Source organism: Neodiprion virginianus, chromosome 5 (genome assembly GCF_021901495.1).
Source record: "Neodiprion virginianus isolate iyNeoVirg1 chromosome 5, iyNeoVirg1.1, whole genome shotgun sequence".
NCBI lineage: Eukaryota > Metazoa > Arthropoda > Insecta > Hymenoptera > Diprionidae > Neodiprion > Neodiprion virginianus.
The window spans coordinates 11,198,732-11,320,627 of record NC_060881.1 but is presented as its reverse complement, the minus strand read 5'-3'; the positions used below and the strand labels follow the sequence as shown (position 1 = coordinate 11,320,627).

Here is a 121,896-nt window from a genome sequence, read left to right as displayed (position 1 = left end):
AAAATTTATTTTATGATTTTTCTTTTTATTATGCTCCAAAATAAAGGAAAAGTACCCATAGTCCATGTAAAGTTTGCTTTTGTAGTAGTTTTGATAATAATACATTCTTTTCAGTTATCGTAGAAATATTAAATAGTTCTGGAACATTTAAAAATACCGCCAAAAAAAAAGTTTGGAATAGTTTTAAAGCAGTAGTCTTTGGATTTTTAGGGAATAACAAAAATGAAAATTACCAAGTTCTAGTTGAAAATTTGTTAAAAAACTTTATAACCATGGGTTGCAGAATATCTCTAAAAGTACATATGCTGCATGCTCATTTAGATAAATTTGAAAACAACATGGAGGCGTGCTCAGAAGAACAAGGAGAACGTTTTCATCAAGATATTATGAACTTCGAACAACGTTATCAGGGCCAATACAACGAAAATATGATGGGTGACTACATTTGGGGTTTAGTAAAAAAAGTACTTATGAACATGAAAGAAAAAGTAATAGGGTTCACTTTCAAACTTTTTTCCACTATTTTGTAATTTGATATAATAGTAAAAGTTGATAAAAATTACATACAAATATATTTGTTTCTAGTTATCAATGAATAAAAATTTTAACTACCGATTTTCTAAAATACACTTCAACCGTTCTCCTGGATAGAAAAGCAAACTTTTTCAGGGCATATACATTTTTTTCATCCAACTGTCGATAAATCTATCGAAATTTCATACCCTCTGATCAAAGTCAAAATTCGTGTTGGCCCGTGGAATCAATCAAATACCTTAAACGAATATCAGTTGGTCAATATGCACCATTTCCATTGAAAAAATTGTTATATGACACACTACAATCGATTTGCATTAATCTAGTTGTTAAGTTTACAACTGCTGACGAAACAGTTGCATGCGTGAACGATAAGATGTACCTAATCCAATTGATGTTTTTTTATCGTCAATTTTTTTTTCGACCACAGATGCTCGAATCACAAACTGAATTCTGCACAGATGTGACTAACTCAGCGAACGCTTAGAAGAAATGAATGACAGAGAGCAGTTACCACTAGGATACACTTAAGGCAGCTAGTCAAACTCGATTTACGAGTACATCGTGACATTATGCTGACTGATATATTCGTATGATGAAATCGGCAAATCGAGGACCGAAGTAATTAAAGCTCGTCAGCGGTGTTTATATTGGCTCAGATATTGAGTGGTAGTAAATTTTGAAATGCCGTCGAATATACCGTTCCTCGGACAGTTATAAAACTTCCGATGATATTCAGGAAATATAAAAATTCATATTCTCAGCGTGATACGTATGCCTGGAGCAGAGGATGTTATAACGAGGCATAATCGCACACGCTACGCCAGTAAAGTTGAAGTTCATTTAAAGCAGTCTACGGAGGATGTTGGACACATTCTATTCCTACGAAACTATTAAAAGAGCGGTAGCTTGCCCGGAATCTCTACCAAACGGTTAATCAAATACCGCACTTATCATCGATTAGGTACATACAACGTAGGAAGATTCGCGGCCATCCAACAACCGTAACCGTTAATGACAATGCGTGTAATACGTGTAATTTATGAAATCGTGGTACTAATTTCTTTCGCAGAAAAATGAATCGACAATGTGCTTCTACGTGTATCGATAAGTTATCACGCTTTTCACGCGACAGGCTTAAATTGAAACGAATTTCAACGAACTCTTTCGATCTTTGCCGAAGATCCGTTGCATAATACCTACGCGATCCAAGGTAATGGGTGCGACTCGAAAGTTGCGCTCCACTTCGTTTCGTTCAAGTTTACTTCAGGTCAAGTGCTGCAGCACGGCACGTACGTCGGTACGGGTACGCGTTGCGGTGATTGCTTCTTTTTCCCAATTTTTTTTTCCAGCCTCCAATTTTTTTGTTTACTTTTTTTCAACGGATTTTTACTGAAAACTTCATTACCCGGCAAACGAAAACGAATTTACGAAGGTACAAGAATCCTGCCTTCGTCATCTTCGTCGAAAATTTCAGAGGATTGTAAGTGATGTGAACAGTGATGGTTGTTACTTAACTCGTCGACTACGAGTTGTGCTGAAATGTGAATTCAGTCATTACCGTTTGATGAAATCAGTGCCCGATCGTGACGTCAATGCTGCGGGTGATCATCGCATGAGCGCGACTCAGAGTTCGGCAAAATAAATCATACGTATAATACTTACATACCTGGAGATCGTACAGTTGTGACTAGTAGCATTGGAAATCGCTCTGTAATTTACGCACACACGTGTATCGTGAGTGTATTCATATACGCATATACATGTATTGCAACATGAAACGGAGAAAAAAAGAAAGGTTGAATCAGGGAAAAAACCCGCTACGCACGAATTCCCAGAGGGGAATGCGTAGAAGGACGTAAATGCAGGATAACTTTTTTTCATGCCCTTTGGAAAGCAGTAAAACGAAATTATGATCGTCTGAGATTTATTCTTAGTTTTTAGAGATAATTCGTTTCATTAATGAATGAGAAAAGAGAAAAAAAAAAAAAAATAGTATCGTACTGAAAACGTAGGCAATTATCATTATACATGATAGATTTACAGTAGGTATACCCAAAGGTATCCACTACGTTGTGCATAACTATAAGGTATAACGTGTTGCATAAAGTTGAATAAAGTCGCCTCCTACTCGAGCATTGAACTCTCCCACACTCTCGGTGATCAACTCAGCTCATGTGCTTATATGCACACATACGGACGGTGTGTGCGCCTCTTGAACATCTTTCGAACGGTTATTTTTTTCATCCTTCTATCCTTTTTTACTCGTATTCAATAATTATACCGATAATTCCTTGCGGTTTTTTTTTTTTTTTTTGTATGTTTTTTTCTTCGACGTTTAATGTTGCGGTAAATCCGGCCGATGTGCAAACGCCGCGGTCAAATGCGACCTAGACCCACGCCTTGGACTATAACTGGAAATGAAAGAAAGAATCGTGGAAGATAGCGCGCGCGAGCGTTACGAGAAGGTGAACTTGAACCAGAAGAGCCTGCTCGAGCGGCCTCAACATTCTCTGGCTCAAAGCAATGGCTCAGCCTAGACCTCATCGCGACGCTCATCTCCTATAAACTACGAGCGAAAGGACGCAGCGCGGGAAGCGTCTTCCAAGTAAACGGCAAACAGTCGCGTAAACGGCAACCCATACGGTGCGGGAAGACCTGATCGATTTCTCATCGAACCAATAGCGTTGCAAGAATGCAGAAATTTGTCTGCAAAGAAATGATTTTAGGAGAAACGAATAAAAAAAAAAAAAACGTCCCTAATCAGGAACGTGCTTACAGAAAAAAAGTCACTACCCGTGATTGAGATACCTCGAACATTGTACTTAATGTATATATACATCGCGGGCACTGTCACATCGTTTTAGTCGCGAAAGACGTTGGAGAGCAATTGACTTGAGGTATAATCGGTACGACAAAACCGTGTCTTTTCACCAACGAAGCGATTGACCTGCACTCGCGATTACGTGACGTCTGGTTTCGATCGTCTACCATGGAAACTGATCGTGCCGCGAGAGAGATCTTAGCGAAAGGTCCTCGAATTTTGGAGGAAATCGAAAACGAAGAATAGCTGTGACGTTGCAGAATAGTGTTTGCAGTCCTGAGTGGTGGGAAGCGGGGGTGGAGGCGGGGGTGGGGGAGCAAGAGACCTGGGGAGGCGGGGAGGCGGCGACGGCGGCGAAGGAGGAAGATGCTGCGCATCCCGCGGTCCAGCGTACAATGGGGCTTTCAATGTTGGCAACTGAACGTCCGGGGCAGAAATGCGCCGGCTCGGCGTCGGCGTCGGCGGCGGCGGCGGCGGCGACGGCGACGGTGGAGGGTGCTTCTTCTCGGCGGCGGTGGCGACGCTGGTCCGCGGGTCCGAGTCTCTTCTGTAGCCGCGGGCCATCGCATACAGACCCCCGCCAATCAGCGCGTCGCGACGGAGTAGGGGTCGGGCGCGCAAAGGTATTTAAAGTGTAGGCCCGAAGCTGCGCATGAGTTCACTTCTGTTTGGTGCGGTGGCGCGTCGAGTACGCACACCGCTTTAAAGGGTGCTTCTTGTACGAGTAGGTCTTTTTATAAAAGTATAATATAATATACACACACACACACACACACACGTGGACTCGCGCACGGTGCCGTATATATTAATAGATATTTATTACGCCGGTATAATTTGTTGTTTTTTTTTTTTTTTTTGTTGTTAATAACAAGTAAACGAACAATTAATGTACACGTTGTACGCGACGTAGACTCAGAAACGAACGGGGGATTTCAACGAGGTTCAATTCGACGCACGGTATATATATTTCATACCTAAATACGTGCGATTAATCTACGCGAGTAATAAACGGGGTTGTAATACGACGGGCGCGAAGTTGTAAATTTTATACGCACACGCATCAGGACCATCGACATTGCCGAACGACGGACTCATCGCAAGAAGCTACGGATTCCGCATAGGTAAGTGAGCTGAGATGAGCGTGCGAAACACGTAACTCGCATTGTAAAAGGCGAGAATAAGAAAAAGGGACAGCGCCGAGAGACATTGCCATCCCAATCGTGCGCAAAGTACGACAAATTAACCCCGAGCTGGCTCCGTTATGAAGTGTTACAAGCGAAACATGTAAAATTGTGCAGGTGCCAAGTGCTTTAAGTGACTGATCAATAATCAATCGAACCACGGATATGACCATAAATTTGAAAAAAGAAAAAAAAAATACACAATAATTGGAAAAGGAAAAAATTAAAAGTGCTCGTTATTGAACTGTGCAGTGCACTCTCACGAAAATTCTTATATGGATATACTATAAGTGCAAGAAAATTCCCCCGCCCCAAAAAAAAATTAATTGCAAAATATATGTATATATTATCATGCCTAAAACGGAATGTCAAAATCTGTGCAAAACGTCTGCGGATTAAATCAGGACTGCCTTCGTCTCTTTCGACCGCGATACGACGACTCGAATTGTTATCCAATCCGTGATTTCTTGAAGTTTCAGTCACCGAGTGTGATGAGAAAAAAATCGCTTACTCCTCAACTTCTCAATCACGAAGTTATTAGCGAAAACATGATATAGAAACGTATCTAGGCAGTGCGTAGGATCAGTTACGACCGTGAAATTATCTGTTATACCGAGGGTCATACATATAAGTTTAACAAGTTCGAGGAAACAGCCTGTGAAAACTTCTACTGGATGCAACAAAAAGTATTCGGCTATTATTTCATATCCTCAAAATTTCTAAACGGGCTAAGAGTGTAAGGTCCTTTTTTACGTAATCACGCATTGCTAATATTAAAAAAAGAATGAAAAAAAAGAAGGTGAATTTCGGAAAGGTAGATTACAGAAAAGTAAACGCGATCCGTTCTGACAAAAGCCAAGTGACGAAACAGAGCTGAGATGTTTAAGAAGAACCGGTGTGGCATGATTAGACTGAAATTGACTACCGCGTTACCCCGAACACGTATAATATATAAAGTAAGACGAGTTTGAAATGATTAAAAACTCACCTACGTTTATCGGTTGAGGATCGACGTGCAGGTTCACAGAGTCCAGGCGAGACGTCGCAAGAAGCCCGGCGCGACGACGACGCCCGACATCCACACTAAATAATTCAGAACCCAAACCCGATAGGTATGCAAGTCCGATCGCGACTTCGACGATAAATGAACCCAACTCGCGCGATCTTGCATTTAATTCGATTGATCGGCGACTAACACGAAGGAAATGAAGAAAAAGAATTTTTTCGCTGCTCACTCGGTCACTCCCAACCGCAGCTGATGATTGGCTGCTTTCGAGCAGAGGTTTCAGAGATAAACGAGAAAAATTTGATTCCGAGCGCGTTTATAATTCAGATAAAGACGAAATCTGGCGAAAATATTTATAGAATATGTTGGAACTGATAAATGCTTTTTTTGTCCGACAACATATCAATTTTTCTGATAATGAAATCACATTCTTCGTCAGAGATATCGATGTTCGTAAGCGGAATGAATCAATTCACAGCTATACTTCGACTATTATAAAGAACGGGGAAAAACGTATAACTCATTCAATTTATAATTTAAACAAAATTTTCAGTTTCTTGATACTCATCAGAATATTCTAAATTGTACTAATTAGACAATAATTTTTGTCTTTTTAATCCGTTTTTGTTCTGCCATAATTTGTTCCAATTGGTCAAAATGTTGAAAGGACGAGGTTCAAGCCTATTGTCGAAAAAGCGGTTCACACGTCGTTTTAATTTTCTCTTTGATCAATCCCCTCATTTAAAGCGTGAAGTAAGCGAAAATTCGAATAAATCGTTATTGCTCTGCAACGCAACGTTAGACAGGTTTTGGTATATCTTACGTTACCTCAAAAATGTGGTACTTAAATTGAATCGCACATAGGCCCGCCTTGTTCGAGATTATTTGATGAAGTTAGCTTGGCAACAACTAGCTTGTTGTCAGTTAAACGTCTGAACGATCGCTAACCTCCGTAAAGATAATTTAAGAAAGTATTAAACTCTGCACAATCATCGAGACGCGTTGAATTAATGCTGAAAATATTCTGGAGTGGCATGCGTACTAGGGTGAGAGCATGAGATAAAAGTTGTGGAAAGGTGCAGCAACAGCAGCAGCAGCAGCAGCTACAGCAGCTTAGCTCGATGATATGGACGCTCGTGCTGTCGCATTGTCGAATGGATGGCGGGTTGCCCGTCACACGTACGTTTGGTCCTGAGCTGCGTCGTGAATGTAGGTACACCAAAGGTGCTACGTATACAGAGATAGCACAGTGGGACCATTGTTGCGTGTATTGTGCGCCCGGTGGAGGGCAGAACAGCCTACAATTGAACAGATCGCGTGTATAATAGACGCCCCCGAAAAGTCTGATAGACGCGAAACGAGAGCGAGAAAGATGGGAGAGAGGGAGGGAAGCACGGTGAGCCTGCGGGAAGAACCGGGAGGGGAAAACAGAACTGGTATATAACTATCCTAGAGCAAATATAAATTCATGGAATTCGGCCTTTGTCGCGTTACTGTTGGGCGCAACTGCCGCTGCGGCTCCAGCTCGCCTACTGCAGTCTGAAAAATGTGCATAACAATACGCGATAAATTTTACTCCACGCCGCCTGTGTCGTTTTTGGTCTCCTACGCTGGGTATTCCGTACTTCCAAAGTCTCGAACGCGGGTTCGAGCTATCAACGTTCATTCATATTTCCCGTCGGCAGATTTCCAAGCCCCGGCATTATCAGATCGCACGCTCGAACGCCGCTTCTTCCTCAAATTCATCACCTCGACTGAAGTAACTAACGATCTCATTCGTTTGGAGGTCACGGAGAAAACTCACACCTAGCATGACTCGTAGAACCGATCGGTGGCTGACAAGCTTGCCAATTTTTTCGGCTGGGAACGATTGAATTCAACGAATCGTTGGAGTCAAATTCTATTTAACAGTGATTTACCGAGCCCCTTCCTCGTTGGAGCAGGTGAACTTCACGCTATTGAACCGGATAACGCAGGTTCAACGCGACGTGTTCCAATTTTCCTGAATAATTTAATGGAAAGCCACGCCCGATTACGCAATGACCGTAACACGACACCTCCGGGTTGAATCCTATCGCCCGAGGCCAACATATTGCGCCGGTTCATATTAACCGTCCGATATAACTGTTTATGATATGGAACCGATGAAACCTGTAAAAGTAAACCGCAATTTAACGGACAACTGCTTGTATATTTCCATAAGACGGTTCTTTTTTTGTTTTAATCCTATATAAGCTTCCTCTTGCCGCAATACGATTTGTCGACGCTACGCACGAACGCAACGCGACCCGAATCTCCAACTCGATTCCTCTACTACCGATCGACGCGGGAAATAATGGCGAAATGCCAGCTGCTCGCATCGCGCCGAGAGGCATTGTGCCCATCAACACAAATGACATACACCGGCGATATGTAGATACCCTCCATTAGTTTAGTGAACCTTCCGCAAGCTTGGCCCACATCGAGTTCCACTTTGGTTCCAGTTCCATTCCAGTTCAACTTACAGCACCGATTTACCAGATCTGGCCCGACCTCGACTTACAGAATAATTACAGCCCGGGTAACAGGTTGTTCCACCGTGTGTAACACACATTCATACAAATCTACTTGAACAAGATATCTTTATGCCTTGTATCCGTCACACTTTGAGCCGTCTCATCAAGGCCGAATCGGTGATCGTGAATTCCTTCGCGGCTCGATCTCGACCGTTAGGGCTAGAATAAGTTTTCGTCTTATTGCAGCGGGTGGCTAAATTAACTCCCGTGTCGTCGGCAGCGGAGTGCATGTATGCATACGTGAGAGAAAAAGTGGAAAATTAAGGAAGAAGAGAGTGGGAAAGAAAAATGTGTGTAACATTTCACCTCGGGATTTATCTCCGTTGCGAACCGGTTAACGGTATATTTTCAATCGCGTCGAGTAACACGCGCAAGAAAAAAAAGAGAAGATGACGACAAAGAGAAGAGAACGCTATCACTTGCATTGCAGCAGCGTTGCAGCACCAACGTGCGCGCTAGGCGGCGGTGTATATGCAACGAGGGGCACTAAATCCTGGATAATTAGTACTTAAATGCAGATTGGTTAACGAAGCGAGTAGGTAGGTGGATACGTGCGCTGCGGCAGTGGCGGCAGTTCTTCCTTTCCTCCTTTTTACTTTTCTTTTTGCCATTCTCTTTTCTTTCTACCTTACATCGAATTTATTTTCGCCTCCGGCTGCAGGCTAATTAAACGTCCGACAAGCGCTGTCATTTATATCGAACTAGTCTTCGATGCCCCGAAAGAAATATGATACCGCGTCATCAAGGTCAATCTTCGCTATAATACTCGAACGGTGAGCAACGTGTTTGATATTTTGAAAAAATGTTCATCCCCTCGGAGTTTCGAAATCTCGATGGAACGTACGTAGATACTCGCGGGGTTCTTAGAATTACTTTTGCAACATTTTATTACAACGTGTGAATCGATACGTGCGAGGAATGTGCCATTTCAAGTGTTCTCGAATATTCATTTATTTATATTTCAAAATCCTGCTCTACAATACGGGTGAAAGCCGACGGGATTACCGATACCGATTCAAGTTTCGAAACGATTGTACAATAAGGAGCAACGTAACTGGTCATCCGACGTGCCCATCTCACCCGCGAAAAGATTAATCGTCAAGTTTAACCTCCGACGACGAGACCTCTGAGGTGTGACGACTCCTACGGGGGGGAAGGGGGGAAAGAGACACGCGAGACGCTATGCCTGAAGAGCATAGGAGACGCGGTTAGATGGTATCGCGTCCTTCGGGGGAGGCATAGAGCTCCGTGTGGTCCGTGCATCCGGTTCACCATCCACACGTTATTACCCCGTGCAGTCTGCCTTGTCTTACTCGACTGGCAGCGAAGAGAGCTCCCTGCCTACCGGCCGGTATCGTCGTCCACTCCATGCTCGAATAAGGCCCTCTTCTCTCACCCGTTCCATCCGAGTACTGACCATCCAGGGTAAGATCGAAGCGCTGCAGTTGCAGGAGTGTAAAAACGCAGAGACTGTCGGGTCCTGTACGTACATCATATAACATGCTATTTCTATCTGCTCCGGAAGGTTGAAGACAGGGCAGCCTGGCGGGTTCAATCGTCGTAAGAAGAGGCCACGTTAAGGAACGTGTTCGCGTATACCGGTCGATAAATTCCATCGGCCACGCTATGCGGCATGTTATCGATGGACGTGTTTTCGCTGCTTTGCCAGTTGCCTCCCACCTTGTCTTTTGGCAGAGTTCAAGTCAGAGTCGGCGAACCGATTTCTCCGTGGCTCGGTATAAGGAGGCGCGAGTTCCTCGAGAGGCAAATTAAAACTAACTACCAGTTACCGCAACATGCGCAGAGAGAAACATTAACTCGTGGAAGGAGACACGCTTGACTCACGCCTTAGGCCTCAGGGTTTCCCGTTGACTCATCTTACGATTTACTTCTTGAGAATCAGCCGCTCTCCGCAGCTGCATTATACGCATGTGCCCACCTACGGCAGCCATTGTCTAGTCGTTCGACCTTGGTTCGCATCGAAAATCGACTCCAACCGATTCTACGAGCTCGGACTGCGAACGATTGCCAATTTTTACGAGACTGGCCACGCGTAGCGCTAACGAAACTGAATGTCCTAACCCCGGCAAACTGGGCTCCGTAACCCTTCGGTATCCAACCTTTGTGATCAGACAGCAGTTTATAACCGAGAATTCGTTGCGATATCCACCGATTAGTGGAGTTCGTCGACAAAAAAGGGCGCAGCGCAGCGATCGATTAGCGACGGATTCGCATAAGGGGTTTGCGACCGGGAAACTGCCAGAAGATCGGCTATTTCTTGGAAGCCCTACGCCTGGTCGAACTCGTCAAGGTTCAGATAACCGCTGATCGTCCAGGCTGTTGTTAAATTACTCGATGCATACGCGATACGCCGATCAGCCTTTCTTTGCTACAGGCAGGGTTACCTTAGACACGGTTTTTCAGCCACGTTAGCTTCACAAATGAAATATTCATAATCCTGGAAATGGATGTAAAAGTGGGCTGAATGAAAAAATACAGTTTTGTACTAAACGTGATAAACGTGAAAAATTGCTTTGAAATTTTCGAAATTCAGGAATCCGCGTTTTTCAACGTATCGTATGCTTCGATACTGATGGAATCGTAAAGGACTACTCAAACCAGTCCTCGCAATAAGAAAACAAATAAGTTTCATTACCTTTAACACGCAATACAATATTTTACCTTCAACAACTTGTACAACATCACTATTGTAATATACATCGAAGTAGCTGAAACAGATTTTCGGTAGCTACACTTTAAAAACGAAATGGATAGCAGTCAAGGATGAAGATCAAGCGTTTCGTTTCGAAACTACAGTCCATAAAAAAATATGGCAGTTGTGGATGTTTTCCTTCTATAACGGTACATCTTTGTCTATCATTTCCATTTCACTTATCGCCGTAGTAAAACGAATCAAGTTGCAAATATTTACTCACAACGTAGATAAAGACAACGTTGAAACACTGGAAAAAGATACCCCCTCGTTGGATTTCGTTCGTTCATTTGTACGTGCGTGGGAGGGGGCAGGGAAGGGCCGGCCGTCTCGTTAACCTGGTTGTTTGCCCTGACAACACCCTCGAACCTCAGCGGCATATTTGACCGCCGTAATACAAGGAATCTCCGAACTTTGGATTTACTTTAGCGAGCGGTATCCCTTGCGACGAGCGCGCTGCATATGCCAGCGGCATCGGGACTGCCTGCCACTTAGCGATCCCACGCGGGTAAACAAGTCAACGAAACTGGGAAATATTTCGAGTCATGTATTCCGGTGCAGCGAAGCTTTAACCATTATACCTTACATGTATACATAATTCTGTCGAGGAGATGAGACTCTCAGTGACCTCAGGACAGGCTTATCAATCGCACGATCGCGTCCCTTGTCATCCAATCACGCGCCGTATGATAATTCGTAACACGTGGCCAATGGCGTGAGCGTTCTTAACAGTCACCAACGGTCGCAGCTGTTGCGGTTCGAGTGTAGAAAGGTCGACTTCCGCTGCTCTCGAATCCGTGCGCGAACGGTCAGCGACTTCGTCCTCGTCGACGCGGTCTATCGAGCAACGTGATCCACTTTCAGATATTTCTTGGCAAGGACCACGTTAAGTCATATAGCGGGACTTGGTACGAATCCGACCTTAAAGTTGATAAAGAATCACGGTATATCGCTCCGCGAGCCAAAGACCACGCAGAGCCACGGAGCCGTAGACTCGCACGGTCGATCACCGTGAAGTAATGAATCAGTTCGATCTGCACGGTCAACAACTATGGGCGCGGGCTGAACAAGAAGTCTCGCCTTTCTTCTGTTCATTCTCATCCTCATCGTCGCGGAACCTCGGCTCTTTTGCTTTTTATTTATTGGCACGATTGTCGAACTCTGTCTCGAGCTGTCAACGTAATTTTCTTTTCTTCATTTATATTGTACGCATACTTAGGTGTACGTATGTGTGGGTATATATTTTTTTTCTCATTCCTCTTTTTCCTTCTCATCCTCACCTTGATCTCCTCTCTTAGGTATTCCCTCTTTTTGTCCCCGTACGCAACTCTCCAGGCGTTACGGTGTCTCGATATTCGAACAGCGTATACCTGGTTTGTACATTACATCCCGTCTCGGTCAATGTGCAGATTATGCACTGGCCTGAGCAATAATGGCTTTTCTCTGAAGTAACCCACTCCCAAGCTTTTCAAGGCATAATAGGCGTAATTCGGCTAGTTTCAATATAAGATTTCGAAGTATCTTCAACGATACGAAGATTAATGCCACACTGAGATAAATGACTCGTATAGTCGAATAATCATACCTAGTTGAAAAGGATTTTGTCGTTGCAGCAATGTAGCTTATGATTGCCTGAACTAAAGAGTTTTTGGCACAATCAAATCGATTTATTTGAGATATTTTAGCTATACGGTAAAAGATAATCAACGAATTAATGTATTTGCTGTGAACAATTTCACGATTGAATCAAACGTATAATTTTACTTCACCGGTGGAAAACAGTTCGTTTCGTCCGATTAATAACTAATCACATTTCTCAGTGATAACACGGCAGCAACGATCCAATAAGAAAGCTTAATTGCTGTTTTGCGCGAGGAAAGTTACTTATAGTTTTCCAAAAATAGACAAAGCGTGTAGGAATACTAGACCTATGGAATGGATATTTACGTAACTTTGGGTAGAGGTAAAAAACTGGAACTGCTGATTGATAGAGGGACCAGAGTATGAAATTTTCATAGACGCGAAAATTTTATTCGTAGAATTGAAAAATGTGAAAAGTTGTAGTTTAAAAAATTGAAAACATTGAAAGTCGCGATACAGAAAAACAAAATATAGAAAAGTCAAAACGTGGAACAGCAACATCGATAATCTGTATACGATTCTATATTATGGAGAGGAATTCCGATGATTCTACAGTTTGGCATTCCGTGTTCTGACCTTTCTAATCTTTTACTTGTCCATTTTTCGACTTTCAACAATTTTAATTTCTATATATTAAGTATTTGCTTTCTTAAAGATTCGATATTGTCACCCTTCGATTTTTTATCTGTCAATATTTTTACCTCTATCCGTAACTTTCACCGTCACGACTGTCTTAAGGGCGTTCCTAAGACTAGAAAAATAATTTTTCACGGATCTTTGGTTTTCTGTAGATTATTGTAGTCGGATCCGTTACATTTATTTTGTTGGGCCGTGGGACTCGAAATTCGCAAAATGAAAGAAGTTGTGAGCAGAAATGTCCAGCCCCGCTTCGGATCGCCGTTACGCGGTTATTTCGCCACTCGAAACCACATTTTCGATAACGGTAACCACGATTCCAGCAAAACCGTTCATCCGATCATCTTGAAATTCACACACGACTGTCATATGATTACGGACTAACCTCCAATGGAGCGGATTTTGTATCCGTCTGTCCGTCTAACGTATCCAACCAAAGACACTGCCGAAAATCCAGAAAATATGTCTTACCAATAAAAAAAATTCATAACTTCACTAAATTTTAGCCTTTAAAGTGATCTTAGAGTTTTGTTTGTCAGATACTCCGTTTAGCTGGAAACATGGTTACCGTTTTCAACGCTGTCTTTTGCTTACCGTGACTTCAGTGGACATATCGGCCACAATATTCATGTTACGAAATAATTTTTTCTTTCAAATTACAGCTGAAATTGCGTACCTCTAAACCCGGTTTGCTCAATTCTTTTCTCCCCCAACTCCCGAGTCCATAGAATCTTGAAAATCGTGAACGCTGTACAACGCTCTTGGGTTATAAATCCCCTCAAACAATCTGCACGAGCGTCGAGTTTATTAAAATTCTGGTATCGGTAATCGCGGAGCGGCGGCGTTGGCCGTAGGACGCCGTTGCTTTTTTCATGCAGAAGCTGTATTAGCGTTCCGAGGCGTGCATGCACGCAACGATTCCGTGCAGCGTGTTGGGACGTTGCTAATGTTGCTTGTAAGTATCGTCGATGATGACTGGTGATTTGAAGCCCGCGAGAGACGGGATACGACGCGATGGCGGGGTTTTGACCGCGCGGCCAGAGGAGCGGGAGATTCCCCGACCCACGTAACTCTAGCTCAGGTGTTCTATAAATAGACCATGCGTGTTGCCGACCTGTTGCACGCCGCCTTCTCCGCGTGTGAACGCGGAGGCCTTCGACGTACGATTTCGAGCCGCGAGGAGCGCGCCGGGTAATCAGAGCTCAGGAAGCCGCTCACGCACCGTTCGCGTCAACGCACACGTGTGAGAAGATCGCGCTAATCGTGATGAGAGTCCTCGTCGTCGCACGATCACGACGTGCATGAGCAGATCGAAGTTCACAGTCAAGGATACCAGGTTCCTTGTTAGCCCAGGGTGGTCCTTAAAGAGGTCATTCCTCCTCAAAGGTCAAATCGGCTCCAAATAAGTCAAAAATAATTCCCCAGTGGTTTCAGATTTTTCTGTTGTTATCTCGACTCTAACCCACGGCCGTAATAGGGTGGATTTCCCCATTCACATCGAAATTTGAAAGTCTGGAATGGTGGACCAAAATCCAAAAAGTCATTGGATTTCGGTGAAAGTCGATGTAGGGGGTTTTCGGAGCTCGCTGAATTCGCATCTGAACTTGAAATTACAAAACTCGAAAGAATGGATCCAGTAGAGCAACATCAAGTCATTGTTGGGATATTGGTTCACCATATTAGATCCACCATTTTGAATTTTCAAATTTTGAGTTCAGACGTGAAGTCAGCAACCCAAGAAACCCCCGTATATCAAATTTTATCGAGATCCGTTCGGCAGACTTAATGTGCCCGCGTTAGAGTTGAGATAAAAATCTGGAATTAGGGAGGGAATTATGTTTGAAATATTTGGAGGCGATTTGGGGGGTGAGCCGGTTGAAATTCAATAATAACCCTGTTAAAAACCACCCTATTATTAGTCGCGACCTCCATGATTGAATCATTCCCCCGCATCATCGGCTTGTAATAACCCGTATTATCCCGGCATGAAATGACTGCGAATCGCTCTGCTCTTGCAAATCTCACAGCGCGTTATGAACGAGATGAACGATAGATGGACACTTGACTTACGTCTGTGACAGTATTGGACAATATTATGACACAATGAAAAAAAAATTGGGTCTAATGCAAGATAGGTGAGCTAGCTTGAATACACTAATGGTAAACTTAAGCTAAAAGAGAAAGAAATATCTCAGATAGAAATAAAGCAGAAAGACAGAACTTGAGGAGTGCGAGGGACCTCTGTGTACAGCGGAAATTTCCGCAGACGCGATCTAAAAACCGGGAGTTGGAAAATATATTGGAAAATATAAATATGCTCTTCTGAATAGAAAGAAAAAAGTACCTGCACTTGTCATGATCTTGCAACGAACGGAAGGCGACAAAATCGAAGAGAAAACAGCAAGTTTACATTTACGGTTATATGTAAGTTCTAGTATTCGAAAAAACGAAAACGCACAGTTAGACATTAGCCTAAATATTTAAGTGTGTGTTATTTCTCGTAGTGGCTCCAGGTTGCACTGCGTTTCAAAAATACGGCGTGCACTGTGTATGTGTGTGTGAGTGTGTGTAGACAACCGAAGATAAGGACTACGCGGTTTGTTATGACGAGAGTATTTTGTGATGCCAAACACTTTCACTCTTTTCTTTCTCTTATTTTTTGAGTATTAATTTCGTATGTACTTCCATTCATAATTCGAAGAAAAAGCAATCATTTAAAAATTGTCATGATATAGAAACTGTGGTGTCCGAACAGTAAAAGCACGACAAAACTTTTAATTGCAATGTTATCTGAATTTTATCACTGCATTTGCATGTGCTTTTCATTTTTTATACTACAAACTTAGCTACAACTCATTCGCTCTCACTCACTCTCGACATTCATTGAATCATCCACTCATTTAATACATAAATTATTTGTCAAAAGGCGTATAACGTTGAAATTGTAAATGTAAATTGTCTTTCTTTCTTTAAAATTGTCTCTTTGATCTTTCTTTATTTATTTTTAAACAGTCTCTCTCTTTAATTTTTGTATGTTTTGTTGAGGTTTTGACTTTTTACTATACTAAATTGTTTTCCTGATAAGTTTTAGTGACAATTAATGAAAATCTTCTGTAGACGGTATTAATAATGGCGTTGAAAGTGTAGATCTACGGTTTTTCATTTTTGCAGATAACTCAAACGAGTTTGACGTTTTACTTCACACCGACTTGGTTATTTTATATTATGTTAATCACGCATAATTGGAATCTACGTAATTCGTACTTAAAGCCAGCTTGTACTTGATAATTGCTTTGGTTTCGGGCGGGCATATTTGAATCGTTACAGCGTAAAGTTCCGACTCGGAACTGCGATTAGATTTGATTCGATACTCTATTCCTCTTTTTTTCTCGTCACCGTTGTTGCAGTTCTATCAACGAAGAAGAATAATTAAAAATGCTACTCTTTGTCCGGGGGGTACGAGACGTAGCTGTGCAATGAAACTAAGGTGCGGAAGTCGAGATTGTTGTTTCCGGCTCTTATCTTTCTATCGCTGTGCAAAGTTACGCGTCACGCCAGCGGCGGCAGCGCGGCTGTAAACTGTTTCAAGTTATGGAGTTTATCTGACTCTGCGAGGACAGACGTAGGTGAGTCAGCCGGGTCTTTTCACAAAAAAGATCGTTGCTCTCCAACCCGCGCGCGAACGGTCATTTAGATAAGCTGCTCTCTACCTGCCGCACCAATACCTACCCGAAGGTGTATTTGCTCACGTTTCACTTGCACACGAGAGCTGGGTGGCGGGAAGCGGGGGCATGGAACCGTGTGCAAATGTAAACAGCCACAACTCCGAGTACACCTATGTCTACTTGAATAATTTTAACACCGAAAGAAACTACACGGAAGGCAATCGCAGTTATTCATCGTTGAATGGACGGAGACGCGGAGTTAAGCCCTAGAAGCTATGAATAACATTTACACTTTTTTCCTCCCCTCTCACATCTCCCAAGCTCCATCGCTGTCTCTATCTACCTGCACATCTCCTATTCCGTTCATTCCAAAGTCTCTTGACGTCGTGCCCCGACGGCAGCGTACCGTCTTGAATCACACCGAGATAGGTGCCCGCATATAACAAACGTGCGATCTCGGTAATTAAAACTCGCTATAACACCGTAATCTCTAGTCCATTGAAAGTCATCAATTACCACCGCTGTATCCTTTCCTTCGCACATCGTCACTGCGCGAGGCCTCCAACCATAAGCGTATAACTCACCGCGCTAGGGCATGATAATGGGCATGTCTCAGCGTGCACGTGGCTCCAGGCTGGGATTTGCATGCCGTGGAAGAGATCGCCGGTCACTCCAGGGTCGATTTTGAGTTAATCATCGCGCGAGACGATCCGCGCAAGCAGACTGCATAATCTCGCGACTGCCAAAGTCCAAGCAATCGAGTCACAACCGGATGGCCAGGTTGTTGCCGAACTTGGCAATCGGCGGTGGCACTTCATTACCCAGCGTCAAATCTTGACTGGTAACGAGCCTCGCCATCAACCTGTCCGCTGCGCTGGACGGTGGCACGCGGAAGTCCTCGTCCCCGGAGTGACCATCGGGCCTCGGGGCAAAGTAACGCGTGTGACCCTTGCGCCACGTATTACAGCGACGGCGAAGAAGGACCAATTGCCATTACCGTTAGGGGAATTATTTTTTTTCACGATCATCGCGAAACGCGCCATATTCATTATAACTTCGAATAATACCTACACCTTGGGGGTGAACGACTGCCACTGTAAGCCGCGACCTTCCGGGCTGGAAACGGCCGATAGGTTCTTGGTGCTTATTGATTAACCTTCGTTTGCGTGTTACACGTGTCGCAGAAATTCTTCAGAAAAATTCTTTGAAATATCTTCAGTGACGAGATGTTAAGACTACTGGTTGATTCGGATAGTCGTCAGTTATAATTTTTACAAGTAGGCAAAATATTCAGGTTCAAACTTCAAACTTCATGAATTATTGAACTGGTTAAAAAACGTCAGTGAGGTGAATCGAAGTTCAGATTTTTAATATTCGTTTCAGAATACTAATATATATTAATTATTATCAGCAAGACGTGATAGCTATGCAAAAGTAAAGAAGTAACTTAAATATTATCGTTGGACACTGTAAGAACTCTCAGTATTTTCCACATTTTACTCATCAAAATTGAACCAATGTCATAAAAATTGTGCGAACACGGTACAATATGCGGTAGAAGCTTCTCTTCTGAATAAGAAATCGGATACATATAATTTGGTAAAATATTACTTCGTATTTAATTATTAGCACAATTACCAATGATCAACAAACCAAAACGTGACTTCCTGTCTCCTTGAGACAGTCAGGAATAAGACCTCAAGATCAAGTTCCAAACAATTATTGTTGTTAACTCGAGCCGCTTGACAGCCAGAAGGATGAACCGAGGTCACGAGGAGCCAGGTATCATGCCATTTTTTTTTTCCTCGTTCCGGAGGGCTCGTTAAGGCGATATCACTGTACGAGCGTGACATCCCGATTCAGCACGGCGCTTCTGTGCGACGATCAGTTTCAGTTATATTCCGAAGTGGAATCGTCTGCAGTAAACCTCGCCGGTTTAATACCTGCCGTCTGATCGTGCAGAACGAGAAGAATGGTGTTAATTTTTTGAACCGTGAGGTCGGATGGGAGGGCCGGACCCGATGGTGAAAATGATCCGATTGCAGAAAATGAAGCGTGCTAATTGCGCAAGAAATCGCGTAGTCATCCTGGCGACGGCGTTGAATAGGATGATGGGGTACGACTGGCAACGATCGCTCCGCGCGCGGCACTTTACACGTGCACAATATTCCCGAGCGGTGCCCGCATGTGGCGAAACGTCATTAGTCACGGGATGTTAAGCGGGTTTATGGTTCCCAACAAATCAATGAGACGTCTAATGGAGGGAAAAAATGAACTCGAAGGGAGTTCACGGGGGGATTACGAGGTCCGGGCGAGGGCAGAGTGACCGCCCGGGTGACGTGATCCCCCTCACCGACGGTCGGGGGTGGGGGTCGACGCAGAGGTGGAGGCTGTAATCATATTCCGCGTTCCACGCTAATGGCTCGGAGGAGCCAGCCTCTCGAGCCTTCCGGCAGTAACGGAATCGCTCGGGCGACCTGGCCGGCACCCCACGGCAGCCGCGCAGCGGTATCGAGGCGGTCATCCTCGGCCCTGTCTTCCGCCCATAATGCCAAGCCGAATCACAATCGGGACTTCATCGATCGGCCAGTTAATTACAACGTTTCGACGTTGTGAAACTCGATTTCAACTCCTCGGGAGGTCACGTGTGACTCGACCGACTCTACCAGCTGTTGGCGATGACGATCTGTCTGTCGACTCTTTGCAAAGATAAGAACGTTCTCATGATTCAATCGGCCTAATCGATTGTATTTTACATTCGATCACCTCGTCAACTTCCTTGCAACACGGTAACATGTTTTGTTTTTTTTTTTTTTTGGGGCATTTTACTTCATTAAAGGCGGGGCTATCGTCACTCGATATGCGTACAGTGTATTAAAACAATCAGAAAAAGTAGAATTTTCCATCGTAGAATTGCGCAACGGGTATAATAAGAAATTGATTACGTGTAAAGGAAATTAATTACCATTTATTGGTGGAAGATTATACATGAAGGCTTAATGAATTTTCAACTTTATTTTAGGTAAATATTCCACGTAAAGAGATTGTATTTGACTTCGTAATTTTTTTTTTATTTTGTGAATATTGAATCGAAGTATACTTCAATGATTGTAAACCGTGTATCAAAATTGCCTCAGATTATCGATGATACGTCATGATGAAATTAAAAAATGGATGTCGATAGTATTTTTCCAGCTAGTTAAATATTACTGAATGAACCTGAAAAGGAGTACTTCAGATTTTAAGTTTTATGGTTACAAACCTCAAAAGTATTCATGAATTCACAATTTTGTCGCGAAATAAAATACTTGCAAAAGGTAAATTCTTATAGAGTATAAAAAGTATGTAAATGTAAAAAGATTACAAAGTAACGAGGAATATTACTTCCCTGGATCAAAATTACGCAACCTGATCGACGGGTATCCGTCTGTATCTATTATCGAAACAAAGAACACGGTGACTACGCAAGTGGTTTGCAACAAGAATCAATTTTGAATCAAGGGTGAGAAAAGATATGTTGAAGGAAAAAAAAAGAAATGAATTTATGGCGACATACCGAGAACTATGAATGTTCCTTGAGGCGAGAAATAGGCATGCGAAGAGTTGGGTGTAACAAACACGAGCTGGGAGAGCTTGTCGAGAGCGTAAGTGGAATTAGTCTCAGTCCGGTGGTTCGAGGGAGTAAAGGGACCCGGACGGACGGAGATGGCGGTAGTGCATTGATATGCACCAGGTGTCGAGGTGGTGCTAAGTGACGTAGACCCAAGACGTCCCGAAGAGGAGAAATATGGGGGGAAGGAAGTCGACGGAGCACACGCTACTGTAGTCGTTGACCATTCACCGAATTCCGCATCGAATGGGTTGTAACGAGAATACGGAATGACGTAAGCGTCGTCGCCAACCTCCTCCGTTCACCTTGGGGTTAAGCATCGTGTGAGCTACCAATGAGGATGAGATTTTACCTATTTCATTCCATTTCTCGACTATCGAACCCCTCACGTGTTCGTAATTGCAATTATTAAGGTGCAATTTATAACTTATGCCGTGCAAAACGGAACTGGCGTTAACGATCACGAGGCTATTAGCTCGCAGCACTTGGAGCATTAACGGAAACCTCCCGGCAGTCGATCCTCGTTCGCTGTTGCGAGCGAGTCCCGATTTTCCACGCTTACGATAAAGCCGCGATTGAAAGAGGGAGAAGTAAAGAAACACTTCGGGGGTCAATTTTCCTGGCGTCGCCGCGTCGCGAGAATTCAGAATTCTTGTCGGCTGAACGAGTCTTGATTTTTCATTCGTGCGATAAAGTACCGCGCTTATGAAATTGAGACGTATAAGCGCATTCTCGCAGATATGCACCTATCTTTTTGCGTTTCAAAGTGTTTGCGTACTGCAAATTTTCATAACCTGTACTTGAAACAAGCCCTCGAAAAAGTTCTCACGTTATGATATTTACACTGTGCTTCACAGACACTTGCTACGGACTTTACGAAAGTCCGAGTTCGCGCCTCTTCACACTTGGAGAATAACCAGAATTTCTTTTATTAACTTGCAGAAGACAAAGAACCGCCGACATGTCGGCGTTGAGTGCCGGGATGAGCCGACCCGGGGAGATGATCCTGTTCCTGGTTATCGCTTTTCTAACAATTTGTTGCTCACGCGCTGGTAAGTTTTTACATGTTCTAGATGTGTTTTTAGAAATATTTTTTACCAAATCATTTCAACATTTTTCAAACTCCTAATTTCCCCGTCCCTAAAGAGAATCAGCTTCCAAAATTTTCGCTTTATTCATTCGTTTGACACAGAAAGCCGAATTGCGATAGTTTCTCTCATGCCTGAGGCAGAGTCGATAACTGCCAAGGCGGAAATTTATAGGTTCTATCGAAATTTATCCTACGGAGTAAAATACTGACGTAGAATGTTCTGCGAAATCTTTTCTACACAAACTTTGTTCTACAGAGTGCGATCCTAGAAAATGAAGATCCCACAGAGTAGAATCCAACAGAAAACATTTTACTTGAAATTATAAACGTAATCTTTTCTACAGAATAATTATCCTACCTACAGTCCTATAGAATAGAAATTCAACGCAAGATCGATTCTAGAGTGTGCAGTTTTATAGAAATTGAGATTTTTTCTAGAGAGATCGCTTCTAGGGAAAAATTGTTTAACAAAGGTCAGAATAATATACCATGTCCGAAACCACAACACCCGATTCCCTGACAAGATCGCAAAAGGCGTTTTTATCACCCAGAAAGCTAGAATAAATTGGGCTTTACTTTTTGTAAAAACTTCTGAAGAACTCTATAGAACAGGGTAACGGGGTATTATTTCTCTGTAGAAACGATGCCCTTTCCATAAATGGCTGTAGAACTGCACTCTGTCGAATCGGTCCGATGTTGAATTTATGATCAGTAGAACTGCGGCACGTAGAATAATTTTTCTGTAAAAAAGATTATATTTATCATTTCAAGTTAAATGTATATCGCAGGACCACACTCTGTAAGACCTTTACTCTGTAAGATAAATTTCTGTAGAACTGGAGGGCTCTCGCAGAGGTATATACGCGACCGTATTCGTTCCCGAAGGAGCGTCAACATCTTCCATGTCATTGGAAGACCGAGTTCGCGGTACTCGATGATCGACTTCCGTTCAAGTGAAGCCGGTTTAGCGAGGGTTAAAGACCCCTTCAGTTCACGCTAGTCGACGTATGTTGCCAAGCTCCTTGAGCTTAGTAACGCGAAGTTCATTGACAGTCGGTAAACATCTGAGATTGACGGTCACATCGACGTGTCTCCTGGATCAGTTACTTGCGTGCAGCTTAACCCGCGAGGACACCATTCACCGTCCTCGGCAACCGGCGAGACCACTTTCACCAAGACACCGCGCACCCTGTGCAGGCCTGACGACTCATTGCCGAGGTCAAGTTCAGCGGTAATTCAAGGATTGGTTCAAGAGCCCCATAAAAAAATGTTTCATGTGTCTCGCCACAGTTATCCCGTTTCTTTCTTCCAAGAGCTTGGTACACAACTTTTCAACTAACGAAATCTAGTGTTGTGAAGTCAAAGCGTTTAGTCCTACATTATTATTTATGTTACATTCGCTTTGTCAAGCCTCGTGGTCTGAGAAATTTGTCAAACAAACTACTCGTTACTCATTTTCATAAAGTGTTGAGCTGCTGAATGGGGAAACCATAGGTCGCACACATTTGCGCATTTGTTACTGCTTGTCTGTACATTTGCTGTACTCATCTCGGATTCGAAGTAACTTGTTCAATAATCGGCAATTGATTAAATTACGTGCTTCAGAACAATGTGGAACATATTGGGTGAACCTCTATTTATCCTCCATTACGATCTTTAATATATACTACGTTTTCTTGTTTCTTCAAGTTATTCGCAACGAACCGAAATTTTGAGTCTCATTGCTGGTACCTGAAAGTGTTGACCAAGAAAGTAATCTCTTTAGTGTGGAAATATGTATATTCAGGAAATTGGAATATTTTCTTCATGTGTCATACAAAATCCATCAATAAAACCATTAAACATGCGTGAGACAGAGATTTGTGCATAGTTGAAAAATTTTGTTCATACCAAGTAATTCTTTCGCTGAGTATAGATTAGAAAAAACGAATTACGGGTTCGGAATATTTTGGTATTGAATCTTTTTGAGAGGTATGATGGAATCCAGCTGATAAAAATTGGTTAACCTGGTGAAGAAAATTCTTATGATTCTTCACGAAAAACTTTACGATTTTTAGAGAACTCGGAAGACTATCGTAGTTTCTAAATAGACTTTGTCGTAGAATTTTGTGGTTTTCCACAGCCAGTTGTAGAATGGCCTACCTTTCCACGATCGTTGTACGGACGTTAATTGTTGAAATCGATATAATTTTTTTGTAAAATATCGTAGAATTCCTTGCTTAGGGAAACAAGTAATGTTTTGATTTTTTCACATTCCCCTACTTCTAATAAGACAAGGTCAATTGTAAGTTATATGGCGTATTGTTTAAACTCATCGGGATCATATTCAAAAAGCGTAAAAAGTCTTTGATCGCAGACCCCCTTTCTGCGTAGAACTTAATCTGTTTTTGGTAAGTTTTCTTTGTCAAAGAGATGCTATATATAGCAGTAGTTCACAAACAGTATTTAATACCGTCTCGTAGATATTCGTAATCACATTATAAAGTATCCTATCAAGAATTGGTTTTTTTTTACGAATTTCTGCGAAAAACAAGTTTTTGGTTTCCAAGTTGTAAATTTCATCAACACTCATGAGAACTCCCAGATTTTTACAATTATCTACGCAAGACTCTAAGTGTTCTTATTCAATTTGAGATTTTCTTACTCATATGTGCAATTCTACAAGTGTTCGCGAAATCATACATATTGTTACTACCAGTAGCTATTTTTGGTCTTGTAGCAGAAAATTGATGGTCGTCATAATGTTGCGTAGACGTTCGTATTTTATCAAAAAAATTCACTTAGTTTTATTTACAGTTTTGGAATGGTTATTCATTTTCTATTCTGAAAAGAGTTGTAGACACAAATATCTTTTCATAATATTTCATCGTTTTCTATGAAAAAGCTACGTGAAAACAATCATCTTCAAAGATTTTAAATTTTTACGTGTTTTTGTAGAATGTCGTAGAAATTATTTTCACCAGGCTAGAAGAGGTGATAAAATAAAATTAACTGTCAAGCAGTGGATTATAGCAATTTGTCCACATTTCTTAGGCTGTGAGTACTGGTTAAGCCTGTAACCTCTTAGCAAAGGCGGCAGTGGCCGCTGGCAACAGAATAGTGATTATGACTACCTAAACACGTGCAACGATGCCTGTGCATTACGTGGTGACATATCAACCGCGTGTAAGGCGTTATACTGCAAATGGTACAGTTTAGTATAACGAATTGTCCGATGACTATTAAGACAAGAGATACGAGCATCTGTGTCTGTGGCATCTCATAATGAAGAGATATTTTCTACTAGACTAGAGGTCTCAGTTCTGCGCAGAAACGGGGAAAACGGAAAGGTGCAGAGGTCAACCGAGGCCATGCGGGGAAAGGTATAGCGGAACGTGTGGGTGCTACGTCAGTGCAACGCAGAGGTTAAGTAATCTCACCAGTCGACTTCGAGCAGGCCGTCTTCGGAAAAAAATTGACTATCCGCAAGTTGCGCATCAGGTTCAGAGATTGGAATTTTTCTTAACGGTTACCTTGTCGAGTTATTGCAGCAAAGGCATTACTTCATATACCTTACGAGATGAGGAGGCATGGTAAGGGTGTAGGAGTAGCACAGAGAGAACCGACAAGCCTCGACCAATAGACGCAACCTCGTAATCACCGTGCTATTAAATCAGTGTTTTTTTCTCTGGTAATATAGCTTAAATCATTTACTCCTTTGAGTTGGTGGGTTTCGCGTTCATTACGAGATCTTCGTTGACGATTCTCGTCGAAGCAGCTTCATGCGAATGTGCCCGTTGAACTGTGCACGCGCATGACCGGTCGACTCTAAAGGTAACTTTCACATCAAGGCCATGGTATGATTTCATCAGTTTTACACGTACATTGCCAATATCGCCTTCAGGCAGGTACAAGTTACACCTACTCATAAATGTACGTACAAGCTTACGAGATACATTTTGCACACTAGTCAACCAGCGCCAAGCAGATCATCCATCCGACGGAAAAAGCTATTACCTTATACACGTTATGTAACATATTCCGACAATGAACTGGGAGGCTACCAGCCTGGTTAGCTCTGCTGAAGAACTCGTCTCGTGTTTATTTTTAGCGTTGTGCGCACCGGCTAATTTCGATTAGTCTTGGTTAGGATCGATAATCAATGATAACACATTCTGGCACTATATGTAAGTGCTTTTACTCGGAATACGTTATGAATTCGTGACTAATGGGACGTTTTTCTATTGGATAAGCCGATAGGATGTAGTTATTCATCAAAAAGCTGTGATATTAAATGACGAGTGGGTAATTAATGGCGGGTTTATCGCAGGAATCAATTTTATCACTCTGAAGAAACATTTTGTGTAGTAGAAATGAAAACTGTAAGCTGCTTGTAGTTGAGTACTCGATATGCCGCAATCTCCCATGCGACATTTTACGTAATTTATTACTCGCCCAGATTCGGCGTAGATGAATCTACTTCCTTAATCAAACGCAGATGTTTTCGGTGTTAATCGTGAGCTCAGATTAACGACCGTCACTATTTCAAATAGCTCTAATCAGCTAGTTAACACTCTTTAGTAACACAGCGCCGTCAGATTCATTTTGGCACATCTAATGTCCATTTTTTGTGCACCATCATTATGACGCGTCTTTGTATTCTACAGCTTGAGTCTCCTTAGCCTTGAGTGTATTAGGCCTCAGACGTTATGGTTACATGCTCTTGGCACCTCAAGGCAAAGATACTCATTAGAGTTTTTCCGGCTGAGATCGTGTATGTCCAGTCACGAATCCTTATGCCAAATTGGTTTCATCAGACTATCCTAGTCGTACGGTCTTCACCTGTTGTACCTCGCAACAGAGTCGAACAAGAATGATAATCTTGTTTAACTATACTTCTAAAGTGCCGTTTCAGGCGATTCCACCCACTTTTGACAAAGAGAAAAGATTCTACTTTTTAGCCTAGTTAATCTTTGCTGCCAATGATGACCCGTTAGCGATTGTCAGTATTGTTGCCAGGACTGTCACTATTGATTCCAAAAAAAGATCAAATTTTTTACAATCCGAAGGCTTCTGAGAAATATTGATATCGTAAAAAAACTCATTGTTCATTTCTCGGACCAGAATACGATCAGCCAAGTAATCAATGTCCTTATACGTACCGGGACAACTACTAAACTCATGTACTACTATGCGTGACTACTGCAGCACGACAAAACCGGTCAATCCTCAACGATGTTTTCAGAAATGTATAATTTGGCACATTCGCCACAATGCTTAGACTTGAACTAACTTTACGTACTAGTACATATCGTAATCAAGTTGTACCCAATTTTATAATGCGAAGGTATTTTGCTGCGAATTTCTTATGTGACTCGGGTGTCATTCGTCGAGGCAGATTTCTTGGTACAAATAATTTCATTGGAAACTGTCCGCGTGTCCAGCATGGAATGCTGATTCTCTTGTTCGCATGCGCGTGGGCAGCGTAAGAAATAAAATATAAAACTAGTGGTACTTGCAAAGCGTGGCAACGGAACTGGTACGATGACATAAGGTGAATTCAAAAAAAAAAAAAAATATCGTAGAAAACTAAGAATTGCACATCTGTGAAAACCGGTACCTGATATTAGTGATCTAAGTTGATTTACTTACAAAGTTGTTGCCTGAGAGTCCCTGCTTTGGACACTCTAATCTCCAGTAATTATCGTGGAGCGTTGCTAGAAAGACACGGAATAATAGAATAGGGTGAGGAACATTCAGGACCCTAAGCTTTAGCTGGTAACGAGAATTTGCACCAGCACACACGCGGCGGTACATCTGACGCGTTGACTCATTCAACGGCTTTCCCGGACGACGTAACCTCCCCTCGGAGCATCAGATGATGAATGCCTTCTCCGTATAGGGTAACGTGCATGACAGGCGGACCTTTCTTCCATTTTTCAACTCCGCATGTACTTCTCTTCTCTCTTTGTGTAATCGGTTGAGTGCAATCTATTTTAGAGCCTTGTTGATTTTGATTATAATTACGTGGTATTATTCGAGCACTACGAAGCTACGTGCTAGGAATAATTTGTTTCCGTCTACAATATGAAGCCAAAATAAATATCATTCGCATAACGTGTGTGTTTTTATGATTACAGCTCCTGTAAGTGAACACGATACGACGCATATTGCGGAATATGGAGCAGGTGAGTTCTTAAGGCTGTCCTTTAGATTATTTGATCTTGTTGAAGTTTTGACTAATTTAAATAAATGGACGTTCAAACAGTGTAATTGATCGACGACGTGTCAATTAATTATTGCATTGTTTTTTCTAAATGTAGAATCTGGCTGCTACTACAACTTCCAACGCTATCAAGAAGGCGATAGAATAGTAACGAATGAACCATGCTTAAACTGTACTTGCCACAACCGAATGCTGATGTGCTACCTCAGGGTGTGCCCATTTACAAAAGCTATCGGCCAAAACTGCACAGTCGAAAAACGACCGGATCAATGCTGTCCGATCATCACTTGCCCAGAAGTCCCTGTACAACTTCTGACCTCTACGTCAAATTCACCAGCGATTATCGGCTCCACCGAAATTGGTGCACATGACAACTACGGCTGCCGAGTTGACGAGAGATTCTATGCTGATGGTGCTCAGCTACCAGTAGACCCGAGAAATCCTTGCGAACTTTGCTACTGCATCAGAAACAGAACGACTTGTGTTATGCAAGAATGTACCCTGCGTGTCGCAGGCTGCAACCCAGTCTATTTGCCCGGAGTGTGCTGTCCAGTCAAATATAATTGTGGTGTGTTGAAGTTTCTGTAATTTATATCTCACTTACCGTTGAATTTTGTACACACGTATTAAAATTTTGGGCATCATAATTTCAGATTATGACGAAGAACAAACGACTACCCTTAGTCCTACCACTCCTGGACTTATCATGACTACAACAGTTGCTCCAGGGCAGAGCGCCCCTATGTGTTACCGCGACGGAAATACATACAATGACGGAGAACTCATCGACTCGGGACGAGCATGCCAACACTGCTACTGCTTCCGCGGTGACATTGTTTGCGCAGTTCAAGATTGCAAGATACCAATGAAAATTCACGGCAAGCACTGCACACCTCAACCTGCTCCAGAGGGCAAATGTTGTCCCACCACCTATCAATGTGGTGAGTAATAAGTTTATACTGTTTGATGTCAGAAATTTGTTCCAATCCCGTATTTATCAAATTATTTTTTCTCTTTGTAGATGGTGAAAGTAGTCCAACAGAAGTTGAGGAGGAGCCACAGTTGGGCGTGGGACTTTCAATCCCCGACCATCCCTATAAAGAGAAAGCTACTGAATCACCTATTCCGGGATTAGGATATGTGGATGAAGATAACAACCAACCACAGCAGATGGTGGACGTCTTTCCTGGCGCTGACAATACCATTCCTGAACAAGCTGGAGAAAATGAGGCTGTGACTGAAGGTCCCATCCAACAAGAAACCGTGAAAGCAGACGGCATCTTACCACACACCGTGAAACCATTCGAGGAAATTCCCACAGAGCTACCAGGTGGTGCAAAGGATGAGACGAAACCTGCAGAGATTCCGATCGGAACCAGTGTAGTCGAATCTGAAAGTACACCGATAAACTCAGCAGAAGATCTGCATCCAACTGACGTCGCTTTACCGGAATTGCCTGCAGTGATCGGTGAGAAACAGCCAGTGACTACTGTAGATGAAGAAAAAGAAGCGCCTCATGGTTCGATTAAACATGATGATGAAGTTAAACCTACAGTGACTGCCGATGAAAAACAAACCGAAGTGAACGTTGATGAAGGCAAACCAATAAGCCCAATAGAATCTACAGACAAAACAGTTTCCGAAGATGCAATAAAGACAACTGAAGATCAATCGACTGACGGAATCGTTTCTGAAGATGAAATCAAGACCACGGATGAATTACCAACGAAAGAAACCATACTCGAAAGACCGACACCTACTGAAATAATGAATAATGTACAGGAATCAAATGAAGGGTCTACAGATGAGCAGATCTTAAAAGAACCAACACAATCTGGAATCGAGCAAGAAACGGTAGAGGGCGTGACAAGCGAAGAACAAATGCCGTCCAAAATACCAGCTATCAGTGAACCACAAGAACCAGTCAATCCTCTACCTGAAAATGATGAGATAGCGGTTGAAGAATCGACAGCTCTGCCAACCCAGGGAGTAAAATCTGATGAAGAAGTCACAAAGGAGCCTGCAGTAACAGAATTGATGCCAACGGAGAGCGCCAAAACTGAAGACAGCAGCATCGTCATCTTCCCCAGTGAAGTTGAACTTACAAAACCCAAACCTTCAGAAGAATCGATTTTCCCTGAGACCTCTACTTTAAAACCGACCGAATCAGAAGTACCCGAGCAACCAATCAAGGAAACAGCTACGCCAGTTACTTCTGTTGAAGAGATCAGCGTACTTCCCGAAAGCCATGAGAACGAACCAGTGGAGACACCGGTTTCTCCAACTGTGTTACCTACGGTAGTATCAGCTGACGAAGACAAATCCACAGAAGAATCAGGATCGATCGAAGGGCATACAATCGACCACAGTGATATGGCCAAAGAACCAACTGCAGGCGCAGTTCCAACCAGTGAAGTTCCAACCGGCGAAGCTCCAACCAGTGAAATTCAAACAGGTGTAATTCCAACAGGCAAATTACCAACTGGTGAAGTTCCTACTAGCGAAGTTACGATAGGTCAAGTCCCAGTTAGCGAAGTCACGATAGGCGAAGTTCCTAGTCCGGATGGGGTAACATCGGAAGTTCCCAGTCAAGCTGAAATTTCAGAAACACAGACCGGAGGACCAGTGATTGATACAGAGCATACAATCGAGCCGATAGTTACAGACGAAAAACAACCTGAAGGTCCAATTGCTGTCGAAAATCCTAGTGAACCAGCGGCTCACGACCATGAAGACTCTGTTGATATCCCTGAACAAGGACCAACAGGCATTCCAATTTCTGACCGGGTTCCAGTTGTCAAGGCTGAGGATGAAAGTGTCGTTCATGAACTGCATGCCACCGAAGTATCTGACAAAATTCAACATACTCATGTTCCCGACAGTTTGATAACTGACAAGCAGGATGAAATTCCTGCAACGTATATCCCACCAATTGGACCGACGACTGAATCCGAAATCACTCCAGGACAGGAGGAGGTTACTACTGGAGTAGTAGAGGAGATTGTTTCACACGAGGATCAAGCTCCACACATTTCTAAGGATACTGTCACTCCTGCTTTATCCGAAGAGGAACACGAACCGACCCCCCAGGAAGAGCTTGAACATGAAAAATCTACAGTAATCGGTCAGTTGCCAACTGAAGCTACTCAGACAGAAATACTACCTGTGGAAAACGTTATTGATGAACAAGAAAACGGTAGTAAGCAAATCTTCGACGAGCCTACTGAAAGCGATGTCAAGGCCTCAGAATCTCCCGAAGTGTCAACAGAAGTTCAAGAAGTAGAACTGGAAGGTTCTGTGAATACCAAGCCGACTGAATCCCCAGTGACAACGGACAGCGAACAAAACCATGTACCTGTGGAGGATGAAAATTTCCCAACTGAGACCACAGCTGAAATTGAGAAAAAACCATTAGAACCTACGGCAAGTATAGGTGAGATTGCTGAAGAAGATCAACAAACGCAAGAACCAGTAGCAAATGGCGAGTACCCAGCCGAAAATGTGGCTGAAGGAAAACCACTGATGGTTCCTACTCATGGTGAGAAGACACCTGAACTTTCTTTACCCGTAGAAAACCCCACAGGGGCTTCAGGAGATGAACAAAAGCCTGTCACGGATTCGGCTTTAGAAGAAAAACCAATTAAATCTTCTGAAAATGAAAGCGAATCAACTGAAGTTTCTATTGCTGAAAAAGAACTGTCAAACACACCTGTTCCTGCAGAAGAATCTTTAACTACTTTGATACCAGAAAAAAGACCAAACGAACCTGTTATAGCTGATGAAAAACAAACTGCAACTACCATTCCCCAAGAACAGCTAACTGAAAGCTCTATTTCAAGCGAAAATCCTGTTGAAGGTGGTGTCACTGCTGAAGACAAACCGACTGAAGTTTCGATTTCCCAAGAACAAGAAACCGGAACTCCCATCAGTCCTGAAGCGCCTAGCGAAGTGAATACCGCTGCTGAAGAAAAGCCAAATGATGTACGTATTACCGAAGAGAAGCCAACAGAAGGTTCAATCATTCAAGAAGAACTCACGACAATCTCAAGCATCGATCAAAAACCATCTGGAGAATCTGTTGTGGAACAGGAGCTGACAGAGGCTTCCGTTTCTGAAGGACTGTCAACTCAAGCTTCTTTCGATGCAGAAAATCCAGTTGAGCCTTCCGGTACAGAGGAAAAATTAATTGACATTCCTGCCTCCGAGGAAACTCCAACGAAAACCCCTATCGTTAATGACGAATCAAATGTGACACCTATTTCCGATGAAAAACCAACAGAGACGTCTATTACTGGAGAAATTTTAACACAAACGTCTGTTGCGGAAGACGAGCCGTTGAATGCTGATAAAAAACCAAACGAAGCTTCAATCACGGAGAATACCCTAACTGACATCTCAAAATCTCAACAAGAACCTACAGAGACTTCTATTTCCGGTCAGGAATCAACAGTTACATCGGGTATCAATGAGAAGCCTACTGAGATTTCATTTGTTGAGCAAAAAGTAACGGATGTGTCTAATTCCGACGGACAGTCAACGGAACCTTCTATTATAGAAAATGAACCGACTGTGGTTTCTATTGATGGAAAAAAACCGATCGAGGTCCCTGGCGTAGAAGAAGAACCAAATGGTGTTATCATCGTCGAAGAAAATCCAACCGAAAGTTCAACCATACATGAGAAAGAAACCAGCATCCCTGTTGATGAAGAATCAACAGAGAGTCCTGTGACAGAACAGAAGATATTCCAAGCCTCTGCTACACAGGCAACACCGACGGAGTCTTCTGTCCAGGAAGAAAAAATACCTAATGTACCTGCTGGCATTGAAATTTCCACGGAAGGATCTTTAACTGAAACAAAAACACCTGTGGTCGTTGTTGGTGGAGAAAAAGTAACAGAATCTTCGACAGAGGAGGAACAAGATGCCACAGCCTCTGCAACAGAAACAAACCCGACAGGAGTTCCAGAAACAGAGCAGAGAGTAACCGATAATTCCATCATTGAAGAGAACCCAACAGAAACTCCTATTGCAGAACACGAAACAACCAGTGGCTCCATAGAGGAAGGCGAACCAAGTGGTACGCCCATTGCCGAAGTAGAATCGGAAGCTGGTTCTGTCATCGCTGTTAGCCAGGCTGAGCTTACCACAACGAAAACTGCTGAAACTACTTCAACTGACCACGAACCAGCTAACCCATCCGTTGCCACAGAAGGTCCAGTCGATACTTCTTTCATCGACCAAAAACCAATCGAGTCATCGACCCCTACAACTGAACGAACTGAAACTGTCATACCTGAAGAAGAACCCTCGAAGAGTTCGGACGGTGAAAATCTGCACACAGAATCTTCAGTTGGTGCAGAAAAGGACGCATTCGAAACCGAAAATAAACCAACTCATGCAACGAATGTCGAAGAAGAGCAAACAAATATTCCAGTTTCAGAAGAGGTCGTGACCGATAAAAATATCATCGAAGCAGAGTCTACCGGTGCGACAGCGACCGAACAGAAACCAACTGGTACTTCGTTGACGGAAAAAATACCCACAGAGATTTCAGTTACAGACGAAACAATAAGTGATCTACCTGTCACCGAGACAAAGCCTAGTGATGCTTCTGTAGCCGAAGAAAAGCAAACTAATACACCAGTTTCTAACATAACAGAAACTGAACCTGCCGAAGGAGGGCCAGCTACGACATCTGAAAGTGAAGAAAATTTAGGTGTACCTTCAGTCATTGCAGAGAATCCTACCCCAGTTCCTGTTGGTGAGGAAAAACTAACAGAACCCTCAATTGCAGCAGAAAAGCCAACTGAAGGTACAGCTGCTACAGTAAAAGTAACAGAATCTTCAATTGTCGAAGAAAAACCAATAGAATCGATTGAAATCGCAGGAGAACCAAACGTACCATCTATACTGGAAGAAAAACCTACTGAAATTTCTATTGCTGATGAGAAGTCAACTGAATCTTCGGTATCCGAAGACACGCTTTCAGAAATACCTCAAATTGTTGAGACCGGTCCTCAGTCTTCAGTACCCGAAGAGCAGCCTACCGAGGTTTCTACCAGTGATGACGAAAAAATTCTGCTCGATGAAGTTGAACCAACCATGATCGCTAAACCTGAAGAAGGACCTATAGAAGCTTCTGCTCCTAAAGAAAACCCAGTAGCACATTCTGACACTCACATAGCTGAAGGCGAGATTACTGAAGTTCCAGAATCACAAGAAAATCCAACAGAACCGTCTGGTATTGAAACCGTTGAAGGAGAATCAGCTAAACCGTCCATTGTTGAGGAGAAACCAGTCAATCCTATTACTTCCGAAGAAACACCCTCAGGAGAATCTCCATCTGACGAAAAACCGACCGAAACTGTCATCATCCCAGAAGAACCAAAAAAGACGGTGGAAGAGGAAAAACTTCCAATTGAATCATCTGTCGGATTACAACAGCCAATTGAACCATCTGTCGAAGAACAACAGCCAATTGGGCCATCTGTCGGAGAACAACAACCGATTGAACTCTCTGTCGAAGAACAAGAGCCAACTAAGTCATCTGTCGGAGAGCAACAGCCAATTGGACCATCTGTCGGAGAAGAACAGCCAATTGAACCATCTGTCGGAGAACAACAACCGATTGAACCATCTGTCGGAGAACAACAGCCAATTAAACCATCTGTCGAAGAAAAGCAGCCAATTGAACCATCTGTCGAAGAACAACAGCCAATTAAACCATCTGTGGAAGAACAGGAGCTAATTGAAGCTACTCCTGAAGAACAACAGCCAAGTGAACCAAGTAAACCAGTACCTTCTGAGATCCCAAGTCAAGTGGATAAAGATCAAACTACCACCGAGAAACGACCGGAAGTGTTCAGTGATAATGTACCCTCGAGCATTCCCGGGGAAGGCAATTGTCTTGTAGATGGACAATCTTTTGCCAATAATTCGCGTATTCCACCAGCAAATCTATGTCAAACGCAATGCCTTTGCATTAGCAGTATAGTTCATTGTGATCTTGTCGAATGCTCACCACCACCAAGCCACTTGTCCAACTGTATGCCCATTCACACCAACACGGACTCTTGCTGCCCAATTTACTCCTGTGATTCTACGCCGACTGTTAATTTGGAATCAGATAGTCAGATGGCAGATAATCACACTCCTGGATATGAAGAAATCTATGTTCCATCTACATATGATTACTCTAAAGAATCAAGCACGCCTATTATTGAATATCCAGCTGAGCCATCAGATAAAGTAACACCAGACTCCGAAGAGCATCCAACTGTAGCAGTTGATGAAGGCACTACGCCAAGCGTTGAATCAATTGCTGACGTTGATCAAAAGATTGTTGAACCCATCGAACAGGAAATTCCTGAACCAACCGTACCTGTACAAGAACCATCTGGAGCTTCTGAAACAAATGAAATTCCCGAACAGCCTGTTACTGATCGAACGGAACAAAATCCCAAGCCAGAAGTAGTTGATCAACAAACTGAAGAAGCAATAGTGCCGACAGAAGAGCAAAAACCAATTAGTGAAGAAAAACAGAAGCCAGAATCACCTATCGAACCTTCTGAAATCCCTGTTAAAGCAGTTATAACAAATAACGAACCAAACATAATTCCTGCTACAACTGTAGATGAAACCACTTCTGCTCAGCAGCCCGAGGGTACGCCTACATCCAATAAAGAAACAAGTACAGTTACTGATACAAATGTCACTCTCATACCATTAAGTGAAGAAAGCCCAGAAGTAATTCCAACCAGCGAGGAACACCCTGTTGAAACAGGCACCTCAGGCGAAGAACAAACAACCGATGTTACCAAGCAGTATAAGCCTGCTGTAGAGATTGAAACGGTGACTGATCAACAAGCAGTCCTTGCTAGTGAAGATGTTGGACCCGAAGAACATCATGAAGCTTCTGAAAAACCAATAGATAACGAAACTGTAGTACCTGTCGGGGTATTACAAGAAGGAGAGCAGGTTGATGACATTTCACAGCCTACCGAAAAGGAACCCGCTGAACCAGTAGCTCCCGTCGATGAAAGTACAGGTGGATCTGAAGAGCACTTTGAAAACACAGAACATCCAGAAGTATCCGTAACAGACGATAACGAGCAGACATCCGGACTCACTGATTCTATAGCAACTAGTCCTGTGCTCCCAACCGATCAGTCAATCGTAGAAAGTACAGATGAACTCACTACACCAATTGGTCAGCACCCAGAAAAACATGTACCTCAGCCTCAATCTGAATCAGACGGCCAAATAACCGAGCCAAGCAAGCAGACCGATGAGTCGTCTTCTCCAAAAGACCAATCAAACTTACAACAGCAGCCTGAAAAGGGTGAACAAGAAGTTCCTGTTGACAGCTCAACAATCGGAAGTTATCCAGAGCTTGAAGCGCCCGTTTCTACTGGGAGCTCAGAAGATCAGTCTCCTTCAGTTCCGGTACCTACAGATGGAATTAATTTATCCAATAACGCTGAGTCGTCTGAACCAACTCCTGCTGGACAAGTCGAGGATGAAATAGAAGGTTCTACAGTAATTCCGGTAAAACACATTGACAGTGAACTTCCTATTCTTAGTTCGAATTCTGAAGTCACTACAGATGAAATCTTGCCAACTAAAACGAGCGAGCAGGGTGAAGCACAGACTCCCATATCTGGTTTACAACCGCAGGAAGCTGCTGCTCCGACAACACAACCGACCGCTGAGCAAGAATTAACGGTTGGCTCTGAAACAACTACCCCGACGGTAGAAAAACATGACCAAGTTATAGTTGAAACAGAGCCATCGATCATGTCATCTTTACCGGATACCACGAAGACAACTGAACCTAACGAGAACACTGGTGAACAGGCAACCGAGGTTAACACGCACGAAGCTGAACCAATTTCACATGAAACATCAGCGACACCGGTAATCGAAAGTGGTCAGTCAGTGGATACTGTGCCAGAATTATACGATGTAAGTGAGCCTACTGCTTCAACTGAAAGTACTGAAGGCCAAGTAACTGAAGTAAGAGAAACCACTGAAACTGGTAATCCAGAAGTTGCTGAATCATCTGAACCAACAGCGAATACGGAGAATGAGCCTACTGGTGTGGAAGAACAAACAACTCGACCAATTTCATCCGAAGAGGACATTAAAACAACTGTACCTGAAGAAAGCGTTACTTCCGAGCAAGGTGAATCATCCGAACCACCAGTTAGTGCTAACGGTGAGCGTATCAGTGTAGAAATACCAGCAATTGGACCAGCTATATCCAAAGAAGGTACGAAGCCAACTATTTCCGAAATAACCGATGAAGACCACAAAACACCGACTCTGGAGCTCACGACTGAACCGGCGTCACCTGAGACTGCTGAAACATTCGCGCCAACTGTGAACCAAGAAGACGAGACTGTAGCAGCAGAACATTCCACAACTAGTCCAGTATTGATTGAAAATACCGAGAAGCCTACATCTACTGTGAACATAGAAGGGCAAACTATTTCTGATGTTGAGAAACCCACTGGTCCTGTTTTGTTGCAACCCGCCAAATCTTCTGAAGCAGCTGAAAATACTGAGGTTGAACCTGATGTAGAAAAGAAACCAATATCTGAGATAGCATTACCAGACCAAGATGTGACGACAGGTGAACCCGAGGTTCGTCCTGTTAGTACAGTATCATCTGTGAGTGAAGAAAGTGAAGCTGTTACAGTTAAACAACCGAGTTTGGTAGAAATTCCACAATCTGGCGCTGAGGCGCCTCCGTCGACTACTAGCAGTGAGGTTCAGACGCTTCCAATGGAAGATTCCGAATCTGTTTCACCCGATCAAGGCGTAACAGCTGTATCAGGTGCAAGTCAAGAAGAAGAAACTACCCCAGCACAGCTGCCAGCAGTTGAAACATCGTCATCTGGTACTAAAAGTCCAATTCCTGTGGAAAACGCTGAAGAGCAAATGATCCCAGTTCAAGAACTTGAGTCCAAGCCTGATTCACCTAACCACTCCGAAGAACCCATTGCTACATTACAACCAGAAATCGTTCCAGCATCACAAGAAGATACGGAGGAACTTGCACCGACCGAAGGCATAGAGAAAGAAATTATCCCGACTGACCAGACAGCCTCAGAACCTACTTCACCTAGCGAAGGTGAGATACCTGTGCCAACTGTTGGCGAGGAAGCTGTGAGCATTTCAGTCGAAGGGGAAGCAACAAGTGTACCTTTATCTGACGATCAAATCAAACTGGCTGTCACAAGTGCAACTCTTGATGACCATGGTATATCGGTTGAAGCAGCCAACACTGCATCTGTGGAGAGCGAGGAATCTTCTACCCCAACAACAAACGAAAATGGTGAACTTGCTCCGGAAGCTGGTCCAACGGCTAGACCTGTGATTCCCGAAGAGAACCCTGAAACACCAACGTCAACACAGACTGAAGTAAAAACTCCTGAGACAATCTCCACCGATCACGCTGAAAAACCTGCTTCAACTCCGAGTGAAGATGAAAAAGTAATTGCTACTGAATTACCTCAGCCAGGTTCAAGCCATAGCCAAGAAGTGCCAACTACAGTCGCACATGACGAAACCAAACCACAGTTGCCAACAGTAGGGACACCTGAACAAACAGTTACAACTGAAACGCCCACTGCCGGACTTTTTGCAACCGATCATATCAAAACACCTGAGTCTGTTTCAAGTGAAGAAGGTGAAAATGTTAATGCGGAGGAATCCACAACTGAGCTGAGTGATCAGGATAATGTCAAAACGTCAGCGCTAACAGAAAGTTCGGTTGACGGAAATACTCCGGTAGAAGAAGCAACACCTGGAGTCACTTCAATTGAACCTTTGGAAACGCCAAAACCAACTCAAAACAGCGAAGAGGAAACCGTGGCTGCTGGACATCCCACAGAGGAATCTGGACTGTTTGAAAACACTGAAATACCTATTCCTAACACAAGACCAGACCAGGAAACCGCTATGAACGAAGAGAAGATCATTGAACCGCCCAAATCCATAGAGCAAAGTACATCTACCAATTTCACTCCAGAAGAACCAACTGTTTATCCAAAAGAAGAAGTATCAACTACTCAATCTATCATGGAAGAGGTTCCAACACAGACTACGATAAGTGAATCTGTGAAACCGGAGTTGGTAACAATTGACGAACAAGTAACACAGGAACAAATACCAGTTAACATTACGCCGATCGAAGGACAGCCAGAGCAAAAACCAGTCACCCCTGAACTAGAACAAGCAATTAAAACTTCTGAACCAACTCTTGAGCCTGCCACAGACCTCTCCAATGAACCTGCTTCAGAAAATCCATCGGTTGTCGAAGAAAGTCTAATTGAGGCAACAAAGCCAGCACTGGTTGAAGGGGAATCGATGGAAAGTACCGCTGAGAACACCGCAGAAGAGGGCGAGACGCCAATCTCGACAGCATCTCCTATTCCAGAAGATCAAAGGCAAACTGAGAACGAGCAGACGAAGGTTCCACAGAAGGAACATGACACCGAACATCAAGTAACTGAGATATCTGCTCCAGCTGAATCCGTACCTCCCGTAACACCCGCGGAACCAACTAATGAAGATCAAGAACATGTTCAAACTCCAGACCAAACTCAAGAAGTCCCAGAAGAACCTGCAGTTGATAATACGGAAGGACAGTTGACCATTGAATCAGAAGATACTCCTGTACCTTCAGTGCACGATTCGATTGAGGAGACGAAACCTGCGATGAAACCTGGTTACTTCGGACGTCCAATCACAAGTACCTTGGCTCCTCAAGGAAGCTTGGCCTATCCAGATCAAACGGTCCCCGTCGAGGACAACAACCACTTCCCAATAAACAACGGAACCTACTTGAATCCAGAATCTGACGACACCGGCGATAGCGATGACTACGAAGGAGATGATTTGGACATTTACGGACCGGGCACTTGCAGATATGGTGGCAAGGTCTACGTGTCTGCTCAACAGATACCGAGAGATGATCCTTGCGACTTCTGCTTCTGTTTCCGAAGCGATATTATCTGCCTTCAGCAAAGCTGCCCGCCACCAATTCCTGGCTGTCACGAGGAGCCCATCAACGGCTTCTGTTGCCCGAGGTACGAATGTCCGGTATCAATGGCGACCTCGCTTAATTTGACGACCACAACGACAACGACAACGACAACTCTGCCGCCTCACTTCTTGTCACACGCTTATAAAGGCGCTGCGAGAAGAAGTGGCTGCCAAATTCGCGGACAGGCATACCGAGTTGGAGAAACCATTCCATCTGCATCAGGCCCTTGCCTTCAGTGCACGTAAGTAACAAAATAGAATTAGTTCCCACAATAAGGAAGGGAATATTTGTCTGTAAAGTGACAATCGATATTTGAGAAACTTCGTTTACTTCACAGATGTGGCGGAGATGGTAATATGAAGTGCGAACCACGAGTCTGCAGTCCAGAACCTATGCTGAGGCAAATGATCGCTGCTGCAACAGCCAAGAGGAGAAGATGAGCTCTGAAGTTTTAAAAACAGTGTTGTAAAAAAGTGAATTAAGATTATTCTAACCATTGCGCGGAACACAGACAATAATGTGCCCGACAAATACGAACTGGGTAGCCAAACGTAAACCTTTTTATATTATATATCTATATACATATATACCCACATATGCATATACATATATACGCGGGTAACAGTATACATATATCGAAGGGAAAAAATAGCTAATCGTAATAGGCACATTTACGCTGACAAAATGTAAAGCAAAGTAAGAGAAAAAGGATGCAAGAAAAAAATCAAGATAAACGCCACAATTATAATAAGTAACTATACTGAATCGTAATGTTGCTATCGTGCTGTACGAAATATTTCATCGATGTCGATCAGAGCTGCGAAACAAACGAGACTTACGACTGTGCCTTCGTCAGTGCCAAAAAAAAGGCGCTTTCGCTTAGCGACAACAACTTAGCCATATCACTGTCACCGACATCATCGAGATGAATCTAGGCGTATTATGATAATAAGAAGAGAGCGTAAAAATGAGATTATGAAAGGATGTAGTAATGAGAAAAAAGTGAAGATGGGTGAGGCAGAATAAAATGAGATAGTTAGAAATTATATAGCTAAGCCACGGTGGATAACAGCTACTCGAAAAAATCAATTAAGAGATTTTGGAAAATGAGCGCGCATGATTCGGGGTTTTGATGAACCTCTCGACCGAGGACATTCGCAATCGATGTTCAAATACACACCTCCAATTATCCGTAATTGCTATTATCAATCGTGGCTAAAAAGATTAAAATTAATAATAGTAAGGGGAACATTAAACTCTCATTCATTATATGATAAACGTACACACAACTTCAAAGCTCAAACAGCAGCTCGCTCGGAGGACCGAAAGTTCATTTGAGAATGCTTCTCCGGTGAGCTGACATCGTATAAAATACATTTATATGATTCTTATACAATATACTCTCAATAATAATTAATTAAAATTAATACAGCGTATATGAAATTCTTGTTTGTTCTCTAGCTTCAAAGTGCCGTAAAAATATAAAAATTTCTTTGTAATGTTCGTATTTTTATTAATTTTTCTGCAGTGTTAACCAAGTGAACGTCAATTTTTCTAACAATATTAAATTCAATTCACCTCGCGTGAAGGAATTTTTTTTATTTTATTTTTCAAATTACCTCATCATTGTAGTTGAATACAGAATAATTGGTCAATATGCGATTTCATCACACTTTGAAGCTCCATCGAACAAAGAAATGTAGGTGATATACTATAATATACAAACAAAGGCCCGTGTCATCGTACGAGACTTAACAAATCTGATGTCTGTGTTTATATTAGAAGTCGAAGATACAATCTGGCCTTCCTCAAAAATCTTGAAGTCTGTTATACTCTTTGTATTTGACTAATATAAATGAAATATTATATTATATCACAGAATTCCGCCTAGCTGTGCGGTCCGGCTACGATCCGGGTCGTTCGATCGAGAGAAGCTTGCCATTTTTACTACCGTATACATTTTTTATACATGATATTATATATTATAGTTTGATTGTGAAGAATGGCTTCTAACCCTTGAACGTTCGGACTAGCAATCCCTGTGTATATTTCGCATAGCTAGACAACTTTCCTGCGTTTTGGAAATGACTAGGCGTTACGAGGCGGGGGTGTAATTCCCGAATAGGCATACGATTGATTGATCAGCGTTCGCCTCTATGCGTAAAAATCGGAATGCCTTCGTAATACGTGTTCCATACTCATGATTTTTTCTTAATCATTTATGTACGAATAGAAGAAAGAAAAAAGGATTACCCCCGACATCGAGTCATTCTCATAGCGCCACCTTTAGAGATTAGTCAAACTAAGGAATTTATCTTTATATATCCATTTATGCGATAGTAATAATATTAATTAAAATGAATTGATATTAGATATTACGATTACAATTATAACAATAATATAATGGTACGTACAGTATACATGTAATTATATAAAGGCAAAACAAAAAAAAAAAAATGTTGAAAGAAGAAAAAAAAACAGAAGAACCTTCATAAAATATATACCATTTGAATTATACAGCAATATAAACCTTCGTGCAAATTAAATAATATGCATGAATACGCTATGAAATTTCGGCGACTGATTATCCCCAGTGCAACGGCGATTTGGAACGGACATTTTTATACTCAACGAAAACTAGCGTATAACGGTTCTAATTGAGTCCCTATCGGTTACTGCATGTTTATGTATGTGATAAGATTATTGCGGCATGGAGACGAAGACCGATTGAAAGAGCCTACGGTAGGTTTAGGGCGGCACGTGCTAGTATATAAAGTGTCCTTTTACATGAATAAATGATTTTATATGTCAAAAATATTAGCTGCAGTTCTTTCAGTGCTAACAAAAAAAATGTGCGTAAACATCCTTCCAAATTCCATCTCATTTCAACCAATACCCAATGCCGTTTCCATTTGCGAATCCATAAATTTTGTATCGTGAATTGCTTCGTGTAGAACAATCATCGTTATTAAATGGAATAATTATTTAAGCCATGAAAACACACTCGGACTATTTATAACGAGTGCTTCGAATTCACACTTATTATTAACGTGTAAGTATGTAATATACGGAAACTCTAAACGTGTATCTCTATAAACACCAAAAACCATTAGATCTGATTTCTGGAAGTCAATGAGGTGGCTTCCATATCAACCATATCAACTCAACATAAAAAGACTGAGGCAAAAAATGTCACGTTGAATATGGTAATAGCACATGGACATTTTTATAGATATAGACAGATATATGAGCAGTTCTATGTAACTACTCCACACTTATCCTTCATGGTTAAAGAGGTTTAAAGTTGAACTTAGTGATATCATAAAGTTCACTCAATGAATTCTTGAGGGGTTACATGGGATTGGAAATTTCAGAAAATCCAATTAAAAAATTTTTTTTTTATCTCGTAGAAATTAAGATTCAAAATTTCATTTCGAATCCTTCTTCCAAGTACAAGTAGTACTCACCTATTAACAGAAAATATTTGATTTTTTGATTTCAGATTAAGCTAGCATAAGTTATGTAGTCCATCACGAAAATACTGGGTCTCTGAAAACCAGTTCTGATCGGCTGAATTTTCAACATTTCTGGATGAAATTTTTGTGAAATAGCGTTCAAATATTGTTTTTTCATATGCCGTAACTTTGAAACAAATATTCTTTTATTATATTTTAAAACAATAGAGAAAATATGCTTTCTAGAACGCTCGAAACACATGTAACCCCTTAAGAATGGCGAAAATTGCGAATGCTATTCCTAACTTGAAATTTGTTATTGATAACTTTTTGAAAGCTTAAATCTTAAAATCATCAGTCATGCCTATTTATTTCAGTGCAAAGAAAAATGCAGTTTCTGGAAAAAATTATTCATTGTCGTCATAGAAAGTTGATTAATTTACATATACCTGTGTGTATATCTATCATAGACGATATTTCTTTCGAGGAATTTTTTGATTCAACCTTTTCTAGTAATTAAATAATATTATTATATATTTACTAGAGTGGTTCAAAATTAAAAGTTTTATTTTTGCTTTTACCTGGCGGTCCCTGAAATGTTCATGTTTCATGGAAACAAGATCCTCCGAAAAATGAACTCCAATCCAATAGGTCACTTTTTTAATTTTTTTCCCCGTAATTTAATACGGGAATAGCTCACTTTTGTTAGCGGTTGAAATACTGGTAAAGTATTTTAACGGACGAGATAAAAATCGGTAGTTTTCAGATGACTTTAATGAGTGTTATAATGATGATCACTACGCTTTGTTATAGAGGTTTGGAAAACTTGAATAATCAGCTTCAAGGATTTATCCTCGAATTTAAAAAATATGAAGTGGTTTACGAATATTTTAACTTTTAACGAAAAGTAAAATTTTTCCATGTCAGACGAATGGGAGATAAAAATCGAAATAGCGACCTGTTGGACTTGAGCTGAAGAGCTCATCTTCCGGAAGGATCTTTTTTCTGTCAAGCACTAACATTTGAAGGGATAAGAGCAAAAATATTACATTACGCATCAAGTACGGGAAATGCCTGTTTCGCGCTCGAGTTCCGTATACTATTTTTCCTAACATGTGTGCAAAATTCGAGACAACAACGGATAAAGACTATAACAATAACAATAATATCAAAACGTCCAGTAATACTAAAAAGTGCAATATTCTGGTAGAAGACTGAAAAGAAGAGATATAAGAGTAGGCATAGGTATGGATCGAGCACAAGTACCCCCCTAAAGAAATCGCAATAGTAAATTCGTAGAATCCGTGCCATTTTATTATTTCTGCGTCAAATGAAAAAGTATTAAAGTGTTTTTGTTCAGAATTGCATATGCAATGAGGCTGCCACGCAGCACGAAATATTTTAGAAACGTTTCAAAATTCGCGGAAATGTTATATTGTGGGGCCGTCCATTAATCACGTGATCTTTTTTTAAGCATTTTTCAACCCCCCCTCCCCCTTGGTGATACGTGGTGAGGTTTAAGACTACCCCCCCACCCCCCACCCAATATCCCGTGTATTTTTAGTATCTAAAAAAAATCTAAAATTTTTCAGAATATCTTAGAATATTATCCTAAGCACAGATATAAAATATAATCTTATCTTATTCTGATATTAAGGACCATGATAAAAATGTCTAGATAGAAAGGTGAATAATGAAAAAATAAATACACGTGATATCGTATTACAACCCCCCCCCCTGTGACATCCCGTGATTTTTGTCAACCCCCCCCCCCCCCCCTTTCAAGCCTCACGCGATTAATGGACGGCCCCTGTACTCAAAATATTTCTGAAACATTTCAAAACTTGGGGAAATCTTATATTGCGCTTGAAATATTTCTGAAACGTTTCTGAAATACTGGAAATGTTGTATTGCAATTAAAATGTTTCAGATACGTTTCAGAAATAATCCTGAAATTGTGTCCGGAATCTGCAATGTTGTGACATTTCTGAAATGTTTCTGAAATATTTCGTGTCTTGTGGGCTGTTGAACCCTTTTCCTTGTTTGAAATACGTGGACCTCGATATTTGGAGATATATACGTCAAAGTAGAAATCGACCAGGGCATTAAGCGTATTCACAGCGGAATCAGCAGCTAGGCTGCTATCGGGTAGCTTGAAATTTTTGCTCTTCTCCCTCTCTCAACCCTTGACATGCATTTTGCTTTATATATTTTATACCAATAACGTAAGAAAGGGAAAATCGCCGATTCTAGGTAATTTAATAATCGATTGATTGATCAAATGCAGATTTACCATACTAGAATCAATGGTTATGCTAGTAATACGTAACTCATGTGCAGTCGAATTTTCTTCTCAACGGAGTCCATCTGTTGCCCGATTCGAAGAAACACATTTTTTCCAACATATGCTTGGAAAGTTTAGGTTTCGAAACTTGTGGAGCGTGTGTAAAATACCCTATTTCTGAACAATACGGTAAAATGACACTGGCGCATGCGCTTAGCTGAGATTCTCAATTTTACACACTATGGCTTTTTGGTGCACGCGCAGTTCCCGATAAACTTAGTTTCACGAAGTGACTATAGTACAAGATCCCGACTTAAATCGACCTTCCCTCATGGAGTTTTCTAATTATGTGATATGTACTATCTACACAAAAAATTCACATTGAAGTGGTGAGGGTGAGGTACGGGTGTTCCAGGAATTCAGAATATAATTCATATGAAGCTGTTGAAGTTGATGAGTATAATCATTTTATGAGAGCTATTTTTCCTAATTTTATTTAAATATACAGTGGTAAAAATATACATCATACATGTTGTATTTGTGTTATGACAAATTTATATACATACATTATATACAAATAAAAGATGTCAATTGACTATACGTTTGGTTGATTTATACAATAATTACACGAATAGACATTTTGTGCGGAAATCGATGATTTAGTGTGACAGGAATTGAATTTTTTCTCTTACTCTGTATAATGAAACATGTGCGCAAATCGTGAAATACATGAAGCAACTTCAACCTCAGGTTTTTCAAGAATTTTATGATGGTGATTGTTGACGATATATTTGGCAAGAACGAGTTTTCTCATGAAAACTAGACGGCTTAACCGAAAAGATCTTCAGTTTTTTGCGTAAGGCATGATCACTTGTTTTCGCGACATTTGATTTTGGATATCTCGAAAGACGACGAAGTTAGCAGCTGCCATTTCGAAACCAGAAATGTGATAGGTCCATCTTGGCGATAAGATCAGTGTCCCGTGCAAATTTCATCCAAACCGGTTCAGTGATTCAATGGGAATCCTGCTTACAAGGAATCCGTGCATCCACTTTTGAAGTACTTGCGAAGAAAAAAAACTACTCTACCTTCGATATCTGTCGAAAGAACTTGTACGAAATTTCTGACCTTCTCTTCTACTATAATTCTCCTGCCATTTATAAGTTTTCCAACTTCCATGGCAACCCTTGCTATTATCACAATAGTAAATGATAATACTCTTAATTATTGAAACGGAGTTATTGGCTTATGAGTGTAAATGAAGAGTATTTTTCGAGGATCATCGGTACGTCCACCGAACAAGTAAACATAAACAACTACAGTTAGAATTTCTATTCTTCAATGAGGTGCCAAATACGACTAAAACCATCTTTCACAATCACGATTTCATAAAAACGCTAATTTTGTTCTTATATTTGTTACTAGTAGTTTTTTTCTTTTTACAGGTATCCGATAGAGAATTTATCGAATCAAGCGATGAAAGATCGAAAGCGGACAGACTTCTGGATTCATTGAGTTCTTTCGATGAACATTTTACTTTACTTTGTTTGGAAGGTAAGAATTTTTTAAAGTTGAAAAACCTCGACGGTCCTTTCGATTTCTGTGCAACTGTTTCAGGTATTATCTCAGGTTCCACGTCAACATTATCGACATTACACGGTAGTTTCGGCTCGTATGACTCGCAGGAAGTTTTTTTCACCTCACCAACTTTTTCAACCATGGAACATTCGTTTCTTTCTGTATCTTGTAAAAATTTACACGGCTTTGATTTCTCAACTGCAGGTGTAGGTAAGGCAGTTGCTCTAAAATAATCAAAACATACAAATTCAGGTTACTGGGGTAGGCTTCGTACATTCAATAACCACATAACGAGCGAGTCAAACTCTTAATCCTAAGCGACATATTAAAAAATTACCATTTACCTTGTTTCACGACACCGAACATCTGGGGTTTTTATCGATTTGCTTAATTTTTCCCAAAAGTTGAAATTCTTGCTCTGTATGTTGAAATCTAATATGTGGTAATATCTCAATTGGACTGGTACCTCGCATCTCTTGTAAAAGCAGGGGATAATTTTACGCGCCCTTGTCTCTAAAATATAAATTTAAATAATTGGATTGGTAATTATAAGAATGTTAATAGCTTGTTTATTACATAAATCAAGGGCAGAATCTTACCTATTGCTTGTGCTTGAGTGAAATTGACGAAAAATTCGGTTACTGAACTTCTCACAAAATTGGGAGATAATATTGCAATTAATCTGTTACATCGTTCAGATATCAATTTCATTATTGCAGAATGTTCGAATGGAAGTCCAACTATAAAGTCTCGATCTTTTCTGCAAAGCTGGAAAAAAATTCAACATCACATTTATTGTAACGATGTAGTTTTAATTAAACATGAAAGGAATATCAAATTGTCAACATTATACTGTACCTTGAGTTCATATTTATCTTCCAGCTTTTCACACAATTCATCGACAAAATTGATGTCTTCTTCAGCGAATAAAAGAAATGCATCATACTGCTGTTTGCCTAAGCCTTGTGGCACTCGCCACAAATCATCTGAAATAAGCAACAAACACGTTAAGTAATAAAGACACTTTATAAAAAATCATATAACCTGGTTGCAGTTTATCTACTCGATTTGAAGTTAAGGTAACGTTACACAGAGTGACATAATACAATGGCAGAACGATACAGTAATGATATCCAGCTTTATATTAAAACTTACAACTATTCTTTAACAATTTTCCGAATTTTAACGAACACTGTGCAAGCCGTATCTAGACAAAATAGACAACTGTGTGAGAAATTATTGAAAGACTTACCGTATGTTATTATCTGTTCTTCAACATGGTTGTCAATAGCATTTGCCGATGTTAACGTTCTTTGGGAACATTGTTTATAGATCTGAGCATCTCTCTCTGTACATATAATTAAAAAAAATGAAACAAATTAAATTAATTTCTCGATGGTTTTGCCTCTACGTATTCAAAATATCGTATAATCTTCAGAGGCAGAATATTTTTTTTTGTAAGGAACTGTTTGATGTCCATGGTGCTAAGTATTTTCAAACACATTATGTGAAGTATTGTCTTTTACAATCAAATCTGTGTTCGTGAAGTTCTATTGATAACAAATGCGATCAAGTTTTAATACCTTCAATTACACCGTCCCACAAAAAAAAAAGTGGTCTGTACATTTGAACAGACCCACCTACCTTTATGTATTTTGACACGCTGAATCCGAGTCTGAGGTCCGTTTGGTCCGTACACCCTCAAAATTCTGAGAAAAGGGCATAAAACCGTGAAAAATGGAAACACTGCAGTTTTGGTGATCAAAAAAATGTCTAAATATAAATCATACAAGTTTTTTATGTGATTCGACCCCCTGAGTATAAATCTGAAGTTTATTTTGCCTGTAGGCCCTTAAAAATACAATTAAATTGCAAAAAATCCCTAAAAATTGCATTTACAGTAATAAAAAAATGGATTAAACATGATTAAATTCATTTCTCACATATTGTCATGCACTAAATCCAAATGAAAAACCTGTTAATGTGAATCAATCAGAAATTTACCAAAAATTGTTCAAAAAAACGTAGAAAGATAAGGTAAGGAACGAGCTTTATCGATAACAAGGGAAGTGGAATGTCAACATGATGGCAGATTTTTGCTGGACGCTGAAGAGAGAAATAACGAAGGACAATAAAAAACGAAATAGAAACCCGTTGCGTATGTCATTTGAAGGCAAAAGCGTTCGACACAAACAAAGAACATCTTGAAATCGATAAAGCTCATTCCTTACCTTATCTTTCTATGCTTTTTTGAACGATTTTTGGTAAATTTCTGACTGATTCACATTGACAGATTTTTTATTTGGATTTAGTACATCACAATATGTGAGAAATAAATTTAATCACGGTTAATCAATTTTTTTATTACTGTAAATACAATTTATAGCAATTTTTAGGGATTTTTTGCAATTGATTCATATTTTTAAGGGCCTAGAGGCAAAATAAACTTCAGATTTATACTCAACGGATCGAATCACATGTAAAACTTATAATGATTTGTATTTAAAATTTGTTTTTCATCACCAAAACTGCAGTGTTTCCATTTCTTTTTTACATTTTTTTGCACTTTTCTGAAAATTTTGAGGGTGTACGGACCAAACAGACCTCAGATTCGGATTCAGCGCGTCAAAATACATATAGGTAAGTGGGTCTGTTCAAATGTACAAACCACTTTTTTTTTGTGGGCCGGTGTTCTTTATATTTGCATCATGTCTTTATTCGTACGTTTTGTATTGTTATTAGAAATTGGATACTGGACTACTTAGACTGGTTCGATAATCTTTCAGAGTTCTCCAAATTGAAAATGTATGTTTTGCAAGCAATTTTAGGGTCTCGGTTTTTTTAGACTGGATACTGAGTTATATTTTCAGAACTTTTGGAAAAATAAGAGAATAATACGCGGTATCTGGTTTCTTCATTTCAATAATACATGACGTCTGATTATATGAGTTAGATAAATGATGTTTAGTACAATCGGAGCGTACAGAAATTTGACCGATTTCTATTCAAGTCTGACGTAGAAGTGGCAATTTCTTAATGGTTACAGTGGACAATTCTTTTTTCGACGTATTTTTTTAAATATAATAAACGTCACAAATTTTAAACATGTCTGGTAATCTGTAGAAATTCAAGGGGTTAAAATTCATTGTTTACACTGATTCCCAAAAGAATAAATATTCACAGTCTGGGATAAGCATTCGGTTTCAAGTAAAATATATTTTCAAGGAGTAAAGAATAACAGCTGTCGTCTGGCTTTGTATTTTGATCAGGTAGAAGATAATCCGCAAAATAATGTCAAACTGGCAGAAAACAAATAATGTAAATACTTTGGTACATACATTGTAAAACAGTTGAGCAACTGTTTGTGAAGTTTGTAACAACTCTATTTGATGAAGGTGGATCACAAAGTTTTAGGAGAAAGCAGTCAGCGCATTAAAATTAGCATACCATACAGATATGATTGAAATGCAACAATTCATTATTCTTATAATTACCACCTATAACTTGAGCTGAAGTTGAGGCGATGCCAAAAAGAGTGCGTAATGCGTTATTATTGATTGCTAATGATGGTTGAATATAGAGCCGGAACTTTACAGATTTGTTTATCAGCAAATTAGTAAAAATTCAACTTACAAAACACATTCAATCAAAAAGGTATAAGGCATTTTGAATGAGAATACCCAAGCAATTGTCTTTGTGTAAAACAAAACTTTTTTGGGGTATTTTTATTCGGTATTATATGTGAGTTGCATTGTTTGCATCATTTTCACATTAACGGTATGTAGGCTTTGATAACAGTCAAAGTAAGTGGCATTTAACACGGTCAGTTAAGACTGACATTCGCTTGATTAATATGAAAAAAATACATTCCTTTCATAAAATCTTGATTTATTTTTATTGGAAGTTTATTGTCAACTCCCTCAAGGGATAGAAAGAATAATTCTAAAACTACAGTGTGGAATCAAGACCCGTTTAGGCTGAAGTAAGTAAATATGAAACTAATCAATTATCGTTGTCTTTCTTTGATAGTTTCATGATGTGCCAATTTCAATACGTATGACGTTTATTTCTAAAACTCAGTCCGTCACAAATCATTGCTCAACTATTTTACAAAATTGATTTTCCCAGGTATTTACATTCATCGTTCTTCGGTCAGTTTTACATTGTATAGTAGATTACCTTTCATCTGATCAAAACACGAAAGGTAGGCTTCAGATATTATCTTTCTGTCGTTTGAAATTAGTTTTACATGAAAAATTATTTTAGATTTTGAAAAATGAATCTTTCAAGTATCAATGACAAATAAACTTGATTACGCGACCTTACTAGACATATGATCACTACCTAGCTTTGACTTATGATGCTGTAAGTTACTATTTTGCTGGAGATTAGAAATCATTGCATTAACATAAGTTTGTAATTAGTAATGTTCAAATAATGACAATTTCCGAAAAATTGCTATTTGGCAACTTGAGGACTGGTTGGTAGGAGTCATGATTACAAAATAACTATGCTTTACGTTGCGCTTTATGGTTAACAGCTTAGTGATGTTCTGACAATTCAAGAGTTTTGGAATAACAAATTTTTCTAACACTTTGATATGCCAGTGTCGTGAACTTCAACCTGGTGAGTGAATTACAACTTTGGAAACTTTTAATGTCAATTGTAACTTTGAATTCAGATTCTATGTAGCTCGCTTATCAAGGGTGGTAACAATTTTAGTCAAATGAAATTCTCTGACTTTCCCTGTAAAAAATTCAGAATTTCCTGATCTTTTACCACAAAACTTGGATAATGTTGGGCAGCTTTTACGACAAAAAGCTCTAGAAATTGTACACTTTCAATACATAAATTCAGATTCAAAAATACGTAGTATTGCTTCGTTTCATACAAATAATTAATAATTGAAGAATATCATTCCCGAAAGTTAACTTAATTAACTGAATTTACGAAGCATAGTTGAAGTTTAAAAAGAATTTATAAAAAAAGTAAATCTTTTATTGTGGTTCATCATAATTCCCTGACTATTCCTGGTTTCCACAGTCTGTCGTCACCCTGTTATCGATGGTGTTGAAGTATGCACACTTTTCACACATAGACCTCATCTACATTGATATACAGTTCATTCATTTTTATAACCCTACACAAACTTCACATATAAAAAAACTTCACCAAGCGATTGAACTATGGAATGCTGTACTTTAACATGGTGGCCACTTTTTTCGGAAAAAAATTCCAGACTTTTTCCTGACTTTTCCTAACCAGTTGTCCAATTTTCCCTGGCTAAAGTTCTTATTGTTTTTATTGGTGCTAGAAGTCCCCAGTTATTAATTTCATTTCAATGTACATTCATTAGGAAATTTAACCATTTCAGGAAAAATTACATGAAAACACATCTAAATATAGATATTAGGGTGGTCCATATTCAGGGCTCCGCTGAATCCTCATCATTCGCCCCCAAAATCAGCTCCAAATAATTGAACAAGAATGCTCCGTTTTTTTTCGCATTCCTCTCTCAACTCTAATCCTTCCCACCAAGACAGTGGATATCCCAATTTAAAATATACGTATTCCAGCCGCACTCTCAGCATAAATTTGATTGTACGAGTAATTTTTTTTTTAAATCTCTAACCGGAATATTTCAGTGGGCATTGATGCTGTCTGATAAAAAATTTGTATTACCATTCAAGGCAATTTGGAAGAATTGTACAGCCTCTAAATCGGACTTTGTTTTTCATTTAGTGGGTGTGCAATTCGTCTGGATTACCTGTACGATGATGTGAATTTTTTTTCAGTAGTAGCACTATGCCTACAAAAATCTCGCAGTTGCAGATTGTTTTAACCGTTTTTACTCTTACAATAAAATACATACTGAGAATATTGCCGAAATTCGTATATTTTAAATGAATAAATGAGAGGTTAGAGAGAAAAAAATCTGAAAAAATTGGGGAATTCTTTTTGAATTATTTGACATCGATTGGGGAGGAGGAGGGGGGGGGTATGAAAAATTTGTCAACAGTCTCAATACGGATTACCCTAGTGTACACATACGTATATTGTACACGTATTATATACAATTATACACTGCGTGGTATTGTTCGAAATGCCCAAAGGTTTCACTTCTGTTGCATAGAGTTGTGAAACATGTTTTTGTTTTCAATAATGAATGAGAATTTTTTAATGTCCTTTCCAACTGTTCATTAGATGTTTGGTGATCTCTGTTTTTCCGTGACCAAGTTTGAAATTCTTTGACATTTCCATGATTCACTGACCAATTTTTTATTCCCCTGACAATTCCCAATTTTCCTGGTTTCCCCTGACAGTGCTCACCCTGTTTAATAGCTGTATCCAGAATAGATGAGTAATGCAGACGAAAAGATTGAAGTTAACCATAAAGCATACAAAATATACATAAATTAACGTTTTGAATTGCTACTTCAAACCAGGCATATCTGGTGTAAACAAAAATCTAGATCATAACAGAGCCATGAAACCTTATCAATTTTGGATCCATAGATTTCAGTGATAACTGATTAATTCACACAGCCTCTGATTAGTAGAAGGAAACATTGCAGGCAGTGTAAGCTTTTATGTCAGAAGTGAATTTGGAGCTAACAAGATTAGTCTCAAGAATGGCAGTCACATAACAAGACCATCAGAACCAATGTTACGAATATGTAGAACATTCGAAATTACCCATGATTCTTTGTGATTCCAATGGCCACTCTTCGTATTAACCACTCAGCAAACTGTGATTACAGCTTGCTGACAAATTCTAGACCCACTGGGCCATCACACTAACAACATAAAGACTGAATCTCCTGCAAACAACTGTAGAGATACAAAATTGGAAAAATATCGGAGAAGCAAATAGTCCGCCTAACATGAATCATCCACTTGAATCAAGGCGGCACGCATAAAAACCAGAAATTGACTGTACCAACCCATTAGAGCGGCTGTATCGTCGATGACGTCCCATCTCTCCAATTTTTCCAACAATGCTTGAAATGTAGCAAACATAAGACCTTGACTTTTCTTCTGTATTATGCTCAAAATATATCCACACGGATCTGACTTGGATGACAGATTGGGTAGGTCCACGCTATCGAAAACCGCCAGTTCCGCCAATCCTCTCCAATCTCTAATAAAGAATGACAGACAGTTAGCAATAGCTTTTCGACGCAAGTGTAATAATAAATTTGAAACTTTCGTTATTAGTTAGTCAGGCAGAAGTAAAATAAAGCGGTGGGTTTTCTGAAAAAAAAAAAAAAAATATTGAGTGAGGTAAGAAAAAAAAGGGCCAAGTTAGGTTATGTTGAGCCAGATTATGTTGTAGAAGGATCTTGGATACATAGGTCTTGTATTAAAAACAAATATATGATGCCAACGTTTCGACTCTCGGATTGGAGTCATCCTCAGAACAATCTTCAATACATCTATCAAAAAACAAATACGTACAAATATCTTGCTCGTGATGGCAAGAATGTATGATAGAACAACTAACCGTGGCAAAATTTCAATATAGGCTTATCCATAATACGAAGGGTGGCCTCGTATTAACACACAGATACAGAGAAACGGGATGAACATGCCCATCACGTGCTAAAAACCGGAATTAGAACGGAACTTAATGATATATATAATGAAAATATGGATGTCGAGTAAGGGAAATTAACCTTGTATTGCGTAATCAATTAATAGACAAACTGAAAAAATGTCAGTCTATAAAACAGTGCCTTGTTATATCAGTTGTCTCTTCTTCCTTATTTCCCATCGCTCCATTGAAGTTATTGTTGATAAAAACGGCGAACCAATTTCTGTCCAAAGGTTGTTACGAAAAGCGAATTGGATACGAGTAAATAGAAATACATTACTTGTAGAGAGTGAACATAGATAATAAGGAAGAAAATAAATAGAGACATAGAAAAAGTGTAAGACAAGGTAGACCAGTAAATTTTGACTGGTTCGCCGTTTTTATCAACAATATCTTCAATGGAGCAATGGAGAAATAAGGAAGAAGAGACAACTAATATAACGAGACACTGTTTTATAGACTGACATTTTTTCACTTTGTCTATTAATTGATTATGCGATATAAAATTACTTTTCCTTACTCGATGTCCATATTTTCATTATATATATCATTAAGTTCCGTTCTAATTCTGGTTTTTAGCACGTGATGGGCATTTCCATCCTGTTTTTCTGTTTCTGTTTTATTGTAAGGCCACCCTTCGTATCATGGATAAGCCTAAATTGAAATTTTGCCAAGGTTAGTTGTTCTATCATACATTCTTGCCGTCATCAGCAAGATATTTGTACATATTTGTTTTTTAATAGATGTATTAAAGATTGTCCTGAGGATGACTCCAATCTGAGAGTCGAAACGTTGACATTATATATTTGTTGTTAATACAAGACCTATATATCCAAGATCCTTCTGCAACATTCAAACCACGAGGTCAAGATTATTTCTACATGAGCTAGATTATATGAATAACCTTACCACAAAGTTGAAAATTTTATGCGTTGCAATTCATTACCTTGGCAATCCGTTGTCTGCTGGCAAGCATTTTGTAGGATTAAGTAACGACGAAATTGATTCCTTGGTCGTATCCGAGAGAGCAACAATTGGCACCGTTGAAAAGTCCGTCATAGCAGGATAAGTTAACCTCGAAATCTCGTGATTTCCGTCTTCTGAGCTTCTGATCGTACACTGACACTGACTGATAATTAGGCCAAACAGTCGCGTATTTTCATCTCACGGAGGTTAACCACAGAGCTTCAACATAGACCTGGAGGGAGTTTCTTCTTTTTCTTCCGTGTGACTATAACCCCGAAGAGGATATGCCAGGATACTCCTTGTTTACTCCTGAGTTGTCACAAGAGTTTTAATAAATGTGTTTCTTTCGCAGTAATTGCTTAACGTGAAAGAATGATCCTCCAAGGCGTAGTCCAAAGAGTATAAATGCGCATGTGTTAATCAACAGGTGAGTTTCCTCCCACCTTACGATTCGCACCCAGCAGGTGGTTTGCGGCTGGGGAGAGAAGCGATTGCACAGCAATGAAAATACTGAACGAACACAGGCATGTATATAAGTGAGATATTCGAGTAGGCGTGCATTAGTGTAGTTGTAGATTAAGATTGTTTTCAACAATGGAGTCTGTCATGACAAGGATCGCTTGGAATGAACATTTTCAAAACAGTTTTTGTAAATTGGTACGAGTGTTACGTCTCAGCCGATAACTACGGCGGCGCCTTACCTTACCGTCGAGCAGTTACCATAAGAGAGTGTTATGCACTCTTACCATAGTTCTTAGTCCAATACCGACATACACCGTTACCATCGTAACGTGCAATTCTGTTATATCGATACTTCTTACACGCCACATTGCCCGTTATTTCATGAGGCAAGCTCATATCCGTGAAGCATTTCACGTATATACAATAATTTACGAACTCAACTGTAACGACTCAAAGTAATAAACACTTGCGATAGATTTCAATGTCATTACCCAGTTAAGTACCCTCGTAGACTAAACGGGTATTACTCATCAAATTCCGAAATTTAAGTCCCGAGTCATTAGTGCTAAGTCACATGCATTCATTACCGATGTAACGTTTTTATTTAAATGAAAGTTATTGACACTTAGATTGTTGAAAACGAAACCGAGATATCGTCATAGAAAAAAAATATTTGCTCGATTTATTGCTCTAAAACACATTTCCTCATCGAGGACATAAAAAAAAGTGCGTGTGTCAGCTCCGACGCACGACTGGAGTTTACTCCTTACGAACGATAATTATAATATATATCCAATAGAAAAAGAAAGTAAATGAACGCATCTTCCAAAATGATAAGAGAAACAAACATTTATCTGTAATTATTCGGATTATTTATATTACTTCAAAAATTTCCAAATTTTGAGTGCATATTCGTAATAAGTGACCGCAAAAACCCCTGAGTACCAACTTTCGTTCCCGTCAAACGACTTTTTACATTTTCGGTCCGCCATATTGGATCCGCCATCTTGAATTTCTAACTTTTGAGTGCGGGTCCGTAATTGGCGACTCCGAAAACTTTCGAGTGCCAACTTTCGCTTTCGTCAAGCGACTTTTTGCGTTTTGGTCCGCCATATTGGATCCGCCATCTTGAATTTTTAACTTTTGAGTGCGGATTCATAATCATCGACTTCGAAAACCCCTGAGTACGAACTTTCGCTCTTGTCAAACGACTTTTTGCACGTTTGGCCCGCCATATTGAATCCGCTATCTTGAATGTTCAAGTTTTGAGTGCAGAATCGTAATCAGCGACCCCAGAAACCCTCGAGTACAAAATTCAAGTCGATAGTAAGTAAGGAAAAATGTGTGCCGCTTAGGGTTAATATAAGCAATGAAATAATATATAAATATAAAATATATTAAATCAATTAATCAAAAATAATAAAAACACTAAATAAAAGATCTAGTTGTTCGTATTTGAAATGTATATTATTCATAAATGTAAACGATAAGCTTACCAATTAACCGCATCCATGTGTTTTTCGGATTCTTCTTCATTATCATCTAAATCAATTCTTTCCATATTTTCAAATATTTTGACGTGATAACGTCACGTCTCATAAATTCATCCGCATGCACACAACACGCACGTACAGACATGCGCGCACATTCAACTCTCAGACCAGAGGTAATGAACTATACAGTGAGACTACGAAGCACCGTACAAAGAGGAGACCCCGAGTATAGGATACGTTGTGCAATGTATTCCACCTCATTCTTTTGCACGTTCAACATATATATTTGTCTCTTTCTATAACGCCTCAAGTTTTCGGGTTGCACTTGATTTTACTCCTCATATAATTTCCGTACCGGGCCCTATAACTCAAAGCGTTTCTTAAGGAGTAAACTCCAATAATAAAAACAATGTTCATCTCAAATAATAATATTCTTATTGATTAAATATTACTAAAATATTCGAAAATAAGTGGTTATTGTATGTTAAACCTTTTATTGCACTACGATAAGTACATAAAACTGATAATCAATTTTAAATGTATGTCTTGCAGGATAAAATCATTCCCTCACCGTGTTACGGATATTCGGTTTATGATTGCATGGAATGAGATTTGTGAACGCAATCTCAAGTTTTTAAAACCTGGCAACACTTCTAATATGTCAATATGGCATTTTTTTTCAACATTGAAATGACTTTGTACAAAAAAGCATTTGGTTGAAATTATTTAAGAATTACATTTTTCTTTGTCATTCCGTATATAAAGGTGAATCATTAGGCGTTCTCCACCAACTCTGCAATTTATTTTTATCCTCTCGGATCTGTTATAATCAGTTACGTAGTAGTACTACTTTCTGTGAATTTTTTCAGATTTTTTAATTTACTCGTTTAGGAAATGGTTTTCTTCTAAGCCCATATATCATGGAAGTTTAAAGTCGGGCAAAAAAATTTTAAAGTATATAAGTTGAGTTTTTCCATGAACTATTTAATGCAATATATATTATATTTTGGATGACATCAAAAAGGCTATTTTTAGAGAAAGAAATAGATTTTTTTTTCATTCAATGCAACATCTTTGATTTCGCTGTAAATTTCACAGGCTATTTGGCAGTGTATTGGGAACTTATAAAAAACTCGGCATTATGGAACTCGACGTTCTTGCCGAGTAGAAAAAATATTTTACCGAGAAACGAGAATTAAGTCTGAGTGTTGAAGGTGAATTAATCTGAATTTCACTCTTTCATGAACTATTTGATGCGATGTATGTTATATTTTGATAACATCATGTATCGCAACATATATATTATTAAATAATTAATGGAAAGGAGAAACTCAGATGTACCTTAATTCAGCATTCTCGGTAAAATATTTTTTCTCCTCGACAATAATGCCGAGTTCCACGATGCCAATTTTTTTGTACGTTCCCAATACACCGCTAAAAATCCTGTTAAATTTACAGCGGAATCAACGGTGTCGCTTTAGAAGTAAAAAAAATGTAATTTCTTTCGCCGAAAATAACCTTTTCGATACTATAAAAAACACAACATGTATTGCATTAAATGGTAGATGAAGAAACGTAACTTTTTTATGGTGCAATTTTTATTGTACGACTTCAAACTTCTATGACATATGGGTATAAAAAAAAAAACGGTTCCCGAAAGAATAAATTGAAGAATCTGAAAAAATCACAGAGAGTACTTTTAAGTAGTCGTACTACATAGCCAATTACGGAACAGATCCGAAAGGATAAAAAAAGTGGCTGAGTTGGTGGAGAACGGCCCATATATGCGTATGCTTTAATACTTCTTATTGGGTTTTGGAGAGCAAAATGCATATAAAAAATTCTGAAGAAATATGTGGTTATATGCCCGTGTTTTCTGAAGCTATTGTTTGAATTCAAGTCATTCCCTCATCGCATTTGAAGGTGAGAGGATGACGGTTGTATGAGGAAATGATTTATACAATATTATATATTAATAACTTTTTAATAAACTAGTTGTTTGGACTTCTTTATTATATTTCTTCAGCTTATACAGCATTTTTTTAAAATTTTAACAGATATATGGCGAAAAAAATGACAAGACAAAAGAAGCGAATCCCTTATTTTATAATTATTTCAAACTCATTTTTCTATTTGTTATCAAGAAAAATATTGCAGACCATTACGTTTGAATAGACCTCATTTAGTAAAACTTCGGATATCTGCGAAAAAAAATGTTTTATTCAGTACAAAAGATTTTGGTAAAATCCGAACTAAAATTGCGGAATTTGTTGAGAAATACCCAAGTATAGGAAACACGGGAAGAGAAATCATGGACACATATCGCTGGGATTCGTAATCAGCGACCTCGAAAACCCTCCGGCCTCTTGTACTTATTATCTTCAAAATCAAACATCATTCTATTAAATATGTTCACCTTAGTTGATGTGGCATTTTGTTTACAATATTTTTTACTTCGGATCCGTAATCAGCGACCTTGAAAACCCTTGATTACAACACCTTGTTTGTATAGAAGTTTATTTAAGGTTTACTTCTCCTTTTTGGGACTTCATTCCACTGTGCCACCCCCCCCCCCCCCCCCCCCCCCCCAATGTGGTTCATCTATCTGTAACTATTTTGCTTCGGCTTTGTGACAAATTAGATCTTCAAATGTAAAGGCTCATTTTGATGGACCAATGTTACGACAAATATTTTTTCACAATCTAACATTACCCGAAAATGTTGCACACCGATAAAATTACGGTCACAGACGGATAATCAGGGTGAAAATGCCTTTTGCGAATATCTGAATGATATTTTATGGATAAGTAGGTACATATACGGAAATTGATTCTGCGACAGCTAATTTTTCCTAAAACTTACTGAGCGGCGCGCTACCGGCTGACATTCTCCAATTGCAAGTTATTGCCAAAGTGGCTAGGAGAAAAATTACCTGTCGCAAAAGGAATTTCCACAAGTGTACTATTGAAGTACAAGGACTCTAAAGGTATCAGACCTGGACCTATAGGTTTTTGAGAAGAGAAAAAATAATTTTGCTCTCGGAATTGACATAACTAATTTGATTGAAAATTTGATATGTTAATTAGAGAGTCAAGAGATTTTATAGACACAATGGACAGATTTTTAGTTTATTTATCTTTATGCTCGAAAAATGTCACAGTACACAGCAAAAATTTGAGAGAAAATAATTTTTTCTTATCATGAATTTAATAACTTTGGAATTTGTCTATTGTATCTACAAAAAACTCTTGACTTTCTCAATAATATAATTAATTTTCAAGTAAATTGGTCTAGTCAATCCTGATAAAAAAATTGTTTCGATATTTTTATTGCACATTTTTTTTCTCCATATCTAATTGAAATTGAGGTTTGATACTTTTATGATCTTAGTATTTTAACAGTACCAATTTACCCATAGAATATTATTCAGATATTCGCAAGAAACATTTTTACTCTCCTTTACCCCTATGGTCTTCTTAAAACTATCTCAACAACGTAAAGTATGGTGCCACCAATCTTTCAATTATTATTTTACTAGAGTTCTCATTTGAACAATTAATTGAGTATAAAAAAACATTACTTGCAATATACTGCTCTATGAAAACGAGCGTTGAAAGTTGATTTTATAAAATTGTTCATTATTCAAATTTCATTACGCTTAAATACGTTCATGAAAACAGTAAAAATCTTGAAGTTTCAAAAGTTTCCAGGAGATTACGAAATCGGAATAAATTATTGTAAATGAGTGATTTTTCGTAATTTCGCAGAGGTTAATTCAACAGTACGAAAGACTTTACACCGTGGTTTTTAGGAAAAACAAACGTCCGAGCAATTTTGGAATTGAACTAATTTATATGTTTTTGAAAACCGATTCTTTTCATTTTACCATTTGCTTCTTTAACACACAAGCATTGCTGAAAATTTCTATTATGTGACTTGAAAATTTTCGTTTCGATTCCTAACCATTACAATAAACTTATCTATAGTACAAGAAAATTGAAAAAACAAAAATTCATCTGTGCTACATAAGTGTCATTTGAACCCCTCCCCCCCAAAAGCATCTCTGGCGCAAAAACCTTTCGTCAAGTACATTAAGAATGTTTTTTTATCTTTTATGAAACAAGATTGAAATCACATACTACCCTTACGGAAAAAAAACTCCAATCTTACCACCAAAATAACCCTCAACCTCTAAGGGGTAAATTCGTACCCCTTAATTCAAGGTTAACCTCGAAGTCGAAGGTTTACTCCCAAGTTGAGTGTTTAATCCCAAGTTGAGGGTTTACTGTCAAGTCGAGGGTCTACTCCCAAGTCGAGGGTTTATTCCCAAGTTGAAGGCTTATATCCAAGTTAAGGTTGAACCTCCCAATCGAGGATTCACTTTGAAAGAATTCTCGAGTCAAGAGCTTATTATGTCATTTTATTGGGATTATAGATGTAACGGTATTACAAAAGTGCATTACACACCATTAGTGAATACAATAGAAACTGACTCATCGAGAAGTTGTCTCGTTATTTCTCATATACAATCATGTACATATTTAAGTTATAAGCGTGGTTCTTATAACTTAAATAGGATAACATTACATTACCACCAATCACAAATAATTACATAAATAATAACATAAATAATTATAACACTTATAGTTACCGAAATCTACAACAATGTCGGTTTTGATGATCGAAAATACAGGCTTAATTTAATTTTACAACAATGAACAACAATTTACAATATACAATATACACTGCGGAGTATTCACTATAATACTAGTGAATGTCCCGAGCGCCTGTAGCCCACTCCTCTCTCTCCCGAGGCGAGGGCTCCGCGGTGTCCACTATTAGCTCCCCTTTCCGTAACCCGTTCGGCGCGCGGCGTGTTTATTGTTTCCGCGGATAAGTTTGGATGACCAGGCCACAAACTTACACATATATTATATATACATTTGGATATTCGTTTTTATTATTGAATGCCACGAAAATTATATGTTAACGTTATTAAATTTTTGTATATCTATACGGATTCGCGTTCAATATAGAAGGAGGGTATAATGTATCCCCACGCAGAAAAATAATGGTAAATAAAATTTAATGTACGTATGTATAATTCATATAGCCATGAAGAATTATCTATATCCAATGCATTCCATTCATTATTATATTATAATGAAGATGTATGCGTACATGTACTGTGACGTGGATTTTTCCCGCTCCTCGGTCACTCGGAGAAAATGACCGAGAACTTACCGCGTGCACAATAATTTGGCGTCCACGATGTACCCTGGATCTAAAACAATCTCGCAAAGATTTTGTTGGACGCCTGGCGTGATTAACACGCCTCGAAATCATTAATACGCTATTCCTCGGGTATATGCTCGATAGCTCAGTACCGCGGAGAGGGAAGGGGTAATTTTTGGAGAGAGAGAGACACTCGAAATACACACGCTATTTAACAAAAGTAAAATAAAATCTTATATTTCACAATAGCGGTGATACAAAACAAAAAAAAATATAATCCAAAAATCGCTCATCGCGAGTCTAATACTGAACAGAAAATTACACGTAACCTACTCTATTTCTTACTCTAATGAGCTCGCGGCTCCTTAACTAAAACGTCACTCAACGATCACGAAATCCTCATACGCAATTCTCAATTTGCAAATTCACCATTTGTTCTCCATGGCGATTATTGCTCAAAACCGAAACTAAAACTAATTACTCGACGGTGCGCCGTCGGGCTACCGAACAGACGGCGTCCTCAATCTCACCCGAGATCTCACCCGACTCGGAGCTTCGACGCTACCGCGAGCTGTCCTAAATCTAAACGAATCCGCACACGTTACTATATTTTAAACGCAACTAAAACGCAATGCTCCAACTTCTCGTCTCAACTGCTGCTCAACGCAACGGCAATTTCGACTATACATCACCTAACCTCGACTAAACACTATCTTAACTAAACGTAAACTTACCTAAGCGCAAGCACCACTAGATTTAACTTCAACTAAACACCAGCTCAGAGTAACGCAACTCAATCTACATTATCTTAACTAACGGGTACGGAACTCAATGCAGGCGCAACTAAACGTAACCTAAACTATACGCAATCGCAACGCATCCGAACTTAATTCTTTTCAAAATCCCCCAAAACGTTACCCGCTAATCCGAGAACTCCAATTCGGCACTTCCCGACCTACTCGAGAGGTGACACTAAAAAAAAAACGATAACGCGGCTCAACCCGGTACGGCGAAATTCGGCTATACTTGATTTCACTAACGAGAAAGATTCAACTAAAACCCGTGACTCTACTCAACTTTTTCAAAAACTCATAATTTACTCTACTCTAACCCGCGTATTCAGGCTACGGTCATCAAGCAAAAGAATCGGCAAAAGAATTTCGAGTACTTCTCTACAACGCAATCCAAAACGGCTATCCGTTACTCGCCTCGGCAAGCCTTTTCACAATTATGCTCAAAATTCACTCGCGGGGATAGAAGCAGCGCTTACCTCCTACATCCTTGCAACCCCCTTTCCATTCCCCTCGCGATTTTTAGGCGACTCCATTGCTTCGCGAAACTCCCCCAAAACGTGACTACTAATCACGACCGCCAGAACTAGAGTGGTTTCAAAAACCTATTACCTGCCGACACACAGATCTCGATACCCCATCCCACACGTGACGTCATACCCCCAAGAATACGCAATAATCGATCCGTCATCGATTTCGTCGATCGCGCAACTCGACGCGCACCTTCGATAGCATCGCTGCGCAGAACTTAAAGCTAGCTCGCAATCTCGTCCTCCGCGCAGCTCCACGACGTGTTGGCGGTGAGCGTGTTGCTCCCTCGTCGCTAGTCGGTCCGTCGCAAGTTCGCTGGTCAATTGTTGGCGGGGTGAAGGGGAAGAGGCTGCGGCGCGCCGGCCGCCAGCGGGAATCGCGTCCACCTTGGATTCCCGCGATGCGGGGATCTGCGTCGGCTCCCCTCCGCAGCCCCGACATCCTTCCTTCTCAATTGTCGCTAGTCCGCCACTTCGCAATTTCCTCGAATTCGGTGTCGACTTCTTGCCTGATGCCGTTGTAGCTCGAAAAATAAAAAAAACAAAAAAAAAAACCTGAAATATCTTACGCTGGTCGCTAAGGTGTCCCCTCTCGTAGTTTCGGATGCGTGACTCTAGTCCTGGCGCTCTTTTTCAAAAACTTCGCGACTCAATTTCGGAAATTCCTAAATTTTTCGTTCCGCCCAGGGTTCAAGGAGCCCCTTGTAACGGGCATCAAAAATGCCACGTTACAGTACATACACTATATGAAAATATATGAAATATTCAGATTCGATCATTTCCAGATAATTTCCAAGAACTATCATATGAAAAATCACTGAGAAAATCGAAGAGGGTCAATGTTTTTGATTCGCCGAGTTGACGTGGAAATCCCCATATATAGTGTAGTTTATCATTTATAATTTCAACCATGAAAAAACTAAGTAGTATTCTTTTGGAGCGCTGCATAATGGCATGCAGGGCAAGTAAAATGCAGTATCAAAAGTGATCCTCGTACTATATGATGCGATGGCTTAGTTCCAGCGAGCTGCTCGAAAGTTGAATTCAAATTGAATCATTGGTTTTGCAATAAATAATATATAGATAGATCATTTCAGATGTTATTCACAATAATAGAACTTCAACGAATATCATAAGAATTACCTTGGAAATTTCACGGGTTATGTTAACCTGCAATAGTCTAAGAGCTGGTGAACTTTTTAGTTACGTCATATCATGAACATAATTTTCCATCTCGTCATATTCTCTTAATATAGCTGATAATTGATTCGGAAGTCTGCCTGGCCTCCAGTACTGGAGAACGTGGTGGGAGGGGCGCAAAAGGTTAAAAAAATCAATTGAAAAAAGTCATTTCATAAGCGCTAATTTTTTGTGTGGTAACAGGGAATGATATTTTGAGTTGAATAGTAAAAATGGCAGACACCTCGGTCGCTGGGAAAATGGCACCAGACAACAATATAGACACGCGAAAATGTATCTAACTTACGTCAAACTATGAGGGTTGGAACAAAAATAAACTTTTACAGGAAGTCATCCAAATTCTATATACGAAAGGGCAGACAAATATCTTGACCCGAACGCCGTGGCAGACAACGAAAAAGACCGGTAAATCCGTGCAGATTTGGAAGCGGGCGCTATAGTTAATTTCGATTACCAGAATTTCATTTCGTTATATTGTTATATAGCAGGGTGAGCATATGTATTTTTAAGTATTATTCATAATTATGATTGTTATCATTATTACTCATTATTTTTTCAGGGTAAACCCCTAAATTTTGAGGCTTACCACCAAAATTTGAGGGTTTTTTTCTGTGAGGATACTACCAAGTACATTTCTGTTAATTCACATTAAACGCATGATTGAAACTTGACCCTTAGCTTCCACATCTCTCTGGAATCACACTGCTGCCACACTGGGGTCAGACTGACCCTGAATTGATCCATCTACAAATAATAATTAAGTATGAATAAAGAACAAAATAACTAATACAATGATGAAAATGCAGAAAAAAAATAATTCAGTACGTAAACTTGGGAGGCCCCTTTCGAGGCATGGTGCACATATGGGTGATAGAATTTGATTTATTCTTCAAGGTATTTTTCTTAAAAGGTCCGCCAAATACCACATGCTAATTTAATTTTTTTTCTCTGGCTTTTAATTAATATATGCGTTATTGTTCATGTTTAATTCATACGTAATCATCATTTGTAGTTCAATCATCACTTTCGAGTCAGTCTAACCCTAGTGTGGTAGCAGTATCATTCTAGAGAGATGTGGAAGCTAAAGGTCAAGTTTCAATCGTGATTTTATTGTGAATTAACAGACATGTACTTGGTAGAAGTATGTGTTTTGAATCTGTGTTGATAAAGGATGAGAATACATTTTTAATATGCTTGGCGAAAGGTTTTTGCACCAGAGACGCTTTTTGGGAGGATATCACTAATTTTTGTACAAATTTATTTGCTACTAGTTCTTATGTATAAACTACTTTTGGTAGACATTGATAACTTCGAAATGAAGAGAATTGGTTTGGACCAGAATCATGGTTATTTTGAGAGGGTTTCATCGCAGCATCTAGTTAGTCCGAAGGTGCTATAGATTGTCGAACGAAGTTTACCCGATCATATGAGCATAAACTTAGGCTTCGCAAAACTACTAGCTCTGCATCTAGTCTCATCGAGAGCTCCCCTGTTCATCAAACCAATTTAATCCATTAACGCCCAAAATGACACTTTTCATATAGTCATGTTTGACCGATTGCCAACAACGCTAGGACAATGGGATTTTAATAAAAATTGGTACCCGACTATTTTCAAGGGTGCTCTTTCAGAATATCGAAGTTAGAAGCCATGAAAATTAGATTTTCTATGGAAAATTTGCAAACAAAAAAAAAACAGCGAAATTTCGGTGTAGTTTTTTGAAAAACTATTCATATCGAACCTTTGTAATACTCAAATCGGACTCTTTTCTACAAAAATCGTGGAATTTTCATCTGTACTTCAAAAGTCTATTGGTTAGGAATTTTTTTTTATCAATTGTTTGCAAAATGGAGGCTCGAAAAGGGTAAAATGTTACGTAAAAATCGTATAATGGTTTCTTGCTGAATTTCTCGAGTTAATGGTTATATCTTGGGTTCAACTTTGGATATAACCTTGATTCAATGTTTGAATTTCGAAAATTATGGAAAATTAAAAATGGCGGATTCAAGATGGCGGTTGAAATCATTGAAAAAACGTTATTTGGCGCAAAAACTTTGTTCCTCGGGTTTTCGGGGTTGCTGATTACGAATCTGAGGTCAGTTTTGAAAAAATACAAAATAACGGACTCAATATGGCGAACCAAAAATCAAAATTACACGATCCTGCGCAAAAAATTGCTCTCAGGGGTTTTAGGGATCTCTAATTACAAATATGAGTTTAGGTATAGGAAACTCATAAGAATTGATCAAATATGGTGAACAAAAAATAGACATTGGATAATTTTGCACAAAAACTTGCTCTTTACGGTTTGGGGATCTCTGATTCTAATTACGAATCTGAAGTCAGTTTTCAGAAATTTTAAATTGTGGATAAATTACTATTATTGTTGTTGATATCGTAGAAAATTCACTGGCAGATATTGTTCAACTAGGCATTATAAGTACACCCTCAAGAGCAAATTTTTGGGTACAATCATGTAATTTTGATTTTTTATGCGCCATATTAAATTCGCCATTTTCTATTTTTTCAAAACTGACCTCAGATTCGTAATCAGCGACCACGAAAACCCTGGGAACAAAGTTTTTGCGCCAAATAACGTGTTTTCAATGATTTCATCCGCTATCTTGAATCCACCATTTTTAATTTTTCATAATTTTCGAAATTCAAACACTGAATCAAGTTTACATCCAAAGTTGAACCAAGATATAATAATCAGCTCGAGAAATCAAGCAAGAAATCATTATTTGTTTTTTACGTAACATTTCACCCTTTTCGAGCCTCCATTTTCCAAACAATTGATAAAAAAAAGTCTGATTTGAGTATTATAAAGGTTCGATATAAATAGTTTTTCAAAAAAACTACACCGAAATTTCGCTTTTTTTTTTTTTTTATTGTAAATTTTCCATAGAAAATTGAATTTTCATGGCTTCTAATCTCGATATTCTGAAAGAGCACCCTTGAAAATAGTAGGGTACCAATTTTTATTAAAATCCCATTGTCCTAGCGTTGTTGGCAATCGGTCAAACATGACTATATGAAAAGTGTTATTTTGGGCGTTAATGGGTTAAAGTAGTCTAATAGTAATGACTAATTTGGATATTTTTACTTACAATTAGTTCTGAACCTATTACTACGAAAGACACGAACATTACTTTTGTTATTACATTATAAAAATGGAATCAGTATCCAAAAATCATATGTATTAGCACTGTGACCAGTATCATTGTTTACATTATATCCAAACAGTTCTTTTCATGAAATTTATAAATTTGTGCCGAGATTAATATTGCTGATTTTGCTTTTCCGAAGCTTCATGTGCCTCGTGTCCTGGAAGATCAATTACAATTGGCAAGATACACTTTGTTAGTTAGACTTCATCCACGTGATTATGAGGTTGCAGTTAGTAACGTTATTGTAACGTATTCAGGAAAAATCGTTACTTCGCACCTTCAGGATTATCTGAAATTTAGTAAACCACAATAAACAAAAGACATTCTTAATTTGAAAAGCCATCTAAACGTCAATCTAAAATTGAACAATATACCTAATGAATTTTTCCCCAATGTTTCGTTACAGTAACTTTACTAACTTCAGTTTCGTACTTGATTATTTTCGATACACTGAGCACTCAATCCTACGTATCTCGCTTCATATACTTGAAGTTTCGGACGATTGAGCTTATTTTGAGAGTTTCAAGCTACGCAAGTTTCTGTAATTATTCAAATATTTATCATGGAATCTCGATATGAATACCGAATTAAGTTTTTGATTACAGTTTATTAATCGGAACTCCAGGTGAATTTCGTTTAGCAATCAGGCACGGTGAAATAAAACATTTGGCTCACCATCGTCCGGTGGCACAAGACTTGATCATTCGAAGCTACACAACATCAAGAATGAACATGTAAGAATTATCTTTTATCTTGTGAACTTTTACTTTGAAGTGACCAACACTCAATCACATCAAAATCAATACGCATGAAACTTTATTCTTAAATTCCTCAAGCGAATGACCCCTTGATGTTGTTGTTTGATCCTGTGTTCGGTTGTTTACATTTGAGGAACTAGCTGTCCATGCGCAAGTCACGCCAATTCTGATTGAGTCAAAGCTTTTGGTGTCTTAAATCTAGAAAGAATGTTTTAATGTTCACAATGGACAGAAAAATAGATCACGTAAAACAGAGCACTGTACATTTTATACATGTTTTCACTCAAAGTTATGACTCGAAGAACATATAAAACCATGAAAAGTGATTGAGTAATTATTGGCCAACCCTATAGCTTGCATTGTGAAACACACAAGTTGCCAATCCATACGATGATAAATGAATGAACAGAAATTGAAAGAATAACAGGGCTAGATGTTATACTTGCTTGCGAATCAGCGAGCCAGGTCAAGGTACATGTGTATCTGAAATCTGATGGGAATATCACATACAATTGTACGATCTCTCGTCTATGTTAGATACTGTCTTGAAAACAGAACTTTCATCACCGAGTTACATTTCACGACCATGCCAAACGACAGTCAGGTGGTGAAATACATTCGCCACACGATATACGTGTCTGATTATAATATCATCAATATCATATCAGAGTGGTGATATTCTATACATTTAACATGTTTGCCTAACTAATGTCAATGAGGTTAAACACTTCATCAAAACTACGGTGCGCGAAAGCTGTTGAATTTTCTACATTCACGCTTAAGAATTAGAATATTTTCATCACCATTCTTTGAATATATTCATAATTAGGTAATGAGTCAACACGTTTTTCTACTTCATTGTTACGACCTTCATATCCAAGAATTAATCCCCATTCATTAGGCATTGAGGTTAGGTCGATGTGATGAAACTACTTTCTGAATTGCATGGAAAACAACCGTGCTACCACTAAGTGCCTTGCAGCTTTTATTCTATTACGGGTGTCAGCATAGTCTTCGTTTGAGTCGTTCAAATGAGAACTAATAATAATTCATATTTTGGTATTCTCTAATCTTACGTGTTATCGCTATCGTATGGCATATTAATTGGTGACTGATTACGTTACGTTATTATCGATCGAGCGCGAGCGACCGACACGCGCTCTCTGTGCTATCTACGTAAGCTTCTCGGAAACATGCTCAGACATATTTTTAGCGTAATAAGACATGTAGGTATGTATACAGTTCAAGCGTATGTATATGTATCTAGTCTTGCGGTCTGAAAAAAAAAATCTGAAAAGATTTCGACATGTTGGAAATATTAAAACTAGTATATTTTGACTCTTCGTGCATCAATCGTATTAATATAAGGTTTCATTGGAAGCTCTAAAATTCTATGAGCGTATGAAACTTGTCGAATTTCGAATTTTATCGTGAAAGGGGAGTAGCATGTGATACTATTTTTGCCCGGTAGGCCAAGGCTTCTGTTCGGGCTAAATGATAGTGCGTCAGCTTGCGCACGTTCAGATTTTTTTTTAATAAACTTGGCATGATCGGCGATCACTGATCTTGATATCCACGGCAAAAGAAAGTTCGTCTTGCTATAGTGATTTGGTACAATTTTTGGAGGTCAAGGCTGTTAGTAGTAACTCATCTCATTTGTTCGTTGTTGAAAAAGTACTCAGCAATAAATTTTATAAAGGCAAACCTCAATCTGAAGTCTGAAAATGGAAGGTATGAAATTTGAAGATACAGGCATGAATAGAGTATTTTGTTTTAATATTTATAAATTTATTTAATAATTTTTTTTTTTTTTTTGAATAGTTCAATCCGTGAGTTCGACGACGCTCGGTGGATCTAGTTCAGTATCTGCAACACGAAAATCAAGTTAAAAATTGAAATTGACTTTGTAGAACCTTGTAAATCAGAAAAATTCATGAGCGATTATTTTTTTTTATATTTCAAGAAATTGAAATAAGAATTATTTCTATTTTCCAAGCAATAAATCAACGAGAGAATTATTATTCATTTTTTAATTCGAAAAATTGAATTTCTTCTCATTCTCTTGATTTAAAACATTGAATGAAGAATAATTTTCTTATTCTCTCAGTTGGAACACTACATTGTGGAATTATATTTGTTGTAACACCTGCATGGGAAGTTTGACTTTGCGCACCATAGAGGGCGCGTAAGCGACCGAGTCCCAACAGCTCCAAGATTGTTGGGTAATGATGAAAAACTGTTAGGTAATGTTCATTCCCACACGGTAATGTGAGTAAATCAGGCTCATAAATAAGTAGTGCCATGGGACCTGATGAGCCGTGCCTACGATCGCATCCGCTGTCTTGGAGCAACAGGTCTACGTTCAGGTTATACTGCTACGTTTACAATTTTCTCGAGTTTAACTTCCAATTACAGGTATTATAAAAAATAGTATACTATACGCGCGCGTGTATGGAACCCTTGCACGTATCGTAATTTACTACCTCCAAACAACGTGCGCAAAGTTTGATTTTGTGCACGGCCTTGAGTGCACAAAATGCCCTCTGCCCACATTGTAACGAATTTTTTAGCAGACACCACCCAAATTGGCTCAAAATAAAAAAGTTGCTAAAGAATTCGTCTACACCCTAAAAAGGACATCCCTAATATTCACTCTATACAATCGGGTGACAAAGTTAGTGTGGGAAAACCCAGAAAGTGCATCTCTTCCTCCCTGAACGATAAACAAATGAGAACGCACAAAAGTGCGAGGCGCGAAGCGCGCAGGGGCGAAGCCCCTAGTATAATAATAATATTGCAGTAGACTTGCATGACAAAATCATTTGGTTCTTATACGGAGACATCGTAGTTTTAGGTGGAGCTAACAAAGAGTGATATTCGTTGTTCAGGAAATCAGTTTTACACAACTACAAGTGAGCAAGATAATAGTTGTAAATGAATCCTTTATTTGTGTACACCTATAAATCCTAAAGTCTATAGGATCGCCGAACTTTCACGAATGTACTGGTTGTGAGGTTGTTTTTTTGAAAATAGTGGTACACGGCGCAAGTTGGTGGGAGCAAGTTGATGAGTACCTTCATGAGATGTTGACATGTGGTTTAGTTAATAGACATATGAGCTGCATATAATTATGCAACTTATTGAACGAATAGATGAGTATATAGTTGAACAAACAAACAAATAAATAAATAAATAAATGAGCATGAACGAAAAAACAGATCAATGAGTAAATAAACGAATGGATGACTGAATAAATGAATGAATAAATACACAAATAAACGAATAAATAAATAAATGGATATACTGTTTCACAATTCAAAAAAGTTATAACATAGGATTATCGTATTGCAGACATAGTTAGAAAGTACCAGAGAAAAATTGATCGGTGATCATGGGACAAAATCAACGGACAGCTGCAATAGACGCCATTATTGTTTGTGACCAGGGCTAGATATAATATAAATTTTGACACACGAAGCGTTTTTTTTTTTTTTTTTGCTTTTTACACCAAAATCCAGCTTTCGTGAACTTGAGCTTGTAATGTTTGGGAGAAATCAAAATTTCACTGATTGCGAATAATCGTGGACTTTCAACACTTTCAAAACTAATTGTCTACCGAATAGGTCAACGAATGATTCCATTAAAGTTTATACAAATAATTTAGGAATTTTATCTCCTCAACACTAGAACACTCAATAAACTTATAACTTTTTTTTGTTGACAACAGAATTCCTAATTATGTTATTACTGTTGCACAAAAAAAAATGGGAAAAGTTAATATTTTTATAGTGGATAATATTATGAAAAACCAGTTTTTCTTATTCTTACTGTGAAATCAATTAAAATTCAGGGGAAATTATTGTGTCATTGTAATCTCTGGATAATAATATTATTAGGGGTTAGCAGAAAAGTGCTGAAATTCTGTGCAAAAAAGGGTAGACTTTATTGGGAATACATATTCTCAAACTCGTAATTATTACATAACGGGAAGCACGGAATCTGTCACAGGTGTACAATAAAATGGACAAATACGAGTAATTCTGCAGGCAATGTAACCAATCAATTCCTGAACAATTTTTTATTTGAAAATCAGCAACTAATTTCACCATTCAACCAAGTGATAGTAGAGGTGAAAAAAATACAGATTATTTTGCACCTTGTTCCTAAATAACAATCGTGTGTTGCTTAATTTAAAAAAAATGAGTTGACTAATAAAAATGGATTAGTTTTTGAAAGAGTCTCGAAAATCTGACGTAAATTGAAGGATAAATATCGTTTTCTTGTATGAGTCCCTTTTTTGTTGGCGATGAAAGTAAGCTATGTATCTTATACCAATAAGTACACAAGTCACATATAAGTGGTTTCAACTCCTTGGACTATTTCCCCATTGTTTATGTCAAGAACAGGTTTCTAACAGTCAACATTGTATACGTATGAGTTACGCACGCATTCAAATAACATAATGTTTGTGAGATGTCTGAAGATTTAATCAGATTAACATTGCTGAACTTTACTGAAATGAAATTGCATCAATGAATTTGCATAGTTGAAATATATAATTATACACGGTGTTTATATGGCGACATGCAAAAATTTCAATTGATAGACATTCCATGGCCATTATAATATACGACTCTGCATTATCTGAGTACACATGTCGCGTGATGGTAACATTGGTTCTTGTCGACTTTACATACCGACCGCTTACCTACTTGAGCTGTGCGACGCAGAGGGCGCTGCTTAACCCTTTCATGCATACATTTTTCCTTACAGGGATCGTGCAAGAACTGTAAGAGGCAGCAGTACTGCCGAAAGTACAGCTCCCTAGCGTTAAATTACTAAATCTTTGTGATGTTAACATTTTTTATATACGAAAAAAATAATAAAATTTGGATTTTTATCGATAAGAAACGATCGTATTCGTGGTCAGAATGACCTCAAAGGTAAAAAAATTGTTCCAATCAGGCCACGTCTTGAATGTAATTGAAACAGAAGATCCAGGTGAGCGACCAGTAATAACCTGTAAGGTTGTCGCCCAAACCAGTGTTTCGAATGTTTATAGTGTAAAAATTGTTGTGAGTGTTGCAAGTTATCCTTATAATTGAATTATATGATACTGAAAATAGTTCAAATCTCGTCATTTTTAAATTTTTTCAAATTTTCATTGAATGCTTATAACGCAAAAAATTTAAAAACCGCATGTTCAAAATGTTTATAAGCTTGCTAGTGCATCATTTCATTTTTTATTTTTCTTAATGTCTAATTCATTAAAAAACTTATCAGACTCCTGTTATTTTCCGTATAAATTAAATTACTAAAACAGTAGATAATTTTTTAAATATTTTTAGCTTGATAACGATCGACATATAAAGTGTGCCTCATGTACTTGCAAAGTAGGTCTATCACAACAATGTAAACATACATGTGCTGCAGTAGATTTTATCAACTCTCCGGAGTCAGCAGCCACTAACACTAATTACTCTCGAGGATGAGGTAAACCCTCCCATCGTCAATTATTGCGATATGAAAAAGATGCGAGAATAACAAGTTCATTTCCACCTGCATCGATATGCTGAAAGAATATCAGACTTCAACCTTATGAAATCTCAACCAGAAGCTTAGCAGAATCTTTAGCTCAATCACCTTCATGTACCATGCTTAAATTTGAGGAAGAAAATCAAAATAAAATAATGGCAGCAGAATCTTTGGTTGAAATTGTACGGATGACAAAAAAACGAAATTTGGAATAGAAGGCTAAAAAAGTGTCCTTAGAAGTGTTCACGCTTCAACTAGTAAATAATTTCTATTTTGTTGAGTATCATATACCGAAGGAATTGTATGATTTCTACGAAAAAAAAGTTTGCTGAGATGTGGATAAAGCATTATTGATAACTGTTGGCACAATTAATCAGTGAAAAAATTCAGAGTGGTTGGAGGAACGAAAATTACGTATAATGGGAACAAAGTGAAGGGAAATCGTTTTGACGTTGATAAAGTCATCACCTGCATTCTAAACCCAGGAAAAGTCAAGACCTCAGCTATGTCCCATGGAAAAAAGACAGAAGAACGTGCGCTTCAAGAATACAGAAAATTAATAAAATCGGGATGCGAAATAGTGAAAGTTGGTCTGATTATTAACATTCCTCAGCCATGGTTAAGTTGCGCTCTAGATGGTGTTCTAGTAAATGGGTCAAACATTTGGGAGAAAAGACTAATTGACATAAAGTGCCCGTACGTTTGTAGAGATAAACCTATTTTTGATGAAGAATTATTTCAAACTACCAACCCATCCCGGCTTCGCACGGGCATATAATAATATAATAAAAGAAAATACACAATGTTTACAGTGAGTTTCTAGAAAAATAACATTTATATTATTACTTAATATCATTATATGCCCGTGCGAAGCCGGGATGGGCTGCTAGTTTTTATTAAAAGGACGCTTATTGTAACGTAACTATGAAAGATAGAGACATGCTGTCGCGACATTTTTTATAGATAGTGATGTGTCCTGAAAAATTTTAATACATCATTTTGTTCTATCATTAATAGTTTTCGCAGCGCACGCGATTGAAGAAAGTTTTTTATTTATCTTTTCACAACATGGGTTAGATTATTCAAGTTTTAGTAAGCATCCCTAATTTTTTTGAAAATGAAACATAGCCTATGTCACTCGTGAATAGTGTAGCTTGCCAACGGCGAAAGAATTTTTTAAATCGGTCCAGTAGTTTCGGAGCCTGTTCATTTTAAACAAACAAACAAACGACCAAAAAATCAAATCTTTCTTCTTTATAATATTAGTATAGAAGTATAGATAAACGTTAAGTCTATACTTAAAACTTGATGAAAATGATTTACAGTTAAACAAAACCCATTCCATTTATACTCAAGTTCAATTACAAATGTATGTCACGAATATAGGTTTTTTCGGACTTATTCATTTATTCACCAAAGGGAAGTCTTCTCATCGCAGTTGGGTGAGATTATGAATTAGAAAAAGAAATAGTTCCTAACCTACAAAAATTTTATTCTACTCATTATCTACAAAGTTTGTTTTTGACGTACTCATGTGATTCAGATTGACTATTGATCTGCAATAATTACTAAAATCAATACTACTTACCTTTCAGTTAACTATTGAGAATAATAGTTTGTAAATATCTGTGATAAAAATATTACTCGTGATTAACACATTCTTAAATGAAAATGTTTGCTGTAATTAAAATATCAACAGAGAGTACAAATGAAAATGTGATGTAAAAGCAATATATGACATGCTACGGAATTTATAAGTGAGCAAAATAATTTTAGCACGTTTGAAATTATGAAAGTTGTATAACTTTTCAACAAGTGTGGTAATGAAACTCCAAAAGAAAAATTACTAATTTATTCTGATCATACAGGCACTTTTGAAAAGATGTTGAAATCTTTGATTCTTTGAATCATTCGTTCAATGTGTATTGTTACCGAAGCAACATTATATCCATTATTATATTATTTCTTCCTCTTCTTGTGGTGTAAATTCTGCATCGTGGCTAAATGAAGGCATGATGAAAACTGCATTTTTTTTCTTCACTTGCGCTATACCTCGGCAATATGCTCGGTAGCTCAGTACCGCGGAGAGGGGAGGGGTAAATTTGAAGAGAGAGAGACACTCGAAATACACACGCTACTTAACAAAAGACGTGAAATAAAATCTTATACATCACAATAGCGGTGATACAAAAACAAAAAAAAATAATCCAAAAGTCACTCGTCGCGATTCTAAAATTAAACAGAAAATTACACGTAACCTTCTCTATTCCTCATTCTACTGAGCTCGCGGCTCCCTAACTAAAATGTCACTCAACAATCACAAAATCTTCATGCGCAATTGTGAATTTGCAAATTCACCATTTCTTCTCCATGATGATTATTGCTCGAAACCGAAACTAAGACCACTTTCTCGACGGTGCGCCGTCGGGCTACCGAACAGACGGCGTCCTCAATCACACCCGAGATCTCACCCGACTCGGAGCCTCGACGCTACCGTGAGCTGCCCTAAATCTAAACGTGACAACATAACTTAACCTAAAGCTCATTTTCTACTTATCTCAACTAAACGAATCTGCAAACGTTACTATATTTCAAACGCCACCAAAACTCAATACTCAAACTTCTCGTCTCAACTGCTGCTCAACGCAACGGCAATTTCGACTATACATCACCTCAACTCGACTGAACACTATCTTAAATAAACGGCAACTTAACTAAGCGCAAGCACCACTAAATGAAACTTCAACTAAACACAATCTCAAGGTAATACAACTCAATTAACATTATCTTAACTAACGGGTACGGAACTAAATGCAGGCGCAACTAAACGTAACCTCAACTAATCGCTATCGCAACGCATCCGAAATCAAACCTTCTCAAAATCCTCCAAAACGTTATCCGCTAATCCGAGCACTCCAATTCGGCACTTCCCGACCTACTCGAGAGGTGACACTGAAAAACCCGATCACGCGGCTCGACCCGGTACAGCGGAATTCGGCTACACTTGATTGATACTTGAACTAAAACCCGTGACTTCACTCAACTTTCTCAAGAACTCGAAATTTACTCTACTTTAACACGCGTACTCAGGCTACGGTCGTCAAGCAAAAGAATCGGCAAAAGAATTTCGAGTACTTTTCTACAACACAAATCCAAAACGGCTATCCGTTACTCGGCAAGCCTTTTCGTAATGATGCTCGGAATTCAATCGCGGGGATAGGAGCAGCACTTACCTTCTACATCCTTCCAACCCCCTCTCCATTCCCCTCACGATTTTTGGGCGACTCCATTACTTCGCGAAACTCCCCAAAACGTGACCACTTATCACGACCGCCAGAACTAGAGTGGTTCCAAAACCTACGACCTGCCGCAACACGAATTTCGTACGTCATCCCATACGTGACGTCATACCCACAAGAATACGCAATAATCGAATCGTCATCGATTTCGTCGATTGCGCAACTCGACGCGCATCTTTAATAGCATTGCTGCGCAGAACTTAACGCTGGATCGCAATCTCGTCCTCCGCGCAGCTCTATGACGTGTGGCGGTGAGCGTGGTGCTCCCTCGTCGCTAGTCGGTCCGTCGCAAGTTCGCTAGTCAATTGTTGGCGGGGTGAAGGGGGAGAGGCTGCGGCGCGCCGGCTGCCAGCGGGAATCGCGTCCGCATTGGATTCCCGCGCTGCAGGGATCTGCGTTGCCTCCTCCTCCACAGCCTCGGTGTCCTTCCCGCGAGATCTCCGCGGTTTCGCCTTGCCTCGAAATATCTTTGGCGACGGAGTTGGTCGCTGGCTTGTAGCCGGTGTACTCGAAGAAAAAAATAAAAACAAAAGCCTGCAATATCTTGTTCGTAATTCGCTATTTCGTCCCTGTCGAAGCCCGGATGCGTGACTCCAGTTCTGGCGCTCTCTGATTATCTTGCGCTCGATTTCCAAAACCGTTATTCCTGGATTCCGCCCAGGGTTCAGGGAGTACCTTGTAACGGGCAGGCCTAACCGAAATGCCACGTTACAAAATATAGAAACAAATCTGCCTAATAATTTACTAGTAAACTCATCAATATCGATCCGAGTATGATTTTGTCCTCGTGTTTGTCCAGTTTCGTCCGTTAATTTCTTTCAATTTCCCTTATTGACTTTTCGTGGTTTAATTTATTTTCGAAGAGCTCACTCCACTTTTATACATCGATATAATACATTTTTTTTTTTTTTTTTGATGCGTGTCACCGGTTCGGCCGTCGTCGAGGGAGTGGGAGCGAGAAACGGTGAGGCCTAAATTCCTAGGCTACGACCGCGATGGTCAAGCCTTTACATAATCTACATTAAACTCTTATTGTGACTTGGACGGGCTTGTTCGACTGTTACACAATACCCAGTGCCGTTTCCCTTCGCGAATCTATAAATTTTGTATCGTGAATTGCTTCGTGTACAACAATCACCGTTATTGGATGGAATAATTATATCAACCATATCAACTCAACATAAAAAGACTGAGGCAAATAATGTCACGTTGAATATGGTAATAGCACATGGGCATTTTTATAGATATACACAGATATATGAGCAGTTCTATGTAACTACTCCACACTTATCCTTCGTGGTTAAAGAGGTTTAAAGTTGAACTCGGTGATATCATAAAGTTCACTCAATGAATTCTTAAGGGGTTACATGGGATTGGAAATTTCAGGAAATCCAATTAAAATTTTTTTTTTGTCATCTCGTAGAAATTGAGATTCAAAATTTCATTTCGAATCCTTCTTCCAAGTACAAGTTGTACTCACTTATTAACAGAAAATGTTTAATTTTTTGATTTCAGATTAAGCTAGCATAAGTTATCTAGTCCATCACGAAAGTACTGGGTCTCTGAAAACCAGTTCTGATGGGCTAAATTTTCAACATTTTTGGATGATATTTTTGTGAAATAGCGTTCAAATATTGTTTTTTCATATGCCGTAACTTTGAAACAAATATTCTCTTATTATATTTTAAAACATTGGAGAAAATATGCTTTCTGGAACGCTCGAAACCCATGTAACCCCTTAAGAATGGCAGAAATTGCTAATGTTATTTGTAACTTTAAATTTGTTATTGATAACTTTTTGAAAGTTTGAATCTTGGAATCATCAGTCATACCTATGTATTTGAATGCAAAAAAATGCAGTTTCTAGAAAAAAATTATTCATTGTCGTCATAAAAAATTGATTAATTTACATATACCTGTGTGTATATCTATCATAGACGATATTTCTTTTGAGGAATTTTTTGATTCAACCTTTTCTAGTAATTGAATCATATTATTATGTATTTACTAGAGTGGTTCAAAATCGAAAGTTCTATTTTTGCTTTTACCTGGCGGTCCCTGAAATGTTCATGTTTCATGGAAACAAGATCCTCCGTAAAATAAACTCTCTAGTTCCAATCGAATAGGTCGCTTTTTTAATTTTTTTTCCCGTAATTTAATATGGGAAAAGCTCACTTTTTATTAGCGGTTGAAATACTGGTAAAGTATTTTAAGGGACGAGATAAAAATCGGTAGTTTTCAGATGACTTTAATGAGTGTTGTAATGATGATCACTACGCTTTGTTCTAGAGGTTTGGAAAACTTGATAATCAGCTTCAAGGATTTATCCGTGAATTTAAAAAATATGAAGTGGTTTACGAATATTTTAACTTTTAACGAAAAGTAAAATTTTTCCATGTCAGACGAATGGGAGATAAAAATCGAAACAGCGACCTGTTGGACTTGAGCTGAAGAGCGCATCTTCCGGAAGGATCTTTTTTCTGTCAAGCACTAACATTTGAAGGGATAAGAGCAAAAATATTACATTACGCATCAAGTACGGGAATTGCCTGTTTCGCGCACGAGTTCCGTATACTATTTTTCCTAACAGGTGTGCAAAATTCGAGACAACAACGGATAAAGACAATAACAACAACAATAATATCAAAACGTGTAGTAATACCAACAAGTGCAATATTCTGGTAGAAGACTGAAAAGAAGAGATATAAGAGTAGGCATAGGTATGGATCGAGCACAAGTACCCCCCTAAAGAAATCGCAATAGTAAATTCGTAGAATCCGTGCCATTTTATTATTTCTGCGTCAAGTGAAAAAGTATTAAAATGTTTTTGTTCAGAATTGCATATGTAATGAGGCTGCCACGCAATACGAAATATTTTAGAAACGTTTCAAAATTCGCGGAAATGTTATATTGTACTTAAAATATTTCTGAAACATTTCAAAACTAGGGGAAATGTTATACTGCGCTTGAAATATTTCAGATACGTTTCAGAAATGATCCTGAAATTTTGTCATGAATCTGCAATGTTGTGACATTTCTGAAATGTTTCTGAAATATTTCGTGTCGCGTGGGCTGTTGAACCCTTTTCCTCATTTGAAATACGTGGACCTCGATATTTGGAGATATATACGTCAAAGTAGATATCCACCAGGGCATTAAGCGTATTCACAACAGAAACGGCAGATAGGCTGCTATCGGGTAGCTTGAAATTTTTGCTTTTCCCCCTCTCTCAACCCTCGGCATGCATTTTGCTTTATATATTTTATACCAATAACGTAAGAAAGGGAAAATCGCCGATTCTAGGTAATTTAATAATCGATTGATTGATCAAATGCAGATTTACCATACTAGAATCAATGGTTATGCTAGTAATATGTAACTCATGTGTAGTCGAATTTTCTTCTCAACGGAGTCCATCTGTTGCCCAATTTGGAGAAAAAGATTTTTTCCAACATATGCTTGGAAAGTTTAAGTTTCGAAACTTGTGGAGCGTGTGTAAAATACCCTATTTCTGAACAATACGGTAAAATGACGCTGGCGCATGCGCATAGCTGAGATTCTCAATTTTACACATTATGGCTTTTTGGTGCACGCGCAGTTCCCGATAAACTTAGTTTCACGAAGTGACTATAGTACAAGATCCCGACTTAAATCGACCTTCCCTCATGGACTTTTCTAATTATGTGATATGTACTATCTACACAAAAAAATCACATTGAAGTGGCGAGGGTGAGGTACGAGTGTTCCAGGAATTCAGAATATAATTCATATGAAGCTGTTGAAGTTGATGAGTATAATCATTTTATGAGAGCTATTTTTCCTAATTTTACTTAACTATACATTGGTGGAAATATACATTATACATGTTGTACTTGTGTTATGACAAATTTATATACATACATTATATACAAATAAAAGATTTCAATTGACTAGACGTTTGGTTGATTTATACAATAATTACACGAATAGACATTTTGTGCGGAAATCGATGATTTTGTGTGACAGGAATTGAATTTTTTTTCTCTGTATAATGAAACATGTGCGCAAATCATGAAATACATGAAGCAACTTCAACCTCAGGTTTTTCAAGAATTTTATGATGGTGATTGTTAACGATATATTTGGCAGGAACGAGTTTCCTCATAAAAACTAGACGGCTCAGCCGAAAAGTTCTTCAGTTTTTTGCCTAAGGCATGATCACATGTTTTCGCGATATTTGATTTTGGATATCTCGAAAGACGACGAAGTTAGCAGCTGCTATTTCGAAACCAGAAATGTGATAGGTCCATCTTGGCGATAAGAACAGTGTCCCGTGCAAATTTCATCCAAACCGGTTCAGTGATTCAATGGGAATCCTGCTTACAAGGAATCCGTGCATCCACTTTTGAAGTACTTGCGAAGAAAAAAAACTACTCTACCTTCGATATCTGTCGAAAGAACTTGTACGAAATTTCTGACCTTCTTTTCTACTATAATTCTCCTGCCATTTATAAGTTTTCCAACTTTCATGGCAACCCTTGCTATTATCACAATAGTAAATGATAATACTCTCAATTATTGAAACGGAGTTATTGGCTTATGAGTGTAAACGAAGAGTATTTTTCAAGGATCATCGGTACGTCCACCGAACAAGTAAACATAAACAACTACAGTTAGAATTTCTATTCTTCAATGAGGTGTCAAATATGACTGAAACCATCTTTCACAATCACGATTTCATAAAAACGCTAATTTTGTTCTTATATTTGTTACTAGTAGTTTTTTTCTTTTTACAGGTATCCGATAGAGAATTTATCGAATCAAGCGATGAAAGATCGAAAAGGGACAGACTTCTGGATTCATTGAGTTCTTTCGATGAACATTTTACTTTACTTTGTTTGGAAGGTAAGAATTTTTTAAAGTTGAAAAACCTCGACGGTCCTTTCGATTTCTGTGCAACTGTTTCAGGTATTATCTCAGGTTCCACGTCAACATTATCGACATTACACGGTAGTTTCGGCTCGTATGACTCGCAGGAAGTTTTTTTCACCTCACCAACTTTTTCAACCATGGAACATTCGTTTCTTTCTGTATCTTGTAAAAATTTACACGGCTTTGATTTCTCAACTGCAGGTGTAGGTAAGGCAGTTGCTCTAAAATAATCAAAACATACAAATTCAGGTTACTGGGGTAGGCTTCGTACATTCAATAACCACATAACGAGCGAGTCAAACTCTTAATCCTAAGCGACATATTAAAAAATTACCATTTACCTTGTTTCACGACACCGAACATCTGGGGTTTTTATCGATTTGTTTAATTTTTCCCAAACGTTGAAATTCTTGCTTTGTATGTTGAAATCTAACATGTGGTAATATCTCAATTGGACTGGTACCTCGCATCTCTCGTAACAGCAGGGGATAAGTTTACGCGCCCTTGTCTCTAGAATATAAATTTAAACAATTATGTTGGTAATTAGAAGAATGTTAATAGCTTGGTTATTACATAAATCAAGGGCAGAATCTTACCTATTGCTTGTGCTTGAGTAAAATTGACTAAAAATTCGTTTACTGAACTTCTCACAAAATTGGGAGATAATATTGCAATTAATCTGTTACATCGTTCAGATATCAATTTCATTATTGCAGAATGTTCGAATGGAAGTCCAACTATAAAGTCTCGATCTTTTCTGCAGAGCTGGAAAAAAATTCAACATCACATTTACTGTAACACTGTAATTTTAATTAAACATGAAAGGAATATCAAATTGTCAACATTATGCTGTACCTTGAGTTCAAAGTCATCTTCCAGCTTGTCACACATTTCATCGACAAAATTGATGTCCTCTTCAGCGAATAAAAGAAATGCATCATACTGCTGTTTGCCTAAGCCTTGTGGCACTCGCCACAAATCATCTGAAATAAGCAACAAACACGTTAAGTAATAAAGACACTTTATAAAAAATCATAAAACCTGGTCGCAGTTTATCTACTCGATTTGAAGTCATGGTAACGTTACACAGAGTGACATAATACAACGGCAGAACGATACAGTAATGATATTCTGCTTGATGTTGAATCTAACAATCATTCTTTAACAATTTTCCGAATTTTAACGAACACTGTGCAAGTCGTATCTAGACCAAATAGACAACTGTGTGAGAAATTATTGAAAGACTCACCGTATGTTATTATCTGTTCTTCAACATGGTTGTCAATAGCATTTGCCGATGTTGACGTCCTTTGGGAACATTGTTTATACATCTGAGCATCTCTCTCTGTACAGCATTTAGAAAAAAATATGCAAAATTAAATTGATTTCTCTCAGCGGATCGAATCACATGTGAAACTGATATGATTTATATTTAGAAATTTTTTTTATCACCAAAACTGCAGTGTTTCTATTTTTTACGGTTTCTTGCACTTTTCTCAATATTTTGAGGCTGTACCTCAAATTCGGATTCAGCGCGTCGAAATATATTAAGGTAGGTGGGTCTGTTCAAATGTACAGACCACTTTTTTTTTAGGGCCGGTGTTATTTATATTCGCATCACGTCTTTATTCATACGTTTTGTATTGTTATTAGAAACTGTATACTGGACTACTTAGACTCGTTCGATAATCTTTTAGATTTCTCCAAAGCGAAAATGTATGTTTTGCAAGCAATTTTAGGGTCTTGGTTTTTTTAGACTGGATACTGATTTATATTTTCAGAACTTTTCGAACAAATAAGAGACCAATACGCGGTGTGCCCTCACAGGAAAAAAACCCCAAATTGGGTGTCAATTCGTACCCCTGAATTTTTTCTTATGGGAAATTAGCATTATCCATGAGTTGGGGGTACGAATTTACACCCAACTAGGGGATTTTTCCGTGAGAGTGTGGCTTCTTTATTTCAATAATAGATGACGTTTGATTAAATAAGTTAGGTAAATGATGTTTAGTACAATCGGAGTTTACAGAAATTTGACCGATTTCTATTCAAGTCTGACGTAGAAGTGGCAATTTCTTAATGGTTACAGTGGACAATTCTTTTTTCGACGTATTTTTTGAAATATAATAAACGTCACAAATTTCAAACATGTCTGGTAATCTGTAGAAATTCAAGGGGTTAAAATTCATTGTTCACACTGATTCCTAAAAGAATAAATATTCACAATCTGGGATAAGCATTCTCTTTCAAGTAAAATTAATTTTCAAGGAGTAAAGAATAACAGCTGTCGTCTGGCTTTGTATTTTGATCAGGTAGAAGATAATCCGCAAAATAATGTTAAACCGGCAGAAAACAAATATTGTAAATACCTTGGTACATATATTGTAAAACAGTTGAGTAACTGTTTGTGAAGTTTGTAACAACTCTATTTGATAAAGGTGGATCACAAAGTTTTAGGAGAAAGCAGTCAGCGCATTAAAATTAGCATACCATACCGTTCGCTATTTGTTAATAGCTTTTCAACCGAGCCGCGTGGAAAGAGTTGATCGCTGTGGTGTCAAAGATGAGACTTTGATTATGTTGTATGTACACCTTATTTATTTACAGTTTAATATACATATATACAAAAGCAGTCAGTTAATTGGTTGCCACGCGAGGAAAGGGGTAGTCGTGGTCTTGTTGCACCGCGGTGGAGGCTGCAGCGATGATGTGCGGTGCTGAATCGGTGCGCTCCTCGGTGGCGGCGTGTTATGGCTTTCCGGAGAGCTAGGCGGCGTTGGAGGACGGCGGTTCTGGTGCCGGGTTGTAAAAGTCCGTCATGCAGTTGTCCAAAAAGCTTGCGTGCTGGTCTGTGACAGTGTTCCCAACCGTAACATAATTATAGTACATGTCACATGATTTCACTGCTGGCACTATGTAACATTGAACCCGTCCTATAACCCGTAAATGTACTATGATTTCACTTTCACTGCATCACATGTGAATTTTTCCTCGTTTCTTTCGGATTTTCTTCCTCGTCGATGTTTAGCTTTAATATTTTTTTTTTTCGCCTCGATTCCCCATATTTTCCGTTCGACCCGCGGTTCGACCATCGGTGCGTTTCACTAAAGGACCACTAGGCGGCTGCCCGCATACACTCAGGCCGCTCAGGCGGCTCACGAGCACCGTTTTCATTCGTTAACAAAAAGCAGAAAGTGTGTTTCCGAGCATCCGAGCGTTGCGATTGGCTGCGCTGTTTTCACGTCCAACCTAACCTATGTATCCCTCACGCCCCCACGAGACGAGACACGAGACAAGCAGACAAGACAGTCGACATATTCTCGAGAGCCGTAAAATAACTCAGTATAATTGCAAAATCCCCCATTTATGTTTATTGGAGATACCCGAGAATGAGTGGCCAGTTATTTAACCGATTACTACAAGACAAATTGCAGCTAATAATTAACGTGGTTTATTTCTATTTTTCGTGTAAGTATCTGCGTCGACCTCGATTTTTTCTTTAATGTATAGCTGTGTCTGCCTCTGCCACTGCCTCTGTCGCGGCTCGCAGCTCATCGTACCGGATAGGTTTTTTATCAGACATGTTGAACATCATATGCATAATGTATACTATTACTATATTGTTTTTTAGAATGAGCTCTAATGATTGGGGTGAAAATACCCCACCGAAAAAAAAGCACGTCCAACAGTTCCGAGCTCTCGTCGACCTCAAAGGTTCCGCGATGCTTGGCTGTCGGAGAGCAATTTTAAAAGCGCTGGTTGAGCCGAGATCCAGCTAATAAATTCAAAGCAAAATGCACTTTGTGCAACGTTAATTTCACTGCAGAAATCGCAGTTATCCGCAATCATTCGAAAACACGCTCGCATTTGTTAAAAACTGAGTCGCTATCGAATCAACGATCAATTAATGCCTTCGTGGATCAAAGTAGCAGAGAGATTCCAATGAGTAAATCTACGATGAGGGCTGAAATAAAACTTTGTGGGTTCAGTGTGGACCACAACATCTCGTTCCGCGTTGCAAACCACTTCACGGATTTGCTGAAAGATTGCTTCCCCGATTCGAAGATTCTGAAAGTGGTGCAATTGAAGTCAACAAAAGCTACGGCGATCGTCGAAAATGTCCTTGGAGAATCACAGAAAGATATTTTAACTAAAAAGCTGCAATCCGCAAAATTCAGCATTTTAATCGATGAATCGACAGACATTTCGGCTGTTAAAACTCTATGCATAATAGTCAGGTGCAGGCACTCGTTTGATTTTCATTTTCATTCACGATTACGCTAAAGAATATTCGAATTTATCGGCATTTTGTCCTCATTTCAAAAAATTCATGTAATAATTGTTTTTTTTATAGATTTTACGATGCAGAAGAGGGAAAGGTCGTTAGTCAGTTTTGGGAGCTTTGTCAGATCTTCGAAAAAGAGACAAATATTGAAAAAGCTTCCGCTGAACATTTATTCAGCTTCCTCATTGGATCTTTTGGAAAACGCGGCTTATCCTTCGACAACGTCATCGGATTCGCATCCGATGGGTGCAGTACGATGATGGGTTGTTGCAATGGGAAGCGTTGAAGCTGTTTTTCATCGAAAAACGCTTCACAGAAAGATTGCTCGCCGTTGATTCGATTTTAAATTCGTTGGGCGATCCGCTAATCCATCTATATTACTTGTTTTTGGAATGGGTATTGCCAAAATTTACTCAACTGAATAAGTTGTTTCAATCGGATCGACCAGTAATTATCGTCATGTATGATGCCATCAGCTCAACTTACATAGAGTTGCTTAAAAGCTATATGGATAGTGATTACATCAACAGGACGGCGATACAGGATATAGATCCGTCAAAGGTTGAGAAATTTTTGTTGCCAGAACAAATGTGTTTGGGGGTGAAGGTTGCAATTTTCCTACAAAAACCGGAAATCCGCCGAAATATCCGTCTTAATAAAGCATACAAAATATACATAAATTAACGTTTTGAATTGCTACTTCAAACCAGGCATATCTGGTGTAAATAAAAATCTAGATCATAACAAAGCCATGAGACCTTATCAATTTTGGATCTATAGATTTCAGTGATAACTGATTAATTCACACAGCCTCTGATTAGTAGAAGGAAACATTGCAGGCAGTGTAAGCTTTTATGTCAGAAGTGAATTTGGAGCTAACAAGATTAGTCTCAAGAATGGCAGTCACATAACAAGACCATCAGAACCAATGTTTCGAATGTGTAGAACATTCGAAATTACCCATGATTCTTTGTGATTCCAATGGCCACGCTTCGTATTAACCACTCAGCAAACTGTGATTACAGCTTGCTGACAAATTCTAGACCCACTGGGCCATCACACTAACAACATAAAGACTGAATCTCCTGCAAACAACTGTAGAGATACAAAATTGGAAAAATATAGGAGAAGCAAATAGTCCACCTAACATGAATCATCCACTTGAATCAAGGCGGACATGCATAAAAACCAGAAATTGACTGTACGAACCCATTAGAGCGGCTGTATCGTCGATGACGTCCCATCTCTCCAATTTCTCCAACAATGCTTGAAATGTAGCAAACATAAGACCTTGACTTTTCTTCTGTATTATGCTCAAAACATATCCACACGGATCTGACTTGGATGACAGATTGGGTAGGTCCACGCTATCGAAAACCGCCAGTTCCGCCAATCCTCTCCAATCTCTAATAAAGAATGAAAGACAGTTATCAATAGCTCTTCTACGCAAGTGTAAGAATAAATTTGAAACTTTCGTTATTTGTTAGTCAGGCAAAAGTAAAATAAAGCGGTAAAGGACCAAGTTGGATTAGGTTGAGCTAGATTATGTTGTAGAAGGTTCTTGTATTAACAACAAATATATGATATCGATGTTTCGACTCTTGGATTGGAGTCATCCTCAGGACAATCTTTAATACATCTATTGAAGAACAAAAACGTACAAATATCTTGCTGATGATGGCAAGAATGTATGTTGGAACTAACCTCGGAAAAATTTCAATTCAGACTTATCCATAATACGAAGGGTGGCCTCGTATTAACACGGAAACAGAGAAACGGGATGGACATGCTCATCACGTGCTACAAACCAGAATTAGAACGGAACTTGATGATATATATAATGAAAATATGAATGTCGAGTAAGGGAAACTAATCTTTCACTGCATAATCAATTAATGGACAAAGTGAAAAAATGTCCGTCTATAAAACAGTGCCTTATTATATCAGTTGTCTCTTCTTCCTTATTTCCCATCGCTCCATTGAAGTTATTGGTGATGAAGAGGGCGAACCAGTCTCTGTCCAAAGGTCGTTACGGGAAGAGAATTGAAGAGATACGAGTGAATAGAAACCCATTACTTGTAGAGAGTGAACATAGATAATAGTGAAGAAGATAAATAGAGACATGAAGAAAGTGTAAGACAAGGTGAACCAGTAAATTTTGACTGGTTCGCCGTTTTTATCAACAATATTTTCAATGGAGCCATGGAGAAATAAGGAAGAAGAGACAACTAATATGATAAAGCACTGTTTTATAGATTCACATTTTTTCACTTTGTCCATTAATTGATTATGCAGTGTAAGATTAGTTTCCCTTACTCGACATCCATATTTTCATTATATATATCATTAAGTTCCGTTTTGATTCTGGTTTTTGGCACGTGATGGGCATGTCCATCCCGTTTCTCTGATTCTGTGTTTTATAGTAAGGCCACCCTCCGTATAATAGATAAGCCGAACTTGAATTTTTGCCAAGGTTGGTTGTTCTATCGTACATTTTTGCCGTCATCAGCAAGATATTTGCACATATGTTTTTTAATAGATGTATCAAAGATTGTCCTGAGGATGACTCCAATCGGAGAGTCGACAGTTGACATTATATATTTGTTGTTAATACAAGACCTATATATCCAAGATCCTTCTGCAACATTCAAACAACGAGGTCGAGGTAACTTCTACATGAGCTAGTTTATAGTCCAAGAGCTAGCGACCAAATCGGTCATGTGGCTTTAGCAGTTATAAAACTCCGTTAGATACTTACCTGAATGACCTTTCCGGATAATCTTAATGCTGGCCGGCCGTGGGCGGTGGGTGCGGGTGTAGTGGAGTGGGGAAAAAAAAATGTAGGTTCAGCGACTTTAATTTTTATCGCAAACAGTTACTCTGTACTCCCAATGCACTCAAAAAAATTTTCAAATCAATCGGCTGGGGGGATGGGGCTTACAGCGTTAATTATAATTAAGAAAATAATAATAATTTTAATGTGGGCTCAGTAGTATTGGATTTTCTTCTGACGCGAGTTTGATTGATACGTAAGCCCCAAAAAAATAGTCATGCAAAAATATTGGTGGGAACGTATTAAAAAAAATTATCGAAATCGCTGGATTTTGTTAGAAAATGAGCCGAGTGGAAGGCCAAAACGGACGTGGAGGGGGTATTAGCCAGCGAGTGCGTCCGCACGCTCACGGCGCGTCGGTTCTGTTCGTCCAACAGCGAGTAACCGCTATCCTTTTCGCACCCGTTGAACGGGAAAACCCGAACGTTCCCGAACGAGCAGCTGCTGCAGCTGATTGTGAGCCTCGGACGCGCTCGGCGGCTGATACCCCCTCCACGTCCGTTTTGGCCTTCCCGTTGGCTCATTTTCTAACAAAATCCAGCGATTTCAATAATGTTTTCCAATACGTTCCCACCGATATTTTTGCATGGCTATTTTTTGGGGGCTTACGCATAAATCGAACTCGCGTCAGAGAAAAACCCAATACTGCCGCGCCCACATTAAAATTATTATTATTTTCTTAATTATAATTGACGCTGTCAACCCCCTTTCCCAGCCGATTGATTTGGAAATTTTTTTGGTCGCATCGGGAGTACAGAGTAACTGTTTGCGATAAAGATTAAAGTCGCTGAACCAACTTTTTTTCTTTTCTCCACTCCACTTCACCCGCACCCACCGCCCACGGCCAGCCAGCACGAAGATTATCCGAAAAGGTTATTCAGGTAAGTATCTAACGGAGTTTTATAACTGTTGAAGCCAAATGACCGATTTGGTCGCTAGCTCTTAGACTATAATCTAGCTCATGTAGAAGTAATCTTGACCTCGTTGTTTGAATGTTGCAGAAGGATCCTGGATATATAGGTTTTGTATCAACAACAAATATGTAATGTCAACTGTTCGAATCTCCGATTGGAGTTATCCTCAGGACAATATTTAATACATCTATTAAAAAACAAATATGTACAAATATCTTGCTGACGAGGGCAAAAATGTACGATAGAACAATCAACCTTGGCAAAATTTCAATTTCGGCTTATCCATAATACGAAGGGTGGTCTTACTATAAAACACAGAAACAGAGAAACGGGATGGACATGCCCGTCACGTGATAAAAACCAGAGTTAAAACGGAATTTAATGATATATGTAATGAAAATATGGATGTCGAGTAAGGGAAACTAATCTTATACTGCATAATGAATTAATGGACAAAGTGAAAAAATGTCAGTCTATACAACAGTGCCTCATTATATTAGTTGTCTCGTCTTTCTTATTTCTCAATTGCTCCATTGCTGAAGCCACATGACCGATTTGTTCGCTACCTCTCCGTCTATTATGAATGACTTAACAACAAAGTTGAAAATGCTATGCGCTGCAATTCATTACCTTGGCAATCCGTTGTCTGCTGGCAAGCATTTTCTAGGATTAAGTAACGACGAAATTGATTCTTTGGTCGTATCCGAGAGAGCAACAATTGGCACCATTGAAAAGTCCGCCATAGCAGGATAAAGTAACCTCGAAATCTGGTGGCTTCCGTCTTCTGAGCCTCTGATCGTACACTGACCAGCTCCAACGCTCGGCTTTTTGTTATACCAGCTAGGTTGAAGCGTCGACGTGACACCTAGGCGGCCACGCACCGAAGGTGGCCTATTTCCGACCTGACACCTAGGCGGCCATGCACCGAAGGTGGCCCACAATCGTGTGCCAGGCATGAAGTAAGGCGCGCTCGCAGAGTATATATAGATATACTCGGGCGAGCGAGCAAGTAGTTGCCAATCGGATCCGTGTCCCCGCTCGCACACATGTTTCCAGGAATGCAAGAATTGGGATTTTTTTTGTTTCAATTATGAATGTCAGCGAATAAAAGTATCTCCAGATTTGATAAATTTTGGATTCAAGTAGCGGACGCTAAACCAAAATAATTAACCATTTACAGCCCAAAATTTTTTTTTTTTTTTTTAATAAATATAATTTGTTATTGATATGAAAATATGTGATGCCTGGTGGTCTCGAATATTTGCACACGCAGTCTACGGAAAAATATGCGAAGCCAGCTCGATAACATTTATGCCAAATGTGCAATAGGCAAGTGGTTGTGGGAAATTTTTTTCTCGAACTGAATCTTCCAGAGAACCATCAGCGAATTCCAAGCAAGCTCCATAAACATCGCGAGCAAACGCGTGTGAGTGGACACCACATGAGGATGGAGTGATGCGGGACACGGGTTCGACCCTGGTTCACTTTTTTTTTAAATTCAATCCCGGCTTTTTTTGTATTTTCGGAGAGAAAAAACAAATGAAAAAACGAAAATTTCGAGTGCCGGTCGATTTATTCTTTCTTTCCTTTTGCTTTTTTTTTCACTGAACCCACTTTTTTTGTAGTGGGGGTAACCCAGAAGAGAGCAAATAATTGAAACAATAAAATTCTGAGACTGAATCGATTTGTTCCCCGTTTTTGGCGCCTCTTTTTTTTACTTAATTTCCGCCCCTTCTTTATTCCGGGTAACTCAAAAGAGAGAAAATAAATGAAAGTGAGAGTGGACCGATTTTTTTTTATTTCATATTTTTACTTAATCCCGCTTTCTTTTTTGTATTTTTGATAACCGATAAGAGAAAAAAGAAATGAAAAAAAACAATTCCGAGAGTGTGTAGATTTTTTTCCATTTTTCTTTGTTTTGTCGTTTGTTTATTTGGTAACCCGGAAGAGAGAAATTTAGAGAAAAAAAAAAATGGAGACCGGGTTGATTGTATAAAAACTCTCTTTCAGCTGTTTAATAATATTACCCCCATTCAGCTGGTTCCCCGCCGAAAATCTTGGATCCAATCATTGTTTAATGAGATCATGCACAGTATTTCAAAACCTATAGAAAAATCTGATTTTTCGAAACATATTCAAAAATGACTGCTCAAAAAGATCAGGCGGGTTCCCGAACATTTAAACAAGAAAATAATTATTCAAAATTAGACTTTTTCATGGCAGCAAATGGACCGTGACTTTCGAATACAATTGAAGAGGTCGTAAATGCTGGGAAAAAAAGTGAAATCACCTCCGTATCCGATGAACATTATTCTTGTTATAAGTGTTATAAAATGTTAGTTAGCCGCAACTTCGAGGACAAAATCATGAATTAATTACCTTTACGACTTATGACTTCCGGTCTCGAGGTGAGGTTATGCACTTGACAGCTGGCAACTTGACGTTGCCAAATTAACAAGTCAACTAGTCAAATTTTTACTAATAACCATGTTTTTTTTCATGCAACAACTAATCACAATAAAGTAATTCATTATTTATATTGATTTTTCAATCTACACATTTTGAGGGGATTATCACATCAATCCGCAACGATAAAAATATACTACAGTTGTTCAGTACACGCGTGGTCAGCATGATCTCATCAATGAAGGCGTAATGGGATTTGGGGAGCAAACAAAGTGACGGTAAAGGCATGTAGAATTGTCAGATGAATGTCCGTTAGAATTTGTCTTTTCTAAATATTGAAGCACTCATGAACAAATACTATTCAAATTTTTGTAACCGAATAACGTCTGGATTTCACAGAACGTCAATGAGAAAAGTGTTGAAAGAATTCTGTGAATCATACTTTTGTTGATTGTTTAGCTTAGTGCACTATAATTGGAATGAAATTAATAGTATTTCAAACTATTCTTGAAACAGAATAATAAGCATGAACATTTAACTTGGTATTCAGCAAGAAAAATGAATGCACTCGTTTTCGGGGGGCACCACGAGAAGGGAATCATCACCACCCCCCGTTGCCGTATTTAAATTTTTGGGTTAAATATAGAAATATTATGTATAGAGCCAGTGATTAGCCAGTTAAATCATTATAGCATGTAAATTAGTTAGCCATTAGGCCTATATGCCATTTTCCGATATTCAACCAAAAAATTTATACACGGGTTGAAGCGCAGCTCGCAGAGCCTCTGTTAATTGCCAGGCACGACTTCAAGATTTAAGCTCGGTCTACAATAGACGCGTACGTTCCCGTTCCCGTGGGGAGTTTAAGTATATGAAACCCATAATACCGTCTACAATTAAACGCACACGCGATTGTGGACGTTACTATGGGTTTCGTATACTTCAACTCTCCACGGGAACGGGAACGGGAACGGGAACGTATCGGTCTATTGTAGACCGAGCTATAAAATACACGAAGCGCAGCCCACAGAGCCTCTGGCAATCGCCAGGTACGACTTCAAACCAAAAAAAAAAAAATACATAAAGCGCAGCTCATAGAGCCTCTGGCAATCGCCAGGTACGACTTCAAACCAAAAAAAAGGAAATACATGAAGCGCAGCAGATAGAGCCTCTGGCAATCGCCAGGTACGACTTCAAAAAAAAGAAATACATGAAGCGCAGCTCATAGAGCCTCTGGCAATCGCCAGGTACGACTTCAAACCAAAAAAAAAAAAATACATAAAGCGCAGCTCATAGAGCCTCTGGCAATCGCCAGGTACGACTTCAAACCAAAAAAAAGGAAATACATGAAGCGCAGCAGATAGAGCCTCTGGCAATCGCCAGGTACGACTTCAAAAAAAAGAAATACATGAAGCGCAGCTCATAGAGCAACTGGCAATCGCCAGGTACGACTTCAAATCAAAAAAAAGGAAATACATGAAGCGCAGCTCATAGAGCCTCTGGCAGTCGCCGGGTACGTCTTCAAAAAGAGAATACTTAAACACAACTCACTGAGCCTTCCCGGGCCCGTCTTTAGAACAGAAAGTGTCATGAAGCGCAGCTATGGAGCTTCCGGTTGACGTCAGGGTACATTTTCGCATTAAAAGCTTTCGATTTAATTCAAATACCTTTAATTTTTTGTTACTTACTGTCCGGCTTGTGCATAGTACGATCTGATCCGGACTGTCGTGCTGCCCGATTGTTGAATGTAGTCTGACAAGGGAAGGCCGCCAATTGTGAAATTCAGATTGGATTCATACTGCGCGTAATAAAAGCTAAAGGCCAGAGGTGTTATGTGGCAAAGCACTAACATGCGCTTCTTTGCCGTTGTCGAGAAAATCGATACTGAAATATTCCATTGCGTTCAAATACTTTACTACGTTAATCGTCATTCAACGGCCGCGTGGCGCAGCGGTAGGCTCTCTGGCTCTTCATTCGGTGGACGCGGGATCGAATCTCGTTGCTCAAAACTTATTTTTTTTTATTTCATTTTTATTGTAATTCAATTGTGTGTATATACATAATCTCCGGCAATCAGTTTCAACAATTATGTATATGATGATTTTTTTAAATGCCGTTTATGGTGGAAAAACCGACGACTTCGAACATCATTATGTTGTTCGCGAAGAAAGTTATATTTCAAAAATGTTAATAATTGTTTTTATAATGTTTACCAAGTATAGTTAACGGAACAAGTATGAACGATGTTCCAAAACGAATACGTATCGTGAGAATTAAACGCTCGGAACATAACAGTGACTTCTCGAATAATTTGATTTTCGACGCTGTTATAAGTTGTGCTAGGGACCGCATCTACCTTCTTTCGGAATTAGTAGGCAACTATGCTGTTATACGGCGTCCCGTTTCGACCCTCTTGACCCCCCCCCCCCCCCCCCCCGGCTTGTGCGAAAAGGAACATCTGTCCTTCAATTGGAACGGTCGAGTAACGGGATTTATAATTTTATACCTGCCGCAGCAAATGTTTGATCGAAGATGAGTCACTGTTATATTTCGAACGTTTCATTCTCACTACACGTATTCGTTTCGCAACATCGTTCATACTTCTTTCCGTTAACTGTACTTGGTAAACATTATGAAAACAATTGATAACATTTTTGAAATATAACTTTGTTTGCGAACAACATAATGATGTTCGAAGTCGTCGGTTTTTCCGCGACAAACGGCATTTATAAAAATCATTATATACACAATTGTTGAAACTGAGTGCCGGAGATTATGTGTATACATCCAATTGAATAACAAAAAAAATGAAATAAAAAAAAAAAAGTTTCGAGCAGCGAGATTCGATCCCGCGACCACCGGATGACGAGGCAGAGAGCTGATCGCTGTGCCACGCGGTGATTGAACTACGCATGTCGTAGTAAAGTATTTGAACGCAATAGAATATTTCAGTGTCGATTTTCTCAACAACGGCAAGAAAGCGCATGTTAGTGCTTCGCCACGTTACACTTCTGGCCTTGAGCTTTTATTACGCGCAGTATGAATAGAATCTGAATTTCACAATTGGCGGCCTTCCCTTGTGAGCGTGAACCTTCACTTTGACCATAAAGCGTAGAAGCTCTATGCGATGCTGAAGGCATTCATCACCTTCGTGAAACCAGTCAGGATACAATCTGGCGGTATCTGTGATAATATCATCTATAAGATTGATTAAAAGACCTTCGCAAGTCCGGTGCGTCTTCCACAATCGATAAAAAGCTTCGAGTTGCGATCTGACGATGCTTTCGAACTTGTCTGTGGGCCGGCTCAGATATGACACCGATGGCGCATCAGCGTCAGCATGTTCGTATTCCCGAAGTTCAGTATACACCTCATTCGGCGATGACGCTTCCATCGGAGTTTTAACGGTTTCAAAACGACATCGATCGCACGGAAGTTTGCGCAGGTTACGCTGAGCTACGTAACCAGCAAAATGATTGATTGCACAAAGTTCGTAGCTCGGTAACTCCGTTTCTTTCGACGTCTCCGTGTTCGCCATTTCTGTTTCCTCCTTTTGCCTCAGACCTTCCACAGCATTTTCTACTTCTGCCGTATCCTCGTCAAATTTGTGTTCGGGGGATCCGCAGGTATACTCTCTAGAGTATCGAAAGCCCGAGCTACCATCATACAGGGTTCTGTTAAAGTAACGGCGTCAGGACATTGTACATTTCCTCTGCTGCCGCTGCCGATGTTTTCGGTAGAAAGGGTGTGTTTCAGAGACAAGCGAACCATTCGAGCCGTGGGATTTGGGTTGTGACCACCTCGCTGGCGAAATTTCGAGAAGAGGTGTTCGATGGAATCTTGTTTGCATAGTCCGGCTGCCAACTCGAATCCCGGATAATTTTCTTTTATCGTCGTATACGTTAGCAGAATAGCTCTTACTGTCAGAGGCAGACCTCTCAGATAAGGCACCTTTTCCATTACCCGTGGTTGCGAAGTATTTTCAGTCATCCCCTTTCTCCTTGGATCAGCAATCGTCCATTCCGAAGAAAACTTCACAAACTCTGTAAGCGTTTCCTCGATCTCGGGATTCTTGTCGGCAAGCGGGCGCTTATCCGGATTTCGGCACGAAAGCTCGTAGGGATTGCACGAATCGATGACTTTATTCATACGCTCAGCAAAAACTGCGCTAGCCTGCCACGTTTCCGTGTTGAGCCTGAGCGGATCCTTGCCTGCAGTTGTTATTGCCCCTGCAAAACGGCGGCTCAAAATTTGAAAAGCACGCTTAATGTTCATCGCCTGAAAGGACGGTGGAAACAAGTGCGCCTCGGAGATGTGAGAGAGTAGATTCGAGGTAGTACTGCAGTTATCGTATCTCCAAGTTTTTACAAAATCTTCGTAGGAAGCGATAATCTGACAGTACAGTATTTTGTGTGTTCGCAACGTGCTCAAAAGATGTTTTATCAAATGAGGAAAGTCGAATGAAGCAAAGTAATTTCGGCCACCGATCATAAAGCACGGACTCTCCTCTGACACTTTTGAACAAGAATTGAACAATTTTCGGTTCGAGGGACCCTGATTACATTTCACGAGGTGAACTACGGCTCCAGCTTCATGCAATCGACGGAGGCATTCATCGACCAAGGTATGAATCTCCTCGGCCTTCATGCCAGTCCCGGGAAGAAAATACGCGAGTTGTTGCCGCCATGATTGATTTGCGTTTCAACTGTCAAGGCAAAAAACGAAGACGTAGCGCGCGCGTTCATCCCTTCGACCGAGTGGACCGAGATCAACGAGACCTTCGATGCAATCGAATTTCTCCGAATATTCCTCAAATTGTTTGATTGTCATCTCGTCCCATTTTAGAGCGCATACCCTATTTTCGATAGGCAATTCTTCAATTTTGACCTTCAACTTCTGGAATATGAAATGGCAGAAGCTGGGTTTTATGTCAACCTTCGAGATCCAATTGCGCACGGTACTTTCCGCTGGAAACATGCATCCTGCATTTCTCAAATGCGTATACGCAGACGCTGAGTAGTAAAAAAGTTGCTTTGCAAGATCTTTTTCTTCCTCCGAGTGAGGAGCATTTTTCCGGTGCAATTGGAGCTTCATCATCGTTCTTGCTGACGGCTGCAAACTCTTTTGCTGATCGAGAAAACTATCGAGGACAATTTTTTTTTCTCTTCACGTGCACCTGTCCTCAAAGCTCGTTTCAGCTTCTGACGGAGTTGTCGAATCGTTTTCTTCTTCGATGCATTTTCCCGTATCAAAGCGGCATTTTGTTTACGCAGAGGACGCAACACTTTTGCTTGAAACGATAGATCACCCACACATGATATGTGTCCTTCAGGTGTCTGACATGCAGGGTTACTATCATCGGGTTGCGGTTCTACCATATCTGTAATACTTCTACATTGCTAGCGCTCACCAAAACGCGAAGATAACGCTACGGTGCAGACAATATCGCTCTCTCACTTATGGCTCGTCACTTTGGGTTGCAATGCGCAAGCGCGAATTAAAACGGGAGTGCGCAACAGTTGTATTGAGTATATGAAAACACGCATATATGTAAACGCCAATGGTCGCGCGTGCGCAGAATGACCAAAAGTAACTCGCTCTGTCTCACTTTATCGCCGTCCTCGCCACTTATAGGGAAGCATAGGGCGCTGGCAATATAGGAGTATTACATATATGGGTTCTACGTTCATCCAGGTGCAATTTTCGTCATCCGAATCAGCAAAGCTCACCACTGTCTTCCTATACTTACGCGCATGCTCCGCAACGTGAAAATCTTCTTCACCTACGCCCGTAGGTATACACGCCGATGCCGACGAGTGAACCGTATCAAAGGCGGACTTACCTGTGATTTATACCTCTACAGATTCACAAGGCATAACAAGCAACGTTTCCGTCAAGCCCGAGGAAACGGTAACCGCCGGTATGACAGTGGTTCGCCGCAAACGCGGAAATGAACGGCACCGGTTCATCGGCAGAATCGTTGAGAATCAACGACTCGAACTCGACCGGGTGCGGCGTTGCGAGAGAAATTGCATCACTTACCATTGTACGGACTGCGCAATCATCCACTGGACCTTCCGCATATGTGGATGGAGTTCGGACTTCCGGGTGGTCCTTCGAATCGTCAACACTCTCGAGAAACATAAGAGGAATCGCCTGTTGCGAAAGTCTGTTGCCAATGAAGTACATTGGGCTGAAATGCTCCCGGCATAACCCCCACGTCCGTAATGTTTCCGGTGATAAAGTCAGCAAGTACTTATTGCCTGCGATTTCGAAAAAATGTACCTGCATTAACAACTGACTCATCTGCGCCAAACCGCGCCGTGTGAATATTTTGACTTCGAAACTCGATAGAAGAATTTTTTTTTCCTACCAAAAGTAAGTTTTGGTGATAATTTTGAGTACTTCGCGATGAGGTAAAAATCAGTAAAAAAAAAAAAAAAACATTCTGCAGATCCGAAGAACATTTTTTGTTGTCATCATAAAGTGAAAAAGTTTGAAATCAATCGTTTGAAAAAATGTTGTTCAGAAAACCTCCAGAAAACTTTATTTCTTCTACTATGAAATTAATTTAAACATTTTTGCAAGCAAGTGCAATGATTTTTTTTTAATTGTCTCTTTTACAAAATTTCTGTTTTCGAGAATTCATATAGGTTCAATTTCTGATCGTTTAATACCCCGCATACTTCTTAGATGCAACACGGAACATTTCTCCGAACATATATCAAAAATTCACACATCACAATTTTGACAAAATTATAAAAATTGAATTTAAAATGGAGTGAAAATTCTGAACAATTTCATACATGTTCAGAGTAACGAACGAGGTCATTCTGTAATATAAGAAAAGAACATGAACGGAAATTTGTTCAACAATTTTTTCCCCCCATAATGCTTTTACAAGTTTTTTGCATTATCAAGAGACACGGCAGACGTTTCTCATGGTGCATGCAAGCACTCATTTTTCATGTAGGAAATGAAATTTAAAAAAAAAAATTTTTTTTGGTACACCCTAATATATATATATACATATCTCTCTATAGCATAAAAATATTTCGCCGCCGCCGCTGCCGCTGTGTACAAGAATCGAGCCTTGAGTGGAGGCTCTTAGACAATCAAACTCTTTAAGTCCAAGAGCTCGACTGCCCCAGAGCTTCCAACTTTCCAGTTAGGATTGGTGTTTGGGTTGGGTGTTTGGGTGTGGTGTTTGGGTTGGACGTTTTGGTTAGAGTGTTCGGGTTTAGGGTGTCTGGGTTGGGTTTGGTGTTGCGGCTGGAATGCGAGGGTGCGAACCGCCCCAGTACGCGGGGGGTTGGCGCGTGAAGCGCGCAGGGGGGCAAAGCCCGAATGCCGAATGCTGTTGAATTTTTTCAGATTTTTATTGAGCCACGAAGTACGAAAATTGTAATCGTATACAATTTTTGTCCGAGACGATACACAACATACATCCTTACGTATCGTGAAGTCGATTATCATTGTCCAAGTTCATTAAATGTATGGTATACATTTAATACTCCGTATCTTCCCGGACTTATTTTTCTTCCATGCGGGCCCAGTTTTTGTGCAGTTTCTGAAGTTCGATGTATGAACACTCCTGATGTAACACATACATTTTATGCTATTATTTTTTTTATTTTTCACAGGGAAACACTATAATTAGGGACACATATATATATGAATATATATTTTTTAAAGGGGTAAATTTGCCTTGGCCAATATGAATAGATTTTTTTTTTTTTTTTAAGATGACACTATATTTAGAGGACACTATTTTAACTTGGCGTCCTTTTTCATTTTTTTAAATCATTATTACTTCAAATTCATATTATTAGAATTTTCAGTATGATTCTTTTTTTTTCCAAATATTAATATCATCGCAAAGTACTATAGAATCTCACTGAAACTGACTTTTGGTTGGGAACGTACAAGCAAGACATCTTTCAGGTCACTACTGCGCAGCATACACTAGTCAAATGAGTGTCACATTTTCCTTGCGGCTTATGCAAGGTTCTGTGCATTCATTAACAGTAGTGGAGGTCAATTTGTATTACAGCATGTGTCCTCAATCTGAAGAAATATTAATAACAATGGATTCACAAAAAATTGAACTGATGAATGCAAATTTCCATGATGGTACATTTCGGTTCAGGTTTTCCAAAGAATAATCCGTATTTTTTTTTCCGATGTAATGCATCATGGCTCGTTTCGTTTATAAAACGTTGGTTTTACGAATTTACCAGGTACATTTTTTTGTACCGTTGACCGTTTAATAATTTCAGCAATTCGTTAATGGAACAATGTTTTGGCTGGTTTAAACCACGGACTATATTTGTTAATGAACAAATTTAGTTCAGCAAACCAAGGAAATTTTTGGTTTGAACCAAGGGCTATATTAGTTAATAAACAGCCCACCCTGCGAAAAAATGTACGTCGTGAATTCTTAAATCAAGGTTTTATAAACGAGATGAGCCGTAGTGCGTTACATCGGTTCAAAAATACAGATTTTTGAAAAAAATCAACGAAAATGTAGCATCATAGAAATTTGCATTTATCAGTTGATGTTTTTGTAAATCCATCGGTATATTAATATTTCTCCAGGTTGAGGCAACATGCTGTAATACAAAATACCACTTCTATTAATCTGCCGCGCAATAGTTACATCTCATTGGATCAGTGCTCCCCATCGCGTCACATCTACCGGGGGTGGGGGAATGGAAGAGTAGGGGAACACCGTCCCGCAGTACGTTGCCGGGCACTAGTCGAGACCATTCGGCTTCGAACTGTGCGCTGGGGAAGAACTATGGTAAGTTGGGTTTTGAAGTCTTCCAGATTACAAATTGTCAATGAATGCTATTTTTCGTTGCATACTTCATTATCTTCATTTGTTTCTATTCACAGTCAGAAGAAACAGTTCGGACTCTCGAGGGCGAGATGAAGCAGCACGAGTTGGCTATATTAGCCACAGCAATGGACAGTAAGTTTACGATGATCATAATCGTATTTTTTCTAAACAACTATTAAGGGGATGTGAAACCCCAACTCAGGCTCTATCCCCTCCCTAAATCTTGGATCCGGATTTTTTCAATGGTGCGTTGAGTTTTCGGGAATTAGAAGAATGTGAGCTTATGTAGAATTTAGAGACGTAGACCGTAACATTGTGCTTTTTTCCAAAATATCAGAGCACCCTTAAAAAAGTCTACATGCTAGTGACATTGGCCCATATTTTTAATGCGCTTTTATTGTCCCTGTTGCAGAGGGCTCGCCGAAACTCGAGCTGCCGACCCACCTACTACTGTGGCGAACGGCGTGGTAGCCGCGAATCCACCTACGGCAGCCAGCGACCTCGACTGCAGGCGGCAACCAACAGCTACCAAGTACGTTTGATTTCTCATATTATATGAAATTATCTACTCCTCTCAATTTCGGTCTCCTGAGAATCTTGACATCAAAATAATCAAGAGACGCTTCAGCGTCTCAACACCAAGTTGAAACACAAATTTTTAAACAAATGCTCGAGACCGACGCACCCTTATGTATTCGAATGTTACAAAAACCCATTTAATTAAGATTATTTTTACAGAAAAACCGAAGAAAAACTCGCGTTCATGCAGGCGCCAACGGCAGCAGAGTGAGCTGTATCATCGGCAACAAGACGGGGCAAACAAAAATCGCGCCCTAAAGAAACCCCCGACCAACCCCCCTAACAATCATCTCCCACCCATTCAGGGTGAGGAGATGATTCCAGCTTCAACACTGAAGATTATTTTTAATTGTATGCTGGATGGAATCGAAAAAAAAATTAAGAAATAAATATACCAATCATTCTTCAGTACACCCTTTTTCGCATAGCGTTAGTTATTTTAGATTTCACTGTTCTCCGAGATTCTTGCATTTTTCCATTCCGAGAAAAAATGCAAATAATTACAATGCAACACTGACCGATATTTTAAACCCACGCATCAAGGCGGCAATCTCCTGCCACAGGAAACCTGTATAGTTTTGTTCCCGTAAATTTCGAATTGTTACAACCAAGGTAAGCGCAGAGATCGCGCGCACGTTGCGGTTTGTTTTTATCCATTGTTGTATGTTTTTCGACGCAACAAAGCACATACAGAAGTTACTCCCTTATTACGAGATTACGATGTTGAGTATTCGTAACACGAGTTGCGACTGACGATCGTAAAATTCGTAGATAGATTTGGGGGCATCCGTGATCGCATACAAAGTAATACATTGTAAACTTCGTTGTTTCGGCATATATTTCGAGATATACATGCAAAATTTCTCGTAAATATTTGAATCGAGAGTCGACCGGCGATGTCAAAGTATAATGCAAAGAACAATAAACCGGGCCGATTGTGATAAAAAAAAAATCAATGATCTTTCAATTGTTGGATCCAACGTTTTCGGTGGGTAAACGACCAAATGGGGGTATGGCACCGCCTAAAGGGAGGAAAATGTTGATTATTCCATATGATCATACATGTATTGTAATGTGGCATTTTTGATGCCCGTTACAAGGGGCTCCTTGAACCCTGGGCGGAACCAAAATTTAGAAATTTCCGATTTTGAGTCGCGAAGTTTTTTGCAGAAGAGCGCCAGGACTAGAGTCACGCATACGAAACAACGAGAGCGGACACCTTAGCGAATAGCGTAAGATATTTCAGGTTTTTTGTTTTTTTTATTTTTCAAGCTACAGCGACATCAGGCAAGAAGTCGGCACCGAATTCAAGGAAATTGCGGAGTGGCGGACCAGCGACAATTGCAAAGGAAGGATGTCGAGGCTAGTAGTATAGGGGCACTTTGGGGCGTCACAACAAACCCCCCTCGCACCCCTCTCCGGCGCCAGCCCCTCGCCTAGGAGTGACTTTGGGGCGCCTTCCCCTTCCCCCGCCGCCCCTCGCCTAGGAGTGACTTTGGGACGCCTTCCCCTTCCCCCGCCGCCCCTCGCCAAGGAATGACTTTGGGACGCCTTCCCCTTCCCCCGCCGCCCCTCGCCTAGGAGTGACTTTGGGACGCCATCCCCTTCCCCCGCCGCCCCTCGCCACGGAGCGAATTTTGGGACGCCATCCCCTTCCCCCGCCGCCCCTCGCCGCGGAGCGAATTTTGGGACGCCATCCCCTTCCCCCGCCGCCCCTCGCCACGAAGCGAATTTTGGGACGCCATCCCCTTCCCCGCAGCCCCTCGCCACGGAGCGAATTTTGGGGCCCCTTCCCCTTCCCCGCAGCCCCTCGTCTAGGAGGTATTTTATTCTAGAAGCTTCTCCGGACGACCACCCCTTTCCCGCAACCCCTTACCAAGGAGCGGTTTTTCCGCCTCGAAGTTCCGCGGCCCGTCAGCCCTTCGCCTGCGACCCCCTCGCCACGTGGTGAATATCGTGTGACGACCCCTTACCCCGGGTACCGTTGACCGCGAATCAGATTCCGGACTCTACGGGATGGCCTCTGGGCCTGTGCACCCTGACCATGGGACGATCCCCTTACCCTGGTGCCCCTGGCCGTGCGGCCGATTCTGGGGCCACCTACCCATCTGGCCCCGCTACCTCCGTTCACGAAGCGAACTCTGCGACTTGGACGTTTGGGGTTACAGGTCCTCCACCCCGGCTCTCGTTCTTTCTCCATCGCTGCTCTCTGTGTCGGGTGCTCGTGTCACTGACCTTACCCAGCCGTCAGTGTTTATCCTAAGGTTTACGTGCGCTTGGAAAATATAGACCTGGTCACTCTCTCTCTTTCTTAATGCAAGACTATAGGCATACTTAGATGTACGAGGATCAGGGTGGGTGGGTGAGGAAACAGAACTCAATGGTGGATTGCATAGAAAAATCAAATCTCATCCTCGCAGGTTTATTCGGTTAACGCAGGTGCAAATACATACATGGTTATTACTATTTGTTTGCTTGTTGTTGGAGCAGGATGTTTTTATTTGTTATAGTTACAGCGCCCCACATCACCACTATACTTATAATAATTATAGCAATCACGAGTATAGACAGTACCACCCATGGATAAGGCTGTTCTTCGGGCACGTACAATGGTTCATCTACAGCATCTGCGTTCGCTTGGCGGGGTGTAGCCGTGTTGATCCGAGTCTCTTCACACGAAAAAATTCTCAGGGTAACACATACGTCTGATATTTCCTCTTGATTAATTTCGAGTTGTACGGTGCCCTTGGTCTTCATTGCGAAATAGCGGACAGGAGGTTATCCCGATGCTTGATGATGGTAGTGTCGAAATAGTTTGTTCAGAGGCTGGCTAAGGCTTTGTCCTCAGTTTCGATGGCCTGCTTGATTTCAGCAGCGAGGTATGATGGAAACAGGCGGGTAATTTCAAGGAGAACAATACTGAGGTAATTCTCGGCAAAGGCAGGATTCACTGACGACGCGATGTGTTCTAGGACAGCGCCGTATTCCTTCTCCGCTATTTGCCTGATGCGATGAAGACTCGGTTCCTTGAGCTGCGTCAGATTCACTTTCTCGGCTATGTATGCGACGTATGATTTCTTGCACTCGTTTACCGAATGGGCTAAACGCTGAAGCCTTCGTAGCCGTTCGTCGACACACACAAATATAGCTTTAAGTCCGTTGAATGTGGATTTCTGCATTACAATGGTGGGTTGATACACTTTCTGGCGTTTGGCGGGTGACTGAAAGTTCTCATCCTGGGTGGCCGTGTCTGCGCAGTCTGATTCCTTATCTTCTGATTCGGTGACTTCGGATTCCGTAGGTATTTCAAATCTGACGGCTCGCTCACCGTGTGCTGTTGACAATTCGACGTTGCAGCCACCAAGCTCAATCCGATTAAAATACCATTGGGCATCGGTGTATCCTTCTATGTCAAGGTATTCGGAGATATTGTCCAACTCATCTGCGAGTCGCGACCAGGCCGCTGGTGTCAGACGCACGCCTCCGGAGGAGTTGTTGACGAGTTTGATGACCGGTTCAAACTGATCGTCGAGCCGTAGACCGAGACCGATGACTATTTTCTTCGTAAAAGAATTATTTAGACTATACGTTGTCGACAACAGCAGATTTTTCTCAGTCTTTTTCAAAGCCTTCGTAAATGTTTTATACATTTTATTCACGTTGCCCATTGGTGCAGAAGATTTGGATGTAGCCATAGTTCACGTGAGGATTCTTCCGTAGTTGTCGCAAGACTGACGCTCTTTTGTATCTCACTTGAATATAGAGGGTGTAACCCCCCACTCTACAAAATGGCGTTTGCAGCGTGACTAAAAAGAATTAACGAAATTCTAACGCCTCGTATGATTCAGGCGTTCCTTACCAGACTATATCAAGCTTACGCCGTTGATTATATTTCGTTTCCACGATGGGGAGTAAGACAAATGTAAATATGTCGCCAGAAAACCCAACGATCTCGATAGGCCTGTATCAAACTTGCATTAGGTTTAGAGCTCGAATTCGGAGCTATGGTCGGTGCAAACAGTTGCAGTCTATCGAGGTATGTATACGTAGACATTGCAAGAGAAGAAAATAATGGGAAGGGTTACGGGAGTAGACAGCATGGTTCATGTTATACACGTAATGTTTGGGACTTGTGACGGTTCGTAGGCTGGCCCGCGCTTTTCCGACGTACAGCCTTAGGGTATGTTGTTTGTTATGCCTTAGTGGTCGACGAGGAAATACAAAGGGGCCTCACCGGGTGTATCATTTCGTTGTCGCAAGATGAGTCTACAATCTCCGTAGGCCTGCATTAGGTTTATATCTCGTTTCCGTTTCTGAGGCTGGTGCAAACAGTTGCAGTCTATCGAGGGACGTATACGTAATCATTGTAACAGAAAAAAGATGATGGGAAGAGCTGTGGGTGTATACAGCATGGACCGTGTTATACTTGCAATGTTTGGGCCTTGCGTCGGACGGTAGGCTGGTCCCCGCTTTTCCAACGTACAGCCTTAGGATATGGTGTTTGTTATGCCTTAGTGGTCGTCGCGGGAATACGAAGGGGCCTCACCGGGTGTATCATTTCGTATTCGCAAGATGAGTCTACAAGCTCCGTAGGTCTGCATTAGGTTTATATCTAGTTTCCGTTCCCTAGGGTGGTGCAAACAGTTGCAGTCTATCGAGGGACGTATACGTAATCATTGTAACAGAAGAAAGATGATGGGAAGAGCTGTGGGTGTATACAGCATGGACCGTGTTACGCTTGCAATGTTTGGGCCTTGCGTCGGACGGTAGGCTGGTCCCTGTTTTTCCAACGTACGCTCTTACGGTATGTTGATTGTTATGCCTCAGTGGACGAAGGAATACAAAAGGGGGGTCTCACCGGCTGTATCATTTTGATGTCTCAAGATGAGTCTACAATCTCCATAGGTCCAGTATGCATTAGGTTTATAACTCGTTTCCTATTCTGAGGGTGGTACAAACAGTTGCAGTTTATCGATGGCGGTATACATAGACGTCGCATGAGAAGAGTATTAACATTATTCTCAAATTCACTTGTTTCTAACCGTCACCAACCGCCGAATCAGCTCCACGATTTGAGGTAGGAATTGCGAGTGAATCCATCGGATCGTTTTCTATTTTATCTCTAAATTTCATATGTCTCGACGAATACCCGTTCTCCCGTTAATCAAAGTAGGCTTTAGGGCATGCAAGTTTTTCAACAGGATAAATGACGTCAGCTGTACAACTTTGTTTAATTATGAGAAAACCATGATTATCGCTGTCAATAGATTTGTTTTGCCATATGTAGCAGGCAGCCTCCGCGTTGGGTCCGGATGGCTTTGGTTTATTTTCACCCTGGCTGCGGGTGTCTCACCGCGAACCGCCACGGAAGGTTTACGCTAGCGGACCATAGTAAAATTTCGTATACTTAGCTCAAGAAGCGGCGTGGTAACGTATTGTAATAGCATTTGGCCTAAACAAAACCCAACCTGTTGAACTTATAAATGGTTGTGGGCCCGGAGATCTTCTCAGTTAGAAAATCGCAGTGTTGGCGAAAACAACGATTCTGTGTCAATTATTGCCATATTTTTTAAATAATGCAATCAATTAACGATCTCCGTTACGCGGTGGTGAAGGCAGCTAGCCAGGCTAGGAGGGCTAACGCGAGTCTTGTGCGGGTGTGCCCTGTTTTTCGTCGGGAGCTGTTGTTCCGCATGTCACATGCAGAATTGCTTCGGCATTTGCGAGAGCTTCTGGCGGTCTGCGGGGCACGGGCCCTGGCGCACCTCCACAGCACCGGTGCGTTGCGGGGTTACGAGTGCCTCAGTGTAGCCGCGAGTGTAATTCGTCAGCGGGGTGCCACCCGCTTCGCCGTTGTTCGGGCGCTGATGGCTGAGTACAACGAGCGAAACGGTAAGTTGTTATTTGTGTTGTGCGCAGTGTACGTTTGTGTGGAGTTTGAATTACCGGATCTTCAGAGTGGGGTAAAAAGATAAAAGAAAATATGTAATATGGAAAAATTTAGATCAAGTTTTCCAACCGTTAGAATTCCGCGCGATGCTGGAGGACTCCGCGGAGAATGAGGCGGCTCTTTGTGATATCGTCGTCGACGTCGCCGATGAGACGATTGCGTCGCAAGGAGTAGCGCTGGGGAGGCCCACCGAGGAGCCGGTTTCTACCGCTCGTGACGGTAAGTCCGGATGATTGTCCGTACGCTGTGACGTAGCAGGGAGTTGTCGCGTATAAATACGTTGTGCGCGAGTGGTATATCAAAATTTCCTTGTGTTAGAATTCATGATGGATACCAGCGAGAACGAGGCAGCTCTTCTCGAGGGCTGTGTTGCCTGCGAGGAGTTGGCGATTGCGGGAGAGGCAGGGGTGAATGAGACGATGGTGAACGATAGGTCCGCCGAGGAGCCGATTTCTGTCGGAGCTCGTGACGGTAAGTCCAGATGATTTGTCTGTACGATATGCCGTATATCATGGAGTACCCGTGTGTAAATACGTTGTGCGTGAGCGGTGTTCCAAGAGTTCTAGAATTCTTCTTTCACGCGTGTACTGAAGGTTATTGTGTCCGTTGCAGAAATCGATTCATCACAGGCGTCGACCTTAGTGTTGTCACGTCCAGGTCCGTCAGGAGTGTTGGAAATTCAAGGTATATAGGAAAAGTTTGAAAACAAAAAATGCAGACTAGGTATTTTGATATGAACTCACGAGCAATTTCTTCTCTGGTGGGGGCGGGTAATTAGATCCGGTCGATGCTCATGAGCCGGCGGTAGCAGAAGAAGAAGGAGACAATTATTCCATATCCCCAATGGATGAGGCGATAATATTCTCGTGGCCGCAGACACCCGAGAGTGGAATATTCACTCAGATGAGTTATACTCCGCCGGCGATGGACGAGGATATTTTTTAGGGGACCTAATCACGCGGGTACTCTAGGGTGTGCGTTTCTAGTAAAACCGCGAAATTCAACTATACTTGCGGATTGACGACGCTTTACCATGGGGGTTTAGTCTTATTTTTGTTTTATATGTACAACAGGGGGTCTTATGCAAACTGTTGGTCCGTTTCGCGTGAACGAGGGCGCCAGTACCTCGGGCGTACAGATCGGCGGGGGTAGGGCCCGGAGGGCTCCGAATTACGATTCTGACGTGACATTAGAGTCAGACGATGACGAGACACAGACAGCTTCCGACGTGGCGTTTGAATTCGACGACGATGCTGACGACGACGAGACAGAGGGTGCATACTCTGGAAACATGGGGAGAGAATCGGGGCTGGAGAGTGAAGCCGCGAGCGAGAAGGAGTCAAGTCAGGCACCCGATGACGGGGCTGATTCACTGGGTAACCGTTTCACGGTTATCGGTGAATCAACGAAATTCATTCGTAAATTCGCGGTCACAGGGCGTGAGTTGCGAATGAAGATCGCGGCCCCTGAATCGGGTGTTAATCTAGTGGAGTGGCTGGAGGACGCGTTCAGAGACCTGCATGCTTATGCCGTAGCAATGTGTCGGAGTAGCGACTACATAGGTTTCACGTTTAGCGCGGAGAGTTTTAATCATGGTCCTGCGTGGTTATCGTTCCGGCCGGTGAGGGATTCGCGGTACAGTGACCTCTGGAAGTTAGTTTTCAGCGTAGCCCAGAGCGCATCAGAGTTTGGCGTCGACAGCGTCTTCACCGTGACGGTACACAGTGTTGGAGTACCGGAGGGTCGCGGAAAGCCGAAGCCGATCACGCACGCGGGGGTACTCAAAAAATCTGTCGTGCAGATTGTCAACAGTGACGGGTTGTGTTTACCTCGTGCCCTCGTTGTAGCCAAGGCTCACGCCGAGAGAGGCCCGAACCGCAGTGGCGCTCTGCACGAGCATTACGAGATGGTGAGATTCGCTAGGTCCAGTTTCCAGCGTGCAGAAGCGCGTAATCTTGTTGCGAACGCCGGTGTCGAGATTCCGCCAACGGGGTGCACAGTGCATGAAATCGCACAGTTCCAGAACTATCTGGCACGCGAGGGATTCCTCATCACAGTGTACGAGTTGGGGAGGCTAGGTACCGGCGAAGCGGCATTTTACGACGGTACTGCCGTGGTGAGAGCAAACGGAACAGGCGATGTCAGGCACCGATTGAATCTGCTGTATTATCCCGAAGAACAGCATTATTGCCCAATTGTAAATTTAACCGCGGCGGCAGCAGGGGCCTTTTTCTGTCAACCCTGCAATAGGAAATTTAACAACGGGTACGAACACCGATGTTCCGTAAAGTGCCCACAGTGCCTCGCATCGCCACCGTGCAACAGCCAGTCTCGCGAAATCGAGTGTCCCGATTGTAGACGCGTGTTCCGCGGTAACGGTTGTCTGGAGTACCACCGCAGGATCGGCTCCTTCAGTCCGCGTCGTTCCGTTTGTGCAACGCTGCGTATATGCCGGAATTGCGAGCGATTCGTAAATCTTTCGCGGAGGGCACACATTTGTGAAACTCGTTTTTGCGTCACTTGCCGCTGCAACAGACCGTACAATCACTACTGCTTCATGACGCCGCTGAAAGACGCGACAAGACCGAAACGTTACATCTTCATTTTTTATGATTTCGAAACGCAGCAATGCGAGACGGTAGACGGTGACGCGACGACAAACATACATGTGCCGAACTTGTGCGTAGCGCAACAAGTGTGTACGCAATGTATCCACGATCCCGATATATCGAACGGCTGTTCCGCTTGCGGGCTCGTGCGTGAGTTCGTTTTCAGGAGGGAACCGGTGAAGGAGTTGGTAGACTTTGCTACTCGGCCCGTTCAGGACTTTGCCCGCATCGTATGCATTGCGCACAATGCAAAAGGTTTTGACGCGCAATTCATACTGCGGCATATGGTTGAGCGGGATGGAAACCCGCCGCAGGTCATCCTAAGCGGCAGTAAGATCATTATGCTCGAAACGGGTCACACCCGATTTCTGGATTCCTTGGCATATATGCCTATGGCATTATCGGCGCTACCGAAGGCTTTTGGACTACCGACTACTTCCGTGAAAGGTGTATTTCCCCACCTTTTCAATACCCCTGAAAACGTGGGTTACGTGGGACCGCTCCCCGCAGCGAAGTTTTACTCTCCGGATACCATGAGTAGCGATGCGCGAGCAGAGTTTTACTCATGGTACAACGAGGCTGTAGCGAACGACCATCTGTTCGACTTTGACGCGGAATTGTTGTCGTACTGTCGGTCGGACGTGGATATTCTGCGACGTGCGTGCGTAGCATTCAGGGACATATTTCTGGAGTGCGGCAGAGTGTGTCCCTTTACCGAGAGCACGACAATTGCCTCGGCTTGTTCGGTGCTGTTCCGTAAAAATTTTTTACAACCGGAGCGAATAGGTATCCTGCCACCGGGCGGCTATCGTCTTGCCGATGCCCAGTCTCGTAAGGCTCTGGAGTGGTTGGTCGTGAAAGAGCGCGAGCTGGGTATTGACATCAGGCATGCCGGAAACGGACGTGAGTTTCGGATTCCGGAGACGGGTCGCAAGGTGGACGGATACCATGTCGCGGGCGACGGTACGCGACACGTCTACGAGTTTCACGGTTGTTTCTGGCACGGCTGTCGTAAATGTTTACGAATCAACCGCGATAGGCGTAGCGTCAACGGCGAGACGTTGGATAGGCGTTACGAGGAAACTCGTGCAAAGATCAACCGTATGCGCGAATTGGGTTACCGCGTGACGGAACAGTGGGAATGCGAGTTTGATCGGAGCTTGAGGGAGAACGAGGAGATGAGGGAGTACGTGGCAACACACCCGCTGATCGCTGGCACTGCCACGAGCGAAGCACTCAATCCGCGTGATGCGTTCTACGGCGGTCGAACGGGGAACGCTTCCCGATACTACGAGGTGAAAACAGATGCAACGGGCAACGCGTACGAGGAAATACGATACGTCGATGTTTGCTCGTTGTATCCGTTCATCTGTAAGAATGGAAGGTTCCCTGTTGGCCACCCGACGGTCTACGTTGGAGAGGAGTGTAAGCTCTTGACAGGGTCGAGCGGTTGCGACATCACGCGAGTTGAGGGGCTCATCAAGTGCCGAGTTTTACCGCCTCGCAATCTTCATCACCCTGTTTTGCCGGTGCGCATGCATGACAAACTCATGTTTGCCTTGTGCCGCTCATGTTGTCAGAGTTTGAACCAGGACGAGTGTAGACATGATGACCAGGCTGCGCGAGAATTCGAGGGCACGTGGGTGTCGATCGAATTAAAAAAAGCCGTGGAAATGGGATACAAGATCAGGAGCATAAGCGAGATCTGGTCGTATACGGTGACATCGTTTGACCCGACTACTCGTCAAGGTGGGCATTTCGCCGGCTATATCGACACCTTCCTCAAGATTAAGCAAGAGGCAAGCGGCTGGCCTGCTGAATGCGAGGACGAGTCGGCTCGAATGCGCTACCTTGATGAGTATGAGCGGGTCGAGGGTATACGGCTAGATCGCGACCGTATTGCTAAGAATCCCGGCATGCGATCAGTTTCCAAATTATGCTTAAATTCGTTTTGGGGCAAGTTCGGGCAACGCGAGAATCTGGTAAAAACAGAGGTCATAAAGACGCGTCAGCAGCTGCTCGAGCTTTTGACCAACCCTGAAGTCGAGGTGTCCGGTTTGCTGCCCGTGAACGACGAAGTGTTGTACGTGCGTTGGTCGCACGCGCAACACAGCGTTGAACCGTCAGCGCTGGCAAACGTCGTGATTGCCTCGTACACCACTGCCCAGGCTCGGCTGAAGCTCTTCTCGTTCCTTGAGAAGCTCGATCGGCGCGTGCTCTATTACGACACCGATTCAGTAATTTATACCCGAAACCTCCGAAGGCCAAACGAGTATGAACCTCCCACGGGTAACTTTCTTGGCGACCTGACGGACGAGTTGGCGTCTTACGGCCGTGGGAGTTTTATACGCGCTTTCGTCTCGGGAGGGCCAAAATTCTATGCTTTTATCATTAAACGTCCGAATGGTGAAGAGGTGGAAATTTGCAAGGTGAAAGGCATATCACTGAATCACGCAACGAGCTCGAAAATCAACTTCGAGGCCATCAAGCGGATGGTGGTAGAAGCCGCTGCACCCATTCCCTTGGAGTATCGCGCCATTCGCCGAACGGAACTGCACGCAGTCGTGACGCGCTCCGAGCACAAAACGTGTAAACCAGTGTACGTGAAAAGGCGTTGTTGCGTCACGAGTTTCGATACGCTGCCCTACGGTTATCGCACTGGATGATGACGAAGATCCCAGACTCCGAGCAGTTGCACACCACAGCTTCCGTCTTCTCACCCTGCGGTAGTACAGACACCCGGACGGCAAGCCACGCGCGCGTTTGAGCGACAGATAGATAGACAGACAAACAAATAGACGGACAGACAGAGGACACCGAAGGGATTCTTACCCCAACCGCCTGTTATTCCAACCGGCGAGACGCCAGGCCAACCCATCAGATACTCTCTTGTATGTGTCCCGCCAAACTGTATAAAGGTTAGTACCACGCTTAAACCCTACGCATGAAAAATTGTGAAAAAATCTCGCATTGCTCGTAAAAATTCATCTCGTAAACCGCGGCGGGGCGCGCTGTTTTCAAGCTGATATCACTGCGCGCACGCGTACGAATAAGCTCATGGCGTACGCGCCTCACGCACAATCAGCTCGACCGCGACCGCGCCGATGAGCTCGTACCTGCGCGGTTACGCTTCCGCGTGCGCTTGAATAAGCTCATGGTCAGCGCACGAAGGGAGTGCCGCCGCCGCCGCCGCCGCCGCGAGCAAGCTAGCGTAGTAAAAGAACGTGTTTTCAATTGTTTCAATTTTTATAGATCCCGCATTATCCATGGATTCTTCTTCTTCTTCTTCTTCTTCTTGTTCGATGACGGACACACGTTGGAAACATCCGTTTTCGGCCATTGTAGCCGGGCCATCAGGGTGCGGTAAATCAAATTTCGTCAAGAACTTTCTGCGTCATGGAACGTCAATGTGCGACACAAGATTTAGTCGTGTGATATGGTACTTTGACGAATGGCAGCCGTTGTACGACGGGGACAAGAGTATAGAGTACCGCGAGGGGTTACCGCAACACGCCGATTACGAGGGTGACAAAAAACCGAAACTTTTGGTAATCGACGATCTGATGCGAGAGGCTTCAAACAATGTCGTCGTTGATCTTTTTACCAAGGTCTGTCATCATAAGAACCTCAGCGTTTTCTACATAACACAAAATCTCTTTCACAAGGGCAACGGTCAACGAGATATTTCCCTCAACGCAAACTACATAGTCTTCTTCAAAAATCCACGGGATCGTGCCCAAATTCAACATCTTGCCAGACAGGTGTATCCCGAAGATCCGAGGTTTCTTCAAGAGGCCTATCACGACGCTACCGCAGCGCCACACGGATATCTGCTTTTCGACCTGAAGCAATCCACTCCGGAGAATTGCCGTTTCCGATCAAACATCTTCCCTTCGGACGATAATCACTATGTCTACGTTCCGCGAAAGGATATAAAGGTCACCAATGCGCACCGGGTTCCAGTCGTTCAGCTGTGATGCCTCGAATACGCCGTACCGCGTCCGGTCGCAGAGCTCGTGCCGATTTCACCAAAGCAAACGCAGTAGCGCTGCACGCTCTGCAGAAATTGAACCCGTCGCAGAGATCGGCATTGCTACGCACGGCCGACAATTCGCTGGTAAAGACCATTTGTGAGTGTGCATTGAACACCTTGGAGGGTAACGTAGCACTGTCCAGAATTCAGAAAAATCGTCTGGCACGTCATAAACAGACATTACGGCGGTTGGCCAGCAACCGGGGTACCTGGAAGTCCAAAAAACGTTTTCTTGTTCAACGTGGGAACGGATTTCTCACCCTCTTGCTCGCTCCGTTACTCGGGACTTTAGCCTCCAGCCTCTTCTCCAAGTAGCAAAATGGAACGTACAAAGAAGATGGTTTTAATTCCTATGGAGAGTATGGAGAGATTTCAACAACGCGTCAGCGAGGGTATAGCCACTACGCTTTCACCTGGAAATACAACTACCACACACACCGATCCCGTTTCAAGACTCGACAACGAGATGAAGGACATCTTGAACAAACCGTCGAAAGACGACGCAGAAAAATGGAAACTCTATCAGCAGGTACTTCAACGATATTTGTTTTTTGCAAACGACGCACGCAAACCCATGAAATTAGACGTTCTCGAGGAAAAGGAGAAGGAGGAAGAGGAGGAGGAGGAGGAAGAAGAAGACGGAAACACAGCCGAAGAATCAATGATATCTCCCACCGTAGCTGCGAGTCCTGGCAACGTTCAAGCGCGCGCAAAGAAAGTCGCGTTAGCGGTACCAAAGAAGTATCGTGCAAAGGCCGAAATGCTGATGCGCGAACTCGGCAGCGTACCGGAACGATTTTCTTGGGATGCCGCAGGAACCGTCTCGTTAGACGGCGTTACAGTTCCCGGCGCAAACATCGTCGACCTGGTCAATCACGCCATGCGATCTAGGAAGACTTTTACTCCTACAGGGGCTGGTCAGTTTGCACGGTTTCTTCAGACGATCAACGTACCCCGAGAATACGTGGGGAACGATACGCTTTGGAAAGACATACGCACATTCGACACTCCGGGTCTACCGACGGTAACATCGCAACAACTATCGACACACGCCAGTAGTTCCCCGACGAAGCGACGAAGTTCCGCAAACGTTACACCCGTAACCAGCCGTTCTCACGACGCAGGATACGCTCTACGCAAACGCGCCACCGGAGCAAAATCCGGTTGGAAAACACTTCGGCTGAAGAAAAATGACGACTCTTCTTGAAGAAACGTATTACAATCCCTCGCATATTGCCGGTTACGCGGGAGCACGAATTCTGGAAGATGTTGCACGCGAAAACAACTCTCGCGATTCGGTGAGAAAATGGCTGGCAGCTCAGGATGCCTACACCTTACACAAGCCCGTGCACAGGAAATTTCCGAGAGCAAGGTACAACGTTTCCAACATAGACGACGTATGGGAAGCTGACCTGGCTGACCTGAGTTCCATGAAGAGCCGCAACAACGGTTTTCGCTATCTCCTGGTGGTCATCGATGTATTGAGCAAGTACGCATGGGTGGTCCCGCTGAAACGAAAGACAGCCGCAACCGTTGCTGAAGGTTTCGAGCAAGTGTTACACACTACGCCGCGCAGACCCGACCTACTGCAAACGGACAAAGGTAAAGAATTTGTCGGGAGTGCTTTTCAGAAGATACTTCGCGACAATGAAATACGATATCGTGTTACTCGTAATCCCGATGTGAAAGCAGCTATCGTGGAGCGATTCAATCGTACACTCAAAGAACGCCTGTGGCGTTACTTCACGCATAAAAAGACGCAACGCTACGTCGATGTTTTGCCACAAATCGTGCAAGCCTACAACAATACAGTTCACTCGAGCATCGGCATGGCGCCGTCGGAAGTGACGCTTCGCAATGCTGCTACAGCACGTGCCCACATGGAAAAGCGTTATCCTCCGCGTCCAAATGGCAAACCGAGATTCCATAAGAATGATTTTGTACGTATTAGTAAAACCAAGGGAACATTTGAAAAAGGCTACGCGGCAAACTGGAGCGAAGAATTATTCAAGATCCGACGAGTGCTTGCACGTTCACCGATAGTGTACGTCTTGGAGGATCTCAACGGCGAAGTAATCGACGGCTTGTTCTACGACCCTGAACTTCAGCGTGTGGAGGGGGAAACACGGGGATGATAAAATAGCGTGTTATTGCAGTATGTCTCGCAGTCGTTGAGTGTTCACCGTTCGACTCGTGCATCAAAGAAAATGTCCCGGGATCAGTTTTACCTGACTTTACCGAGCAACAGCTCGATGCAGTTTTTTCCGGAGAATCGGACGTGCTGTTACATTACCCAGTTACCGCGTCAGATTCAACTAACGGGAGACTGGGAAGTCGGGCTGGCCGAAATTCATTATCCACTCACGTTTGAACACCCTCGGGGGTATGCGCCAGTGAAAAATGAAACGATACCCTGTGTCACGCATTACAATACTCCTGGGGAAGGTGCAGTTGAGGTATCAGATTGCAAGCTATCCGAAACCAACAAATCATCAAGGATCCCCGGCTGCCAGATGTTTATTTATTGCGATCTGGTGGAGCCACGTATCGTTGGAGATGTTTACGCCCCGCTGTTACGAGTCATTCAAACATGCGGCAAAGACAATATCTCACAAGGCGAATCAGAGATGAAAACACTATCACCACTGTACTACGTACCACTGATGCTCACGAACTTTCAAACCATCGAGATCGATATAAGAGATCAATTCGGTAGTCCAGCACCATTCACGAGCGGGACACTGACGGTAACGCTGCATTTTAGACGCGTTCAGTAATTGACTGGAATCACAGGAGTCGCTCAGCAAAAGAGAGAGAGGGAAAACATACCAGGTACGACATGGCTCATTATATACAACATTACGAAAATCAGCTCGGCGGTGGAGGCATTGAGACGGTTTACCGAGGAGCACCGCATCAACGCGGGCACGGAATCGGCAGCTTTTTGGGAGGCCTGTTTCGTCGAATACTACCTCTGCTGTCCAGTGGTGCTCGCGCGGTCGGAAGAGAAGCACTACGTGCAGGGATGAACGTCATGACAGACGTAAGAAACGACACTCCGTTCAAACAGGCAGTCAAGAGTCGATTCGTAGAATCAGGACACAAATTGAAAAGAGCTGCTGAAGAAAAAATTGATAAACTCATGAAGGGTAGCGGTTATAAAAGCCGAGCCGGCGGATTAGCGCGTCAGTCAAACATTGCCCGCGTCAACAGACTTGTCGGCGTGCACCGAGCAGCTGGTACTACGAGAAAAATTAGACGAAGGTCGAAAAAGAAAACATCGGCCAAGATACCCAAGCGTGCCGGAACCGTCAAGAAAACTAAGCGGAAAAAGTGTTGTAAAAAACGGGACCTTACAGACATATTCGGACCCCGGTAAGCCCACGCGCCGCTCGTCTTCAATCTAAACATCAACAATGGCCTTCCTGCACGCGCACTCGGGTGAGTGTATGAAGTCGGAACTGGATTTGTTTTCTCTACCACCAACGCAGACGTCTATTGAGGCTGGTCAATGGGTACACTACAAGCCCGTATCATCTCTAACCGACGATTCCCCGATTGAATTTGTTGTACCTGGAAACGGTGATGAGTACATCGATTTGGCACACACTATGCTTAGCGTACGAGTGAAGCTACAACCGTCTGCTCCTACCCCACCGGCAGGCGAAGGCAACGCGGCTACTCCGCATGCCACTCCGGTAAACAATCTGCTTCACTCGATGTTCAATCAAGTCGATATATTCTTCAATCAAAAACTAGTCTCACCAGCCAACAACTCTTACGCCTATCGAGCATATATAGAGACTCTACTGAATTACGCACCCCCCGCCAAAAAATCCCATCTTTCTTCGGCTCTATGGTACGACAGCGAGGATGGAGTATCGGATGTATACGACGCCGACGCCGTCGGTGCTGACCGAGGTTTCATCGAACGCAAACGGATCATGAGCAATGCACGTACCGTTGATCTGATTGGACATCTGCACTGTGACGTATTTAATCAAGACAAATTTTTAATCAACGGTGTGGAACTGCGTCTTCGACTTGTGAGATCAAGAGACAGTTTTTGCATCATGGAAGCCGAAAATCGCCACAAGCTGCACATACTGGAAACTTCGCTGCTCGTTCGCCGAATGAAGATCAGCCCTGGAATCTTGCTGGCGCACGCACGGACGCTAGCCAAAGGTACGGCAAAATATCCCGTAACCAGAGTCGAGGTGAAGTCTTTCACCATACACGCAGGAGTACAGGCAGAAACACTGGACAATGTCATACTCGGACAACTACCGAAACGAGTGATAATCGGTTTTGTCAGCAATAAAGCCTTCAACGGCGACAGACAGCGCAATCCGTTTAATTTTCAAAACTACTCTTTGAATTTCCTGTCGTTGTACGTCGACGGGGTGCAAGTCCCATCGAAGCCGCTACAGATGAGTTTTGCCAAAGACGAACTCTACGTGGACGCTTATCACACCCTCTTCTCCGGTACGGGGATTCATTTTCTGAACGAAGGAAACGGTATCGGCCGACAGCAGTTCGCTAAAGGAAATTGTCTATTGGCTTTTGACCTAACCCCCGATCTCTCAGCCAACTGTACATCGCACTGGTCGCTCATCAAACATGGAACTCTCAGGGTCGAAGTGCGGTTCGACGATGCTCTCAAAGAAACTGTGAATTGCCTAGTGTACGCTGAATTTGATAATCTTATTGAAGTTGATGCTGCACGTCAGGTCATTACAGATTTTTCGGGCTAAGAAAGACAGGGAGATCACGCCCCTCCTATCACGAACGCTTCTATGACATACCAGGTGGTGATTTCCGTTAGAGAGAACACTGTGACTACACCACGCCAACGTCTTCAAGGGGAGCAACAGACCGGCTGGAGACACCCGATAAACAAAAATTGAGACGGGGATTGTAACACAAGGCTGTATATAAACGCCCGTAACTACGGTGCCGAGCCAGTCAGCATTCAAACTACGTCACTGCAGGTTCGCTCTTCCAGCTCTCTATTCATTCAACTACATTCTTTCAAGTTCAAGTATGGATTACGTGATAGATATTCAAGGATTTCGAAATATCTATGGTAAATTTATACCGAAAGAGGTGGCAGTCGTCACCATCGATCATCGCTACTCGGCGCACTGGTTAATAGAACCGCCATATCCCTTCACGGATCTACCGCTCAAAGAACGTGGCGTCAACAATTACGTAACCTGCTACCTTCATGGCATCGAGTGGTTTGAAGGTGATATCTCGCTGGTTCAATTAGACGTTAACCTCCGAGAAATCGCACGTAACGCTCATCGAATCTTTGCCCGTGGACACGATAAATGTAAATATATTGAAAGTAGTACCGCGCGTCAAGTATTCAACTTGGAGGACATCGATTGCCCGGCGTTCGACAAACTGGAACGGTCTTCGGTATGGTGCTTCTTCCACGGCGTTAAGAAGGAGGAATTTTTCAAATGTGCGATGAACAACGCACTCAAACTGAAGAAATGGATCAACAACAACGATATTCTAAATAAATACGATTATACAGAAGCATTGTCAGCCAGTAAGCCCAAAATCACCGGAGAGGAGAGTTCGACTAGTAATCAGCCACTGCAGGTACCAAAAAGAAATTTCACGCTACAACCAGTAATACCAGAGTCAGTCGCTTCACTGAAAATCTCTCCTGATCCGACTGCGCCTACGTCAGACGGCGAAGTTACCGTTCCCTACGAAATACTTACTACTGCGATTGACTTACGTACCTCCTCACAATCTTCTACGAGTGGTATGATTATCTCCGATAACGAGGGCGAAGAAGAAGAAGAAGGAGAAGAAGACGAGGTACAAAATGGACAGTCTACAGATATGGAGCGCGATGCCGGCGATTCCGAACGGGAAGACCGGGGTTTTTGCAGCGGATCAGATACCCCTCATCTGGACACGCCCGACAGCCTTTGTGTCAAACACGGATGATCACACACGCCCCGGTAGCCACTGGGTGGCATTTTTCGTCAGTTCCTCCGGACACGGTACATACTTCGACAGCTTCGGATTACCACCATTCGTCCCTCACCATAAGCGGACTTTACGAAGAAATTGCAGACGATACGACTGGAACGACAGACAACTTCAAAGCCTCACTTCTGATGTATGTGGACAATTTTGTATTATGTTTATGCACTTTATGGCTGCTGGTTTTTCTCTGCGGGATTTTCTCAATATATTTACTCCTGACCTCGAAAGAAACGATCGTATCGCAGAATTATTCCACAACCGAATAGCCCATGTCACAAAACGCAAAACTAACACCATCAATTCAAATCACATTTATCCTATAAGTTGTCTTCAATGTTGTACCTCTAAGAATTGTAATGTTGCTGATTATAAGGCTGGTAAATAAAAAACCTTGATAACATATCTTGTGTAATTATAAGAACATTGTAATTATCACTTAGTCGTTATCTGTAATAACCAT

At 40.9% G+C, this 121,896-nt stretch overlaps 6 protein-coding genes across 7 annotated transcripts; 4 read left to right on the top strand and 2 right to left on the bottom strand.

Moving 5' to 3' along the window:
* The first annotated feature begins 4,030 nt into the window (after positions 1–4,030).
* Positions 4,031–42,529, top strand: LOC124306509 (mucin-17). Of its 2 annotated transcripts, XM_046767335.1 has the most exons (8): positions 4,031–4,479; positions 21,308–21,417; positions 27,575–27,622; positions 27,758–28,228; positions 28,314–28,601; positions 28,682–35,906; positions 35,997–39,953; positions 40,050–42,529. In XM_046767335.1, exons 2-8 carry the CDS (start codon positions 21,327–21,329, stop codon positions 40,150–40,152), a joined length of 12,183 nt encoding a protein of 4,060 aa, XP_046623291.1. In that variant the 5' UTR covers positions 4,031–4,479; positions 21,308–21,326; the 3' UTR covers positions 40,153–42,529. The 2 variants fall into 2 exon arrangements, with proteins under 2 accessions (XP_046623291.1, XP_046623290.1); XM_046767334.1 differs by having other exon boundaries at positions 28,682–39,953.
* A 3,400-nt stretch (positions 42,530–45,929) lies between these two features.
* LOC124305028 (myeloid differentiation primary response protein MyD88-like) lies at positions 45,930–56,154 on the bottom strand. Its single transcript, XM_046763975.1, has 7 exons — positions 55,570–56,154; positions 53,974–54,170; positions 48,282–48,377; positions 47,888–48,015; positions 47,629–47,797; positions 47,374–47,542; positions 45,930–47,253 (listed from the first exon to the last, which is right to left on the bottom strand). The coding sequence occupies exons 1-7, from the start codon at positions 55,680–55,682 to the stop codon at positions 46,830–46,832; spliced, it is 1,296 nt and encodes a 431-aa protein (XP_046619931.1). The 5' UTR covers positions 55,683–56,154; the 3' UTR covers positions 45,930–46,829.
* A 26,519-nt stretch (positions 56,155–82,673) lies between these two features.
* On the bottom strand, positions 82,674–91,781 carry LOC124305288 (myeloid differentiation primary response protein MyD88-like). Its single transcript, XM_046764543.1, has 7 exons — positions 91,636–91,781; positions 88,468–88,664; positions 84,223–84,318; positions 83,829–83,956; positions 83,570–83,738; positions 83,315–83,483; positions 82,674–83,194 (listed from the first exon to the last, which is right to left on the bottom strand). Exons 1-7 carry the CDS (start codon positions 91,746–91,748, stop codon positions 82,771–82,773), a joined length of 1,296 nt encoding a protein of 431 aa, XP_046620499.1. The 5' UTR covers positions 91,749–91,781; the 3' UTR covers positions 82,674–82,770.
* Positions 91,782–109,201: 17,420 nt separating this feature from the next.
* LOC124304864 (uncharacterized) lies at positions 109,202–114,057 on the top strand. Its single transcript, XM_046763582.1, has 2 exons — positions 109,202–109,253; positions 109,856–114,057. The coding sequence occupies exons 1-2, from the start codon at positions 109,202–109,204 to the stop codon at positions 114,055–114,057; spliced, it is 4,254 nt and encodes a 1,417-aa protein (XP_046619538.1).
* LOC124304502 (uncharacterized) lies at positions 114,008–116,040 on the top strand. The gene is made up of 2 exons (XM_046762820.1): positions 114,008–114,309; positions 114,644–116,040. The coding sequence occupies exons 1-2, from the start codon at positions 114,285–114,287 to the stop codon at positions 115,366–115,368; spliced, it is 750 nt and encodes a 249-aa protein (XP_046618776.1). The 5' UTR covers positions 114,008–114,284; the 3' UTR covers positions 115,369–116,040.
* A 2,800-nt stretch (positions 116,041–118,840) lies between these two features.
* LOC124304863 (uncharacterized protein F54H12.2-like) lies at positions 118,841–120,178 on the top strand. The gene has a single exon (XM_046763581.1). It carries the CDS (start codon positions 118,841–118,843, stop codon positions 120,176–120,178), a length of 1,338 nt encoding a protein of 445 aa, XP_046619537.1.
* Positions 120,179–121,896: the final 1,718 nt, after the last annotated feature.

Excerpts from the sequence above, each read along its gene's own strand:
- LOC124304863 (XM_046763581.1), top strand. The coding sequence starts at position 118,841 with ATGGCCTTCCTGCACGCGCACTCGGGTGAGTGTATGAAGTCGGAACTG.
- LOC124305288 (XM_046764543.1), bottom strand. The coding sequence starts at position 91,748 with ATGGCGGACTTTTCAATGGTGCCAATTGTTGCTCTCTCGGATACGACC. Across the intron at positions 83,739-83,828 it reads AAGATGACTTTGAACTCAAG|CTCTGCAGAAAAGATCGAGA; the intron begins GTACAGCATAAT and ends ATTTTTTTCCAG. Across the intron at positions 83,484-83,569 it reads TACTCAAGCACAAGCAATAG|AGACAAGGGCGCGTAAACTT; the intron begins GTAAGATTCTGC and ends TTTATATTCTAG.
- LOC124306509 (XM_046767334.1), top strand. The coding sequence starts at position 21,327 with ATGTCGGCGTTGAGTGCCGGGATGAGCCGACCCGGGGAGATGATCCTG. Across the intron at positions 28,229-28,313 it reads TCCAGTCAAATATAATTGTG|ATTATGACGAAGAACAAACG; the intron begins GTGTGTTGAAGT and ends TCATAATTTCAG. Across the intron at positions 39,954-40,049 it reads GGCCCTTGCCTTCAGTGCAC|ATGTGGCGGAGATGGTAATA; the intron begins GTAAGTAACAAA and ends TTTACTTCACAG.
- LOC124304864 (XM_046763582.1), top strand. The coding sequence starts at position 109,202 with ATGGTGAACGATAGGTCCGCCGAGGAGCCGATTTCTGTCGGAGCTCGT. Across the intron at positions 109,254-109,855 it reads TTCTGTCGGAGCTCGTGACG|GGGGTCTTATGCAAACTGTT; the intron begins GTAAGTCCAGAT and ends TATGTACAACAG.
- LOC124304502 (XM_046762820.1), top strand. The coding sequence starts at position 114,285 with ATGTGTCCCGCCAAACTGTATAAAG. Across the intron at positions 114,310-114,643 it reads TCCCGCCAAACTGTATAAAG|ATCCCGCATTATCCATGGAT; the intron begins GTTAGTACCACG and ends CAATTTTTATAG.
- LOC124305028 (XM_046763975.1), bottom strand. The coding sequence starts at position 55,682 with ATGACGGACTTTTCAACGGTGCCAATTGTTGCTCTCTCGGATACGACC. Across the intron at positions 54,171-55,569 it reads GCAGACAACGGATTGCCAAG|AGATTGGAGAGGATTGGCGG; the intron begins GTAATGAATTGC and ends ATTCTTTATTAG. Across the intron at positions 48,378-53,973 it reads CGATACAGCCGCTCTAATGG|AGAGAGATGCTCAGATCTAT; the intron begins GTTGGTACAGTC and ends TTATATGTACAG.